This window comes from Parasteatoda tepidariorum, chromosome 9, assembly GCF_982258835.1.
Source record: "Parasteatoda tepidariorum strain Cologne lab strain chromosome 9, Ptep-v5.0, whole genome shotgun sequence".
NCBI classification, from domain to species: Eukaryota; Metazoa; Arthropoda; class Arachnida; order Araneae; family Theridiidae; genus Parasteatoda; species Parasteatoda tepidariorum.
In genome coordinates, this window is record NC_141763.1 from 64554518 (window position 1) to 64682224 (window position 127707).

Here is a 127707-nt window from a genome sequence, read left to right on the forward strand (position 1 = left end):
TGCTAATAATAGTTGCCTATCTTTGCACTTTCTGTGGAGCGATTTCCATTACGATAGTGAAATTATACTGCAGTAATTTTTTAAGCGGTAATTTTTTTTAAAATTTTAATTATACATCGTATGGTTCTAAGCCTTTAACAAACTTGTTTTTAAAAAATATTAAAAAGGGGATGGAATGTTTAATTAAAGTAATTCGTCAGTTTTTAAATTTAAAAATAAAATCTGCATTAATCAAGTGGGTATTAAATAATCTAAACAATCGGTGAACTTTAAAAAAAGCACCAAAAATGCTCGGAAAAAAGCACATCCTAAATAATTTAAATGCATTTAACAACTGATTAAATTCGTGTCGTTGATCCATTATTTCTTCGAATTAAATTATTATTATTATTTTTAAAGTTAATTTGTAAGGATTAATTTAAATTTCCAGAAAAGTAACTTTCTCCACTTCATACTGCTTTTCAAAAAATTTTATTAATTTAAAATATTTTATAACATTTGTTAATGATTTTAACTTATCAAAATATTAACCCTTTAGAGACTATTGTTAATTAATAAATTTATTCATAATACTATTATACCTTATGTCACTGTATTATATTTTGTCATTGTATTTGTAAAACGATACGGCCAGAATTGATTCTGGTGTTAAATTTATATATATATTATATTATAATTCGTTTTCAAACTGAAGTTTCGTAAAAATAAAAAATACATATTTATATAGATCATATTATTTTGAAGAAGAAAAAAAACTTTTTATCGTCAATTATTTCGTATTTAATATTTAGCGTAAACTACATAGACATTTAAATTTCTGTTCGAAATTTTAAAAAATCCAACCGAAATCGACCTTTTTAAAAATTGTTCCACATCAGACGAACAATTAGAAATTATAATTTTACACTGATTTTTTATGAATATAAATAGAATTTTTATTACGTATTTGCATTTGCTACTAAGGTATTTGAGGCATATATGATATAGTATATGCCTTAGTCTAGTTGGATTCATTTAAATAAGCTTAATAAATTTGAAAAAGCTTATTTATTTGTTAATAAATAGGTTATATAAATAGGTTATAGGTTGATGATGACCTGACTCATTTCAATAAAGTTAACAAATGACGTCGTCAGCTTGCAAAATGCAGGATTTTGCACTTTGACAAATTTACATTTACAAAACATTTTTTGACAAAATTATTTATTTCATGAGTCACGTTGATTCGCATTCAATTATTAAATCTACGACACCCTTGAATGTAATGGTAATGGTTGGTAGCTCCGTTGTATCAGAAGCTATTAAATAGCTTCTGTTACAACGGAGTATTGATTTTAGATTTAAAAAATAAATAAATATTTGTTTTCTAATAGAAATACAAAAAAAATTCTGAATTTAAGAAAAATAAAAATGTATGTGAGATAAAAATTGAATCTCAAAGTGCTAATATAATTTACCTGTTGTTGTTTTATTATAGAGGGGGAAAAACAACATCAACACCTTAAAAAAAAAACAGTTTTATTAATAAAAAAAGTCCTTATCACTCCATTTGTGTAATAATGAAATCATATCAATTTTCATATTTAAATTTTTTCCCTATTTATTCACTTGCCTTTGATTTTTCATGCACACAATAACATTTATTCTTTCATATTTATTTCAAAGCGAAACTTTTCGGGTTCATTGTAAAAGTGAATCATCTGCTCGTAAATGAATTTTGAAATAACGAGCTTTTTTTTCTTCTTCAGATTTATGTGTTAGAAAACAAATAAAGCATTCGTTCAGTGTTATCAATTTTATATTATTTGTACAATAATTAGTTTACATTTATAGGGAAGCGTGATACAATTAAGCAAAAAAATATATATATAAAATTGCACTACCTTTACAATGAACGCCACATTTCATTCTTCGTTTATTTTTAACCATTTTTATATGATGATGCGGCATTGTCAAAACAAAAAACACGTGTACGAGAGGGCGCTTGTGCTTATGTCTGTGCATCCGATCAATAAAACGAATTCTATACTATACCGGGAACCAACACTTCCCCCATCCTCTTTAGTGTCTATTTCTACGTTGTCTGCGCTAGTGAAAATGGTAAGTGGCGTTCTATTTTATTTCTTATTTTGTCCCTGTACTCACGAATAATGCGTCATCCATTTCCCTTTTCCATATGCCCTTCCCTCACTTCCAAATATCGAGATGCTACGATGACGCTTCTCAGCTGTTTGTTCTTGGAAAAAAGAATAAAAAAATGTCTGCGTTTCGTTTAGATCGCGTAGCTGTGCAATACACATATTTATGTATCGGTTTAATGTTAGATTTTAAATTGTATTATTTAAAGTTTCGAGTGTTTTTATTTCCCTCATATTTATCAGTTTTTAAAGCGCGAATAATAATTTATGTTTTTATTCACATCGCCTTTAAGTTTACTACTTCGTTGTTATATAATATTTTTAAAAAAAAATTTCCGATTCTTTTTCTTTTTTTACGTCGACACTCAATCCACCTCTTATTTGTATTTGTTACAATTACTCATTTGTTTAAATCTTTTCATCTCCCTTCATTTTATTATTTTTCTGTTAGAAATTTATTTTCGGCCTTAATTTACTTGTATTTATTTACTTTGAAATTGAGTTTATTCAAGTCTTCTAATGACTGACAATTGAAATTTATAACACCAATCATACATAATAATGTATAACGTTTTTGCCATGTTATCCCATTATTTGATTCGGTGTTTGAAATAAAATCACCCCCATTATTCCAATATTACACCTTCATTCCATACAAATAAATCGTGTATTTTGTAATTATGTAAATGAAAAAAGTATGTAACGCTTCACAAGAAATAAATTTTTAATGATGCTATCAAAATAATACAGAGATCTAAGATATACGTAATGAACAATGAATCAGCGAATCGATATGATCCCATTATTTTTATTCACCATGTATTTGTAAAGCGAATTGATTATATTTATTACATGTACAGAATATTTTATTTGTATCGGCGAGAGTAAACAAGAAGTAACTAAATGCAGCTGCTCTATTTTTCTCTTTTAATCAATAGGTTTCTAATTTATCAACTGTGTATCTCTGATTGACAAATAAAAAAAAAATCTATTGTATTAATTATTCCCTTTTTCTACTTATTGATTTTATTTTTTTGTTTATTAATACAATAAAATATTATGCAATTACATTGCATAGAAAAACATACATACTTTATTTTGATAAAAATAAAGCTGAAAAATTTCAAAAAAATCATGAAGCAATTTATTACGAAGATTTCTTGCCAATTCTAATTTTTTTTTTTTTTTTTTTTTTTTTGTTGCATAAAATGTCAACTATTTCTTTTTCTACCTAGCTGTTGCCTTCCGTTCTACGTACAGTGCGTAAAAAAAAATACAAATGGACAACTCTGAATAACTTTTAATCTAATAATCGGACGTTCTATTAATACAATAATTTTGTTTACTAATACAATAAAATATTATGCAATTACATTGCATAGAAAAACATGCATACCTTATTTTGATAAAAATAACGCTATAAAATTTCAAAAAAATCATGACGTAATTAATTACGAAGATTTCTTGCCAATTTTACATTTTTTTTTTTTTTTTTTTGCATGAAATGTCAACTATTTCTTTTTCTACCTAAGCTGCTGCCTTCGGTTCTACGTACAGTGCGCAAAATAAATAAATAAATGGACTGCTCTGAATAACTTTTAATCTAATAATCGGATCTTCACGTTCTAGGACTCAAACTTAATTACTCGTGAGGATGATCACAAATATGTTAATAATTTAGTGCAGGCGATATTTTAAATTACGAAATCAGACACAACAACGTACTTTCTCTGAATAAACATGTCTTTTTTTTCCCAACGGGTTCGGATTTCTGACCTCCAAATTATGGTCCCCATAGTTTGGTCAGGAGAGCAATCCAAAGTTTGGACCCCTTAAATGAGAGAAACAAATTGGTTTCATATTTCATAAAATTGTTTAGAACCGTTTGCTCTTTAACGAATTGTAGAGTTTTTTCCTCTGGGAATTTCGATAATATGCTACAATAATATAATTATTTCAAAATAGACATTGCCTTCAAATAAAATATTTTTTGAGTAAGATCTTCAAGCACAATTCCTTTTTCCGCTTGCTTCAACCAGGCTCGGGAAAAAGTTCTACCAACAAGTCCACCTAGTGGCACCAATCCAAGATTAAATGAATCTTTTCTGTATCGATTTTAAGATCGACGAGGTTTTTTCAAAACCTCATCTGTTTTTAGACTTCCTGGACATTTTTGGACTTATGGAATTGGTCTAATTGGGATGGACCTCTTGGGGATTAGAAACAACAACATGAATCTTTTAAGAAGAACCTTTTCAATTTTTTAAAGCCATACCTTGATAAGTCTTTGAAAAATTTTGCTATCACTTGTAAGGTTCCAAACAGTCTTACTACTGCAATGACTGAAGATGTGACATCGCATAAAAATACGTACATGGGCGCAGCACTAGACATGCTCTGCTCAAATAATCGCATACTCACACCGCATTTTTGACGCTCATATTTAACTAAAACGAAACCAACATTTATATATCATTCTAAAATGACAGACTTCAGAGCCATGTTTTACTGATCTAGCCTACCCCCTATATTTTGATTATTTATATTTTTAAATTTATTTCTGACCAGAAAGGTATGTTTAATTAGAGAAGTACGTTATTAATTCTGATTTTGTAACTACTGTATTCTGTAAACAGGCTACTTGTTAGCAAGAATTCGTACATTTGAGAACACCCCTTTAAACCATTATGAAAGGCAAAGTTTGTGTAAATCCGATTTCTAGAAGAGTTAAAAAGTTATTCAAGGTGATATCTTTTTTTTTTCCGCATTGACTTTAATCTGTTTAAAAACATTGGTTTAAAACGGGCATAAAAGCACTATTATTTCAAACAGATTAAAATTATGAACAGAATTTTTTTATCACTTTTAAAATATCAAGGATTGCTTATAAACTTATGTTTATTGCTTAATTATTAACGTGAATAGTCTATTAAATTTAACTAGTGAGCTGCGCCCCTTGCTCTCCAACCCCCGAAATTTGCTACGCAATCTTATATGGTTTGCTTCGCTTCGCTCGCTACTAACTTAGGCACATTGCAAATGCACAAATTTCTAAGAATTGAAAACAATCATTCAAATCCATGTTACAACTTTTTTTTGAAAAAAAAATTACATCTTTTTAGTAAATTTGAATTCAAATAAATGACATGTAATTCGTTAAACCTATTAGAAATGTGCTATAGTATAAAATCTTAAGATACAATTTCTAAAACTGATATCTCTTTAAAAAGATTAAAATTTTGGCTATAATTAAGTCTATTAAAAATTGAAATAAGTGAATTGCAATGGAAAAACCTTGTTTTTAAAAATTATAACCATGAAAGATTCACAACTTTGTTAAAAACACGAGTCTTAGAACTTTGACATACAAAAGAACTAATAACAATAATAAAACAAATAAATTCGTGATATAAATCAAAAATCGGCAAATAAATTCGTGAAAAAAGCTTTTTCGACAAAATACTAAAATAGAGATCTATCGACAAAGACTACTCATTTCTGCCTAGCTTAATAGTATGAGATTGCCGCAGGTGAGAATGCTCTCTCTGGTTATTTCAGTTTCCGTTTTCAAAAGCGCTATATGTTGAGCCACCTGATCTAGATTCGGCATGTGACATTTTTAGCGGCAATCATTGGTCGATTTTCTAGCGTTGCCATTCGGAGAGTTGTAATGAGGCTTTTTTTTGTCACCGTGTAAGAGAAATATATATATAGATTATAATGATGCATTAATTCATACACTACAAAATAAAATGATACTATAACAATACAATATTAACAACGGGCATATTAAGCAGTTGAAATAAAACTTTTTTTCGAACAACGTCGGAAGTAATACAGTCTAAGTGAGTAACGTTAATTTATAGTATAGGATGCGTATACGCAGTAATTCATAAAATAAAGAGACCCCGACGGATTAAACGTACACCAGTCACCGTTTAATTCGAACTCCCGTTCTCACGAATAAGAGTCCAACGCTCTACCAACCAGGCTAAGATGAATTCGAATCAGGTTTCATGCATGTGGCTAGAAATTGAAAGGTATAAAATCATTTAGATTAGCTTAGTTATTACTAGTATTTTAATCTATTATTCTTGGTTTAATAAATTTGATTTATAGGGTTTTTTACCTACTACTACTTCTAAATAATTTGAAGACTTGATAGGTTTGGCTATTTCACTAAGTCTTTATTAATGTCTATCTAAACTTGAGCTCTTAAGCATATATAATACTTATATATTATATTTATTGATACTTATAAATTATTTGAATGTATTGTAACTATAATCACATCCTAAAAATTTTTATATAAATTATTTATTTATTACTAACTCATTTTTACAGTTTCATCTACTCATCTTGTTTATATCATCGTTTCCACTTTTTCCTCTTGTACTTGCATTCTTTCTAATAACTGGTTTGTGGAAAAAGTTTAAGCCTGAAAAGACATCCAAGAAATTTATACCAACTCTGAAATGCTCTCCCGTGTTATTTTTCTATTTTATGATGGCAGGCATGATAAAAAGACTTCATTATGGTTTAAATTATGTTTTATGTCGTAAGTATAATTTAAGTTTCTGCTTTTTAAAATATCAATTGTATATTGCTTTTAAATTAAATGTCTCTCTTATATATATGTATATAACCTTTGTGCAATATGGTGAAAAGCCATAAATTTTTCAGGGATGCCAACTGCTCGACTTTCGGCCAAAAATTTATATGGTGGTATAATATATATATTTTCTATATCGCCAATACTTATAAATGCAAAACATGTGTGTCACACCTGGCGTTTTAGACCGAATACCTATGTCTGAGTGGTGTTTTCGCAATAATTTGAAATGCATAAATAAGTTCAGCTCCCCTGCTCTTAATTTTAACTTTAAACAACACTGAAACAATTTTATCGCAATATAGAATTATGCAACATCTTCCACGTACATGTATATATCTATGATACACTTAATTGGTGACAGCACTCCTCAGTAATTCTTTGAGATGCTGGTTAGTTAATACTGATCGTTGTTTGGATTTCACGAATTTTAAAGTGAATTAAAATGATTCACCTAAGTACGTTGTTCCGAATATTGAAATAAATCGACAAGCAGCCTGTTTTAATTCAGGATACTTCGATTCTGGTACAAATTTCCAAAATTCAGTAATCGACGTATTTTAATTGTAGAGCTTCTTGCATCTCTATTAATTCTACTTCTCCTGATGCTTTTTGGGTCATAATTACATTGGAAATGGAAACCACTCACTTGAATTATGTTAATTTCAAATGGATTCAGAGAAAAATTAAGAGACGATTTAAAATATTTCAAGTCTTGAAATCTATTTTAGAATTCCGTCAATAGTCCTTCTAGATTTTTTATACATTCGTTGAATTTTTCTTGTTAATATTGGGAGGAAAAAATTATAATTCGAGAAAAATGACAAAATGTTTAATTTTTAATGTCATTTTGAAAAAGTTGTAATTTAGTTTGAGAACTAAATATACACTGTGAGAGGTCAGATATTATTTTATCTTTCCCTTGCAATCGTAAACTCAGTGTTTGCAAATGTTCCCTGACATCAGTTAAGAACGTTGGGGACGGTGGACTTCATAAACTTTTTATTTTCTTTAAATCAGCTATGAAATTTTGTTAAAACATTAGGGTTCTAACCTTATTAACAGTAAATTAAAAAAAAACTGAAAAACTTGAAATAAAATTCATTTTTTAAAATTTTTTTGAAAAATTTAAATTTTTTCAAAATGTTCCTCGCGGGACAATTTACAATATATTTTGAAACTTTTAGCAAAAAAATGTTGTATGCTAAATTGGAATGTTTTGTAAGGATTATTTTTTAAATCTAAAAATAATTTAATTAAAAAAATTTATTATTAATTATTTGTAAATTTTGGGATTTTTTTAGCAACGATGAAAATTTTTTTGACTTAAAATAAAAATAAAACTTAAAAAATCCTCTAATATGTTTATTATAGTTTTCAAAATATCATTTTAAATTTTGGAGGGCTTCGCTAAAAAATTACCCCGCAAGGAACATTTTTGAGCTAGAAAAATGCACAAATTGAGAAAAATGCGTTCAAAGTAAATTTATTGCTTACATCACATATTTGTTCAAATAAAGTTAGTAAATTTTTTTTTATGGTAAACATAAATTAGAAAATTTATTGATGCACAGTAAATTGAGTTTAAATTGAACAGAAATAAAAATTGCTATAATAATTGATTGCGTGAAAAGAACAAAATTTAGAAGCATTTCACTTTAAAATTTTCCAGGTGCATATATACTGCCTTCTTTTTTAAATTTTTTTTTTTCTTCATTCGCAGTGCCATATTTTTTAGTTAATCTGTGTGTCTTTTATAAAATTTAAGGTTCCTTTGAGCACTTTGTGATAAACGACGCTTATCACCTTTTTCGGCAATGTTCAAGGAAAAGTAATCTGTTTCGTCTTTTTCAAGGTACTATGTATTTACACAGCTAAAGTTAAATCCAGATGCACTTGAAATCACTGCCAACTCCGAGCGTTCTTTAGAGACAAATGTTTCTTTTGAACACTTATTCCAAATGAGGCTATAAATGCTCTCATTGGCATTTTCTGTTCCACCTGACGTACATCTCTTCAACAATTCATCACTCGCTAGCCTCTGATATATTGGCAAACTTTTGGAGAGCGCATCTTCTGAGATGTAAGTTTTCATAGCTTCATGAGAAGGTGGAATTTCTGAGGAAGCAAGTGCCCTTTGAAAAAAGCACCAAGATGGTACACCGGTTGGACATTTACTATGTTTCGGTGCTTTGTCGGACGATGAACAATGCAGTAAAGAAGCGTATATAGCTAATTTCATTTTTGTTATGTCTGGACAATTGTCTTTGATTGCCTTCCTATAAAAATTTGTCATCTTTATTATGGTACTTTCTTTGAGTCTGCCTTTTTTGCGCCCTCCAATTGTTACTCCTTTACTTCTCAGCTCTTTTACTTTATTGCGCAACCCTGTGCCCAGTCTTTCGGACACATGGTTGAGGCATTCCTCTTTTACGATTTGCACATCCTCGCCGTAAGGTTTTAATTCAACTAGATGTTGATAAGTTCTCGAATCTCCATCTGATATAATATTTAGGTAGCGGAAACCGCAATATTTTACAGATCTGCTCCATAATATGCCTGCAAGAACCATCTCCATGGAGCCTGAGGACCCGCTGAAATTTTTTGAACACTCAGATTCGTGCCCATTATACCAAATGGAGAATTCAGCACTATCATTTCCCAAGTCTCTTTTTGCCGCAGTGCATTGCGAGCAATATTTTGATGAGATTTCAAAGTCTACGGCTAATCCCGTCTACACATCGATTACGACGCCAAGTCCATATAGCGAGGTATGGCCTCGCTTGTGCCACGAACCATCGAACGAGACTGTGATGTCAAGAAGTTTTTCGTCATCAGATAAACAATTTATTTCTAAATGTGTCTTTCGAACAATTTGGCGGGCAACACACAGCATATCCTCTCTAAATGTTTTCTTTTCTTCACATAAACTTTGCAAACATTTTGAGAAAGTTTTTTTTGTCCATTGTTTGAATTCCTAAAGCAATAGAAAATTGTTCCAAAGACGCATGTTCTTTACCAATTTTCAGAAATGCTTCGACAAGTTCTATGTTGGCGAGAAAAGATTTTGATTCTTCACAACGAGGACTAGAAAAAGATGATCCAAGTATTGTTTCACAATTTCTGCAATATAGTTCTAGTTTGGAAGAATACCCATATTGTTCTTTGCAAGCAACATCAACAGCTGCTTCATTACATTACGTACAATTTATGTTTTTGAGTAAAGTACTCCACATATTTTTTGTTGATAAGAACATAGTTAGGGGTCTTCTGAACTTCCTCAGAAGTAACTTGACTATTGTTCAAAGTTCTCACCGGGAATTGCAATTTGCGAGCACTAACTCTCATAGTATTTAGCTCAGTTATGGAAGAAAGGCGAGTATCTTCCTGGGGTAAAATATTCTCATCTTTACTAACATCTTTATTCCATCTAGCTTGATTTCTTTGTTGAGCCAAAAGTTTTTTTTCTCGATGGTCTTGCTTTTGGCTTTTGATAACTTCTGTTAATACTATGCATTTTGTAATACAAGTTACACAGATATGAATGAAATCTAAATAAGTTAGTGAAAAATTTTTAAAGTATAAAACGTATTAAATTTTAGCGATTAGTTCTGAAAAGAACTGTTTTTTTTCTATTAGAAGAAATATAAAATGAGAAAATGTGGATGAATCTATTCGAAAATACAAATATAAACAAACTGAATGTTAACAGTCACAGTTTATCTCTGATGCTAACAAAGCTTTTAAATATGAAACTGGAAATAAATTTAAATGAAATAAAATGTACAACATTAATTAAAACGACTGAAAACCAGGAGTAAAAACTTAGTTTTGATTTCAAAACACGTCAAAATTATCGTCTTCTCAAATTTCGATTTCTATAAAAAGTGTAATATCTCGGCAATGGTTGGTCGGATTGACAAAATGTTTGTTTTATTTTATAGGTAACATTTCAGAGATGATTTATTTAAAAAAAATTAAAATGGAAAATTCGCAGGTTTTTTCTTAATTTTAGGGTCCACCGTCCCCTTATGTATTGTAACCACTTGTCATCTAATTCTGAAAATGTTATTTCCTTTTCTTTTAGAAATGCAGTTATCGGATCAAACAAATATACAAAACAATTTAATACGTTGCAGCTCGATAACCATCTAACAATGCAAAAGAAATTAATGTCATTTGGAAGTTCTTCGTCCTTTAATTCTTCAACGAAATTTTTGAATTGTCCATGATTTTTTTCATTGGTGCGAATGTAATTTACGATGTGTAACACTGTTTTCATAACGTCAGGATATTTTAAATATTTTGTAACGAGATGTTCTTGGTGAATTATGCAGTGAATCGGTATGAATTGCGGAATTTGAGAATCATCTCTTAAAATCCCAATAAGACCGATTTTTTTTACCCTACATTGCCGGAGCTTCATCAGTTGCAATGCTTACAAGTTTATTAAGAAGCACATCAAAAGTTTTCATCATGAAATCTGATGCATTTTTAATATCGACACCGCTGGTTGACTCTTGAAATGCTACTAAATCTAATATTTCTTCTTTAACAACGAAGTCAGGTGAAACAAAACGTATGAAAACTGCCAATTGCGGAAGATCTGTCGATTCCTCAAGGAACGATAATATTTTTTTTTAAAAATATAATAGCACAAAAATGAAAAGGGAACTCCGGTACATTTATCGAGAGCCACAAATAGTCCTTCTAAGAGCCGCAGGTTGGCCACCCCTGTTCTATTAGATCACCTTTTAATATTATTTCATCATTTACAAATGTTGACATATTCCATATTAAAAATTAAATTTTAAGATTATTCTAATGAAAGCAGTTTTATCATTTACAACAAAAAAATCCATTGATAATCCATAAAGTAACTGCCTTAATAAAAAACGTGCATTAGTTTATATATAGATTATTTATCTTAATCGTCTAAAATGACACAATCCAAATTGAAAGAATGTTTTGATGAAATGAAGTCGCCATAACTGGCACAACTTAAAATAACACAGTTTACAACGAACACACACTCTACCACAGACATTCGAGACACAACTGGCATGGGTAGGAAAACCATGAAAACTAACTAGGCTATTACCGACTGCAAGGGAATTCTAACTCATGATCTTTCTACCAATTAGAATATTTTATCTCAGGACTGTGTTTTTAGTGCTAGCGGGAGGCTGAATTCGTTCACCTTGTTCACCGCATTGGAAGACGAACGCTGTATAGAAAGAATTGTTCATTTCATTTAACAAATCTGACTGCCATCAAAATGATGTATCGAATGGAATAAAATGATATCATTAAATGAACGTGACTGCTATCAATTGTTGTATTGAAATTAGATTAATGACGTCTAATCTCATTGTAGTGTGTAGATATGTCGCATTAGCCTGTATGACGGAAATGTTCCGATTTCTGGCACAAGTTCTTTCTTTAAAAATATACCAAGTGGTAATTTAATTTTTTTCGACTAACATCGTAAAGACACTGGATACTGCTCATAAATTTAAATAATACTTTTTAATATTGATCTAGTATTAGGCTTTTTGGCTCTTGCGCCGAAAACTTACGATTACTAACTACATTATGCGAAGACAACGGGCAGTTCCATTCCACTGAAATAATTGTAACTCATTAGAGTTTAATATTGTGTGATACATGAAAGTCTAAACTAAATTTTTTTTTATTTTGCTCTCAGAAATTCGATGTCAATCATGTTATTTAAAAATTGCATTACATAATCAATCAATCAATCTCTTTTTCAGTTATACTCAACCTTGCATGTGGATTGTGCATCCTATTTGAAAAAGAACGAATTTTTCAAGCGACTATTTCTATGAAAGCTTTTGTGATTTTCTTCAAACCGGAAACTGTTGAGGTTTACCATTTATTATTTTTAATTCTAACTTAAAATAATTTACTAATATATATATGGGGTTCTAGAGTTAAAAGAAAAATAAAAGCGAAGTACGACGAAATTCATTGTGTGTACCATTAAAGCCCACATTCAATTCAATTCGATAAATTAGTATAAGATTTATTCAAGCGTAAACTTCTTCTATTTTAATAGTAATATACATATTATAGTTGAGAGCTTTTATCTCTTAATAAGTCGTATCCCGGTTCAGGTGTTTTCAGTTGAGGCGGCTGCCGAAAATTATTTCATTTCAGACGGTGGGAGAAATTACTAAGTATTCCTATTTGAGGCGGTTATTTCATATCGCTTATCACCATTAGTTTATTAGTGACGTAGGCTATTACTGATAGTTGCCGTTCATTATTTATTATAATCGAATTAATTGGGACAGTAAAAAGTCAAAGATATTAGTTCCTTTGCCCGGTTTACATTTGTTCCATATTCTTTAAACTAATGTTTAAGGCATAGGATAATTTTATTTTATTTTATAACCGTCGTTGAACAGCCGACCCAATTTTATGGGTTTACGACTACTAATGTTCAGCTCCTTGAGTACGAAGAACGGCAAGTAATCAAAATACAATATCAGATGGAGGTATCTTATTAAGCATGCTTTTTTTAAGTATGAAGTATAGGTAAAGTGTTGTTTTATTTGAAATTGAATTATGAGTAAATAAATGGAGATTAGTAATTTAACGGTTGATTAAGAACAGAGGGTGAGTAAGTGGTTAGGGAAATAAAAAATACCTTTTATTTTGAGAAAGAATTTAGTGTAGCTAAAATTATGATAAATATGCAGGATGTGCAAATTGAATTAAATATGCTGACTGCAACACAACTTCTTTAAAAAAAAATTTATTGAAATTAATTTTCTTGCTTACTTTCAAATAGTTCCATTTTGTCTAGAACAATTTTGGCAATAACAAATCGATCTAATACTTTTTTCAGCATAATAAAATGTCAAAAAAATATTTTCTATGTTAAAATTAAAAAGAAAAACATTTCTTATTTTGATTTTTACTGTTTTATTGCTTAACGACGTTGCTTTTTTTCCCCACAGGTTGTATTAAGTAGTAATGTTACTATTGACAAAGCCAATGAATATGACTTTTTGCACCCATGGCTTGGAACTGGTCTTCTTACTAGGTACTGGTCTTCTTACTTGTTTAATAATATTTTATAAACATATTTCGTAGTTCTCATGCATTCGCGGAAGTGTTAGAATAACTGTTAATGAAATTGATAAGCAATCATATAGACATATCTAAATTCGGCAATATCAAGCAATTGATTGATTTCGGTTCAAGTAGCCATTGTAGTCGAACCTAGGTAACAAATCCTAAGGGGGAAATTAAAATATTGCTATAAAAAAATTTCCTTCAAATTTTATTTCATAACCGTTTTTAAGCAGTTTTCAGTTTACGACCACCAATTCCGTAGCCTTGTAATTCGGAACCCAATTCAGGAGACAAGGAAACTCCTGGATCGAGTACTGGGGGAAATTTGCCTTTGTGGAGGACTTTTTGAAGGAAATAATTTGCGTTACTCGTAGAGGAAAACTGCGAAAATCTTCCACTGTTAGCCTGACCAAGAGGGGACTCGAACCCGCCTTCGCTCTACCACTGATGATATTTTATGTCCGCACTGTGGTCCATGCAACCCGGGTGTAAAATTCGTATCGACCAGCCATCGTTGGAATTCGAACTCGAGCCACATCATTGGGAAGCGAGAGCTCTATCTCATGAGGCTCGACTCCTTCATATTGCGAACATTGAAGTTCAAATTTACCACCGTGTTCGTTTTTATAACTTTTAGTCTCGTTCTTTGTAATCAATCAGCTCAATAACTATTAGATTTTTTTTATTGCTATATTTTTAGAAATAAATGTTTGTTTTAATAAAAAAAACTATATTTTGTTTTATATGTTTTTGATTTTTGCATCTAACGAAATGTTTTTTTTTATTTTCAGCACCGGTAAAAAGTGGCGTTACCGAAGAAAACTATTAACACCGACTTTTCACTTTCGAATATTAGAAGATTTTGTGCCTGTATTTTCCGATCAATCGCATATTCTTGTTTCACGTCTTCGTAAACTTGAGAAAGATTCATGGATTGATGTTGTTCCTCTGATTACTTCTTGTACTTTAGATATTATTTGTGGTAAGCGTTATTATAAACAGGAATATTTTTTGAAGGGATTAAAATTTAACCTTTCATCTGAACCTTTCTTATTTAGAAACTCATAGCTAAAGTAGAAATGAAATCCTTTCGTTACCAGTATAAAAAAAATGGTTTAGAAATTATGTTCAATATCAAGCAATTGTAACACGTAGGGGAAAGTTGGACGAAACGGGATACCATTATTGTTTTTATTTACTACAGAAAATCTGTTAAAGAGAACTACACATTAATTTTTTTTTTATAGCTACATCACTTATTGAAGCTTAGAAAAAACATATTTTAAACTAATTTTAATGACTGTGAAGTAGGAAAAAAAATCATTTTCCAAACTCTTACATATCCCGTTTTAGCATACCTGGGTCGGGCAAAACGGGATGGGGTTTACAATGTTTAATTTTTTGTGTAAAACTAACTAAAAACATAATTAATTGACCGAAAACTGTAAAGCAAAATTTCTAAAAATTGTATTTATGGGATTTTATTGCTTCTAACATTTTTATATAAACTGTTGTTTTATAATTAAGTACATAAAAATTCTGATGCTACATAATTTTTAAAGATTTTATGAGTTTTCAACCATGAACACTTATTCCATAATTTTCACTGTCGAATGCGTCTGGTGCCCTTAAGAGGGATTTCTTAGCTGTCCTTTCTTCAATTCTCTTGGTTCATTCTTGTAGTTTAATTATCCTTTTTTTTTTTTTTCATTTATAATTCACTCTTAAATGGAGATGATGTTATTACTACAGTTTTCTTCTATCTCTTATCAGTCATTTTTTCTGGGAGCGGTCCTTTTACTTGAGGTACATGTACAACACACTTTGGAAAGATGGAAAAGTGTAGCTTAGGTCGATAACAAGAGAGTAATAATCCCAAAACTGCACACATCAGCGCCTGATGTTCAATGCCTGGAAGTTCTTGCTGTTAAATCAGTGGGGACAGACAATGCAAACAGCTGATCTGGGAAGACGTCAGGATTGTAAGGACTTATACCAGTTTTACTAAACCCTTTAATGGTAGTTTCTGCAACGGCTGCCCGTGAGTGTAGGCTGCGTTGCACAGTTTTGTAACCTCGTAAATTATAACGCACCTACCTGGATGGTTGAACAGCCACTTTTGAACTTCTTGTTCATAATACGCGCTCAGTTAAGCCATGAAACTGATATCCAGGGACTGAAGGCGATGAGTTGTATGAGGGGGGAAGGTCATTTTTTTCCCTGTGTTAAAATTATGCTTAATATTGCTTCTCTCAGTTAACTCAAATGCTAGCATTCGTATACCCGTTAGAATTATACCAAATAATCTCTCTTCTAGAGCCAATACATGCGCACGCTTTTTTTCTTGTTCAGCATTGAATACTGTCTCTTATCTGTCTAACTTTTTCACTGCTGCCAATCCAGTGGTCAATGTATTTGTACGATCCTTTTTTACCTTTCTTTCAATATAGTAATAATAATATAGTAAAAGTATTAGGCCAACAAATAAGTAGGTGGATAAAATAGGATATATAAAAACTCTATCCCGTTTAATCCAACTCATAAGTATCCCGTTTTGTCAGACTCAGACACTTTTCAAAGTAAACATGGCTGCTGCCTAAACGTGAAAGAAAGATTAGATTGACTGGACATGAGAATATTCGTTAATAAATGCTTCATCAAATGTAATACTCACCGGAATTGTAATCCTATATATATAGGCAGTACAATGTGAAAAACAACGCACGTAATAACTGTGGAAAGTGGCAAAAAATGGAGTAAAAAAGTTCTGAGACCTACAACTTTCTATCAACTAGTGATCTCGAGACGGTACGCACTGAAAGTGATATAATCACAGTCAAATAACAAGTTTCTGTCGTCGTCCGCTAGATAGCTGCAATAGTCTGGTCCCTAGGCGAGATATCCCGTTTTGTCCGACTATCCCGTTTTATCCAACTCTCCCCTATTTTTGATATCTAAATTCAAGTTAAATGAAAATATTACTTGTTAATTTTAATTAATTTAAATATGTCTTGTGTGAAGAGTACCACAAGTTAACAAGATATTTCAAGGTGTACACTTGAAGGTGAAATTTTGGTACACAATTTAGTTCTACTTTCACAATTATAAATTTTTTTTTCAGAAACAGCCATGGGAGTAAGAATAAATGTACAATCGGGCGGATGTAAAGAGTACGTTCAAGCTATTCACGAGTAAGTGATGTTTAAGTTAAGCATCGACTACTTAGTTTTTTTTTTTATTTCTAAAGCCGGACTTCCTAACAAATTTTTTTAAAATACTTATTTCCTTTGTCTAAATTTTTGTTTAATACCATTTACTTTGTTTAAACTTTATTCCTCTTGTCTATTAGTAATTGTGTAAATATATTTTCTTTAAAAAAAAGTTCATTTTAAATTTCTTGAAATGCAATATATGTTAGGCACAGATTTCCATTTCTCTTAAAGCTAATTGGGAAATTACAGTCCCCTATGAAAACAATTAGCACACAGCAAAAGTAAATGCAAAATTTTTTATTTTGATGGTAATGTTTTAATAATTTCATATGTATATATAATATGCATGTATACATGTCCCTGGCCAAATTATGAGACGCTCTATAAGATTCTATGTAAAATCTTAATAATCACGTGATACTATACAGCTTTACTGTTTTTACTAGAGGCAATGTATATTTTTATTATCCACCTTATTATCTATTTTTAACCCAAATAAAACATGCCATGCTATCCTTAAACAATAAGAATGCTCGGACAAAATGCGAAAGGGTTTTATGCTGTGACATTTTTATGTTACATAGGAATATTAAGGCATCTAAAAAATAAGTTAATTTTTGTTAGTCTGCTCCAATCATAAAACGCTTAATATGTATAAGACAAACCTTTTGACATTGGGCAAAACCGATGAAATTTCTTCTCTCGCTCTTGCAATTAAAAGGAAAACTAAAAGGCCGGAGACCCTTGTTATAGGATTTTGTTTTATAAATACATTTGTATGTTTCATTAAGATCCCCGTCTAAATATATCCATGCTGGAATTGATTATTTTTATATATTTCTGTATTGTAAAAGCAATGCCTTTTTTCCCCATCTATAACTGTTAGTCTATATTATAATGGAATTGATCTTACATTAAAATGTTTCTCTTACATACAAGTGACTTGTTAAAAGATTAACTACCTGTTCTCTTTTAAAATTCATTAATGTTTACAGATATATTTTTTAAAAAAAATTTTTATTTATTAGTTTTGTTTTCCTTCTAGAATCGGGAATATATTTTTATTCCGAATCCTGAGACCTTGGCTTTACCCAAATTTCATTTTTAAAATTACACCATCTGGTAGGAAATTTTTCAAAAATGTAGATGTTATTCATCGCTTTACTAGAAAAGTAAGTGAATCATTTACCTCTCTCTCAGTTTTTTTTTTGTTCATTCCTAATTTTACTCTCTTTTGTTACAGATTTTTTTCCTCTTGATTAAATATTGTATTTAAATGTATATGCGATTTAATGTGGATTGTGTTTCACACAATTCAACTTACGTGTGTTGCATACAACACATCATGTATTGGTTCCGATTATAATTTTCCTCGTTTAATCGAAGCAGACCAAAGATGAGTCAATAGAACTAGCATTTCAAAAATTTTAATTTTCTTTAAAATAAAAAGTACGATTTTTAAATTGCCCTTTGTATGAATAAAATACTTATAGTTTCAAAATTATTTATGGACCAATGTTTTATCTCATTCATTTAACACTAGGTTTACGGGACGCATCATTTTGACGCATTTCGAGTTTCGTAAGGAAAATTATAAAACCCGTTTGAATTTTTATTTTATCTCTTCTAATGACTTTTAACCATTGATCGAAGTAAATATATATTGAAGTCTATTTTCTTCAAAAGCGTTGAAATTCTCTATGTGGTAGTATACCTATCTCTACGGATATGTGTCAATTTGACGCGATCATAATTTAGAATCACATCAATAATAAATAGGAATGTACCGACACTACTTCGATTCGTTTTCCGATATCGTTATCTCAAATAAATCAAGCGATAAACAATAAAAGAAAGAACAAATGCAGCAAATTTTGACGGTTTCAGTTGCTTAGTTCGAGTATTGAAACATAAAATACCAGAATATTTCATAAATATATATCTCATATCTTCATTTTTTTTCTTATAGTATACAATTACATTGGTTTCTAAGTGCAGAGAGGCCAACTGCTCGGTATAAGCGAAAATAAGTTTTAAAAAATGGTAAATAACAACTAAGTACATTTTGTAAATAAAAAGTGGTGAATTACATAAGCCTACGAATTATTTAGAAATAGTGGTGGACAAAAATCTATTAAATTGAATTTATTACATTAATCATAATTATATGTATTCTTTCATCTGTCAAATTGACGCTTGTTCGTAGAGATAGGTATATAAGAAACGTCCGTAAACCTAGTGCTTACAGCTTCTAAAGTATTCGTCTCATTATCTCGCCTCATTCAATTCAGTTTGAAAAATTACATAGAAACCAATGCATTACCTGTTAAATGTAAATGTTACGATCCCAAACCACTTTTTGTATATAGACTCCTGATAACTACACGACCTATTGTCGCTGGGTCTCTTTTATGTTGGGTCTTAACCCAAGTAATATAAGTTTCAGCTGTCCTCCCCCCATTCATCAATATCCAGCGCACGATGTCCTGCAACTTTTTACCCTTTATTAATAAGCAGATACTTAACAGTTTACTTCGTGTAAGAAAATATATATATATATGTTCATTTAAAACTCGGTAAAGGGAATAATATTTTAAAAAAAGTTTAATTATTGAATAAGTTACAGAGAAGCATTTGTTTGTTCAGTAAAAAAACTGGAAAATTTCCTAGTTCAATTTTAATGTAATAACTAGAACTAGTTTACACTGGTCAATATGACACACTTATATCATACTATTTTCGTCATAGGTTATAAAAGAAAAGAAGTCTGAAATGTTAGAAAATAATCAATTAACGAAAGAGTGGGACGTAATTCTCAATGACAGTCCTTCAAATACAAAACGTCGCAGAGCTTTTCTGGAATTACTCTTAGAGCATCACATTAACGATCCATCCTTTACGGAAGAAGACATTAGAGAAGAAGTAGATACTTTTATGTTTGAAGTAAGTTTAGGTATATAGTATTGTAGATTATTACGAATATTTATTCTAGTATTTGAATATTTATTCTAAGCTATATTAGGAATTTATGGATGCAATTGATAATCAATGTCGTGAAACTTTTGTTCATATATGGTCATAAAATTATTAGGTTTAAACTGTTTTATTCTTTCTCGAACAATCTGATGTAGATTTAACGTATAAATTCACCAATGTTACTTTTGAAATGTCATTAACTAAACAACGAAGTTCACTTTTGAACCACTTTAGTAAAGATATTTGTTTCACTTTAAAAATAAATTTCAAGTTCAGTGCATAACTTCAAGCTGTTGCACCTATATCTGATAACCTATTAACCGTGGTGACAATCGTCGTAACTCTAGAAATTTCATTTTACAGTACAGGAAGAATAAGTAAACTTACCTAGATTCGATAATCTAATAATTAAGAACATTCAATGCAATATCAACCAAAGAGAATAGAAAACATAAGTAATTAAACCATACTTCTATCTGGTTTTCAGCATAGGTGTTTACCATTTAGTGTTTTGATTGTAAAATACACATTGTCTTGAAATAATTTACACAAAAATATATATGGCTCAGTGATTCATGGTAGTCAACGATATTTTACTTCTCCAAAAAACAAACTGAGAAACTTTTTTAAAACCAGCTTTTTCTCTTTTCCGTGAGAGTTACAGCCCTGATATCCCTTTAGTTGTTGACAAGTGGATAAATCACTTTTAACAACTACTAAGAAACAATTTAATTGATAAAAACTACATTGAGATATGACGTTATTCTCACTAATTTACGATTTTCTCTAACGATGGACACTTTCAGAATGCATTTTCAAAAGCTCATCTTTTTACCTATAACTATTATTACAATCTCTACCAGACTAGATAAAATATAGTATAGTGTTATATAGATGACCATATAATAAGATTAATTTTGTTCTTGAAAATCCTTATTAATTTTTGGCCAATTTTGTATTGGATCGTTTGAAAAGACATTCATTAATTTAAAACGAATAAAAAGTGTCAAATATTAAAATAATTAATAATAATATTCATTGGTGTGTAACAAAAAAGCTAGGATTATTAGCTTTTAATGATGAAATAAAATATATTACATGGCATCGTGTACAATTTTATTATTTTGTGTAACATTTGTTTTAAAACATTAAAAAAGGGAATCAGAAAGTTTGTATTAAAATTTATTTTTAGGGACATGATACAACAGCTATGGCAATTTCTTGGGCATTATATTTCGTTGGACTAGATAAACTCGTGCAGAAAAAAATTCAGGAAGAATTGGATGAAATATTTCAAGGTGATAATGAAAGAGAAATTGAACGTGATGATTTAGTGCGTATGAAGTACTTGGAGTGCGTCATTAAGGTATAATTAAATTTCAAGACTTTAATATCGAAATATTAAAATTTTTAGAAAATAAAATTAACTTTTTCTTATTTTGATCTAGGAGACTCTTAGATTACATCCTTCAGTGCCTTTCATAGGTAGAGAAGTTAGAGAAAACTTTAAAGTGTGTAAGTGAGCAAATTATTTTTCTAATAATAATATCTATCTTCTAAGCTAGAAATAGAATTTATGTGTGCCCGAGTAAGGTCTAGTTTGTCTTGAATTAGAGCATTTATCAAAAGTAGGCTTTTTTTTCACTGAAACACAATTATGTAGTCCTGCAAATCGGAATCTATTACGGACAGTTTGTGTGGTGACCTATAAATTCAGATGATAAATAAATATTAGTTATTTTTAACTCTAAAATATTATCAATAATTTTTATAAATATTTAATTTTACATTTAAACCTTTATTAATTTTCATTTATTTCAATCCAAATAATTTTGGACAATATGGCGTGTACAAACACCTGTTTTTTTTTTTTTTTTTTTTTTTTTTTTTTTTTTTTTTTTTTAAGTTTACAAATTTGAATTGCAATTTATATTTTGTAAAATAGATTAATGCATAAAAGAAATCGAGCCAGTCGTTGACCGTTACGCTTTAATTCTTTACTCAATTGTCAAAACTGTTGATGAGGTCAACACTCAACACCAAAATTTTTGATGAAGAAACAGGCAAATTTCCTAGCCTAGACATTCTGTGTAATGCAAAATTACAACCAGGTAAGTATAAAATATGATTTCTTCATATTTATAATTAGTATTGGTTGAAACTTGGTATAATCAGCGAGTACATATTTCATTTTGTTACCTCGATTAAATAAAGACAAAAAATTTGCTTTGTCTTACTCTGAATTTTTTTAACGTGCTTTGAAAAAAATGGCAGTCTTTTATGATATTTTTAAAATAAACTTTAGTATTTTTCTGGACCATATTTTTAATTTATACGGTCATTTATTAAACTGCAAACTTAGTGTAAACCAAGATAAAATTCTCGAGATTTATTTCGAACACCAAACCATGAAGTTCAAGATATTTTGTCATTTCTAAAAAAATCCCATGTATTGTCTGTATCCATGTATGTCTGGTATCAAACCATTAGCTACATTAAAAAAGGGTATGGGAAGCAATATACTTGGTCCTTTCACTCCCTGTATACTTTTCCTTTTATGCATTACTTCATACATTAATTTAATGGTTTCTTATTCTGTTCGGTCTTCAAAAAGTTAGTATATTTTATGCTATTTGCAATGAATCCTTGGTGTTTGCACCAAGTGCTACCTTAATACCCATTAAGTTATGTTGAATTTTGTATGCATGGTCGTGCTACCAAATCAGCATGCTGCAAATACCTTCAACGCATGTTTAGAATTACGCCCTTGAGAAATTCCTTTCTCAGCAAGTTTGATGTCTTCTTCCTCAAAATGCTTCATATAAAGATCCATTTTCCATCCTTTTTTTTCCAAACCATAATCCCTCTCAAAGTACATTTTGAAAACTTACCCTAGGTGGAATTGCTATAATTATTACCAAAATCGATCATAAGGATCCTTTAGCGCTGTTAAATACAGCTAGACTCGTCTGAAAAATTATAAGTAAAAAACAAAGATTCAGTCTTATTTTATAATTTTCTATTCAATTTTTCAATCATTTATGTCAGAAATCTGATTATGCAGGATCATGTTCTTGTTAAAATCTTGAATATATGGTATGCTAATTATGCCAGCTTTTATCCTATTCTTTATTTGAGCTTCAAGTGAGATACTCATAAAACAGGATGACTTTTGTACATTACCGGTCTGAACCTTATCTCCACGGGTATTACCAAATTTGTAAATTTATTGTCAATATTTAAAATTAATATGTATGACATTTCTCTCGGATAATTAAATATTTACTATTTCTTCATTATTGCAATTAAATATTTCTAACCAGCGTACATATTTGGGTTGATTAATTTTAGTCAATGATAATATTGGCCGTTTCAATTAGACTAAAAATTGCAGTATTTGATACTTGGAATCGTAGAGAAAAACCAATTAACCAGTTAAGATATCTTTTTTACACGTGTACATTTTCAGCTGATGTTTTTTATAGAGATCTCCTTGCTGAATACCATCATTAGTGACAAAAATGTCCTCTTCATCTGAATCATGGAAATATCTTCTTCGCGCCAATTCTGAAAATAGACAAAATATTTTAACCCATATTTATTTACATACAATCTAATTTTAGAAAGATTTATTTATTGAACCTACAATTAAATTTGTCTTTCAGCTATAAACAATTGGGAAAATGAAATAAATAATAAATTGCATGATATTAAACCTTCAATAGAGTCTTATAAATGTCTAAACATTAGTCGAAAGCACGAATTATATTAAATCGATTGCGCATTGGTCTCACTCGAATAATCCATAAACATATTTTATTAAACGAAACGAACCCGCACCCAAATGTTCTCATTGTAGGGAACCGCTTACTATTAAACATATTTTAACCAAGTGTAACAAATTTAAAACACAGAGACAACGCCCTTTGGATAGCTTTAATCCAATATTGTCTTAAGGGACATTGGTTTTTACAAATCAATTGAGCTTTAACTTATAGCAGAATGTTTCTTTTAAAACAAGTTGTAGGTGCGGTATGACCAAAACTGGCTTTTGCACCAATAGTTCTTAATAAACTTAAACATTGGGGAGAACCGCTCACTATTTGACATATTTTAATCCAGTAAGACAAATTTAAAAACCAGTGACAACTCCATTTTGGTAGCCTTAATTCACTACTGACTTTATTAATTGGGAATAAACCCTACAACAACATTTTTAATTATATCAGGGGCATTGGTTTTTTCATATCAATTAAGTTTTAACTTATAGCAGAATGTTTTTTATAAAATAAGTTGTAGGTGCAATATGACCAAAAATTCTTAATAAATTTAACTAAACTGAACCAAGTGGTGTAGTGAATCGCCATACAAATATATAACATAACTCTTTGTTCTTGATGTTCCAACTGCTCCAAGAATGATCTTTTACATTACTTAGTACACTTTCGACTTCATTTTTGGTAGTCAGTAACACAATTAATTGGAATTACAAAAATTTTATTAAATAAAAAAAATTGATTAAAAAAATTTGATTAAATAAAATTTGATTTCTTAGGAATTATTTACCTCACCAAAACTTAATACTCTACATATCTACCTGAAACAATTCGGGTTTTGCAATTTCATTTAGTTCTAACTATAACCGAGTTGACAAATTTTTAAACTAGTTATTTTAATTTTGGACTAGTTGCTGATTTTAAGCTAGTTGATCTGATTGTAACCAAATTACAGTAATTTAATCCTAGTTTTGGGCTCGGTATAGCCAAACCATGGCCTTTGCACCAAAAATTTACTTCAATCAATCATACATAATCTTTTGTATGTAACTTTATATAAATGCATCAACGTAACTTAACATCTTTATCTATTACAGCAACAGAAATTCCACATTTACTAAAATAAGTTTATATAATGATGTTATATTTAAATATTGTATATTGATATGTGATTGCTTTCTTTCTTAATTTATAGTGGACTACGAAATCGAAAAGGGGAGTGTTTGCTTTATATTTCCATTTATGCTTCACAGAGATCCCGAATCATTTCCTGATCCAGAAAAGTTCGACCCTAAAAGATTTTTTCCCGAAAACATAACTGGGAGACATCCATATGCCTTTGTGCCTTTCTCAGCCGGTCCAAGGAATTGTATTGGTAAAGTCATGAATATACGCATACAAACAATTACAATGAAAGAAAAAAAATTTGTCCGTCTATCTTATAATTCCAGAACCGTTTGTGCTGAAATCACAAAATGTGAATAGCAAGTGCTAGAGACAGGCGGTCATATTAAGTTTATGCATGGGTGTCATCATGCTGGTCGGAATTAATTTTCGAGTAATACATAATATGCAAGATTATGAAGGAAAAGTAAAATTTATTAATTCTTTTTTAAACTTTAGATATATGTAACACAACAATATATTTTAATTTCATTTAAAAGTTATATTTTATTGTTCTCCATCGTGTGGTATGTATCAAAGCAGTTACCAATATGAAGCCCTGGTTTTCGAGAACACGTGTCGCAAAAATAATTAGTTAAGCGTCTTCCGCCTTTAATTTTTCTGTTTGAACATACAAAACAATCTTTACATCATCACAGTGCCGCAATATTTGTAGTTTGTTAAGCTGTGGCGGATGAGAGCAGACATATGACTGTAAATTAAAAAAAAGCGCTGGTGGTTGAGAGTAGGGTAAAGATGTATTTGACGATAGCGAAATTTGCGATTTTTATTTGGCACAATTCCTGTTCGCGCGGAACAGCGTGCAAACAGGAATGGCTGCCAAAACATAATGAAATTTCAATATAACATTGAAAAATTGCAATCAACACAATATAAGCAAAATTAATAAACCCAATAAAATGCATTGCGAATCGAAATAAAAATTAATAGAGTAAGCACAGTAAAAAAAAAAGGGAACAAAAATCGACTTACTTTAATTAGCTTGAATATCCCCACATTTAGGTACACAGAATTCTCTAAATTTATCAAGTCCCTTTTTATGACTGATGTTATTGGTATGGGCCCCGGTTTCCGGATCCTTAAAATCCTCAGAGTGGTTTACTAATAAGTGTACGAAGCCGCTCTTCGAAAGACAGTCTTACGACTTCCAGCAATCGGACGTAATCGTTGTAACGGGTATTTAGTTGAATTATACTCAACAAAGTTTCTTTCGTACGATCTGGAACAACTTAAAAAGCACCTTCTACTCTCTCTTTCAACATCACCGAACGCCCACTTTCCTTCCACCCGTTTACACCTGTTGTACTTCCGTTTTCCAAATTTACTTTCGTCTATTTCTGTAATCATGCCAGGTCCCCCAATCATTTCATGCTTTCGCGTACATATATCCACACAGACATCATCATCCTCGACAGTCCTGGGTGGACCCTGGCTTTCTCAAGAAGACTGCACCAGTCCTTTCTTCTGCGTGCCACGGCTTTCCAGTCTATGACCTTGATTGTGGTAAAGTCCCTTTGGAGGCAATCCGCCCATCTCAGTCGGGGTCTGCCTCTCTTTCTAACTCCAGTTGGCCTTGCCAAAAAGGTTATTTTAGTTGTTCTGTCATCGTTCATTCTTACAATGTGTCCGACCCATTTCATGCGCTGGATCTTATGGTACTTCAGAATGTCCGGTTCTCTGAATATCCTGTAAAGTTCAGATCCACACAGACATCCCCACAAAAATTCTTTCAATCCGTTATAATTTTATCATTGTTAATATTGAGTTCCGTTCTAATCATTTCGCTATTAGCTTCATACACCCACATTCATGCAAAAATTAAAATATTTGTTGTTGTTGTTGCCTATCCTCATAGATCTGACATCAGTCAGATCAACTCCAAAAAGTTGTTGACAGCCAGAAAGTCGATGACAAATAAAATATATAATGTACTCAAATGACTCTCCTCAAACCACGACCCCTTTCTAATGGATCGTTTTATGTGGTGAACCGTTCACACTACAAAGGCGTCTGATCGATCTTAACGTTCGACCAGAGACATATCTTTCGCGCAAACGGAATTTATACCGATTACTAATTAAACCTTCATCCATACACCAGTCAAACACTGCTTTTTTTCCATTGTTGTTCAAATCGTACAGAAACTTAAGATTTATCTTACTTCCCGAAGTCATTTTCAGGACCAGAAGCAAAATGAACCTTCCAGTCGACATCCAACATAGAAACTAACTGACCTCTGAAATTACATATACCGTTGAACATTCAAAAATAAGGCTAAAATCTAAACCAAACAGAATCACGATGGGGTTTCAAAACAGAAAAAAAAAAACAATAGACGTTCCCATAAATAAAACAACATCGCCCAGCTTGGCGAGAATAAAGGGGCACACTCAAATATAGTCTAACCGAGATTAGACATACAAACCGTAAAGGGTTAGACCTCGATCCTAAAAATCTTTTGCAAATTTAAATTTGTCTGAACGATAAATTTTTATCGTAGGTCAATATTATAAACTGCCTGTGATTTTGATATTTCAATTATTTAAAAATTAACTTCACTGATGTGTGCAAGCTTATAGCTCTATTTAATCAAGATCTATTTTCACGGAGAGTTCTGCCCCCGTTTTTTAGTAGTTCTTAGATTTATCTCATGTCAGATAAGCATAACCAAAATAGACATGGAGTGACATCACCATTTTAGTAATTAGAAACCAATACTTAATCCAGGAGTTCCCTTGCCTTCTGGCTTGGGTTCAAAGTTACAAGGCTACGGAGTTGAACATTGGTAGTCGCAAACCCAAAATTAGATCAGCAGTTCAACGGCGATTATAAAATAAAATTAGTACAAATTATCAAATTTAATTAAGCAATACTACTTGTTGAGTGTGGCAAGAAATATATCCTATTTCTTCCACTCCCTTCTATATTTTATTTAACCAAATTCTTAAGAGAAATACAAAAAATTTCTACATATTTCTAAACCTAAACTAGAGTTCTATTGTACAAGTTAAAAGTTATTGAAGACATAAGAAAACGCTTTTACCTAATTCTAATACAAAAATTATCTCATTTTTATTTTAAAACGTAACTCTAGTGCTAAAAATAGTACAGCAATTTTTTTTTTCTAGACGAATTCTTCAATACTACTTTTTACACTCTGATTACAATTTCTTCATTAATTTTACGTCCCGCAGTGGACTGATCGTTAAGACACGGTTCCCAGCAGATCACCGAAGTCAAGCATCACTGGCTACGGTCAGTGTGCGGGTGGGTGACCACTTGGATCAGTCTGCGTAGGGACCGAGGGTGTGCGGTATTGGTCCTCGTTAAACTGTGCTACCGTAAAGTGCTCGACTTCGCGCGCAGGTCATCGGGCTACCGAAGCGGGGGTGCCATCCCCTCCGCAGAGGATCAAAATTGTGATGGCATGTCTTCGGATCATCCTCCGGGATGTTTCCCAGACCGTCGCCAATAGCCCATTGTGAAGCTCCAGTGCGACGTAAATTAACAACAAAATCATTAATTTTACTTTTTTTTTGTTTCAAGCGGGATCTATTACCAAAATTAATAGCGAGTTTTTATTCTTCGCTTCAACGAATATAGGAATATTCCCCATCAATTTTATTTTTAAGGACAAAACCTAGTTCCTTGTTTTAATCCGCACTTATTAGCAGAATTAATTAAACATCATCGCCGTGTATAATAGTAGTATTACGATATTTTGCGGTTTGTGAAGGAATAAAAAAGTTTTCTCCATTTATTTTGCTGTTTAATACATTTTTTTATTTCAATTCAATATTTATTACCAAAATAATTAAGCATCTTTGGCGTCATTAATGGTTTAATGAATTGTTAAGTTTCTCCTGAATGATTTTATACCATTTATTTAATTTTCTTTTTTTTTTAAATTCATCTACCGTTTATTTTTAGTTTTGTAGCAACACTGAGCGATGAAATGTGCGATGTTGTGACTCTTGATTTTATTATTGGCGAGTGTTGGGCGCAAGAGATCTGGGATTTCTTTGTACTGTTTTTATTGTTGATATAACAGCACCAATAGAGGACAATGAAGCGATGCCGTCGATTAATTTACGATTTCTACTGTCAACCAAATGGTGAAAGTGAGACTAAAAGTCGATACCTATTATTGGTTTAATTACGTCAGCTATCACGAAAAGCCAATTGAATGATCTTCTTAGTCCTAAATCCAGATTTAGTAATTTTTGTCCATAAGTCTTAATTTTGGTTCTTTTTGCAGCGAAAAGTTCCAGCTTCGCAACAGACCACTTTTCTTTTGGTAGTGGTGGAATCCCAGAAATTTCAGCACCTGTATCGATTAAAAATTGAGTTGCACTCTCCTTGTCGCGATTAAAAAGACAACACGAATTTATCCCGGGGATCTAGTTTTCCCGTAAGGGGTTGGTCTCCGAAAATTTTTTTGAGTGTCGTGTAATGTTTCTGTACAAAATATTTAGTAAACAAATAACAAATGCGTATACAAATAATCTCTTTCGCGAGCTCTAAATGTATTAACTACTTCAATACTTTCTGAATGCCAATTTATTTTATTTAAAAGCATATTATATCTGTTATTAAATTTCCTCAATGTTTTCAGGTCAAAAATTTGCTTTAATGGAAGAAAAGACTGTGCTCGCAAACATATTCCGATCTTTTGAAGTATCATCCAAAGACCCCAGAGACAAAGTCAGTGTTACTCCTAGTCTCGTCGCTCGGAACCTTGAACCACTCATGCTACAATTCACATCCAGAAATACAAGATGAATTTCAATTAGGACAACTATTGCTGGATAGTACTTTAAAATGGCAACAAAATGTCACTTATCAGGTGAGAAACGGATTTAAGACGGTACTGATGTATTTGCGAGATCGATTGTAAAGATGAAATTCATTTTGCGAATATTTAACCTTCTCATTAAAAAATAAAAAAATCTATGTATAAGAGTTTCGTGCAATTCTGTTAACGGTTCATCTATTGCCAATATAAGTAATTATACATATTACTCTTTATGCATTACCTGACAAACTCAGACCTGTACTAATTCGTAAAATGAATGAAATTTTCTTGCTTGTATGCATTGATTCATGTTTTTTTTTACTTTGTAAAAGGAATAAGTAAATAAAAAACAAGCAACACATGATAAATTAGGAAACAATGCTTGCATGTACTTAAAAGACAAGTGAAAATAAAAAAAGACTAGTTGAATAAACTATGATTAAAATTTAATGCATTGTTTAATTGTGTACTAGCAATAGTTTTTCTTTTCTGATGTAGTTGTTGGCGATTTTTTCATGCAGAAATATATTGAACCCACCTAACTTCGCGATCTCTTCGGAGGTATTGCTTGTAAAAATTGATTGGCGATGACTCATTTGTAGACCAGTGCTCTCAAAATGACACAGTTCAATCTATACGTTAAAATTTTTATTTTAAATGCATCTTTAAATTTGTTATTTTTTAAACTATTATATTTCACATTTTAAGTTTTTTTTTTTTAGCTTTTCGAAAAATAGCCAGAACATGTTATTTTTAAAATCATAATTATTTTTTATTAAAAAGTTACTATCATATTTTGGGTTGCTACATTGTAAAATGTATCATCTTTAAATAAACGCTGGTGCAACAACCCTCTGTAAGTTAGTTATCATTTCATATGATTGTCTTAAGTACGTAACGTTGACGTTTAAGTCATGTATAGCATTACATTGCAGTGATGCTATTGCATAATATTATTTTCATATTACATGTGATATCAAAGTTTCTTCATTCATACTTGATTCTCATTTTAAAAACTTTCATTTAAATTGATTTTAACTACCACTACACGTTAATTAGTCTAAAGTTATGACTATTGTACTCTGATGGTTACTCAAGCATAAATTGATTGCTTGCTTGCTTATAAAGCCACTTCAATTAGCATTTCACGACCACTAGAAAAATAATTTTTTAATAACTGCAGAAGTAGGCAGGTACACTATTTTACCTACGTTTAAATAATCAATGCCCTATGCTCCCACCCTGTATGAATGTAACAATTTCTGTATTAACTGAATATGCAAGTTATGATAATATTCAGTATTTGTGCTTAGTCATATTTATTTATTAATTATCATATCATTAATTATCATATATATTTTGTTTACATCATGTATTTCGAGCTTCATTATTGTTCTGGGTTTGAATTGTATTTTTTTGTTTTGAATGCCATGTGATTAATGATTTATGCACTTCTATTCTTTTAAGCACTGTTCATATGACAAATCAAATATTTGCTGTGATGTTTGAATAAGATTTGTTTATAGTAAGAGGGCATTTAATAAATTTATGTGTGACTGTTTTTTTTATTCATTTCATTTCAATAAAACATGCGAAAAACATAACATTTACAAATTTTAACCTTTTTTCAAGATACTATCATTTACACAACTTCCACCTTGGTTAGATGTTCCTTTACATGTTGTCGATGTTTTTAAACAACACTCAAAACAGAATACTTACCCATCATATATCAAAAAATATTTCTTGCACGTCGAGACAAATATAAGGATTTTGAAGCTATTTTCACTGATGGGTCAAAATGTATTCATCATGTGGCATCAGCTGTAGTCTGTAACGGTAGCAAACAAGTTTGAGAAACTACATCATTTGAGTTCCGTTTCTACCGCTGAATGCTATGCATTAATTTTAGCTTCAGATTTTATTTCCGAACAAAACTATAAACAGTGGATAATTTATTCGGACTCATGCATTGCAAAATCCTATTACCAACCCTCATTCGATCATTAATAACATTTTACAGTTATGTATAAAGCTGCATACAAAATATTTTAAAATTCTCTTCTCTTAGATTCCTGGTCATATTGAAATCTCCGGCAACGAAAAAGCGGATACCATAGCAAAACTAACTCATATGCATTATCTAACTCATTTTGCAAAATAAATGAGTTAGGGAAATGAACAATAAATTACATGAAATAAAGCCATCCGTAGTACTTTACAAATTTCTAAACTAAAACAGAAAGCTGGAAGTCCTCATTGATAGATTACGCATTGGTCACACTAGCCTAACACATAAACATCTTTTAAACGGATCAGCACCAGTTTGTTCCACATGCCAGGAAGCTTTAGCAGTTAAACATAAATATAGTATGTCAGTGTCCGAAATTTAAACTCATAAGCTGTCGATACTTTAATTCTGATATTCCCAATTTATCAACTTTAGTTGGAGAGATTTCTCATCAAAATCTTATACTTTACCTCAAGGACACGGTATATTTTCCTCTTATTAAAGTTTTACATTCGGACTAAAGACAATCTTACCATTGTAACAGATTTTAATTCGGTTTAGCTCTAATTTTAACCTTATTATCCTGTTTTTAATCTAGTTATTTTGCTTTTTACCTGGTTTTAGGCGTGGTATAGCCAAAAACATGGCTCTTGCATCGAAAATTCATATCAATCAATCCACTTATTTTAAAATAAAATAATGGTCCATCACAGCCTAATTTCTTAATTAAAATCACTCGCAGATTGAATAGAAATAGTATACATTTAGATATAGGGTGGATAATTTTATGGCATTGCATTAAAACAAATCAGTATTTTCATAAATCTAGTCCACTGAAAAATATCAATCCACCATCATCGTTACAATCTTTGTACTAATGTTTAAAAATTCTTCAAGTAATGTAATTTAAGTTTGCTTTTTTTTTTTTTACTAGGGTTGACTGATTTTCTTTTTAATTAGATGTTTGCTAGTGCAGTTTGTCTTTTGCATAATGCATTAAATATGTAAATACTTATTAACGCTTATATCTATTATTTGAGTAAATAGGAATTTCGCTACAGTTAGAAATAATTTTTATTCATACCGTTTCTGCAATATAATGATTTCAAAATATGGTGATTGTTAATTTCTTTCCTTCCCCCAGGGGCACACTCTTGTGTGACGGGCGCGGCGCACCCGGGGCCCCGAGCTGGACCTGAGCATTTTTCCATTTCTCTCTTGCGACGGTCCTGTTTTGAGTTTCCGACTTTTCATCAAATATTATATTGACCTAGTGAACGAATTTTATTTCATTCCATTCAAAAACACTGTATATTATTTACAGACTATAGATCTTCAGATTTCTGTAGGTTTTTACTGTTTTTGTCGATATTCCTGATTTATGATGTTTCACCTATTTATTTTAAGTAACCAATTTTCCCCTAAAGTAAACAGACTAACAACGTTAGCTTTTGCTGACCAACACGTTTGTCGTGTGTTGCGTCTCGTAAGGTGGAAAGGGGGGAGCCTGGAGCTACCTGTCTGCTCTCTCATACGAGTGTGGCGCCCAAGGGGACATTTTCATCTCGGAGTTGGTCGACTGCGTACTCTTTGGCCCCTGCTTCACTGTAGACGAGTGGAAGGAGGTTAGGTCCCCCTCCCTTTCAATCGGCTGGTAGGGCATGCGTAGCACCCTGCTAGGGACTACGTGCTGCATCAGGAGAGTGCCCCTGAACTGAGATAGTTTTGGCGGATCCACGCTCCCCTGTTGTAGTGCTATACCTGGAGCTACCCTGAACCGAACACCGAGGCTGAGGTTTTCAGAGCCGGTGCTTCTTTTCCCCTTGTTGGGCTCGATGGTGGGCATGGGAGTGTCCAGATGAACGTTTTTATGAGCTATGGAGTTACCCAAAGATTCTTCGACTGGTCATCGGCGCCAAATGTTAAATTGGACTTGCTGTTGTTAAAATTTAAAAAAATTGGCCGAAAATAAAATACAATTAAATTTATGCGATGTGCCTCAATAACTCACATAAAGATACACATTGGTGAGGTACAAAATGTTGCAGTTAAAAAAACATTATAAATTTAGTTAATTAATTATTTCTGTTACAAGGTTAAAAAAATAAAAGACAAGTTAATTATGGCGCGTGACTACACCAAAAATGAAAAAGTACTTAAAGATTGCAAGCAATAACCCTTAGAGATAAAAAATATAAAAACACACAAAAAAATCAATACGTCATTGTAATTGAGTTCCACATACCTGTTGCAGGTTTACTTTGAGCTGTCTGAAATGTTGAAAAACAATAACTAATGTTCTTGAAAAAGAAACAGAATAAATGAGTTCTGGTTATCACAAAAATGTTCGTTTTATTTTTATTTGCTGCAGAAGGTTTGTTAAATTGAATAATAGGGAATCACAACATCGAGGAGCACAGCCACAAGGAACGCCATAAACATCAGCACACTAATTTCTGGCGCATGATTGAAAAAGGATTGGCATTAGTGGAGACTAACATGGACAGCTTCTTAAAAACCACATTATTGGTGTATCATAAAACAGGAACGGCGAGAGAATGGAACATAAATCCCTTTTTAACACGGGAGTGGGATGCCGCTGGAGTCTTACTTCTCAAAATCTGCCCTCCAAAGATTCATCCATGGCGAAAAAGAATTTCAGCACAGCCGAGCCGGGCAGCTCACGCACCCACAGGGGGTCGGAGAAATGACCGCCATGTATTTAAACAAAAAAAACTCCGTCTCTCAAAGAGAGGAGGGGGTGGAAATGAAAAATCCCTGTTAAGGGATCGTAGATTTTGAATGCTACCAAAAATCGAATGCTGCCCGCTCCAAAAAAATGGGCGGTATTTATATAAAAGGCCAGAAGTGGAAGTTAAACTCCCTAAAAAGCAAAAGAACCTAGCTTAAGGAGCGAACTGAAGTGAGTTGACTAACCCCTTAAATTTAAGCATAATTAAACACTAACGGTGACCGTACAGTAACTAAAAACATGTGCTGACATCAAAGGCTGCCGAAGGTGACAGGCGTGAAGGTCGGCAGACAGTGAGGCGTCACAGTAGAGGGTTCAGGGGTGTCGGCCTAATTTCTAGGTCACAATCCCAACAGAAAAATTAAGATTTGGTGACTCAATGTCACATTTATACCCACAGCCGGTGAAAAAAAATTTTGAAGAAATTTTTTTTTTTTTTTTTTTTTTTTTTAAATTAAAAATTAGAAGAAAGGCCAAAAGTATTCGTAACCAAAAAGCATTAAAATTAACAATTTAACAACCTACCATTCCAGTCCACCACATCAGCCTTAACAGACATTCAGATGTTACATAACATTAGTTTTAAAAACATTTTTGACAGTAAATTGGCCTCAAGTAGAAATGCTGTGCCCCAACATAGTTACAATAGTAATCACAACACAAAAACAGACATTAACAGCTGTACATAGCTGATCTTGAATATTACAAAGTAAACAATCTTAATTGTTTGCTAAACAGTGAAAAAACAATGTTAATTGTTCACTAAAAAGTGAAAAACACAAAGTTAATTGTTTTGAAAAAGCAACAACAAAAACAATCTTAATTGTTTACAAAAACAACAACAAAAACAATCTTAATTGTTTGCTAAAAAAAACTTTTGACCTACCCGATAATCAAAACAAAGATCACTCGACATTAAAAAAATTATCTCCATAGAAAATAAAATTACAGAGATAAAATGTGACTCAATGAGTATATAAAGAACTCACTCAATAAATGTGAAAAAAATTTGAGGTAATTCATTAACTCAAATGGTTCCTTATGAAAAGGAATGAAAAAAAATTGATTTTGTTTGCTGAACTATGCTTATTAAAAAAATTGAGAATTGCAAACAAATGAAAACAAATCAGGCTAACTTTGTAGACTGATGGTATTCCGAGTTTAAACGAATGAAAAAAATTTGTACAACAAAGTTTTGTACAATTCAATTATTGAAAAAAATTTAAAACCAATCAAATACGACTGATAATTTAGTATTCCGAGTTAAAACAACAAAAAAAATTTAGTATACAACCTATGAATTATGCATGGGTTCAGAAATCAAAGTCATTAGTGAGATCAATTAGTGCACAAAAAATTAACAAGTTGAAACTTAGAGAGATTTAAAATTAAAAAAACTTAAGTTAATAGAAATGCCTAGGCAAAAACATTGAACTTAACACCTGCAAAAACTAAGTTAGAAATTACACCTTAAAAAAATCAGACATTTTTCTCACTAAAAAAATTGATCACATAAGTATGTTGAAACCATAGGCATCATAGTCTAAACACAACTATGTATAACACACACACACCACAAACAATACCTATAGACAAAATTTATAAACAATGATCAAAAACGCTGCTTACCAATACTGATAAACAATGATTACTTAAAATGTCCATAAACAATACCTATAACAATGCTTAAAATGAAAATTGATAAATTCACATATTATGAACAAATATAAAAATGCTTAATGAACAAAAAATAAAAAAATTGATGAACATAAGAATAAAACAGTTTGATGAACATAAAAATAACAAAAAGTGCTTGCAAGCAGACATAAACAAAATTAAAATCATCAACACTACAGATACAAGAAAAATTTTGTATCTAAAACACAGAGCTGTAGCCGTTTACTACATTCTGAGAATCCAAAAGTTATGTAATAAAAACTTTATTCATTACATAAGAAAAGAAAAAAAATATACTGTACAGGAGTAAGGATCAAAAGTGAAAAAAAATTGGCATTCGAAATTTGTATCATCCTCAAAGTTAAATTACGTGTTTACTAATGTTTAAAATGTCTAAAACATGACCTAACAATCATTAGAAAAAATTTTAAAAGTTAGACAAGAACCAACCCAAAGAAACAGGCACCTACAATGGTATAAACTTAAAAGTCACTGTAAGGAGAACCCCCCTCATCATCCACCAGTTGTAAAAACACAGATTGAAAACCTCATAAGAACAATTAATTTACACACAGTAAGTTACAAAAATTATATATATAAAAATTACTGAAACCATTATGCAAAACAACCTATTGACATTGCATCACAACTGGCATGGGACACAATCGTTCCATGGACATGCAACGGCCTGCGTCACATACGAACGTATCACCATAACACTTATCATACGTGTACCAATAAAAAATTTTAAATGTTAAATTTACAACCAAAAATTATTTGTTTCTCAAATTATAAGGACAAGCCTTAGAAAAGTGATACTTGCATCAGTTACATTATCCGAGGTATCAACGGGTTGAAACAACAAGTTTTGTCTCCTATGAGGACACAGACGTAATCTATCAATATGTACAGTTTGTTTAGGTGCATTGGGGTTATCTAAAATTTGAATCACATAATCGACATCATTAAATTTTGAAACAATGGTAAAAGGACCGTCAAATTTGGGTTTAAAAACATTAGTGTGCTTTAAATAAACAATATCACCTATATCAAGTGATCTTAACTTGGCTTTTGTAATTTGTCTAGAATTTTGCTTAACTTGAGCCCTTTCCGAATTACTATAAGCATTTTCATATGCAATATTAAGTTGATTAAGTGTATCCAATAAATAATGGGACTTATCTAAATGTACAGGTTCTATGCTAGACTCAAAACAATCAAAAACTAATGCCAAATTACGGCCAAAATGTAACATATTAGGGGTGAATTTTGTTGCAGAGTGAATTGTGCCATTATAAATATTTTGATGAATTACTAAACTGGTTGCAAATGATACACCCTTTTCATGCAAAGTCAAAACAGAAGATTTTATTGCTTGATTAATTCGTTCACTCATTCCATTGCTTTGGGGATGAGCTGCACTACTATGTGCCAATTTAATTCCTAACTTTTTATTTATTAACTCAAACACTTCAGCCTTAAACTGTGTACCAAGTGTAAAAGTGTGCACGTGAACATTAATTATTTTCTTATTGCATATTTAGTATTCCATGTTTTGGCAACAGCAGTTCTTGTGTACGATATAGATTTTGAGTTTTTAGAATAACGGTGTGTGTAAATTTTAATAAAGTATTGATTTGTTTTTCTTTTAAAAGTTGTTTCTTACATTATCAGAAGTGGGATAAACAGGCAACTGTAATTAATTTTGAGTTTTGAGTTTGAAATGGCATTTTTATCGCGACTTCGCAAAGATCAGTTACGTTACTTAGCTAATGAGTTATCTGAAGATGTTTCTTCTACTACTTTGAAAATCCCTGACTTGAGAAAGTTAATATTGAATAGCGAGAAATACGATGAAGATATGGTTCGAGGAATGGTAGAAAATTTAGTTGAAGACGCCGAGCGCCTTCGTCAAGAAGAGAAAGAAAAAGCCGATCGCCAACATGCATATGCATTGGAAAAAGAAAAAGCCGATCGGGAACATGAATTGGAACTCAAGAAGTTAGATATTGCTGCTAAAACTTCAGAAGTAGTCGAAACTGAAGTAATAACATCGTCGCCAAAAGTTGATTGGCAGTCACAACTGAGAAAGTTTTCTACGAGTAATGAGGATATCAGCCTTTATTTAGTACATTTCGAGAGAGTAATGAAAAGAGTACAAATGCCAAGTTCATTGTGGATGGCATGTTTAATTAACCAGTTACCAAGTGAAATTGTCCAAATGATAATGAGAGAACCAGAAGAACAGTCAGAAAATTATGACTATGTTAAATCTCTTTTGCTTAAGTGCTACAGACTAAGTCCTGAAAAATTTAGACAACTTTTTTATTCTCATGAGAATACTGATGGAAAGTCATGGAAAGAATATTACCACGAGCTTGAAACGTATTTTAATGGGTGGACTGCAGGACTTAAAATAAGTAGTTTTGAGAGTTTAAAAGACCTGATCATCACAGATCGAATGAAAGCTCGGGTGCCGCCAGATATACGAGAACGTTACTTGGATCAGTGGACCCATATAATTTCACCCTATGCATTAGCTGAAAAGGTAGATGAATTTATTGAGCTCAAAGATGTTTTTAAGAATCATATTCAGTATAATAATAAATATAGTAACAATAAGTTTTTGAAAGAAGAAAATATCGCCAAGGGCAAACAAACAGAGCCAAGTCGAAGTACAACTAATAATCAAACTGTTTGCTACAATTGTTATGATACCGGCCATTTTGCCCGTGATTGTGTAAAGCCAAAACGTCCAAAGTTTTGTTCTGCCTGCAAAACAGAAGGACATGGTACAAAGGAATGTCCAAGGAGAGCGTCTTTCCCATTAGTCAATGCAGTTTCGTTTTTACCCAGTTCCAGTAATAGTACAACGAAGAATATTATCATAGAAGAAGTAAATACTAGTGCTCTTATGGATACCGCTGCTGATATATCTATGTTAAAATATAGTTTTGCACAAACGCTTAATAAAAATATTCATAAAAACATAGTTACACGAATTCGAGGTATTGGAGGTGTAAGGGAGTCACTAGGAATTATCATACTTAATGTGACTATAGACAGGGTTAAGCTGAAGGAAGTTCTGTTTTATGTAGTAACTGATGATACATTTGAAGGCCCGGATGTTCTCATCGGAAACGACATCATTGACTCACCCGAGATAATAATGGTTAGAAATCAAGGCAGGTCCAAGTTAGTTCACGTGGAAGAGCTGGATTTTTTGCATGATTTCCAGATTAATGAAATGCCTGATAGGGTTGTGTTGAAGACCCTCGAAAAGTGCGCGATTGAACCGCGTACAGTTCAAATGGTAACTGTCTTCAGTGCATGCAAATCTCAAAACGGATTTATTCCCTGCAGTGATCGAGATGGTCTATGCAAGGATGTTACGTTTGCTATCCATGATGGTAAATCCCAAGTGCCCGTCGTGAATCCTAGTAGCGTAAAATTACAATTAAAGAAAAATCGTGTTATCTTGCGAGGAAATTTGGTATCTGAAAAGAGTTACAATTCAATGGTTAAAGAAGATGCGGATTCAACCCCAGCCGTTTTATTAGCAAAAGAAATTGTGCGAAATCCTATCGATAGAGAATGTGTTAAAATTGGACCATCAATAAATAAGGAACAGCAGCAAATTTTATGCGATTTGTTAAATGAATTTAGGCTGTGTTTTGCTTTAAAACAAGATGAACTAGGATGCATTAATAATACTATAATGCGTATCATTGAGACACCAGGTAGTAAACCTGTTTCTCGTTCACCCTACCGAGCTTCGAACTACGAGAGACAAGTTTTAAGAGAAATCGTTCAAGAATTAAAAGATCAGGGTGTTATTCGTGACAGTTCTTCTGAATACAGTAGTCCTGTTTTGCTTGTATCTAAAAAAACTGGTGATCATCGTATGGTAATTGATTACAGACATTTAAATTCACAAACTATTAAGGATAAATTTCCATTACCCTGCATCGATGATTTGCTTGAAAGACTGTCTGGTTTTAGTTTATTCTGCATCCTTGATGCATGTCAAGGATTTAATCAGATAGCAATGGATGAAGAATCCTCACGAAAGGCAGCTTTTACAACTCCTGATGGACATTATGAGCCTACACGTTTGTTTTTTGGCTTATCGAATGGACCACCTGTTTTTCAGCGAGCGATGTCATTAGCTTTGGGTGATTTGCTTTGGAACGGTGTATCGTGTTATATTGACGATATATTCTTTGGTTCGATCGGCTTTGATGATATGATAGTGAAGCTTCGACAAGTACTTGAAAAGTTGCTAAAAGCTGGGGTAACACTGAAGCTATCTAAATGTGAATTTGGAATGTCAGATATTGAGTATTTGGGATTTGTAATTGATAAAAATGGAATACGACCAGGTCCAAGAAAACTTGCTGCCATTGCTGAATACCCCGCTCCTAAGACCAAAGATGAATTGCGTCGTTTTCTTGGCTTAACAAGTTTCTTTCGCCGATTTATAACACGATATGCTTCAATTGCTGAACCCCTCACAAGGATGCTAAAGAAAAATTCATCGTTCACATGGACTGATGATCAAAATTATGCTTTTGAAAACTTACGTTCTAAATTAGTATCGAGACCAGTGTTGAAACTATTTGATCCACGCGATGAAACTGAATTACACACTGATGCAAGCTCTGTTGGATTAGCTGGAATGCTCTTGCAACGAAATAAGTCTAGTGCTTTTCAGTTAGTTTATTCCGTAAGTCGCCCATTTGAAGTTGTGCATATGGATTTCCTTGGCCCATTTGTAACAAGTTCAGCTCGTAACAAGGAGCTTTTGGTTTTTGTCGACAATATGACTAAGTTTGTGCGCCTTCGTCCATGTCCTAGTTGCTCAACTAAAAGCGTTTTGAAGTACCTCGATGAATTTACTGATGATTTTGGTTCTCCGAGGCGAATCATTACAGACAGAGGGAGCTGCTTCACGTCCTCGGCGTTTGAAGGCTATTGTAAGCAATTAGGAATCAAGCATACATTAAATTCCAGTCAAAGACCACAAGCTAATGGACAAGTTGAACGCATCAATCGTATACTTATTCCAATGATATCTTCCAATGTCCAAACGGAATCTCACAAGGATTGGGATAAAATATTACCAGAAGTACAACGGTGTATTAACTGGTCTCCGAGTAAGTCGACTGGAAAACCTCCTTTTGAACTCTTGTATGGATACACGCCAGTAAAGCCTGGATATTTTCCTCAAGATCTACTACCAACATCAAATGACTACGTAAATCCAACAAAACTGCAAAGAGATGCCCAGGAACGTATTATCATTGCACAGGAAAAGATGAAAAGGAATTATGACAAACATCGATGTGATGCATTTAAGTACAATATAGGTGATGTTGTGGTCGTAAGACGATTACCTGAACAAACTGCCTTATCTAACACTAAAACCCAAGTTAAGTACAGAGGTCCTTTAACAGTCATCAAAATATTACCTTCCGACACTTATCAAGTTACTGATTTACGCGTAGTTGGACAAGGAAGAAGAAGGCAACATAATTATACGACTACCGCCCACGCTTCGCAAATGAAACTATTTCATCTGGTCAACGACGAAGATCTGTCTGATGATGGGGACAATATTACTGGAAGTAAGGAAAACTTCATTGCTTGTGAACCCATAAACGACAACAACAGTACAAATCAATGCAACGACGATCCAAATAAAAATTTAAGCCAAGATAACAGTAGACCAAAGAGATGTAAAAAAGTGCCGCATTACTTGAAGGATTATAAATTGTTTTGAAGGGACGAGGTCGTCCAAAAGTCAGGATGGTCGAGTGTAAAAGTGTGAACATCAACATTAATTATATTCTTATTACATATTTAGTAGTCCATGTTTTGGCAACAGCAGTTCTTGTGTACGATATAGATTTTGAGTTTTTAGAATAACGGTGTGTGTAAATTTTAATAAAGTATTGATTTGTTTTTCTTTTAAAAGGTGTTTCTTACACAAGATCGGTTAAAAGATATAGCATTCTACCATAATGTGAAATATAATTAATTAAGTGTTTAGAAACCGTTTCCGAAGTTAAATTTAGTAGTTGATTTAAGATTAAATGACGAGAAAAGTGATCAATAAATGTTAGAATATAGCCACAATTTTTGATAGGTCCGACAATGTCCATTGAGACAAATTGACCAGGTCTTTGCGGTAACCACATAGATTTTAAAGGAGCAGGCTTGCTCGAAGATTGTTTATGTTTAATACATAATTCACAGGATTTGACATAATTAAGGGTATCAGCATAACATCCTTTCCAAAAGTATCTGTTAGAGACTAGTTCATACGTTTTTTGAATTCCAGTGTGAGAAACATGACAAATATTTAATACCTTAGATTTTAAAGAATTAGGGACCACTATTCTATGATTGTGGGGAGAAGTCTGGGTGGCATAAATTAAAATATTATCAATTAGAAGGAAATTTTCAGTTTTTGACTGATTGACTAGTGTTGGTTTATTTAAAAGAGATATAATTTCTAGAATATATTGATCATTGCTTTGCTCATTCTTGAATGTATCTAAAGAAATTTCTAGGGGAGCATCAATACAAGTTAAATTATTAAGCACATGATCATCATCAATATCCGTAAAGGGTAAAATTAATTCAGACTCCTTATTATCAATTGCATTTTGATGAAAATTAGGGTCCGGAGACCGACTAAACCAGTCTGCTAACACATTGTCAGGACCAGGTACATAAATAAAATCAAAAGAATATTCACTTAAGGCTAAAAGCCACCGAGTAATTATATCTGCAGGGGAAGTAATTTTCCGATAATGTGCCAACGGTTTACTGTCACTTAAAATGGTGAATCGTCTGTTGTGCAAATATGATTTGAAGGCAGTAACACCTTTAAATATAGCAAATAACTCAAGTTTAATTGCAGGATAATTACGTTCAGCTTTAGATAGAGATTTACTAAAAAATGAAACAGGATGAAGAGACTCTTCATGCTCCTGCATTAATACAGCCGAAATGCCGAGTTTACTGGCATCAGTATTTAGAAAGAAAGGTTTTTCAAAATCTGGTAACCTAACAAACGGTTTGGAGAAAAATGCTTGTTGTAAAGCATCAAATGCATGTTGTTGTTCATCCGTCCATTTAAATTTTGATTGCTTTGTAGCAACCTTGGTTAAAACAGCAATTAATTGAGCAAAATTAGGGATTAAGTGGCGATAAAATCCACAGACACCTATAAACTTTTTGATTTGTTTAGCTGTACGTGGAGTGGCAAAAGAAGTAATTTTAGAAATATTAAAATCAGTTGGTGTTATGCATTGATGAGAAATTACAAATCCTAAGTATTCCACAGAATCTTTAAAGAAAGAACATTTATTCGGAGCCAAAGTTAAATTATACTTGATTAAAATTTTAAGTAACGCTGATAGCCTAGATTGCATCTCCTCAAACGAATTTGCCCCAATGAGGAAATCATCCTGGTATGCATGGATACCTTTTACCATCAGCATTTAATTCTTCGATGATTAAATCTACAAGGGCTTGAAAAGTACTTGCTGCCGTTTTAAGGCCAAAAACAAGTCTTCTGTTAGCAAACGTACCAAAAGGAGTGGTAAAAGTTAAAATATCCTGTAAATGCTCAGGCAACATAATCTGTCGATATGCTTCACGAATATCACATTTAGTGAAAAATTTATATTGGGATATCTCATTGATTATTGTACTAATTTTTGGTAGTGGATACGTGGAGCTTTCAACCACAGCATTTAACAGTCGTAAATCAAGGGCAAGTCGAAATTTAGGTTTACCTTGGTGATTTTCAGTATTCTTTTTCTTAACTAGAACTAATGGAGCAGCCCAATGGCTAACATGCCTATGAATAATACCGGCTTCCACTAATTCATCTAACTCCTGCTTTATATCATCTCTCAAGGCATAAGGTATCTCAAAAGGTAAAGTTTTAATTGCGTTGTCATTTTTAAGTATCAAAGATGGAATTACCCGATCTGTACAGCCTAACGTCTTAATAGTTTTAGAAAATGCAGCAAAATTAGTCATTAAAACATTTTGAAGAATTAATTTTTGATCATTAGTTAAATGTTCTAGGTCAGAATCAGTTGCTTTTAAGTCTTCTTTTCTTAACTGTAAAATTTCTGCAGAAGCAGTAATTAAATTACATTCTTTTATGTCATTAACATTAGGTAAATTCAGATTATCACTCTTAATGTTAAAGTCAAAAATTACAGTACCTATCTTAAAATTTTTGTTCAAATGCACAGTTTGGTCAGAGTTATTTTGGATAATAGTATTAAAGGAATTACAATTATTTACAACATTAATGAAGGGATGTATAACAACAGCAGAATTAGAAGTGGGGGTAAAATATACTTCACTACCTGTTTTCTTCTTAAAAGTATTAAAACCTAACTGAGCAATGGCAGTCTCGCCTGGCTCGATGCTGATTTTATTCCTCAAAACAACATGAACCTGTTCATTGTTATCATTACAAGTTAAGTCATGAAAATTATTTAAGGGAATACTAAAATTACTAAATTGAGCAGATTGGTCTTTATAATTGATTAGAATTGATAATAATTGATTAGAATTGATATAATTGATTTTTTTTAGAAAATCGAAACCGAGAATGCCCTGAAAGGAATTACTCTTAATATCTGCCACAAAAAATTGGTGTCTAAAAAACTGGTTATTGATTTTAAATGAAATTTCAGCACAAACTGTAAATTGAAGTTGAGAGTTTACCGTTCTAATCTGAACTTTCCTAGATAAAAATTTAACTTTATTATTTTCCCTGATTTGATTGAAAGTATCAAGAGTCAACAATGACACTGACGAGCCACTATCCAACAGGAAATTAGCTTTAACATTACTAAAATTAGATGCAATGGTTGGAAGACTAATCTCATCTGACACAATATTTATGTGCTCAATATTTTCTTTATAGTCACAATTAGTTAAAAACTCCCGAATGGTTACGTTTGAGTTATGCATAGATTCTGACATGAAATCGTTGATGTCAAAAATTTTGGATGGTTTGGTGGATGAGGAGACAGGTCCATCCCTTACTGCCTCCTGCGAGAGTTTAAAGGATTATTTCCCCTGTTTTGATTGACATTAACTCTGGGTCGAAATGGTTCACTTTGAACCGGAATAGGTGGTGGTGGATACTGTGGTGCAGTAAATCGGGGAGGAGTAAATCGGGGAGGAGTCACGGGGAGCTGTGGCGGAAAATAATGCATCGCCATGTTTGGGCCCATTGAATTTTGTCTTAATTGCCTCTGATATGTGCGACAATTACTCATGATGTGGCCAGAGCGTCCACAGAAAGCACAGGTAAGGTGTGGGGTTGTTCTTGTCTAACCCGATCCTGACCCTGCACAGGTGTACGTAAAAGGGGACAAGTTTTTGTATCGTGTGGTTCCTGACAAATTTTGCAATTAGATTGCATAGTCTCAATTTTGGTAGTCAACAACTCTAGCTGTTTAGTAATTAAGGTGAGCTGGTCAGGTGCAGCAGAAGTGCACTGAGTTACTGAATGAGCAGCGACTAACGAAGTAGTCGAACCAGCTAAAGACTGTTGAATTGACACAATATGATTAGCCCGTTTGACCATCTCGCGATAGTCCTGTATCCCCTCAATGAGAATGGTCTCCTTGAGGTGCAAAGGAATAGCGGACAAAAACTGCATAGCTTTTATTTTAGACAAGGCAGTTTGATCATTGATAAAGCTGTATGCTTTATGGGCTAGGGTGTCTATGCGATACTCAAGATTTTTGATTGTTTCCGATGGCAAGAGGATAATTGCCTGAAATTTTGCTAAATCCGCCGAGGAAGAATCATCTTGTTGGAAAAAGTTTAAGAGTAGCTTGCATGCTTCCTCAAATTTTGTAACTGCTCTACATTCAGGAGAATTCTGAAAAAATGTAAGAGCAGATCCCGACAATTTTGATTTTAACAGATATAATGCTGCATCATTTTCATATTTATTTAATTTGACCAACTCTTGAAGTTGAGTCTAAAACCAACTGACATTTTGAGAATTCCGGAATAGTGAAATTAAACTTCGGTGCTTGCTTACAAGCATCTACATCATTACTATTATCAGGCATAATTGCCAAATTAAAATTAGTCCTACTGCGTGTTTGAATTGGGGTCATCTACCAAAAATATTTTATATTGATTAGTATCATTGAAATAAAACCTTTACATAATAATATAGTATAAAATTACCATTACTACAAAAATACCATATATTTTAAAATTAAATTTTTAAGAAAAATTGTATGCAACCAATCACAATTAAAAATTTACCATAATCAAAAGGAATATATATTATGACTCAAATGATTACTTTGAATTAACTATCCATATGAAATATCTTGAAAAACAAGTATTAAATAATACTGACAATTAAATATTTAAAGAAGTATTAGAAATAAAACATTCATAAACATGACTCATTTAACCTGTGACCATGAATTTTATCATGAATTTTATGTGAAATAGTTAAATATTGAAAAACACAACAGATTTTAAAGACTGGTATAAATACAAATTACTTATTATTACTAACATGGACAGCTTCTTAAAAACCACATTATTGGTGTATCATAAAACAGGAACGGCGAGAGAATGGAACATAAATCCCTTTTTAACACGGGAGTGGGATGCCGCTGGAGTCTTACTTCTCAAAATCTGCCCTCCCAAGATTCATCCATGGCAAAAAAGAATTTCAGCACAGCCGAGCCGGACAGCTCACGCACCCACAGGGGGTCGGAGAAATGACCGCCATGTATTTAAACAAAAAAAAACTCCGTCTCTCAAAGAGAGGAGGGGGTGGAAATGAAAAATCCCTGTTAAGGGATCGTAGATTTTGAATGCTACCAAAAATCGAATGCTGCCCGCTCCAAAAAAATGGGTGGTATTTATATAAAAGGCCAGAAGTGGAAGTTAACTCCCTAAAAAGCAAAAGAACCTAGCTTAAGGAGCGAACTGAAGTGAGTTGACTAACCCCTTAAATTTAAGCATAATTAAACACTAACGGTGACCGTACAGTAACTAAAAACATGTGCTGACATCAAAGGCTGCCGAAGGTGACAGGCGTGAAGGTCGGCAGACAGTGAGGCGTCACAGTAGAGGGTTCAGGGGTGTCGGCCTAATTTCTAGGTCACAATCCCAACAGAAAAATTAAGATTTGGTGACTCAATGTCACAGACTGAGTACTCTATATGGTCCATCATAAGGAGCTTGAAGAGGTTTCTTTACACTGTAACGTCTCACAAACACATGAGAGCATGATTCAAGAGTTGGGTGGATGAAAACTTTTACGTTTGCATGTGATGAAGTTGGAATTGGTTTCAGTTCTGACATGCAGGTTCGAAGTTTTTGAAGGAACTCGTGTGGATCAACATTTGAAGTTGACGGATCGAAGAACTCCGCTGGTAGTCGTAGGGGGGTTCCATAGACGAGTTCAGCACTGGTGCATCCTAGGTCCTCTTTTACGGCAGATCTTAGTCTAAGAAGTACAATGGGAAGGGATTCAGTCCATTTTATATTGGGGTGGCATTTGAGACCTTGTTTTAGAGCTCTGTGAAAGCATTCGACGAGACCATTGCTAGAAGGATGGTATGGTGTTGTATGCACTCTAGCTGCTCCGATCATTCGAGACAGTTGAAGAAAAAGGCTACTCTCGAATTGACGGCCTTGGTCTGTTGTGATTACAGAAGGAATGCCGAACCTAGAAAACCAATTGTTCACGAGTGCTCGGGCTACCGTTTCGGCAGTAATCTCTGGGATGGGGATAGCTTCAGGCCACCTTGAGAATCTGTCAATGCACGTCAAGAGATACTGGTATCCATCAGAAGGAGGGAGCGGTCCGACAAGGTCGATGTGGATATGATCGAACCGTCGAGATGGTAACTCGAATGATTGCAGAGGAGACCGTGTGTGTCGGATCACTTTGTTTTTCTGACAGCTGACACAGGAGCGAGACCATTCTACAACATCTTTGGCTATGGATGGCCATACAAATCAAGAAAGAACAAGCTTCTTCGAAGCACGGATTCCAGGATGTGTCAAATTGTGAAGAGACATAAAAATACTTTTTCGAAATTCTTTTGGCACGTATGGACGAACTCTGTCATTGCTGGTGTCACAATATAAGGGGTATGGGCCGTCCAATTTCATAGTTTGCAACTTCAAAGTCATTGTAGAGTTTTCGCATTCAGTGAGTAGTTTCTTTAGTTCCTCATCAGCTCTTTGGGCATCAGCGATTTTAAGAAAATCAATTGGTGGAAGCTTTATTGAGTTTAATCGTGAGAGTGTGTCGGCTACTACATTATCACTTCCAGAAACATGGCGAATTTCAGTACTGAATTGGGCTATAAAATCTAATTGTCGAAGCTGGCGCGGTGAGCATGAATCTGAATTTTTTTTAAAGGAATAAATTAAGGCACGATGGTCGGTAAATATTATGAAATTTTGCGCTTCAAGATTATGGCGAAAGTGTTTAATAGCTGCATACATGGCAAGTAATTCGCGATCATAGGTACTGTATTTTTTTTCAGTTAATGAAAGTTTACGGGAAAAGAAACCGAGGGGCTTTGGTCCACTAGGAGTATCAGTATTTAAAACAGCGCCAATAGAGGTATCGGAAGCATCTACCATTAACGAAAGTTGCTGATTAGATGTTTGATAACTAAGAATAGCAAAATTAGCTAATTCTTGTTTGCATTTTTCAAATGCCGAAATTGCTGCACCTGTCCACTGGATCAAGCGTTTGTCGTTTTTCTTCGAATCTCTCAAATATTCAGTTAGAGGAGCTTGTGTGGCTGCGGCATTTTTTAAAAGACGGCGATAAAAATTTATCATAGCTAGAAAACGTTTAAGTTGGACAACTGTCTCAGGTTTGGGGAAATCAACTATGGCTTGTACTTTTTCAGGTAAAGGTTGAACACCATCTGAAGAAATCAGACAACCGAGAAATTTAACGGATGATTTTCCCAACACGCACTTTGATGGGTTAAGTTTAAGGCCGTACTGAGAAAAACGGGTAAATATTTCTTGAAGATATTGGATGTGTTCGTCTTCATTAGCTGAAGCTATGAACACGTCGTCAAAGTATGGTATGCAAAAGTCTAAGCCTGTTAAAACTTGGTGCATAAACCTTTGGAAAGTTTGACCAGAGTTTTTTAAACCGAAAGGCATGTAAACGTATTCGAATAGTCCGAATGGAGTGGTGACTGCTGTTTTGGGAATATCCGGAGGATTCACCGGAATTTGATGATACGCTCTCGTGAGATCGACAGTTGAAAAAATCTTCTTACCGTAAAATAATTGAGTGCAGTCCTGAATATGTGGAACTGGGTATCTGTCAGGAACTGTTATGGAATTAAGTTTTCGGTAATCTCCGCAGGGACGCCAATTACCATTCGACTTCCTAACTACGTGTAGTGGGCTAGCCCAAGGGCTTTTTGATGGTCTTATAATCCCTTGAGTTAGAAGAAAATCAAATTCTTCCCTGGTCGCTTTCATAATTTCGGGCGATAAACGCCTTGACTTTTAAAATACAGGCGGTCCTGTAGTTTCTAAAAAATGGTAAACGGTCGAAGGAGTAGGCGTAGGATTTGCATGAGATGGGTTTGTCAATTCCGGAAAGCGGGACAATACCCTATCAAATTTTGAGTCTCCTAAGTGAATAGTTAAACTACTTGTAAAATCAATATTAGCAATCTTTCCACGTGATGTTAGTTTAGTTAGCTTATCGATTAATCGGCTATTTTTTACATCAACTAATAAATCGAAATGTCTCGGAAAATCGACACCAATAATTGGCTGTTTAACATCGGCAACAACAAAACGCCAAGTGAATGGCCTACGAAGGTTAAAATCTAAAGTTAAAATTTTTGTTCCATATGTTAAAATTTTAGTACCGTTTGCTGCGAATAATACTAAATCATCAGAAACTTTAGTATCAGATGCATAACGCTTTGGCAAGACAGACAAATCAGCGCCAGTATCAATAAGCAAATTAAGGTTACTTTTTTGATCGGCCAATAAAATACGATTAATGTGGCGATCGGTATGGCCTTCGTGCGATCGCCTGTTTAGTTTTCCGAGTAATTGCATGAAGAATTACATTTTTTAGCGCGATTACCAAAATTTGTATGATAAAAACAATATCCGTTTTCAGGTTCTTTATATTTTCTGCGAGCTCTAGAATTGCTGCGATGTTGAGAATTCTTTCTTTCTCTGTTCGGGTTTCGAGACTGTCTCACATAAGAAGTGAGTTCGCTTACTTGTTTAGTGAGCTGAGCGACTTGCAATTCGAGTGCAGACGTTTTATCAGCAACTGAAGCTAGCTGGTCTAATTCATCATTGAGGGCTGCCAAAATAGTTTGTACGTTGTTAGGGAGTCTACCAAGCCACAAAGATTTTAAGAGAGGAGTGCCCACATTATCACCTGCGAGTGCTCTCATTCGTGTTAATAATTGGGAAGGTCGCTGGTCACCCAATTCCAGCCCTTGAAGAAGGGTCCGAATTTTTGATTCCTCACTCTCGGAATGCAGCTCAATTAATCGTTTTTTGATAGCTTCGTATTTCTCAGTGTTAGGAGGTTTTAAAACAATATCGCTAATCGAACTTAAAACATCTGAGTCGACAGTTGCAAGTACGTAATTAAACTTTGTATCATCGGTGGAAATTTTAGCCAAAGTGAATTGTGCTTCTAGCCGGACAAACCACAAGGCGGGATTTGATTTCCAAAACGGAGGTGGTTTGACTGCCAAGTGAGCAATTTGATTTTCGTCTAGAGTTTCGTTAGGCATTGCGGAATGTTTAAACAAATTAAAAGAAAATTCTCAAATAAGTCGTGAATTTAGTTAACAAATTTGATTATGGATTATTATTAAAAATAATGTAAATATTGATGAACGCGAACATTGCTATAACAAAAATGCCATGTTTAGTGAGAAGTAAAAATAACTATTAAATTAGACGGTAATAAGAAATAAAAAAAAGCCACACAAGAAAATAAAAGTTACCGCGTGATACTCCTAGTGGAAACCAATTTAAAAAATAGACTTACTGAAATTGTTGAAACGCCATATCCTGAGTTGATGATGAACGCGTGTTCGAAAAAAGGGTCACCAATTTGGTAAATTGAGTTTTTATAAGCATTAAAGCAAATTACCAATTAAAGTTTGAAGAATAAATTTAATTTAAACATAATTAATTACAAATAAATACAGAAAGTTAAAAATGAAATTAGGATCATTGTACAGCCATGCTTCACCGACCGTGCCACGAGCTAAAATGTGGATATCCTCGGTTGCTTGTAGAAAAACTGGTTTTACGTGACTCCTGCAAGTTGAAGTAAAAGTTCTTTTTTTTGCATCACCAAGTGAAGGTGAGATTACAGGGCCAGGACACCGCCGCATATACTTCCTGATGAGACTCGAGGCTATAAATTTGTAAATGTGTAGAAGAATGTTGCAGTAAAAAAAATATTTTTTTCGTAATTTTTTGAAACCACGTTTTGAGATATTTCAGGTCACTTTTAAAGTTTGACCTAGTTTGAGAAGGTTATATAAGGAATCAAATTAAAGCTCTAATTTCAATGCTTTTTGAATTGTAATGCATTGTAAAAAAAGCATTGCAATAATTGCAATGCTTTTTGAAATTTTTTTCTGATACAATTTTAAAAAAAGTTGCAGCTATTTATATGTATGCAAGTTTGTCGCTTTTTATGAAAATTTTATTTTTTCAAATGTCCATAATTTGGACAATTTTCAAATTAAAAATAGATAGAATTGCTTACTTTATAATGAGTGTTTATTTCACCAAATTTCATTAAAATTGGAGGGGGGGTCGGTCCAAAAGAGATTGATCTGACGTGGAATGATGACTCATAAGATCTTTATTTATCGCAATGCACATTTATATTTAGTTTGATTGTACGCAACTTTTATTATTTGTTGTTTGCTGCGCAATTAGTGAATGAATGCATATTGATAGAATTGTTTGTATTTTCAACTTGATCTTTCTCGACTTATAAAATTTTGATTGCAATTTGCTTGTTTGCAATTTTTAGTGACTTCAGAAATTAATTTTGCCTCAAATATCTCGCAAATTAAAATAAATATTTTTTAAATACATAAGTAATACTTAACTATAAAAAAAATTAATTACAATACTTTAAAAAGAAAACAGAAATGCTTAACTAAATATTGAGTTCTAAGTTCATTTATACTTTTATATATACATATATATATATATATTTGCTTTCTTTTAGGAATTTTGAACTTCCTTTGAGGACATATTTTTTTATTGGAAGGAGTAGTTTTCCAAACTTCAGAACGGGTAGCTCAGAATTTTTAAATGTTTGCATGAGAACACGAATATTTTTTATACCATCTTCAATTTGTTGTAAATCTTCAAAAGATTGAATAGACTGGGCATCAATGGATATCTCTATACAAAATTGTTGTTTACGTAATTTTTTGTCGTTAATGTCCTTCCGAGGTTTTTTATGTATCTGTTTTAAATCACATTTTCTTTTTTGTATTCTTAGAAATTTCTTCCGTAACGTCAATAAAGAACAGGTTTTCCTCGGATGTACAAGGGAAAATATCATCTTCGATGTTTTTACGCACGATTTTAAATTTTTGACATACGAAGTGTATCTGCTGGCAGATTATGTACCTTAAATTAAAGTCTGCACGACATAGAATGAATACATATCTTACAATCTCTGCATGCAGTAGTGCAACTGCAGTCACTGTTCTCTTTTTCCACATCATAAGTAATAATTTTTCCTTCTTGTACTTTAGTTACTATATATTGTCCATCTTTCATCTGTATAGCTGAATAAATATTGGTGTCCATTTTTGTACTTTCCAAATGGTGTTTTCTAATAAATTTAAGCTTCCTACTCTTTGTAGTTTACAAAAAAGTTTTCAACAAACTTTGAGAAAGTATCTATCCTATTCATGTAATAACGGCTTCATGTCTTTTTTTTTATAATTGCACGAACCTCTTCATTTTTTTCTTTAGAATTGAGGTTCTTACTTAAATTTTTCATTACATGCCAGGAACAAAGTAAATGTCTCGGTTCGTCTTAAAAAGATTTAACCCTGGTATTTAAAAATGTTGTTGTATCATCAGTCATCATTACACGGATAATAACTCTCAGACACGGATAATAACTTAGAGAAGAAAATTGCCACTGGCAAACCTTCGTGGTTTTTATCATGGTTTAAAAGAGTAGTTAAATGAAACCCATACTGGTTTATGCCATGTGTAGCATCTAACATAATGCACTCTTTTTCTATAAAAGTTCAATAACTCAATTTGAGTTTCTATTCCTAGTAGACTTTCAAATTAAAAAAATACATAGTATGCAGTTATCTCCTTTTTTCATCCGCTGCTCTGCAGGTTTCGAGATCCAGTATACACTCACTTTAAAGAGGTTAGGGGCAAAACCATGTAGCAACTGATCTTACCCAACTTTCTCTCTTCAACGTAGGAACTTTTTATTTTTAAAATGTATTAAAACTCAAAGGAAGAAGACTTGAAAGAGCAGAGTTCTCATTCTTCTTAGATTCATCGTTGATAGTTCAATCCTGACTGTTCTTTGGCGATTAAATTTTTCTTTTTTTATTCAGAGAGGAATTTTTAGTATACTCAGAAGGACTCTTACAACTACAGGGGAAGGCATAAGTTTTGATGTTAAAGCACGGGAGCGATTTCTTGTTTCAGTCTGGAACGGAACAATTTTTGGTTTTCTCTTTTAAAGGCTTGTCAGCAAATAAAAAGCAATATATTTTAAGTAAACTTGCAACTGCAAAGCTTCTTCAAAAGGTTGTTGGCTTGCAACATTTCTCCCGAAGTGTGTGAATTCATCAACGGGCTCTTTTTCTTTTATCTCCTCTCGGGCCTTGTCTGAAATATCATGTAGAAGAGAGATGGCTCTTTCTACGTGGTCGGGGACTTATTTTGGTTTTTTCTGTAATTGTATCGGCAATCCATCGCCTTTGCTTGTATATTTTGATTTATATTGTCGACTCTTCTTTAACGAATAAGTTGTAGAATTAAGTATCTTCAAAAGGAAGTTGCCGTAGTTGGCTTGCAACATTTCCCCCGAAGTGGGTGAATTCATCAACGGACTCTTTTTCTTTCATCTCCTCTCGGGCCTTGTCAGAAATATCATGTAGAAGAGGGATGGCTCTTTCTACGTGGTTGGGGACTTATTTTGGTTCTCTCTGTTAGTTGTATAGGCAATCCATCGCTTTTTCTAATATATTTGATTATTATTGTCGTCTCTTCTTTGATGAACAAATTGTAGAATTAAGTATCTTCAAAAGGAAGTTGGCTTGCAACATTTCCCCCGAAGTGGGGTGAATTCATCAACGGACTCTTTTTCTTTCATCTCCTCTCGGGCCTTTTCAGAAATATCATGTGGAAGAGAGATGGCTCTTTCTACGTCGTTGGGGACTTATTTTGGTTTTCTCTGTTAGTTGTATAGGCAATCCATCGCTTTTTCTAATATATTTTGATTAATATTGTCGTTACTTCTTTGATGAACAAGTTGTAGAATTAAGTATCTTCAAAAGGAAGTTGGCTTGCAACATTTCCCCCGAAGTGGGTGAATTCATCAACGGACTCTTTTTCTTTCATCTCCTCTCGGGCCTTGTCAGAAATATCATGTAGAAGAGGGATGGCTCTTTCTACGTGGTTGGGGACTGATTTTGGTTTTCTCTGTTAGTTGTATAGGCAATCCATCGCTTTTTCTAATATATTTTGATTAATATTGTCGTCTCTTCTTTGATGAATAAGTTGTAGAATTAAGTATCTTCAAAAGGAAGTTGCCGTAGTTGGCTTGCAACATTTCCCCCGAAGTGGGTGAATTCATCAACGGACTCTTTTTCTTTCATATCCTCTCGGGCCTTGTCAGAAATATCATGTAGAAGAGGGATTGCTCTTTCTACGTGGTTGGGGACTTATTTTGGTTTTCTCTGTTAATTGTATAGGCAATCCATCGCTTTTTCTAATATATTTTGATTGATATTGTCGAATCTTGCTCCTCTTTGAGGAATAAGTTGTAGAATTTGCACCTGCAACTGCAAAGTAATTCAAAAGGAATTTGCCGTGGTTGGCTTGCAACATTTCTCCCGAAGTAGGTGAATTCATCAACGGGCCCTTTTTCTTTTATCTCCTCTCGGGCCTTGTCTGAAATATCATGTAGAAGAGAGATGGCTCTTTCTACGTGGTCGGGGACTTATTTTGGTTTTTTCTGTAATTGTATCGGCAATCCATCGCCTTTGCTTGTATATTTTGATTTATATTGTCGACTCTTCTTTGACGAATAAGTTGTAGAATTTCCACCTGCAACTGCAAAGTATCTTCAAAAGGAAGTTGTCGTAGTTTTCTTGCAACATTTCCCCCGAAGTCGGTGAATTCATAAACGGACTCTTTTTCTTTCATCTCCTCTCGGGCCTTGTCAGAAATATCATGTAGAAGAGGGATGGCTCTTTCTACGTGGTTGGGGACTTATTTTGGTTTTCTCTGTTAGTTGTATAGGCAATCCATCGCTTTTTCTAATATATTTTGATTAATATTGTCGTCTCTTCTTTGATGAATAAGTTGTAGAATTAAGTATCTTCAAAAGGAAGTCGACGTAGTTGGCTTGCAACATTTGCCCCGAAGTGGGTGAATTCATCAACGGACTCTTTTTCTTTCATCTCCTCTCGGGCCTTATCAGAAATATCATGTGGAAGAGAGATAGCTCTTTCTACGTCGTCGGGGACTTATTTTGGTTTTTTCTGCTAATTGTATAAGCAATCCATCGCTTTTTCTAATATATTTTGATTAATATTGTCGTCTCTTCTTTGATAAATAAATTGTTGAATTAAGTATCATATAGAGGAAGTTGCCGTAGTTGGCTTGCAACATTTCCCCCGAAGTGGGTGAATTCATCAACGGACTCTTTTTCTTTCATCTCCTCTCGGACCTTGTCAGAAATATCATGTAAAAGAGGGATGGCTCTTTCTACGTGGTTGGGGTCTTATTTTAGTTATTTCTGTTAATTGTATAGGCAATCCATCGCTTTTTCTAATATATTTTGATTAATATTGTCGTCTCTTCTTTGATGAATAAGTTGTAGAATTAAGTATCTTCAAAAGGAAGTTGCCGTAGTTGGCTTGCAACATTTCCCCCGAAGTGGGGTGAATTCATCAATGGACTCTTTTTCTTTCATCTCCTCTCGGGCCTTGTCAGAAATATCATGTAAAAGAGGGATTGCTCTTTCTACGTGGTTGGGGACTTATTTTATTTTTTTCTGTTAATTGTATAGGCAATCCATCGCTTTTTCTAATATATTTTGATTAATATTGTCGTCTCTTCTTTGATGAACAAGTTGTAGAATTAAGTATCTTCAAAAGGAACTTGGCTTGCAACATTTCCCCCCGAAGTGGGTGAATTCATCAACGGACTCTTTTTCTTTCATCTCCTCTCGGACCTTATCAGAAATATCATGTGGAAGAGAGATGGCTCTTTCTACGTCGTCGGGGACTTATTTTGGTTTTCTCTGTTAGTTGTATAGGCAATCCATCGCTTTTTCTAATATATTTTGATTAATATTGTCGTCACTTCTTTGATGAACAAGTTGTAGAATTAAGTATCTTCAAAAGGAAGTTGGCTTGCAACATTTCCCCCGAAGTGGGTGAATTCATCAACGGACTCTTTTTCTTTCATCTCCTCTCGGGCCTTGTCAGAAATATCATGTAGAAGAGGGATGGCTCTTTCTACGTGGTTGGGGACTTATTTTGGTTTTCTCTGTTAGTTGTATAGGCAATCCATCGCTTTTTCTAATATATTTTGATTAATATTGTCGTCACTTCTTTGATGAATAAGTTGTAGAATTAAGTATCTTCGAAAGGAAGTTGCCGTAGTTGGCTTGCAACATTTCCCCCGAAGTGGGTGAATTTATCAACGGACTCTTTTTCTTTCATCTCCTCTCGGGCCTTGTCAGAAATATCGTGTAAAAGAGGGATTGCTCTTTCTACGTGGTTGGAGACTTATTTTAGTTTTTTCTGTTAATTGTATAGGCAATCCATCGCTTTTTCTAATATATTTTGATTAATATTGTCGTCTCTTATTTGATGAATAAGTTGTAGAATTAAGTATCTTCAAAAGGAAGTTGCCGTAGTTGGCTTGCAACATTTCCCCCGAAGTGGGTGAATTTATCAACGGACTCTTTTTCTTTCATCTCCTCTCGGGCCTTGTCAGAAATATCGTGTAAAAGAGGGATTGCTCTTTCTACGTGGTTGGAGACTTATTTTAGTTTTTTCTGTTAATTGTATAGGCAATCCATCGCTTTTTCTAATATATTTTGATTAATATTGTCGTCTCTTCTTTGATGAATAAGTTGTAGAATTAAGTATCTTCAAAAGGAAGTTGCCGTAGTTGGCTTGCAACATTTCCCCCGAAGTGGGTGAATTTATCAACGGACTCTTTTTCTTTCATCTCCTCTCGGGCCTTGTCAGAAATATCGTGTAAAAGAGGGATTGCTCTTTCTACGTGGTTGGAGACTTATTTTAGTTTTTTCTGTTAATTGTATAGGCAATCCATCGCTTTTTCTAATATATTTTGATTAATATTGTCGTCTCTTCTTTGATGAATAAGTTGTAGAATTAAGTATCTTCAAAAGGAAGTTGCCGTAGTTGGCTTGCAACATTTCCCCCGAAGTGGGTGAATTCATCAACGGACTCTTTTTCTTTCATATCCTCTCGGGCCTTGTCAGAAATATCATGTAGAAGAGGGATGGCTCTTTCTACGTGGTTGGGGACTTATTTTGGTTTTCTCTGTTAGTTGTATAGGCAATCCATCGCTTTTTCTAATATATTTTGATTAATATTGTCGTCACTTCTTTGATGAATAAGTTGTAGAATTAAGTATCTTCAAAAGGAAGTTGCCGTAGTTGGCTTGCAACATTTCCCCCGAAGTGGGTGAATTCATCAACGGGCTCTTTTTCTTTCATCTCCTCTCGGGCCTTGTCAGAAATATCATGTAGAAGAGGGATGGCTCTTTCTACGTGGTTGGGGACTTATTTTGGTTTTCTCTGTTAGTTGTATAGGCAATCCATCGCTTTTTCTAATATATTTTGATTAATATTGTCGTCACTTCTTTGATGAATAAGTTGTAGAATTAAGTATCTTTGAAAGGAAGTTGCCGTAGTTGGCTTGCAACATTTCCCCCGAAGTGGGTGAATTTATCAACGGACTCTTTTTCTTTCATCTCCTCTCGGGCCTTGTCAGAAATATCGTGTAAAAGAGGGATTGCTCTTTCTACGTGGTTGGAGACTTATTTTAGTTTTTTCTGTTAATTGTATAGGCAATCCATCGCTTTTTCTAATATATTTTGATTAATATTGTCGTCTCTTCTTTGATGAATAAGTTGTAGAATTAAGTATCTTCAAAAGGAAGTTGCCGTAGTTGGCTTGCAACATTTCCCCCGAAGTGGGTGAATTTATCAACGGACTCTTTTTCTTTCATCTCCTCTCGGGCCTTGTCAGAAATATCGTGTAAAAGAGGGATTGCTCTTTCTACGTGGTTGGAGACTTATTTTAGTTTTTTCTGTTAATTGTATAGGCAATCCATCGCTTTTTCTAATATATTTTGATTAATATTGTCGTCTCTTCTTTGATGAATAAGTTGTAGAATTAAGTATCTTCAAAAGGAAGTTGCCGTAGTTGGCTTGCAACATTTCCCCCGAAGTGGGTGAATTCATCAACGGACTCTTTTTCTTTCATATCCTCTCGGGCCTTGTCAGAAATATCATGTAGAAGAGGGATTGCTCTTTCTACGTGGTTGGGGACTTATTTTGGTTTTCTCTGTTAATTGTATAGGCAATCCATCGCCTTTTCTAATATATTTTGATTGATATTGTCGAATCTTGCTCCTCTTTGAGGAATAAGTTGTAGAATTTCCACCTGCAACTGCAAAGTAATTCAAAAGGAATTTGCCGTAGTTGGCTTGCAACATTTCTCCCGAAGTAGGTGAATTCATCAACGGGCCCTTTTTCTTTTATTTCCTCTCGGGCCTTGTCAGAAATATCATGTAGAAGAGAGGTGGCTCTCTCCACTTGGTTAAAGACTTATTTTTTTTCTGTAATTGTATGGCTGTGGCAGCTAATCCATCTTTGTTCAGTATTCATATATATATATATCGGATATAATCGTGTGGGCTAATGAAAAGATTATATCTTTTTTTTCTGGTTTCTTAAATAAAATTTCACCCTTTTTTTTATTAACTGTTATTTTTTTACTTATTATTTCACCCCCCTTTTTTTCATATGTCTATAATTTTTCTTTGTTTTATCTTCATTTTGAACTTCATATATATATATATATATATACATTCATATATATATATATATATATATATATATATATATATATATATATATATATATATATATATATATATATATATATATATAGATATAGATATATATATATATATATATATATATATATATATATATATAACAATCTGTTTAGATAATAGGCAAAATCCTCACTCACTGATTCACTATCACTAACTCTCTCTCTCTCTCCATGAAATTAGAAATCTGATTTCTGAGATTCGTTGAAAAACTTCAGAGTTTAATTTCGACATTTTCAATTATAGGAATAATTAACAGTAATGCAGAATAAGCCACTACCACCAGATGTTTGTCGCGAAATAACTGATTTCGGCTCTTGTGATTTGAAGAGCAAAGTATGTGAAATCGCAAGGCGGTATGTGCTTGAAGGTGATTTTATGTATTATTATAAGCATATTGTCAGGCACTATGTCAATCCTGCTAGTTAAACTCTTTATATTATATATAACAACATAACGCGTATTATATTTTGTTGTCATCAAACCCATGCCATTTCATTTTCGCGAAGGGGATTAGCAATTTATGCAATTAAAAACTGAAACCAACATTTAATACCTTACAAAAATAAAATTTCCTTTTTCGTAGTTGTCACGTGGGCGATTAAAATCGGCTATAAATATGGCAAAAATGAAAGATTAAAAGTGAAAAATTCCCACCAATGAACTAAGTTCTATATTTTTTTTAAAAATTATGTTTATTAATTTACGCAGCTAACAATTTAAAGCAAATTTTAATTATCTATATAAGAATAAAGGACTTCAATCTGTTGTATCTCTAAACACTAAAATTTATAATTGTGATTGTTGAGAAATTATGTGAATTATTTGCTTCAAATGTAATTTCGAAGGACGATTAAAATTTATATAAATCTTATCGCAATGTATATAAATTGAATGCAATGTTTGTATGTCAAAAGTTTACATATAAGTTGTATATGTTATACATTTTTGGAGCTTTACTTTATTAAGAATACCAGCGCACATGCCTATTTTAACTCAATGGCCGTTCGAATTGATCTGAAATTGCGATCCTATGCTCCTTCAGGAACTTTTAAGACAGAAGTTGATGGCAGAGTAAAATTTGAATCTCGGAGATCAGAACCAGCACCAAAATTTGTTTCTAATATTGCTAGCCAGTGCAGTAATAACTATAGTGCATTCCCTGAGGAATGCTGGCGTAGTTATGTATACTTCTTATTTTGTTAGTTCTCGCGCATTACTGGGGAAAATAGAAATGATTCGTTGAGTCATATGTATATATCTTTTTTTGCAGTTACTAGAAAAAATTTTTTTATCAATTATTCTTTCATTGTATTTTTCACTGTTCATTATGTATTTTTAATTTATTTTATTATTTTTTCAGTTGTTTATCTTTACTATACTTGTAAATTACTTCATTTTTGTAAACTACTTGATAGTGAAAACTTAATATATTATGATTTAAATAATAAATTTTTTTTTATTTAGAGTTGTGTTATGTAATTTTTAAATTTTTATTATACTATGAATACATTAACCTTATCTATCAAAAATATAGTAATTTAATACAAATACATATACTATATTTTCATAAAAATACTTCTTTACGAATAATTAAATGTAATATAATTAATAAAATTAATTTCTTGCAATTGAATTTTGATTCTTAACTATTTTTTTATTTACTAGCCTTTAACTCTATAACGATGGAATCTTACAGCTAAAATTTCGACCACCTACCCAATTGCTAGAGTACTCGAGATTTTAATTGATCACTATGGTCATGATAAGACAAGTTTAAAACGTTTCCTGACAGCTACCAACAGAATTTATCTCAAAGTTTATGTAAATCAAAATTTTGATCCTCAATCGACAAGCTTGAGGGATGAAACTACAACTGGAGCTTTGTCTTTGATGAGAATATTGTGATGCAACTGTAGAAATAACTCTTAAGTCCAACCGTGGATCACTTGCATTGTTTTTTAAATTGAACGTAAGAATATATGCTGCAATGGTATCCTCAAGGTTCAAAAAAATTCAAGGTTCAAGAAAAATTTACTTCCCTTTTATTGCTCATCGAAATTCCGACCACCATCTAACATTAACTTCTCAATAGATGACTAAAAAAAATTAATAAAAATAATCAAACTTCTACAAGCGACATTTTTCAAATTAGCCGAAACGCTTAAATTTTTGTCGCACTTTAAAGATGAAAAATAAGCTCTATCAAGTTGTCCCGTATAATAGCGTTAAAAGTCTTGTCTTGTAAATACATTTCATACATAAATGTGTAATTTATTATACATAATGCTTGAATTCATTACCAAATTCGAAAATAATTTTCTTTTCTTGATTACTGATGGTAGAAATCTGCTTCCACATTTAAACCATGAAACTCTGGGCCCGTACACATCTTCGGCTGCAGCTCCTGTGCGTTTTGATTTAATTTTTTGCAACTCTTGTTTAAAAGTTGTCCTAGTGCTGTTGATCTTGTTGGTGACTTCAGCCGGTCCAACTAAGGAATATTTATAGCTTCCGCTATTCATAATAAGGTTGAGTCCCTGGCATCTTTGCTTTTATAAACCTCTTGCCTCACGTTCCGTAAGACTTCTTCTTTTTCGTATAACTCAACAAAATCTAAAGTTTGTTGGTCATCGAATTCGCTACCACTTGCTTCCTTTTTCGGCTGACTAGTTTAACGAATCACTCAGCTCTATTTCACTTTTAAAAATGAATTTTGTCGAACCAGGATGAGATTTGTAGAAAACCCTAGCGGCCGAAATATTTTCCTATTCCGATTTTATCGAACTTCTTTATTTTTGGCAGTGGTAGCTAGGGGGGCCGGATTAAGAGCTTTGAAGGCCCTTAGCCAGGGATGGGCAAACTTTTTTGGTTGAGGGCAAAAAGACGAGAGAGAAAAAGTTTGGTGAGCCAAGTAAAAACTTCTAAAAAAATTTAAAAAAACGATATACAAGTTTTATTTTAAATATTTAATGACATGAATGAAATTGCGATTTTATTTTTAACAGTCCCTATTTTGAAGTGAGATGTGCTTATTTTAAGGAACGAGGCTAAATGCTTGTCTGTTAGTCTACTTCTGAAATGATTTTTTCAAGGGTTTTAATGGCACTGAAATCTTGAAATCTGCGTTCAAAATCAAAATGGAGTTTTTTCAAGCCATCTTCATAATTCTTAAGCTTTTCCTTATTTATTGAGGGTGTTGAATTTAACCTCGAGAAATAAGACAAGTCTCGCTTCCAAGCAAACAGATTAAGCTTCAGTTTAAAAGCTTTGAGATGAGCCCAAATATCATCAATGAATTGATTTTTCCCTTGCATCTTGACATTCAAGTTGTTCATATGACAAAAAAGATCTGTTAAAAATACAAAATCTGAAAGCCATTGTGCATCTTCTAATATTTCGCACTCTCAAAACTGCTTCTCACGGAAGAACAACAGAATGCCAAAGTCAGCTGCCAAACTCGCTCGAAAACACATCCTACTCTAAGCCACCTTACTTTCGTCTAAATCAGCAGATCAGAGTATTCAGATTTCACGGACTAAAGAAAATCTCGGAATTGCCTGTGTGTAAGCCCACGAAATCTAATAGTATTAACTAGCTTTACTACTACATCAAGCACAGGTTTCATATTCAGTGCAGATTTACACTGAGCATCTTGGCGTATAACACAATAACGTTATTCTCGGGATAGTTCTGATTAAAGAGTCCAAGGAATCCAGATTTTTTCCTGTCATATTTTGTACCCCATCAGTCGAAATATTACATGTTTTTGTTATGGCCACTTTCATAGTTAAAACCCTTCCTGAAACTCACGAACAATGTCTAATTCAGTGGTAGTTCCCTTTAAAGAACGCATGTGCGCCATTTCCTCGGTAATTTCAAAGTTCTCATCAACACTTGTTATAATAAACACTAATTAAGCAGTATCAATTATATCAGTGCTTTCATCCATAGCTCTTCAGCAAAATTTAAATTGCGCAATTTTTGACTCTTATTGTGATGCAAATTTTTGTCGATGGCTTCTATTCTAGAAGCCACCGTTTTTCGCGATAAACTTACAGCCTCCAAATTATTTTTCATGTCGGAACATAAAACATCACAAACTTGGAGCATACATAGTTTAACGAACTCCCCTCACCATCACTGAGATATTTATTATTTTAAGCCATATTGTAAGCTACAATGTAACTTACACTGCTTTATCCCGTCCTTCAGGTAAACGGGAGGTGCATATTGGCCTGTGTGCATCAATCGGCTGGTCACAATCGTAATGTGTTGACTAGGATCAAGACCGGGGTCACCTACTGGGCATCTCGTTAAGGGTGGGGGCTGCCTCAGGGGTGACTCACGGTTGTATAACTATTGGTCAACATCGGTGTTAAGTAGCAGATTCCACTCTGTTTCTTGCATCCCCTTGGTTGGACTCCGTTGTGGGTGATGCCGCTGGTAGTCGAAGTGATTTTTTTATTTTCTATGGCTGAAAGTAGCAAGGTGTTCAGTTCCGCACACCAAAACAAAAACAGCGAAACAATCTCCTCACCGTTTGAATACCCTCGATTCTACATCATAACGCTCACGAACACTGAAGCACCCAACACTTCATTTACCAAAGTCTCGCCGTTTCTGATTCACAAAGCTCTTCTCTCAGTACTGTGAGAAGTAGCCTCGGTGAAAAAATTACGCTCGGGTGACCTTTTAGTTGAGGTCTCCCAAAAACAGGCTACTATCTTAACCAAATGTACCAATATCTACTCTTTCACTGTTACAGTATCGCACCATAAGACTACACCTCTCGAGGTGTCATATCAGAATCTGATTTCTTCGATGATGCAGAGAAAACAATTGCGGAAAATTTAACAGACCAACATGTTACTGCTATCCGTGGGATCAAGATTAGGAGGGATGGGCAACTCATCCCAACGAAGCATCTGATCCTTACTTTTAACACACTGAAATTACCATCTTCGGTTAAGCTTGCCTGGCATAACTGTTCTGTACGACCTTATGTGCCAAACCCATTAAGGTGCTTTCAGTGCCAAAGGTTTGGACATTCTAAAGCATCTTGTCGCAGCAAGCCTTTTTGTTCTCGATGCTCTGGTTATGACTATGATGACACTACCTGTGAGTTGCCACCCCTCTGCATTAACTGCAAGGGTGCTCACGCTGCATACTCCAGGAGTTGTCCAAAATGGTTCCAAGAGAAAGAGATACAAAGTGTCATAGTATTGCTAAATGTGACCTTCAATGAAACCCGCCGAATAGTCACCGCCCGCACTCCTCGTCCGGGTGTGTCCTGTTCTGCGGCTGTCAAGACTTCATTTTGTTCTGTCAGTACGCAAACGGACCTTTCACCTTAGTCTTGTACCTCTCATCATCAGATTAAAACTACAGTCCAAAAACCGCAGTATAATTTTAATACAACATAAAATAGAACAACTTCTCCACCAAAAATTAATTTTAAAATTGATAACGCAGAAGAAAATCGACCATTCCCCAAACAGCTTCCAGCAACAACAATACCTCAAACTAAAATCCTGGTATACCTCGGAAGAAAAGAGACCCAAAATACGTCAATCAATCCACTTCTGCTCAGAAGATGGATTCTGTCGTAGAATTGTTCGCTTCTTTGATCCACGGAAAATAAATTTCATTTCGTCCATCAGAATTCAATTTAATTGTTCTTTCGAAGTGCACTTGATTTGCGTCTTCTATTTCCTCTTGATCTCTTATTTCACATGCATCTGTTATACCTATTGCTTCAAGTTTCCAAAGGTTTTCTATGACAGTGTTCTGAGTTAATAGAGAAATCAAAATATTCGAATGATTGGCGTCAATTACTGAGGGTTTCATTTTCCCCATAATGACCCATCCTAAATATGTTTCTACTGTAGTTAAACCACACGCCAAATTGCACACTTTCCCAGTGTTAAGTTTTCCTGCTTCATCGGCTCCAATTAATAACTCAATACGCTGTCGATGATTCCCAATATCACTAAGTGAGTTGCGCTTCAGTACCATTTCTTGTACCAAGGTCCATCATGAAGTCGTGGAACAAAACTGCAAATTTTATGTTGATCCAAAACTTGCATATTACAACTATAAATATTTTTTAAATCGGTAACTTTAATAGAAAAAGGATTATGAATTTCGCTGCTTGATTTTGACCCTCCAAATAAGCTATGAATCAATTTGGTGAAATTTCGGCAGCGATAAATTTGAATCCAGTTTTCACTAAAGAAATTCGTTGTTCTCCTTCCCCATCGTTTCTCAGAAACGATAGCAGTTGCTTCAATTTTTCACAATACGTATTTTCTTGAACCATTGTTGTTGAATGACTCCTTAACTCCCTTAAAATATCTTCAGGAATGCACGATTCAACCAAAGGGAATAACATTGCTGCTTATTTGTCACTGGTTATACCTATTGACTCTAAAGAACGAAGGTAGATGTGAGGGAAGTTTTTGCTCCTCCGTCATAGCCGTATAGTTGTATAGTGGAATATATGAATGTTCATTTAGGCCATTAATGAATGAATTGAACAATTGAGTTTCCAGGAAATAATGTACAAATCGTTGAATATAAATTTAGGTTTTATTAAGCATAATTTGATTCAGATAATGGCCACATCTTCATCCAAAATAAGAAATCCCTTAAAGGGATGAAATTAGAAAAATACTCTCTATTGAGAGATCATAAAGCCAGAACAACATTTCTGACGGTTAGAAAATTGAGACTGGGAGGCCCCCAAAGGGCTCCCAGCCTCCACAAATTCGAAATAAAAGTGAATATATTTATTCTCAACGGACAGAGAAAGTATGGGTAGGAGATCCAAGATTTGGCGATTTATCATAATATATCATAGCCAAAAAACAAAGCCAACTAGCATATCCACATGGGTTAAAAAGAACACCTTGGCGATCACGAGTAGCCAACAAATTTATGTGAATTATTATAACCATGCAACCAAAACATTTAGCCGTTGGAAAATTAGAATTAAAAATTATAAATAGATTTTTGTTTTCGATTAGAGGCGACAGTGAATTAATATGTCTGCATAATAATGAAATAAAAAGAAAGTATCCGTTACATTGATCTGGAAGAGAAGAAATAAATATTTTATGTTCGTTTAAAAAGATTAAGTTTTTGATTTATTTTAAAAATAATTCTATTAATAAAATAAGCTTAAGTAATGAAGGATATTTTAAAAAGATAGGAAATACATATGTAATGCCAAATTGTGGCATCACAGTAGGATTCCAACTTATCGTATAAATGAGTTACATTTATTCTTCTCGGTTGTTCTGTGGCATTCTTAATAACTGGACTCAATTAATAATTCTTCACCACCAAATCTATTATTTAAGCATTGAATAACTTTATCATAATTCTCAGCAGTGGCGGGGAAACTCTCCACGATTTCTCTAGCTCTGGAACCAACTACGGTAGCTTGATATAAATAATGGAATTTATCTTCTTTTTCCATTTTTAGGTCATCGTGAATACACTTAAACTGATTCCAGAATGTAAGCCAATTCCTAATGTCACCGCCGAATTGTTTTAATTCAATCTCGGGTAACTTTGATTTTCGTCTGCTTAGCTTTGGCTACGAACTAAGAAAAGTCAAGGAAGGTTCAACTTTCTTATTGAAAAATAGTCTGCAATTTTTACACGAGCGAGATCCATTTTTTCATTATATTCTTCTGTACTTGTTGTTCTATTTCAAATTCTTCATCAGTTTCAAACTTTTTTTCTAGTACTCTTGAGTCAAGTTCATTTAATATTCCATAAAGTCATTCTAACGTGGCACTTTCAATTTTTAATACTTCATCAACTGGTAACTCTTTATTTAATTCTTCGAATAAAGTATTAAACGTTTTGGTAAAGGAAGCTCTTAATATTACATCCATCCTTAACTATGATATCAAACTTAACTTTTAATTTTGATCAATGAAATAAATCGCATAACAAACGCATTTATAGTAACTAACCTGTTACTATTGCCTTTTATCACGTCCGGGGTCACCACAAATGTTGAGTACGGCAAGAAATATACCCTATTTCTTCCACTCCTATATTTTATTTAACCAAATTCTTAAAAGAAATACAAAATGTTCTACAGATTTCTAAACATAAACTAGAGTTCTATTGTACATGTTAAAAGTTATTGAAAACATAAGAAAACGCTTTTACCTAATTCTCCATAATAAAAAAATTATCAAATTCTTATTTCAAACGTAACAGTGGTTATGAATATGCTTGCCTCAACCAACACAATAGAAGTCAATAATGAGATGTTTATATATTGCAATATTGGTCCTAGAATGACTTTCAATAATAAACCGATATCATTTTTATGTAGGACCCTTATATTTTTATAATAATGGGTGAAAATTAGTGTTTCTAGATTTTTCAATATTGGTCCCAGAATGACTTTCAGTAATGTACCATTATCAATTTCAATGTAGTACCATTATAAATTGCAATGTAGTACCATTATCAATTTCAATGAATTAGTATTATTCTTAATGTAGCGTTACTATTGAACACTCCAGCCCGGAAATTTCACAGGAGCGAGAAATAGAGGGCGAAACCTCACCCCGTCATTTTCACGGGAGCGACCCACGGTGCATGTTCTTATAACCAATTGTTCCTTTATTCATTTATTATATTCCTTTATTAATTATGTTTCTTTAGCCAATTTCAAACCCAACTGACGCCGATGTAAAATTGTTGCTAGGGTATTTAAATTTTTAAATTGTTTATTAACTGTTAAAAAAAAGTGCGTATCAGTATTTATGCTATACGCAGAATTGTCTGTCGAACTATAAAAAAAATTTGAAACAAAACACGATGATTAATCAACAGAAAAAAAAATGTATTCTTATCTGTTTTCATTTATCTGTTTGAATTAAGATTAAAACGAAACAAAGATTTAAATTTCAAAACTATTATGTTTTAATTTTAAATAAATTCGAGTATTTGCTTGATATTATTATTGTTTTTTTTTTACTTAGTAAGTTAGCACGTGAATGTTATTTTGTTTTTCGGAAAGAATAATTCTGAAACATGCTACCATCGGACAGGAAGGTACTGTAAATTTAATGTTGTTCAAACTATTTAACAAATTTAATAATAAAGTATTAAAGTTTTCACTTTTGAATATAAATTTTTGAAAAGAATAACTTGATTTAGCGATATGTTACTATTTAGTAAATTATTAGTTTTATTTACTAAACCAATTCAGGTGAATTATTATCAATTCAGGTGAAGCAAATTCAAATGCAATATGATTCACTTTTCATTCTATTAATTTACCCGTGCTTTATGTAAGTAGTTAATAACACAAATATATGGTATTTTACTTTTTTTTCCTTCTGTTTTTCAAACGTTTGTTTTGGACCGTGTGCAATTAAAACTCCAATTCAATTATTAGTAAAATTGTTTGATAATTTTCAGTAATGAAGTGTATGTGACTTTTGAAATTAATATGTTACTTTTTCGTTGTATTTTTTTATCAGTTCAATAAAGCATTCCCTCTTATTAAATGATACTATTTTTAAACTCCATATAAATAAAATGTCCTAAAATAAAATACAATTTTGCATTTGAAAACAGGCAGACTCAAAAATTTAAAAAGTTATTATTAATTGAAAATTTTCTGAAAAGATTTTGTAGAGAAAAATTTATGCACACGAGTGTTCTTTTTTGAAGTTTTCTACTTTTTTTAAAATTTTGTGTCAGATTAGTTTCTCCACACACCCCCCTCCCCAGGGTAACGCAGTGAACAAGAACTGAAAATTTAAATTTTCAGTTAGTAACCAGTGGCCGGTAGACTCTAATAACTCAGTAGCCACTCTTTCTTATAACATAATGAGTCGGTGACTCATACTGATAGGACCTTTTCATTTAATAGTCACTTTTTTTTTGCCTGGATAAAATTTTATTTAAAAAAATCCTATTTGAAATAATCTACGGCTATAAAAAAGTTAATTCAACAATGAAAATAATATAAATTTGTAACAAAATGTAGTTAAACGTAATGATTTTAAAGAAAATATTTAAAAATATTTAGGGAGGCAAAATGCATTTAACGTATACATCACAATTTTGAAATATGTGAATTTTTAAGGAACTCTCCTACCGCATGAATCTTTTCACACAAATTGATGAATTGTGAAGAATCAAAATTTTAATGGATACATTATTGGGCATCTTATTGAACGGGGAAAAAGTCAATCATCATCTATCAAATAAAAAAAGGTATCATACTATGTAGGGTATTCTATGCTATCCCATTATTAAAATCCATCCTACTATGTTTGGTATGCTATGTTGGTCCATTTTAAAAATCCCTCAGTGGTTCAACAGGAAAGGGTTCTAAGTCTTAACTGGGGATGTGGAGCAGATTTAATGGTCCCATCAAGTTGTATGTTGGTTTTTGATGAAAATTCACGATGGTAACCATTACATTTATGTTGTTTCATCAATGGAAAACCATCGAGATATTTTGTTTTTGGTGACTGGAAGTCTCTCTGCCCCTTATTCCAACCCTCGTAGTTGTTTCTCATTCATCATTGTCGTTTTCTTATAAGTAGACAAAAGAAAAAGGCTATTATATTTATAATTTTATGTAAGCACATTTTATTAATATGTTAATCGTTACAAATTGAAAAAAATTCTCGATCAGTTGATGACCTGAAATAATCACTTTAAAAAAACGATCATTTTGTTAATAAAATCGTAACAAACTGAACGATAACTTGAATTTGAAAAATAATCAACTGTACTTGAGAAAAATTTCACTTAGGGATATAGAATGTTCGAGACAATAAGAATTAATAAATAAGAATTGATTACTTATTATCCATATCTAACTATATAACCTTACATTATACAACTGTTCACTTTGCAAACAGCTCTTATCTCACGCCAGTCTTAATATTTTCAAAACTTTCGAAATAAATATTAAGATTTATATCTGGCGAAATACAATTTCTTTTTCTCTCTTATTTATTTTTGTTACTTTTGACATCAAGGCAAGTGCGAGCTTATATAATGAAACTAGCGAGAGACAAATTTTTCTACAGCAATGGGTAAATAGTTGATAAGTTTCAAAAAAGTTTAAATGTCGAAGAAAAAAAAATTGCTGATTTCATTTTTAATTCTAAATAGTTCAATCAGATCGTTAAATTAAAATTCTGTAGTTGCATTTCAGAGGTCTGTAGATCAGCCAACATGCTTTTTTCTACTACAAGTGTAACAGCTAATAATACTAACAGTTAATAACCAATAATTGAATCATAATTGTTTTTATTCCATCGAATTCCTTGCACATTTTCGCAGTTTCAAAGGTTTTGAGTAGAAAATAAAGTGTTGCATATAGCAAAAAATTAGTACGAATTCGCAAAATACTCTTAAAATTATAATAAATTTCAAACAAATTGGAATATTGGGGAAAAAACTATGTTAGTTCAATGAACAAATATGGCCCTTTTAGTATACCAAATTTCAACCCTACAGTTGCATTCTTGCGGCCGGTAAGGGAATTTTTCCCCTACAAGTTTAACAGTTAATAGTTCTAGAACTGATAATCGAGTGTTCATCATAATCCGTGTACATTTTTTTTTTACACAAAGTAGTTTATTTACACATAGTAGTTTCAATATTCAAAGTAGTTTCAATAATTTCATTAACTGCGGCGGCCTACGCGACTTTTCAATGTAGAGAGTGATACATTATACAATCTTACTAATGTTAGAATACTTTACAAAAGAAATTATATTGGGGAAAAAATTCTAATTGCGAATCTGCATAGAAAATGTACCATATCTGAAACAGGATTGTTACACAGCTTCGCGTTAGTTGAGCATTCAACGATAATTGCTAAAAATATCAAATGTCAAATTATTTTTAGTAATTAGAGTTTTTGGTTATTTCAAGTGAGTATTTGGTAATGCTTGTAATTTTTACCGCTTTTTTGTACATCCTATAGTACTGATAAAATAATAGTAGTTAAAAAATTTATACTTACGCTTACGACTGAAAAAAATTCATATCTTTTAAATTTTTTTCTTCGTTATCTGTAATTTGTTCCAATGTGATGCTGATTTTTCGGTAGACGGAAAAAAAGGTACGGAAAGAAGGGTCCCGGTAAAAAAGGTCCCTGGAAAAAAAGGTCCCGGAAAAAAAGGTACCTCCATAGGGAAAATCTGTAGGGATATTTCCCCTCTTGCTTTCTGGGCAGCATGAATGCTTCTCACTGTTTCAATGAATATTCTTTTTATCTTTAATAATTCAGAATAGATCATTGAGGTAAGGAGAAGGGTAGGGGGGGGGGAGACTTATGGGGCTGGTTGTATTACGCTTTTTTTTTTAAATTTTATTTCATTTATTTATTCCTCTTTGATTATTTTTTAAAGCGGGAAGATAGTATTTAAATTTTTCAATAATGTTTTACTTTTTTTTTGTAATTTTTTTAAGTGAAAAATGTGTTATTTTCTATTTTAAATTATATTTTGTGAAGAAGTTGCTAATGTGAGGCTTAAATTAGCCAATCGGGGAAGTTTGGAGGATTTATGTGTTGGATGTTTATTCGTGATTGGAGGTAAAAGTATTGGTCCTTTTTAATTAGTTGAAAACGCGCGACACGAAAAAAAAATAATAAATAAAAAACATGCACGGAACAGCAAAAAGCGCTTCAATCTAATCTTTTCATTTCAAATATTTTCCCCTACAGAATTTTCCCTACACAGGTACCTTTTTTACCGGTACCTTTTTTTCCGTGGACCTTTTTTTCCGTACCTTTTTTCCCAGGTACCTTTTTTTCCGGGACCTTTTTTTCCGTACCTTTTTTTCCGGTCCCTTTTTTTTCCTAGAACCGATTTTTCATATTTTGATTTTATTAAACAGACCTGAATGTGTATAATGGTTAGAAGATTATTTACTTTCTGCGTTATTTTTATTGTTATCAAAATTGATTATTAATATATATTCGTAAAATAAAACGCTAACTTCTCCAATTTTATATCTATCTTAACAAAGAATGTTTTATTATCACTATTTAATCTAGAGTAATCTATTTGTTTTTTTTTTCCTTCTTATTATCTGTTACTATCTGCCGTTTGTGAAACTGTATTATATTTATGAAAGTCGTGTTTGTTTGATGCTTATGTAGAAATAATATGAGTTTTTAGTTTTACATTGAATAGAATTTCGCGACTTTTTGACCATTCACAGACAATTAAATTAATTTACAAATGACATTTTCTAGCATCTTATGAAACTACACGGGCAAAGAAAACTCCTAAGTATCCGTTTCTGACCCAATTTTCTACTGAAAGAATTCTTACTGCGAGCCAAGCACCGTTATCGCCAAGGCTAATAAGGGCTCTTCATTTTTTTTAAATTGAAAATATTATTTTTTCCACTCCCCATCTTCTTTTTTTTCTTTCTTTTTTTTGAAGACTGACTGCAACTTGTCATATTAAGACTTAAATTTCCAATATTTTGAAACTCAATTATATTTTTAATTATTAATACTTTCGGTATACGCATTCACACCAATGACGATAAAGTCATGCCCCATTTAACTTCATTTTACGGTACAGCAAAAATGAAGCTTATTTACATTGTGAAAATTACTTTTAAACATCCTTAAAATAACAATTAGTAAAACGTCTCAATTATATCTTTACTGATTAATAATTTTGGAACATGTATTTACCCCAATGAGAAGGTTATGACATTCTTTAACTTCATTTTGCATTACAGCTGTAATAACGTTTGCTTACATTGTAAAATCTGCGTTCAAATTACCTAAAAATAAATATTGCGACATGTATTTTTATCCGTAAAATATTGACTCTTACATTACGAGTTCTGGCGATATCATGCTATGCATTAAAAAATTAAAAGCATTTCTAACATTCAGTTTCTTTGTTTGGTCACATCATCAACACTTGATTTTTTCTGCCAATAGTAATTGAAAAATTAGCTTTATTATTCCTAATATTTTTATTGCTTTTTCCTAGTGTCTTAAAAAATAATTAAAAAAGAAGTATTTGAAACTGTTTTAATATTTAATTCCTAAATATGCAGAATCAGAGGATTTCAAAAGCATTAATATCATAGCTGCCAATCACAAAATAAAACTCGTATCATGTGATTACTAAGTCTTTAATAAATATACCTTTAATAAGTGATTTTGTTTATTAAATCGAGAATGAATAGTTAAAAAGTGCAATAGCCTGTTCTATTAATTTTAAAATAAAATCTACCAAAGTTAAAATAGTGAGGATATATGTGAAATTATAGGTGAGAGGGACAAAATAATGGAAACTAATGCATTTCTTTTTCATATTTCATGAGTTATTTCTGGGGAAATACTTGGAAAAATAAAAATGTTCATAATTTTTTAGTGAATCGTATTTGGCAACTAACGAGAAAAGTCCCACTGGAATATCTTAAAAATTTAAAAAAATTCAACCAATTTTCTCAGTAGTTTTTGAACTTTTTAAAATAAGCTCAAAATGATAAGGGGTTTTCTACAAATATTATTTTGCATTATAAGACAAAATTAAATAACAAATGATAACACCTTACAATAAGCGTTCATGTATGATTGTATAAGGAAAGAAAACATGCGAAAGAAAAAAATTCTTTTTTGGGGAATGATTTCCAACAATTGTTATTTTTAATAAATCTTGTTTAATAGTAGAAAATGAAATTTGTGGAAAACCCCTTTTCATTTTGAGCTTCCTTTTAGAAAGTACGAAAACTACTTAAAAAATTGTCTGTTTTTAAAATTTTTAAGATATTAAAATATAAATTTTTTAATTAGTTGCCACATACGATTAACTAGAAAATTACGATTAACTAGAAATTACTTTAGTTATCTTGCGCAGTTTTAAACAAACTTTTCTCAAATTTTAAAGCAATAATTTTGTAATTACTTTTAAATTGCTCAGAGAATTTTGCTTAATTCCATTAAATATTTATGAAGTTATAGCAGAAAAACGTAAGGTAAAAAAAATAATTTTTTTTATTAAAATGTCAACGTTTTCATAAATATTTAAGTTAGGTTAAAATTTTGTGCAATTATCGAATTCATTCGAAGCAGTTAACCAAAATAATTTTAAAAAGTTATACATTTATTGCTACACTTTTTGGCATAGGGTGTTCAAAATCACTTTTTTCTGTTTGTAATTTTAATTCAGTTCCTTACACCTCTAAAAGCTCCAAACTTTATTGATAAGTATGGGAAATTGCATAACTTAAACACTTTTAAATTTATAAAATGATGCAAGTATATTTTGAGAAAGATCGAAAAATGTGTTAGCATAGAAGTGTTTCCATTATTTTGTCCAACCCATGTATAATCTGGTAGTCAGAAAAAGCTCGGTTGTTAAATATGAATCAATTGTACCGAATGAATGACGTTATCTATGCACATCTTTCACTTCCATGGTATTAGTTTCCTAATGGGTAATGTTCACGAGTTTTCGGAGTCTTCCCAAGAAAACAATACTACGCAGAAACATCTTATTATCTACATTAAAATCTTATTTTTTTTTGCATCCTTTGAATAATTTGAAAATGCAGTTTAGGAATACATTGCCCCATGCCCTTGTTTTACATTCAATTTCTTGGTAACGCGGTAATTTTAAGACAATAAACATGGCATATTTTCAAAGTTTAGTAAATTATTTGAATATATTGTTACGATACTCAAAAATATATCATGCAAATTAATACAGAAATTATTTACTCTTTTTTTTTTCCAGTATCAACTTTTAGTCTTGCGTATGACATCGTTTCCACTTCTTCTTTTTGTACTTGCTTTCGATCTAATAAGAATTCTATGGAAAAAGTTCAGTCTTGAAAAGATACCCAAGAAATCTATACCAACTCCAAAATGTTCAAGTGTGTTACTTTTCTACGTTGTATTAGCAAGTGGAATCAGAAGACTTCATTATGGTTACAATTATCTCTTATGCCGTAAGTATAATTTTAGTTTTTGCTTCTTAAAAATATTAATTTTACGTTGCTTTTAAATTATAAGCTTCCCTTATACATAGGATTGAGGCGATATGGGTTGGTTGGTTGATTAAAGTTTATTGGCACAAAAGCCAGACATGGCTATACTGCGCCAGTCACTAGGTTAAAAAAATACTTTATTTTTAAAGCAGAGAGTATAGTCCTATTTTTTTTAACAAACGTAATAAGGTTGTGATGTATAGGGTCACCGATTAAGGATTTAAGATCAGGGTAAGAGCTGCCAAAGAGTTTGTTCCTCAAATGCTCGAATCGTTTGCAGTTGGTTAAAGCATGCTTAATTGTTATGTCAACTTGACATAGAGAATAACAAGGTGCAGGATCAGCAGTCAGTAAATGTTTATGGGTGAAACGGGAATGTCCAATACGCAGTCTATTAATTATAACTTTGGTTTTGCGATCAACGGATATTAAATTGTGGTTTTCTATAGAGGGAAAAATTTCATGCATTTTGTTGTCTTTTTGTTTGATCCAGTGTTCTTTCCAAGCCAGCTGTATTGCAAATTTACATATTCGTTTCAGATCCAAAGGTGTTAAGAGGTTCCTGCATACATTTTGAGTGGTTTTAGCCGCGGTATCAGCGCGGTCATTCCCGTGTATGCCAACATGGGATGGTATCCAGCAAAAGTGAATACTGTAATTTTTACCACATAATTTTGTGAAGCAACTTTTAATTTTCTGTAATACGGGGCTTTTTCCAATGTGGGAAAAGCTTGAGATGAAACTATAAGAGTCTGTATAAATAATCCACTTGCGGTAAGTTTGGTTAGAAATAAAATTAAGTGATAACAAAATAGCATAACATTCCGCAGTGAAAACTGATGAGTCATGATATAACTGTTCAGATATAGTCAAATTTTCTATGACTACACCGCAACCAACATGATTATCGTGCTTAGATCCATCTGTAAAAATCGGTTTAAAATCAATATAATCATTACGATGTTCATAAAATTTTTGAATAAAAACCCTTGAGCTCGCGTCATTTTTTTGAAAAATTAATAAAAACATCTAAAATGCAAACTGAAAGATCAACCCAGGGTGGAATTGTCTCTGTATCAGTAAAAACATTGAAATTTAAAATGTTAAGGTCATTTAAAATGCGGATGATTCTAATTCCAAATGAAGGAATGTAAGAGGGCCGTGAAGAGAAGTGAGTGATGTACTGTGGGTCAGTAATACTTGAATACAGTGGGTGATTTGGACACGATTTAATTTTAAAATAATAATCCAATGAAAGTTTAAGACTACGAAAATGAAGAGATGGCTCAGAACACAACGCATACAGACTTTCAACTGGCGAGGTTCTAAATGCACCTGATAGATTCTAAGACCTTGATGATGGATGGTATCGAGGTATTTTAAAACAGATTGATGAGCTGATGAATATACAGGAATGCCATAGTCTAGTTTCGAGCGTATAACTGCACGATAAATTTTAATCATTGAGTCCATATCAGCACCCCAAGGACAATTTGTGAGGACTTTTAGAATATTTAGTGATTGAGAGCATTTTTTCCTGATGTAATTAATATGTGGCTTGAAGGTTAATTTAGAATCAAAAATCAGTCCCAGGTATTTGTTTCTTCGAAAACCGGAATGACGATGTTATTTAGAGTGATTTCAGGACGGGGATAAAGACCGCGTTTGCGGCAGAAATGCACACAATGAGTTTTCTGAGATGAGAAAGTAAAACCATTTTCATTTGCCCATTTTAAAATTTTATTTACAGCCAGTTGCAATTCTCGTTCAATGAGTGACATATTTGTTGATCGGCATGAAATGCGGAAGTCATCCACAAATAACTCGCCATAAACTGAAGCAGGAAGTTGATTTAAAATGCCGTTTATTTTCAAAATGAAAAGCATCACACTTAAAACACTTTCCTGGGGAACACCCTGTTCCTGAGGGTAAATGTCAGATAAAATTGAATTTTTTTTTACTCTAAAAGTTCTGTTAAAGTTTGTTACTGTAAAAGTTTTCAATAAAAGGAAATATATTTCCACCAATACCGCAATTGATAAGATCCCGAAGTATTCCGTAGCGCCAAGTTCTGTCGTAGGCCTTCTCCATGTCAAAGAAAACTGAAACTAAATGTTGATTTTTTAAAAAGGCATGGTGAATATCAGTTTCTAATTTAATTAAGGTATCCGAACACGTTCGGAGGATTTTTTAAAAAATATTAAGTTTCAGAGCACTTTAATTATGTTTTTATATTTATTATATGTAAAAACTAATATTAAATAAGAGAAATTAGACATTTATATTATATTTTGTTTTTAAAAGCTAAATAACAAGAAAAAAATGATGTTTTTTTCATAAAACTTGCGAAAGGATATACTTCACCAAAATTATTGTATCAAAAAAGTGTTATCAAAATAAAGAGCTGAATTTTGTCTAGTGATTTGACTACAATCATAAAAATATTTGGAAAATTAAATTTTTTATAGAGAATTGAAAACTTTTTATAAGATTTTTGTCAAATTTTTTACGTCGTATTTCACATTTTAGACCAGTAATAAAAAACTATTAAGTATTTTTAATCAATTGTAGCACAAGCACTGGAAAACATTATACATAATACACATACAAATTTTTATTGAAATATATCAACAACTTTTTTAATAATGAATTTTGAAAGTTACTATTTTTGCGTGAAATTACATTCTGAGAAAAAGGCATTTAAAGTATAAATTATATCATTTCTATTTTAAAAATGCTTCAATACTTCTAAAATTCTCCCGATTTGTATGTGATACCTTCCTTTTTCTTAATTTTACAAATTTTTTGTTTTTTTGCAACCCTATTTTTTTTCTGACAATTTTTACATTAGTTAATGAATGGCGTTGAGACTCATACACACGCTCAAAATCAAGTTCTGTAAAACCTTTTAAAGTTTTATTGCCACGGCTGACTCCAACTATGTCGAGTATGCTTTTCAGTCCCAGAAAACCTTTATTAAACTGAATAACAGCCAAATACACACCAAATTGTAATGTTTGCAATTCAACGAACACCTCCTTAGGGACAAATTTCCAAATAATGCCATTAAAGCTACTAATATAAATGATAAATTGAGAGGTTCATTTCTAGCAACATTAAAATAATAATTATTTAAGTCAAAGAAAGATAATTATCCCAAAATAAAGATAAATATAACTGTTTTTGTCCCACTTCCGGTTTCGGAATGCTATTTCCGGTTTCATTTTTTAATCATCGACTAATATTCTTTTAATCATAACTTTTGTTCTTATTGACGCACAGTTAAAATTTAAACTGTTTTGAAAACTAGAATAAACGGAGATTCGTAATATAAAATTAAAAAAAATTGTCATTTTAGGCTAAAATTCACTTTTTCAACGTGTACGGATACCTTAAGTTATCAATAGTGCTTCGCCCTCTGCACAAGCCACTTTGATATTGAGTAAGGCAGTGTCGGGTTTCAAGGAAATAGATTAAACGTCGATTGACCATTTTTTCGAACATCTTACAAAGGCAAATTGTTAATGCGATAGGCCTATAACTTGAGGTCTCTTTGGGATTTTTTCCAGGCTTGAGAATGGGAATCACAAACGCTATCGACCAGTTTTGGGGGGAAATTCTCTCTGTCCATATGCAATTATATACTAATTGCAGAAGCTGGTTTAAAGCTGTATTCGGTAGATTCTGTAGCATAGAGTAGTGAATTCCATCGGGACCAGGCGTTGTTGAATGGGTGTTTTTTAAAACATATTGCATTTCATTAAATGTGAAAGGTTTATCATAATCACTGTTTGAGTTCTTGGGCATTAATTTAATTTTTTCACTATTTCTTTTTGTTGTGGCGAATGGTTCTTGATAACTAGATGCGCTAGAGACCATAGCAAAAGCATCGCGAGAGCATTTGCAATATCTGGAATGTGCGAGATATTACTTTTGAGGATTGGGATATTATGCTGAGTGTATTTACGGGATACTGCTTTTTTTATTCCAGATAATGTTGGAGGGCGTATTATATGTTACGGAATTAACGTATTTTTTCCAGGATATATTTTGGGCGTTACGTCGGACTCTACGAGCTACGGAGCGAGCTTTTTTAAATACAATGAGGTTATCAATAGTAGGGTGTCTGCGGAAAACTTGCCACTGTCGTTTTTGTACCTTTTGTGCTTGTTGACAATCATCATTCCACCACGGTTTTGGATGCTTCGGCAATTTATGTGATGACATTTTTATTCTTTGTTTAGCTGCTTCAAGTAATGTGTCTGTGAAATATTCAACTGCATTATTAATACTAGCTTGATTTATCAAATCTTCATCGACTTGTATGTATGATGTAAATTTAGTCCAATTTGTGATGTTAATCTTAAGTCGAGCAGTTCTGGGAATTTGGTAATTATTGAAGGCGGTATGAGTAAGTATTAACGGATAATGGTCACTATTGAAAAGATTGTCATACACATGAAATGACCAGTATGGAAGTTGAGATGGACTACAAATAGCTAGATCTATGGCGTGAAATGATCGTGAAGGTGCGTGGAAATGAGTGTTTTCCTCTGTATTCATAATGCATAAACGATGATCGTCAACAAATTTCTCAATTATGAGTCCTCTACTATTGGAATCAGAGCTTCCCCAAATAGGGCTATGGCCGTTAAAATCTCCCAATATTATAAAGGGTTTCGGAAGTTGAGAGATCAAGTGATCTAAATCAGCTTGAGACACGTTATCTCGAGGAGGGAGGTAAATGCAACAAACTGTAAGCAGAAATTGAATGGAAATTTGAACATCAATTGCTTGTAAATGAGTGTTAATTGTTATTGTATGGGATGGATAAACAGTGGAAGTCATGATCATGACACCACCACAAGCTTTATTATTGTCTGTATTGTCTTTTCTAATTACATTATAGCCGCGAAGTTTGTTTGATTTGGCTTTAAAAAGGTTTCTTGAATACAAATACAACATGGTGCGAATTTATTAATAATCTCAATGACGTCGGGTTTCGTAGAGTTACAGCTTCTGCAATTCCAGGATATTATTTTGGCCATTACCTTTTAATTTTAAGTTTTGTATTTTTCGGACAGAGCTTTGGTGGCGTATCCAACCCTTCATTGATTTGCATTTGTGGGTTTGGAAGTTCATCTGCAGTATTTTCATCTGTGCTCATTGCATCAGATTGGGAACATTGATGTTCTTGATGATCTTTAGATTGTTTTAGTTTGTTTTTATGAAATCTGTTTTGCCTGCTTTTTGGTATGTATTTGTGTTTGGAAACTAATGGGGACTGGGTTAGTTTCTGTTGTGGTACACTTACTAGTTTTGGAGTCAATTTCAAGTATTTTTGTTTTTCTGAAGTGCTTTGTGAAGGTGCTACAGATTTTTCAAGATTTTGTGTTTGTTGATGAGATTGGGAAGATATTGTTTTTGATTTGCTAGCTGTTTGTCTTGGTGATAGAGTTTTAAGTTTTTCATTATGTGGCTCTGTTTCATTAATATCATATTGGATGCCGATAGATTTTGTACTTTTTGTGTTAGAAACTGCCGCAGCATATGAAATATTTTGTCGGGGCTGGGAATTCAGGAATTTAGCTTTAGATTCAGTATAGGATAAATTTTGCAATACCTTTATGTTTAGAATTTGTTTTTCTTGTTTCCATTTCAGACACTGACGAGAATTAGCAGAGTGTGGTTCGTTACAGTTTAAGCATTTCTCAGGGAGTGTACAGGTTTTAAATGTATGATTAGGTTGATTGCAACGCGAACATGTTTCTTTACCTCTGCAGTTGTTGGTTGAGTGACCGAATTTCTGGCACTTGAAGCAGCGCAATGGATTTGGTATATATGGTCGCACTTTGCAATTGATATAGCCCACTTTAATGTCGGTAGGTAGAGTGGCTGAGTTAAATGTCAAGATTAAGTTTTGAGTAGTTATAATGTCATTGCCTTTTTTAATAGTTATATGCGAGCATCGATTACATCTTGATTAGAGTGTCCTTGAACGATATCAGTAACAGAGAGGTCTTAAAGAGATTTAACAGTGATAACACCCTTGGATATGTTTAGAGATTTATGAGGAGTTACAATGATAGGAATATTGTCTATTTTATTTGATTTCAGAAGAGACATAGTTTGCTTATTAGAAACTGTTTCGACTAGTAAATCGCCAGATGGCATTTGACGCACATTTTTCGGATTTCCTATTTGTGATTCCAGAAATTTTTGTACTATAAATGGGGACATGGTGGAGAGTTTCTTTTCTGGTGAGCTAAGTATTAAGAATCTAGATTTTGCAGCATCAAAGTTTGGACATTTGGAAAGATCAAATCTAGGTGGATATTTGTTGAGACTGGGTGAAACACCTGTTGAAACCATGGCAATAGATAATTTTCGTCTGAACACTCTCACGCCCACCACCGAGCCCAACACCGGCTCTGAACACCTCAGCCTCGGTGCTCTGCCCAGAGTAGTGTCAGATATAGTAGTGTCACCTTCAAAAATAAACATCATCTTGACCTAGTGTTTTAATTTTTAAATTAAGAAATTCAGTTAGGATTTTTATTTATATTAAACACATTTTTCCATTTGTCTTGATGATACTCCACATCGAAATCTCTTTGACTAGCTTAAAGACATAGGGTAAATTTAATATCGATCACAAATTTAATATAGTGTCTACTTTGTTACCTATGTTAGGAGCGGTATAGGCTTTTCGGCTCTTGCGCCAAAAACTTATAATTACTAACTACAATACACGAAGAGATCGGGTAGTTGTAAAGAGCTCAATATTGTGTGATACATCAATGTAATTAATCTAATTTTTCTTTTATTTTGCTTTTAAAAACTCAATTTTGATGTTATTTAAGAATTGCATTACATCATTAAATCATTCCTTTTTTTTTCAGTTGGACTCAATCTTGGATATGGATTTTGCCTCCTATTTGAAAAAGAACGGATTTTTAAAGCGTCTATTTCTATGAAAACTATTGTGTGTTTCTTCAAACCTGAAACTGTTGAGGTTTGCCATTTAATATTTTTAATACTAACTTAAGATTTTAAAGTAATTTATATATCGATTCTAGAGTTAAAGACAAATAAAAACGCAACGAACTTCGTTGTGTGTGGCATTAAAGCCCACCTTCAACTCAATTCCATAAATTTGTACAAGATCTGTTTAAGTGTAACTAGTTCTATTTAAAATATTGCTATGCGCATTGCGATTGAGAGATTTTATCTCTGATATCCTGGTTCACACCTTTCCAGTCGAGGTGGGTGGCTAAAATTATTTGATTTCAAGCGTAGGGAGAAAAGTACTAAGTATTCCTGTTAAAAGCGATGATTTCACAACATTTATTACTCACGTAGTTATTAATAGTTGCCGTTATTATTGATTATAATCGGATTAATTGGGACATGCAAAAGACAAAGATGTTTGTTTCTTTGCTCAGCTTACACTGGACCTGTATTCTCTGCATTAATAATTGAGGTATAGGATCATTTTATTTTATTTTATAACCTTGTTGAACAGCCTACCCAGTTTTGAGTTTACGATTGCCAATGTTCTACACCGTAGTTTGAATTGACCCACATTTGCGTTACATGCAGAGGAAAACCACGATTAACTCCTACAGTTAATTTGATGGCAAGGGGACTCTAACCCATCATATGCCTATCACTGAGGATATTTTACGACAGCATTGTGGTCATTGCGAGCTGGGTGCGAAATTCGTATCTACCAGCCACCACTGGAATTCAAACCAGGTTCACCTCATTGAGAGCGAGCGCCGTATTCCCTGATGCATCACGGGTCAGAATAGGATCATTCAAAAGTCCCTACACTGTTTCAAAGTTATTTGTTGCTGCTCGGCATACATTTGCCTGAAATTCCGGATGTCCGAACTGCTGTTACCCGATGTTTCCTATACCGATGTATTTCTTAACACGTTGATTGCCATGGGGTCACCGGTGACCGGCACTGAGCTTGTTCGTAGAGCCACGAGTGTCACCGGTGACCGGCGTAGCCAAGATTATCAGAAACACATAAATCAAGTAAATTTTCAATGCTTTTAATTTTTTTATATTATTATCGTTACTAAAATGGTTTGAAGAAATTAATGCAATACATACTGAGAAAATCATTTTAGCTAGATGGACAAGCCATGTAAAATTAGCGTGGCATTCAACGTGTTAAAGTATCCTACATGCGAACTGTTGCAATGATAACCATTGATTATTAATAATTGCCTAATAAGCCTGTTTTGGTAAAATTGTTGTTTAATGAAAAATTGATTTAATGAATTAAGAAAATGTTATTTTTCTTTGATCGGTAACTCAGTAAAAATAATTTAAAAAAAAAGATTGCGCTCTTATAAGCTAAAAATCGTTAATCTCAAGACCTACCGCCTAAAACAAGACAAATCAGACATTTCTTTCACCAATCTTTGAATGATTCCAGTAGAAAAAAAGCAGGTAATCTAAAATAAAATATTTATTTTAAGCTAATTAATTACAATTCTTTCTGTCACAATACCTCCTCTTGATGCTCTGAAATCTTGAATGCTGGAATCTTGAATGCTAACATGAATGCTGGTTTTTTGCTTAGTAGCGGTTTCATACCTCTTAGAAATATGGTTGGTCCTTGATTGTCGCTTTCGACCATCGTGGTTCTCTTTGTGTACCATGGCATTTTCTTGTTTTGTTTTTCATCTTTTAATTTCTTTTTTATTGACAGTGTTGCGTTTCTTTCTTTTTTTAAATTAATTTTACCCCCTGTTGTTGTGTTTTGATAATAAGCTCTTGTTTTGAGCCCTGGAAACCCCCTTTCAGGGGGTTTACATTCTTTGAGTAAATACTGGGAATCACGACCCCAGGTTGCCTTGTAATCTGTTTTCTTTTCGGTTGCTCTACTATTCCACTTTTCTTTTTCTCTTGTGGAGATTGGTATATTTGGTAGAATCCCACCAGGACTCTGGGAAGAAATCTGACTCCAACTCTGGTATATGTTCATGAGAAAGAACTACAGGTTTATGTCTTGTCACCCCATAAACAACACTCCCAGTTCAAATAAACAACTATCTTTATTAACAGTGAAGAACTTGGTAAATTTAACTAAACATTTTAACATAAATAAAATATAACGATTTTTTAACATTCAATCAGCATAGAAAAAGCTGCAAATGAGTAACCGGTAAGAACATGCCTAACTGCCAAGTAGTTACTCACGAACCGACGGAGAGAGAGAGTGAGCTGTGGAGAGGCGACCAAGTTATATCAGAATGCATCCTGTGCGCGTTTCGCCGATTTCGTACTTCACGCATATACTCCGAGGAAATCTCCACCCAGAGGTCTACGTCATACAACAATTATCGGCTGCAAGCGACGTAATCCAACGTCAGAGATTCGTAGATTCGGACTTTGCAAATCAGACCGCAACGCCACACTCTCCCCTTGGTCATGGTTACCTAATTTACTGGTGAGGGTTAAAGTGCTAAATTACCTTACCTATGAAATGCAAACCACTCAGGGGGGTTACCTTCTTTAGGTAAACACACCCGCGGTACCCTAGTGATCTATCCTCCCTTCCGTTTCCTCTGCCTTTTCTCCTACTTTCTCTTCCCCCTTGTCTTGGTTGCTGAATTTACTGGTAGGGGCTTTTTGACTGTGTTCGAATACCACCCTGTTGTATCGGACCCCGATGGGAAGAGACCGCCCATGTGTTCCCCGAGGGGGGAAACCCGTCTCCCTGGAAAAGAGGATCCTGGTAGTAGAGGGGCATCCTGGACCCCAGCACACTGCTTTAGGCTCGTTGCTTCAGGTAAACGAGAACATTTACTGGGCACCTTGTTAAGGACGGAGGCTGCTTCAGGGTGGTCAGCATCGATGTTAAACTATCAGGATCGGTGTCAGGACCAATCTACTATTTGCATAATCTTAGTTAGACTCCGTGGTGGGTGATGCCACTGGTATAGCTCGTTCACCAGGAGTTGGCACTTGGCTCCGCCTTCATCACGTAGTATGCGACGATACTATTTCGCTATTTTCGGGAGAAGATTGTGAGCAATCCTGAACAAGGTTGCTATTTGGTGATCGTATGGCAAAAATATTTATTTCGCAAACTTCATCTGCAATTTTTTAACATTAAATATTTCGTAAATTTGATGATATTTCGCTCCATTTTTTATGGTATTTCTCTCTTTTGAGTGAATAGTTTGTCCTTTTTGAGACATTTTGCTGGGAAAACAGCAGTTTTTAAATTTAAAATGTGTTTAACTATCTAGAGAAACGAAAGGTACAATAGCACATGATAAAGCGAAGTAAGTGACTGGAAAAAAATTCACTTTTGTGTTTGGCGCGCATTAAGGGTTGTCTCAATTTCAAAAGCGGAGATATTTCTCTTTTTACTCCCGCGCTGTAATGAACTCTGCGTCTGAGGAGGGGGAGCCAAGTGCCAACTTCTGGTGAACGAACTATAGCGAGAGTGGTTTTATTTTCCTATGGAAGAAAATAGCACGGTGTTGAGTTCCTGTCAGGTAACCATAGCAACCGCCCTCCTCTGCGCGCCTGCGCATTGCCCGATCCTCAGGCAGTTGAACGGGGGATACGGAGGTGAGCAGACAAAAATAAACACTCTGCTTATGTTACGATGATTTAGTTTTTGTGTCCCTTAGGAAAATTTGCCATAAAAAATGCCATAGGATATTGCCATAAAAATGCCATAAAAAATGCCAATACACTTTTGCCATACGTATATGGCAAAAGTGTATGGCAAAATTTTACCATAGGCAAAACCCCATAGGAATATCCTATGACATTTTTTTATATGGCAAATTTTTGCCATAAAACTAAGATGTGCCACAGCTTATGGCGAAATATTTTTCCATAGGCTATGGTACACCTTTGCCATACAGCTATGGCAACATTTCTCGTTGATATTTTATCATACATCAAAAAAATAGTTACTTACAAAAATCTTTCGCAATGGATATTAAAAATGCAAAACTTAATAATTGTAGAATAAATATATATCCAGAAAGCTTTTTTTTTTAAAAATTTCTTTGATAAACTTCTGTTTCACTTGCAGAATCCTTTCTGAATGCTGTTCTTATTCAAATAAATTTTAAATGGTTAGTACTAACCGTTAGAAAATGGGTCCGGCAGTCGGTGCGAGTGGGGAAAGTATTGGTTATGTTGATTAGGAACAAAATATATTGAGTACAGGCAACCAATATTTGTTAAAACTGTAAAAAACAAGAAAATAGAAAGTGAGTCAGGAGGTCGGAGCGAGTATAAAAAACGTTAATTTGATTGATTGGTTTCATAATTAGCTAGATAAGCGTCAGATATTAGAGGAACCTAAAAGAAAGCAAATTTAAATAATGGTCGGAGCGAGTATGAAATTTTTTTAAATTTTGATATGTGATACTAAGTTAAAAATTAAACAAACTACTAAAACAATAAAATACTATGAAAACTCAAAAGAAAAAGAGTGGGGCCGGTGGTCGAAGCGAAATTAGTTTAAAATAGACCAAACGGGACAAAAGCCGAATATGTAGCGGTGCTACCAGTGGTGGCATGTGAACAAAATTTTAGCTATAAAAAAGATGGTATTAGACTATGAAAAGCTAAGAATAGAAAACAGGCTAAATTAGTTGATCCCCCTACTAGTGAGGGATATAAAACTCAGAAAATTTATGTTGAGTTGTGTTAAGCACAGTTAGAAAAGAGAACGCAGAATAGAAACATTGGTAAATACAAAACATGTTTAAGACATTATTAAAATTGGTAAAATTAGTAATTGCTATTGACAAATTGACACTTGGTCAGGGATAGTAATTGGGTATAGGGCATCGCTATGACGAAAAAGTTGTAAACTTAAGGAACGATTAAATTGTTAAAAGCATTTTTGGTAACAGCAGCAGATGATATGGCCAGGGACTGTCCCGTTGATAATATTGAAGCAAAATAGTTTTCAACCAGTAATCCAGCAAATCTAGTTAAGTGATGACCCTAAGCTATGTATGAATATGTAACAGAACATTGTACAAATATATGTGGATAGTTAAGAAATATTAATTGTAAGATAGTAAAACACAGAGACATAATAAAAACAATTTAATGGCAAGCAAAAATTAAACACAAAATAAAAATATAAAGCCCTAACGTATGTAAGATAATGTAAAAAAGCATTGCAAGAACCTAAGTGGAATTAAAATCAAAAACTAATAAGAATGTAAACACTTTGATATTGATATATGACAGCAATAAAATGAAATTATCACCGAACAAGTTAAAAGAATTAAAAAATTTTAGTTATTAAAGAAATGATGATCTGGCTTGATAATAAGCACTTAACCGCGTTTTTCATCATGAAGTTAGTTTGCAAATTGCTATGGGGAATAGAGCACCATTAATAATGGAAAAGTGATGTGACTTTAAAAATTTATATAAAATCAGAGGGAGGGGATAAAATAAAAAGAAAGATGTCGTTTAATCAGAAACAGTTGGGGGAAAGAAATATAAAAAATTTAGATAAAAGTATAAACATTAATTAAAGTGTACAAAGTCAACAAATGGCAAAATTTAACATAGCGAAAACCTATACCCAATCGCGACATATTTTAAAAAGATACAGATAATAAAAGTACCAGACTGCCGGAAATTAAAAACTTAATAAATTCAGAAAAATAATCGCATAGGCGTTTGCAATAAAATGCTTTTGACCAAGAATGAGATTAAAAAAATATTAAAATAAGTCGCCAAAGTTAGCGAAAGATTCCACTTGTAGTGGATGACACGTTAACATGGCGGTCTGATACTCTAAGCCTAAAAGAATGGAGCATCGGATTTCAAACACTCAAAAATAGAAAAATTGGCCACCCACAAACCGGAAAAGACTCACCAGGAATGCGTTGCGGGATTACACCTTGAATTTAATTAACTTCGGGGTGAAATAATGGATATTTATTTCTTTTAGAAGATGTTTTTGAGGACTCCATAGAAGTTATTGTTTCGTTGGTGGAGGTCTAGATCAGCTTTTCTCTATGGTATACTGCCATACAAATCTTTAAGGTTATCATAGGCCTATGGTATACTGCCATACGAATTTCTGTGGTTGCCATAGGCCAATGGTGACGCGCCATACAAATCCTTATGGTTACCATTGGTCTATGGTATTTTGCCATACAAATCTTTATGATAGCCATAGGCTTTTGGGGTTTCGCCATACAAATCTCTATGGTAACCATAGGCGTATGGTATCTTGCCATACAAATTTCTATGGTTGCCATAGATGAATTTCTAGGTTACCATAGGCTCTCAATGGCAAATTTTCCTAAGGGGTACGTATTTTATCTTGTTTTATTCTTAATAAATAATTTTTATTTTATATTCGGCATCATTTCTTCCTATTAATTTAAAAAGAACCCTAAAGTTCCGTACACCAAAGCAAAAACAGAGGAACAACCCCTACACCGTTTGATTACCTTCCATAGTACATAATTAAACTGGCGACTTCTGAATGCCAAATACTTCATTTTCAAAAATCCCTCTTATTTTGATTCACAAGGAAAACGGAAAGTCATTTAAATACAAAGATTTTGCCACTCTAAAACATCCTGTTAAGGTTCATTTGTCTTCTCGTTGTTCTGGTACTGGCCATGATGACAACTCCTGCAGACCACCCTATGCATGAACTGAAAGGGTGCTCATGCTGCTTATTCCTGGAATTGTCCAAAAGAATTAAAAGTAAAGAAGACTTTTTTTTAATGTTAAAATTTAAGAAAATCATTAATATTTTATATTTGTACTGTTTTATTGTATTGACAACGTTGCTTTTTCCCCCCACAGGCTGTATTAAGTAGTAATGCTACTCTTGAGAAAGCCAATGAATATGCCCTTCTGCAACCATGGCTTGGAACTGGTCTTCTTACCAGGTACTGGTCTTCTTACTTGTTTAATAATGATATTTTAAGCATATTTCGTAGTTTTAGTTTTCATTACCTCTTAATGAAGAGGGTTTTCTAGATTATTTTCCTGCATGTATGGGAATGTTAGAATAACTCTTAAAAAAATTGGATGATTACAATAAAAAATCTATTATAATTTTTTTACAAGCTGTTAATTTCATCTTATTTTATTATTATTCTCTTATATTATTATTTTATGATTAATTTATTTTTATTAGAAAAACTGTTTTATGGAAATTGAATTGAATGTAGGGTTTAATGGCACAAAGTCCACAGAAGGACATGCTGCGCCAAACAAAAGGTTTTATAACAAATCTTAGGTAAATGTATATTACAATTTTTTTTATTAAAAATCACTCGGAATTTATAAAACTGAATATAACGAAACAGACGTATTCAAAAGTGAGTAAAACGAGATAAAATGTATAGATAGTCATAAAACAGTCATCATAAAACAGTTGCACTCAAAGTTGAATAAAATCACATAAAACTGTAAATAGGATAAAACAGTTTTATGCAGTATAAAAGACCAATTGCGCGTAGAAACGCCAAAATGTTAGGATGATGGGAGTCACCTAACAAATCCGGCAGAGTTAAAATAGAACTACCGAAAAGGGTAAGACGATGACGGTTAAAACATGGGTAAATGATTGAAATATGATAAACAATGAGTAAAACGTTGCAAGTATTGCAATGAGGAGGAGGTTCACCAAACAGCAAGTGAAGATGGGTCAAACAAGTGTAGCCGATTCGGAGACGAGTAAGTTTGACGTCTGCCCTACGATTACGTAACACACGCAATAGATCCAAATAAATTTTATAGTGTGCAATTTATTATTGATTTGGAGATCCCATTGTTGCAGCCATAGAAACTTTATTAGCTGTCGTACGTGTGTTTCTATATCTGAGTATGGTATAGACAGAGAGAAAGGGTTTGTAGCAGATCGTGCAGCAACATCGGCCAAGTCATTGCCTGGAATTCCGGCATGACTTGGGACCCAACAAAATAAAATATCAAACCCAATTTTATGAAAATAATTTAACAAATAATGTATAAAATTTAAAATTGGGTGAGTCAATTCTTCAAAATGTCCTAATTTGCGCAACTTGTTTGATGGAACAGTATTTACTTTATGAAAATGAATTTTCATAATACAGTAGTTTAGCATTTGCTCTGTTTTAATTTTTTTTTCATGGTGCAGCATATTCTTTATATTTTCTTCTTTTGGCTATCTTCTGAAATGTGACAATTTCGATCCGAACCAAGACTGTTAACAAGAGGAAAGTTGAGTTTTTGCCCCCTCATCCCGTATACCAGTGATGGGTGAGAGGGCAGCTGCCATTCTGTCATAATATATAACTTTTTTCAATGAATTCAATTCCAGAAAGGTAAGCATAAAAAAAAAATTGTCAATTTGAGATAGGACACATTGAACATGGATCTCATGATGCAACAAAACCTGCTTTATCTTAGGTGTATTTGAAGTATTAGTTTGTCGCCTAGAAAATATTGCGCAAAAAAATCCAAATTTATTCGATTTTTAGTACCATTATTAAGGATCATATAAGTACTTTGTCATTCATCATTTGTAGAATGCCATCATCATTTCTAGAATAATCCCTAATGGCTTCTTTTGCATTCAAATCTCCCAAAATTATTGTGTTTTAATTTATGAATCTAGAGGTAGCTGTTATTATGATAAACATTAAAAATTATGATAAACATTCAATTCTTTATTAATTTTAATTCCTGTACAGCAATCATGTGGACATCTCTAACCTCTGTAATATCAATTGATTGATCGTTTTCAGCTCTGATTGCCATTTTGGCGAAACTTTTTCTGTTACACTCTAAAATCTTTTCAGGTTTTCGACCCTTGCATGACCAACGGGCTCGTTACGTTAAAATGAGCCAAATATACCCACTATTAGTCTGAGCATGTTACCTCAGTTAACAAAGATTTAATGTTAAATCTATAGGGATAAAAAGTATTACATTAACAATGTTTTAATATTTATCCTATGTGAAAATAAAAAAAAGCATATTTTTTTTATTCCTTCAAATCGCGGGTTATGTTCACATTTACCATCATGTTATTTTTATATAGCTATAAGTGTCGTTCTTTGAAATCAATCAACACAATAACTGCTAGATTTTCCCCTGAGGGGGTTTACCTTCTTTAGGTAAATACAGGGAGTCACGCCCCGGGGTACCCTAGTGATCTATCCTCCCTTCCGTTTCCTCTCCCTTTTCTCATACTTTCTTCTTTCTCTTCCCCCTTGTCGTGGTTGCCGAATTTACTGGTAAGGGCTTGTCATCTGTGTTCGATTACCACCCTGTTGTATCGAACCCAGATGGGAAGAGACCACCCGCGTGTTTGCCGTGCGTGGAGACCCGTGTCCCTGGAAAACGGGATCCTGGCAGTTGAGGGGCATCCTGGTACCCCAATACACTGCTTTGGCCCGTGCTTCAGGTAAACGGGAGGTGCATATTGGCCTGTATGCGTCAACCGGCTAGCCACGAACGTCACCTGTTGGCTAGGGTCAAGTCCGGAGTCACTTACTGGGCACCTCGTTAAGGGTGGAGGCTGCTTCAGGGGTGACTCGCGGACGTATAGCTATTGGTTAGCATCGGTGTCAAGTGATGAATTATGTTACTTGCATCCCCTCAGTAGGACTCCGTGGTGGGTGATGCCGCTGGTAGTAGAACTGTTTTTTATTTTCTATGGCTGAAGATAGTACGGTGTTGAGTTCCGCACACCAATGCAAAAACAGCGGAACAACTCTTACACCGCATGTATACGCTCGTTATTTCATCATAACATTGACGAATCCTGTTATATCAAACACTTCATTTTCTAAGGTTTCACCATTCCTAATTCACAAGGCTCTCCTCTCCGTACTGGGAGAAGTAGCCTCTGTGAGAAAACTGCGCTCCGGCGACCTTTTAGTGCAGACGACATCCGAAAAGCAAGCCACTGCCCTATCTAAGTGTACAAATATATGTACCTTTAATGTAACTGTCACTCCTCACAAATCTCTGAATACTTGTCGTGGAGTAATATCTCAAGCTGAATTCATAGACGACGAAGAGAGTATGATCTTAGAAAACCTGCAAGACCAGCATGTTGTCGAGGTCCGTAGGATTAGGATTCGAAGGAATGGACAACTCATTCCAACGAAACATCTTATCCTTACGTTTGCCTCTCCAACATTACCATCTGCTGTTAAACTTGCATGGTATAATTGTCCAGTCAGACCTTATGTCCCAAACCCTTTGAGGTGCTTTCAGTGCCAAAGGTTTGGACATTCAAAAGCATCTTGCCGAGGTACATCTGTTTGCGCTCGCTGTTCTACTCCTGGCCATTCAGACACTTCCTGTGAGTTACAACCCCTTTGCGTTAACTGCAAGGGAGCTCATGAAGCTTACTCAAGGAGTTGTCCCAGGTGGTCAGAAGAGAAAGAAATTCAATCTGTTAAAGTACTGCAAAACCTAACCTTTAACGAAGCCCGTCGAATCGTTACCGCCCGTACACCCCGTCCGGGCGTGTCGTATTCCACGGTTGCAAAGACTTCGTATTGTTCTGTTAGCACGCAAACTGATTTCACAGCACAAAAATCTACTGCCAACAAACAGATTAAACCTCCAACTCAAAAACCTAACTTTAACTTTACCGCACCATCAACATCCAATCGGACCACCTCACCTCCACCTAGCAAAACATCTAAAATAGACAATTCTGGAAAGGCCCGACCTTTTCCAAAACAAATCCCTTTAAAAAAATTACCCCCAAGTCTAAAGCCTGGCTATTCCAGGAAGAAAAAAGATGCAAAGTACGTTCAATATACCAATCAATCCACTTCTGCGTCACAGAAGATGGATCTGGAAGTTGAATTGTCTCTGCATCCTTCTGACGACGAGTGCCTACTTGACTGACCTCTTAATAATGACGTTACCTTTAAATCATCCTTTTATACTTCATAATGTCCATATGTTTCATATCATGGAACTGTCGCGGTTTGCGAAACAAGCTTTCTGATGTTAAGGACATTGTTTCAAAATTTCAACCTGCATGCATTGCCTTGCAGGAAACACATTTAACGTCATCCAATGATTTTAAACTGCGCAATTATTCATGCTATCGACAGGATTTTAATAATGGAAATCAACCGCATGGCGGTGTTTCAATTTTAACTTCTAATGCGTTACCATCTACTCATCTTCCATTATCCACCTCATTACAGGCTTGCGCTATTCAAATTCATATCAATATCCCACTTACAGTATGCACTGTCTACTTACCACCACATGCACCTGTTACTCAATCAGATTTAAACTCTCTGATAGTTCAGTTAACTTCACCTTTTATTTTACTCGGGGATTTTAATGGTCACAGTGAATTGTGGGGTAGTTCCACCTCCAATGACCGGGGGCGTAAAATTGAACAACTCATTCGTGACCATAATCTCTGTTTGCTTAATCAAGGCGAAGAAACTTACTTTCATACCCCGACAAGAACCTTTCATTCCATTGATTTAGCGTTATGTTCACCATTTCTCGTACCTTTTGTAAACTTTTCTGTAAGTGACGATCTTCACAACAGTGATCATTTTCCTGTCATTGTTTCATATTTTGCTTCTGTTCCCATGAGTTCACGACCATCAACTTTCATATTTCATCGCGCTAACTGGCCTCTATTCACCCAGCTTGCTCAGATTACGGAGGTTATGATAACCCGCAATACTATAGGTGATGCTGTTAATAATGTAACATCTGTAATTCTCCACGCGGCAGAAGAAAGTATTCCTAAGTCGTCAAGTTCGCTTCCTCGCCACCGCAAACCGTGGTGGAATGAAGAATGCGCAGCTGCCTACAAAGAGCAGAGACGCTTGTGGAACACCTTCCGCCGTTATCCTAATACTTTTAACCTTTTGGCCTTTAAACGGGCGAAAGCTATAGCACGAAAGATCAGACGCAAAAGTCAAAGAGAATCTTGGTCCCGTTATGTCTCGTCCATAACATCTTCAACATCTTCCAGACAAATCTGGTCGAAAGTTAAGAGAGCTAATGGCATTTATCGCGAATTTCGACTTCCGATATTTAAGAAAAACGGTACCATTTACTCTTCTCCTGCAGACGTTTGCAATATGCTTGGTGATGCATTTGCTGCTGTCTCTTGTCCAGAGAGTTACAGCCCAGCATTTCAACACCATAAGCAGACCGTCGAAAGGAATAATATAAACTTTGCGTCACGTCGTCCCTGCCAATATAACAGTGATTTCAGTTTTGTCGAATTACAGAAAGCATTATATCGAAGTAAAAACACAAGCCCTGGTCTTGATGGTATTACATATCACATGCTCCGCCACTTAGATCGGACGTCTTTGTCAAATGTCCTTGTTCTGTTTAACAGAATATGGACGGAACAAACATACCCGTCTAGCTGGCGTGAAGCAATTGTGATACCTATTTTAAAACCAGGTAAAGACGCTAATGATCCCGTTAACTATCGCCCGATAGCTTTGACCAGCTGCCTTGGTAAAACATTTGAGCGGATGATTAACTCTCGACTTGTGTATTACATCGAAAAAAAGCATGTCATACCAGATTTTCAAAGTGGCTTCCGCAAAGGCCGGTCAACTGTAGACAATATTATTGAACTGGAATCCAGAATTCGTAATGCCTTTGTCAGGCGAAATCATCTTGTCTCTGTCTTCTTTGATATCGAGAAAGCATATGATCGGACTTGGCGTTATGGAATTCTCAAGACACTGTTTGACATTGGACTCCGGGGTCATTTACCGATTTTCATCAAAAATTTCTTGCTGAGGCGCTATTTTCGTGTTAAACTTGGATGTACATTTTCTGATCTTTACATTCAGACAGAAGGCGTCCCACAAGGTAGTGTTTTAAGCGTCACATTATTCATCATCCATATTTCACTAGTTTTAAACATATTGCCACCTACTGTCTCTGGCTCTCTCTATGTCGATGATCTACACATCTCGTGTTCAGGATCCGACATGAGAGTCATCGAGCGACAACTGCAATTAGCTGTGAACAAGATTTTAGACTGGAGTGATCAGAATGGTCACACTCTTTCGCCATCTAAAAGTTGCTGCATACATTTCTGTCGTAAACGCGCTCTTCATAATGACCCTGACATCTCTATACATAACATTCGTATACCAGTTGTACCACACACGAAGTTTTTAGGTGTCATTTTCGACAATAAGCTAACTTTCATACCTCATATAAGGCAGTTACGAAAACAATGCGAACGGAAACTGAATATGTTACGTGTACTGTCGAATACATTTTGGGGAGCGGATCGCTTAGCCCTGCTACGCATATATCAAGCACTGATACTTTCGCGACTTGATTATGCATGTGCAGTTTATGGCTCTGCTACCACCTCCAATCTACGTATCTTAGATACAGTACACCATTCTGCACTCCGCATTTGTTCCGGTGCTTTTCGTACATCCCCAGTTGAAAGTTTATATATTATATGCAATCAGCTGCCATTAGATTTACATCGCTTGAAGCTGTCTCTCAGTTATTACTTTCGTATTATGTCCTCTAGATATCATCCACTAAAGCACTATGTAATTTCATCAAGCTTGGAGAGATTATATGCAGCTAGATTTTCTCACGTCCCTCCATTTCATGCCCGCATGCGTTCACTCATTCAAACTCTTAACATTTGCGAATCACCATCGCAATCAACAGATCATTTTCTCATACCTCCGTGGAGCATCACACCATATAAATTTCATTCCCCTTTTATGATGTATAATAAATCTAACGTCGATCCCATCATTTATCAACAACTGTTCACTTCTCATCGTCACCAATATTCAGAGTATGTCCCTGTGTTTACTGACGGATCAAAATCTGCGGGATATGTAGGCTGTGGTGTCATCATCGCTGATGATGCCTATAGCTACAAAATCCCAGATATTTGCTCCGTCTTCACTGCTGAAGCAGTTGCCATTCTCTTGGCATTGCGACTGATTTCTACGCGCTCTACAAGGAAATTTTGCATATACTCAGATAGTATGAGCGTTTTGCGCCAGTTGGAAAATTTTAACAGTGAAAATCATCCGATTTTATGTTTTATTAATCACTTGTTGATAACCCTTCAAAATAGATTTCATATTTTATTCTGTTGGGTACCGAGTCACGTCGGTATTCCAGGGAACGACTTGGCTGATTCGGCTGCACGATCTGCTACTTCAGTTTTAACTTTATCTGTACCTTTCTCGGACACAAAAACTTATATTCAACAGTTCGTCACATCTGTTTGGCAACAGCAATGGGATCTAAAAATTTATAACAAGTTGCACTCAATAAAAACAGATTTTAGCCCTTATCCTGTATTGAGTCTGCGGCATGCAGATGTAAAGTTAAACCGTCTCCGAATCGGCCACACTAGGCTGACCCACCTACATTTGTTATTTGGGGAACCTCCTCCCCAATGCAACACCTGCAAACTTTTACTCACTATTCATCATGTTTTAATCATCTGTCCATGTTTTAACCGTCATCGTCTAACCTTTTTTGGTAGTTCTATTTTAACTCTGCGGGATTTGTTAGGTGACTCGCATCATCCTAACATTTTTGCGTTTCTACGCGCAATTGGTCTTTTATACTGTATATAACTGTTTTATCCTATTCACAATTTTATCTGATCTTATTCAGCTTTGAATGCAACTGTTTTATAATACTTTACTACATTTACATTTTACCTGATTTTACTCACTTTTGAATACCTCCTTCACGTTGTATCTAGTTTTATAAATTCCGTGTGGCTTTTAATGAGGAAAATTTGTAATATACCTTTATTTTAAAAACGTATGTTTGGCGCAGCATGTCCTTCTTAGGACTTTGTGCCATTAAACCCTACATTCAATCAATCAATCAACTGCTAGATTTTTTAAAAATAATTTTTAGAAATAAATACTTGTTTTAATAAAACTATACTTAGTTAAAACATATGTTTATGATTTTTGCGAATGATATATATATATATATATATATTTTCTATTTTCAGTAACGGTAAAAAGTGGAGCTACCGAAGAAAACTATTAACACCGACTTTTCATTTTCGAATATTAGAAGATTTTGTACCAGTATTTTCTGATCAATCGAATATTCTTGTTTCACGTCTTCGTAAACTTGAGAAAGATTCATGGACTGATGTTGTTCCTCTAATTACTGCTTGTACTCTAGATATTATTTGTGGTAAGTGTCATAATATACAGGAATATTTTTAATGGGGTTTAAATTTAACCTTTCATCTGAACCTCTAGACTTCAAATGTCTCTTATTTAGGAACTTTTATCCACCGTAAAAGTTCATATTTTTAGTTACTAATAGAAAAAATGGTTTAAAAATTTTAAAAGAACATTTTTTTGTAGTTCTTAAAATTAAAATGCAAGTTAAACGCAAATATTCCTGGGTAATTTTGTAATAATTAATTAAATATGTCATATTTAGGAATTACCACCACAAGTGTTAGAGATTGTAATATGTTATAGTTGGTGTCACGTGACTGACTGCTGCTGCTTTCATTTAATTTTTATTGTTTCACTTCTCTTTTTGTGATGGCAACCTTCTTGAAATATTTATGTTGGTTATTTAGTGTTCGAATAAGTTAGGTTTTGTAAATATCACTAAATTTAGATTGCTTTAGAATTAATAAATGTTTGTTAAGTTTTAATTCGTATCTGTTTATTCATCTGTAGAACTTGTAGTTCATTTGAATAACACTAAAAGGCGTCTGCAAAATTTATTTGTTTGCTGCAATTTACAACAAGTTTACAAAATATATCAAGGTGTACTCTTTTTGAAGGTCTTATTGATTTTTAATTTTTTTTAACAAAATATAGTTCTACTTTCCCAATTATTAAAATTTTTCTTTCAGAAACAGCTATGGGCGTAAGAATAAATGTGCAATCCGGTGGATGCAAAGAGTACGTTCAAGCGATTCATAAGTAAGTTTTTAGGAATCGAATTCTTAGTTCTTTATTTCTTTTCGTTTTTTTAAAAATACGCATTTGCTTTTTTCTAAAATTCTTAACATAGTTTATCTCGTTTAAACGTAACCGCGTATAATGATTTTAGAACTCCCCTTGTTTATCAACAGATGCCTAAAAATTGTTAGTTTTTTAAAATACATTTTTTTAAAAACTATTTTTATTTTAAATGCATTTTATTTTAGGTAGGGGTGTCTATTTCTTTCAAGGTTAATTCAAAGTACACGGATCAATAAGTAAAATTAAAAAAAGTCATTGTCTCCATCGGCTTCTTGTCACTCAGTACCAACTGAACTATAGCTTCTGCAGCAGGAAAAAATAGTAGCTATCCATAATGACGGGATGTTGTTGTTTATGTTTTTACAAAGGAATAATATTAGATAAAGATAAATAAGATTGCAGAATTAAATTTTTGCATGCGTATGTACGTCTTTACTGCACTGAAGTATGTATTTCTTATTTCAAGAATTGAACTTTTCAAAAATTCTGCAAAACTGTGAAGTATAAAGAAATTGATCCCGCAGTGATCGTAAAGACCCAGTAGAACACCGAAGTCAAGCATCGCTGGCTGCGTTCAGTAAGTGGGTGGATCACCACTTTGATCAGCCTGCGGAAGGACCGAGGGTGTGTGGTATCGATCCTCGTTAAACTGTTCTACCATAAAATGCTTTACTTCGCGGTCGTCACAGCCAGCAAAAATGCGATGGCATGTTTTCTGATCATCTTCAGGGATGTTACCCAGACAGTCGCCTATAACCCATTGTGCAGACGTAAACTAAGTAACTGTAAACATTTAGTGCGACGTAAACTAATAAAAATAAAAATTAAAGAAATGTTTTGAATTTTTGACTATTAAAAATTTTTTCACGCAATCTAAGTAGTTATTTTGCTACGAAGTTCTATGCTGAATTTTTTTTTTTTTTTACCAACTCAGCCAAATGCTAAGTTTCTAAGCAGAGCAGACATTTTTGAATGGGTTTAAACCTGGAAATTCGATTTGCCATGTCACAGGGTTGGTTTGGTGTGCTCAAATGGCTTATTATTATTACTTTTTTTATTTTTTGAAAGAAAAAAATTATAATTTTGACCCATAAACCGATTTTGGGTTTTCTCAGAATTTTTTTTCCTATTGACATATAAAGTATACATGAGAAATGGAATAATATTTGTAATAAAATTTTTTAACAAAAACTCATCGTTTTATTAAAAGAACGTTTAATTTTTATCAGTTTCCCTGTTTTCTCTACACTTAGATTGTGTACTGTCACTTCTAAAATTTGGATTATGCTGTGATTAATATATTAACTTTGGTAACAGTGTTACCCAGGTTAAAAAAAATCAATATAGGAATTACTTGAAACATTTAACATTTCCGACCAATTTTATTAAAACTCAAATTTTCAAACAAAAACAAACTCAAATACATGGACACCTGGACATACTGGCATTCTAGGAAATGAATTAGCAGATCGGGCGGCAAAATCAACAGATAACCTAACTAATCACAAATCAACGTTATCAGATGTTAAAAATGTTATCAAATGTACCTTGTATTCAGAATGGCAAAGAAACTGGAATAATGAGACAAATAATAAACTACATAGTATCTATTCTAGCCTACAACCTTATACACATCTTAATCTACCTCGAAAGCTAGAAGTTGCTTTAAACCGTTTACGTATCGGTCATACTCGTATTACTCTCAGACATCTTCTACTAAATGAGCCTGCTCCAGAATGTTCCCATTGTGCTCACTGTGAAACACATTTTAACCAAATGTAGCAAATTTAAAATTCAGAGACAACGCCAATTGGGTTACTTTAATCCATCATTGATTTTATTAATTGGTAACAGTCCCCACGACAACATTTTCTCATACCTCAAAGCCATTGGTTTTGATACATCAATATAGATATTTAATAAAAACCAAGTTGTAGGTGCGATATAGCCACAACTGGCTCTTGCGCCAATAACTAACTAACTAACAAATTCGATCATGCCACTAGTTGAAACTTTTTTATTCTATTTTTAACGTCTTTTTTAATTCTGCATACCCATCTGCGAATAATGATTTTGGCACATTCATGCCAATGGTTTTAGATTTTTCATCACCTAAATTTCTTCTTCTATGGTTTTGTTCATTCAAGTTTGAATGAAAATAATCTAGATTGATATTTTAACTGTACTTCGAACAGAAATTTTCAACGCCATTTGCTGACCCTAATCTCTTATTGTTTTAAGGTATGTAGTAATGAATATCCATTCTGGAGCCAGTTTTCCCCAAAACTCCTTTCAACTCGTCAATTTTTATGGATTTTATTTCTTCTTCTGAAAAGTTTTTGTCTTCAGAAATATCTTCACTTGTAGTTGGATCTTCGTTTTCTTATTCGCAATCAGAAACTAAGTATTGATTGCATCTTTAAATCTTACGTATGTATACTAGGTAACAATCAATGGATCACTTTTTATTAAAGGAACGCCGCCTCTAGGTTTAAGCCTTTAATTTGGAATAGTAATCATAGACATAATAACAGAGAATGGTGAGAAAGGATGATAAATAAACATTAAATGTAAATACTTTAAAATTAGAAATAGTAAAATATTTTGCATGCAAACAATACATTTATAACTATTAATTTGACCCTGATGACAATCATAGAAATCTAGATCTTCATGCGAGAAAAATTTATCAATCCTACCATGGTATCCTTAATCAATAAAACTGAGCTGACAAAACGTTAAACGTTCTTATGCAACATAGAGACATAAAAGCATCTAAAAATTAAATTTTTTTTGTCTGCTGCAACTTTTTAATCATAAATATTTATCTGTATTACATAAAAATGCTTATATGCACAGAGTTAAGTTTTAAGATTTTCTTTTATTATTTGTAAATACATTTGTATCTTTAATAAGATCCATTCAAAATATATCTATGCTGGAACTAATTTTTTATATATATTTCTTACCAAAGCAATGTCTTTTTTTCCATCAATAACTGTTGGTTATAATGGACTTTCAGGTGAATAATTTCTCTTAAAAATCGGCGACTGTTTACAGGTTAACTTACCGCTCTTTTCTAATATTCATTAAAGTTTTCAAAATATTTATTAAAAAAATGTTTATTTATTGATTTTGTTGTTTTCTTTCTAGAATCGGTGATATATTCTTATTCCGCATCCTGAGGCCTTGGCTTTTATTAGATTTCATTTTTAAACTTACGCCATCTGGTAGACAGTTTTTCAAAAATGTAAATGTTATTCATCGTTTTACTAGAAAAGTAAGTGATTCGTCACCAACATTGACTTTTTTTTGTTATTATTAAACAATTTATTACAAATATATGTGAATTCCTATCTTTACTCGTATGTGGTAGATTTTTTAGTTGAAAAACTATATTTAAAGGTTTATACGATTTAAAGTCGGTAGTGTTACACACAGGAAATTAGTCTTGTAATTTTTGCGATTATATTTTTTCCCCGTTTAATCGAAAGGTTCCAAACAGGAGTCAATAGAACCTAAACTTCAATATTTTTTTTAAAAGTACTATTTTGATGTTGCATTGTACGAATGAATCACTTATAGCTTCTAATTTTATCGACTGAAGCATTATTTCATTTAAGTAAGATTACATTACATGTGCTTTAACTATCCAGATAATTAAATAAGATGCTTAAATAAGTACAAGTATAAAAGAGTATACTTTGAAAAGTTAAAAGTCTTGGCAGCTTCTGAAATATTGGTCCTATTAGCTCGCGTTTGGTCTCATTTAATTCAGCTGGCAAAAATACATAGAGTAAACTGCCTTACTTGTTAGATTGTTACAAACATTAAGTTGTTCTTTTTTAATATAAAATCTTTATAACTACTTAACTATTGATCGTTTCGAGATTGGTCTCTTTTATGCCTTATTTCACTAGTATGCAAACTTCTTCTCTCTACCCCCTATTTATAAATAATCAAAGCGCAATGTCGTGTAACTTTTTACCCTAAAAGGTTTACTTTTTATGTTCATATAAAATCTCAATTTTCTACTGTACTGAATGTAATTAATTGCGAGAAATAATATTAATAAAAAGTCAATTAAATGAATGATTTACTGATAAGCAATAACTCGATCAGTAAAAATATTTAATTTCGTTTTAATAATAAGAACTAGCTTATACTAATAAATTTGATACATAGGTTATAAAAGAAAAGAAATCTGAAATGATAGAAAATAATCATTTAGTAAAAGAGTGGAACGTAATTGCCAATGACAGCCCTTCAAATACAAGCCGCCGCAAAGCTTTTCTGGAATTACTGTTAGAGCATCACATTAAAGATCCATCATTTACTGAAGAAGACATTAGAGAGGAAGTAGATACATTTATGCTTGCAGTAAGTTTTATAATATAGTATTGCATATGATTATGAAAGTATGTATATGAATATTTATTCAAAGCTGTATTGGTTGTTTCTGAGGTATTTTTTTTCAAAGCTTAACTTATGCTTTAGTCATAAAATAATATTAAAAAGTAAACTGCATACAGCAAAGCCACCTTAATCAGAATGCCTTATTTATTTTTAACAATTTAAGAAAAAAAATTGATGAACTCAAATTTAAGTCTTAAACTTTTGTGTATAAAAGATCACAAATTTATAGATAAAATAATATTTTTTTTAAAGTACCAAATATAAAAATAAGCGTTTGGTATATAACAATAATAATCATTGTTGTGAAAATAAAAAAAAGCTAGGATTGGTAGCTTTTAGTGATAAAATAAAATATATTATATTACACTGTATTAAATTTTATTCTGTGTATCGCATTTGTTTTGGAACATTTAGAAAAAAGGGAAACATTTTAGGAGCAAAAATATAGTTTTAAAATTTATTTTTAGGGTCATGATACAACAGCTATGGCCATTTCTTGGGCATTATATTTCGTTGGATTAGATAAACACGTACAGGAAAAAATACACGAAGAATTGGATGGAATATTTGAAGGTGATAATGAAAGAGATATTAACCGTGATGACTTATTGCGTATGAAGTACTTGAAATGTGTCATTAAGGTATAATTTAATTCCAAGACTTTAATATCGAAATATTGTAATTTCTAAAAAATAAATTTAACTGTTTCATATTTTGCTCTAGGAGACTCTTAGATTACAGCCTACAGTTCCTTTCATAGGTAGAGAAGTTAGAAAAAACTTCAAAGTGTGTAAGTAATAAAATAATAATACCGATTTTACTAGTTATTTATATTGACAGTGAAGTAAAAATTAGGTAAGGAAATATTTTTTAAATTTTTCTAACACTAAATAACTTTACTGTTGGTTATATCATTTAAGGGAATAAATAGCCCAGGAATATTGGAGTGGTGTCTTGGGATATTCATTCACTTTTAGATGCACCTGGATAGTTTTTTTAAAAAATTTTTCCGCACATGCGTCGTATAAAGCAACTACTTCAATTACTCTTATCTGGCGCAGTTCTTATTATTTTAATTTTAAAGCAATAATTTCGTTATCAGTTTAAAACTGATTCAAACGCTTTGTTTTATTTTTTTTAAATATTTAAGCTATAGCAAAAGTGGCACTAGACCTAGTATATATTTCGGACATTTACCAAAGGTCTAGTCATACTAGGTCTGGTTAAGTGCCATTGCCCGGTATACATTTGCCCGGTATAACCAACACTGATGTTTTTTTAAGGTCAAGTGCCATTGCCCAGTATACCCTACACTGATGTTTTTTTAAGGTCAAGTGCCACTGCCCGGTATATATTTGCCAATCTATCGTCAATAAGTATTAAAATAACGAATAAATGTAATTATATCCACGAATAAATTAATATGCAATCGGATGTAATAAATATTTCGGACATTCACCAAAGCGACTAATTTCATTGTCAACATTCACCGATGAAAGTCAACAACCACCGATTTCGGTCATTCACAGTAACATGCACATCATTTACATAATAACCTCATCAGGACGATTATTTCATACTTTGTCTAAATAGCATCCGGCATTTCAAAAAATAAAAATAATTGGTTTTGTTGGCGATGATCTCGTAAGGCGATAAAGAATCATGCATAGTACAGGTAAGGAAGATATTAAACTCGAAGGAAAAGTGGATGAATACCCCAAGGGTTTGGAGGGTTCCTTGGGGTAATAATTCCTTTTACTGAATGAATCAGCGTCTATTTACCTTAGTTGCAGTATAAATTATGTAATATCGTTTAATTTAACGCAGTATTGTCACTTTTGCTCTAGAGATTTTAACATTGAACTAAAAAAAATTAGTTAATTAAACAGCAAATTGGGCTTTTCAGAAAATTTAATGTACATGAAATTTATTTCTTCCGCTTGACTTTTTACTTATACTCTATCATTTCAGAGTTTTACTTTTTTCTCTATCATTTAGTACTCGTGTTTGAGATGGTGTGGCCTTTCCGTTTTTTTATCATTAAATTCGACATTAATACGATGAACTTAACATCTTTATCTATTCTCGTTTCTCTTTTTCACTGCGGTTAAACAGAAATTTTTACATTTAGTGCAATAATTTTATGTAATGATGTATTTATTTATTTTATATTGATATTTTTTTTTAAATTTTACAGTGGACTACGAAGTCGAGAAGGGGTGCACTTGCTTTATATTTACATACATTCTTCATAGAGATCCCGAATCATTTCCTGATCCAGAAAAGTTTGACCCCAAAAGATTTTTTCCCGAAAACGCAGCTGGAAGGCACCCATACGCCTATGTGCCTTTCTCAGCCGGGCCAAGGAATTGTATAGGTAATGTAATGCCGTGAATATACGCTTACAAACTATTATAATAAAAATTTGTGTTTGTGTCAATCTTATAATTGCATATCTTTCTTTGTAGTAAGTCTTTCTTTGTATGAGTTGAACTTTTCTTGATTTTATAACGTAATACCACCGAGAAAAGCAACAAACATTATTAAGAAAATTTAAATTAGTTTTTTTATACAGATTTGCTTTTTATTTATGATGTATTATCTTCGTATTCGAATATAATACCCGTTCGAAGAACAGAACTGGTTGTAATACAAACCCCGGAAGGAAAGAAGTGATTGTAAATTTTACACCTATCAATGAATTCTAACAATAGATTGTATTGTGATCGTAAGTTTGAAATTCCTAGCATATTTTATGCGTCTTGTTTCGGAACCAGAAACAATATTTTGTATAAACGTTTTTCTCCAGACAGAAAAAGGTGTATTAAAATTATTAGCTGTTTCTGCCGTACGAAATTGGTTTGTGTTTTATAACAACATTTTTAGTTTGACACGAATTTTTTTAAGTTTTCAGCAATGTTTCTTTAAAAAATATTTGTTAACAAATGACAAATGCCTATAAAAATTTTAAATGAACATACTGTTTCAATACTTCGTGAATGTTAATTTATTATATTTAATATATTTATATTACATTATTTCTCCAATGTTTCCAGGTCAAAAATTTGCTTTAATGGAGGAAAAGACTGTGCTCGCAAACATATTCCGGTCTTTTGAAGTAACATCCAAGGACCCCAGAGACAAAGTTAATGTTTATCCTAGCCTCGTTTCTAGAAACCTTGAACCGCTCATGCTACGATTCACACACCGAAATACAAGATAAATTTCAATTGAGACAATTATTACTGGAAGGTACTCTAAAATATCTCTCGTCTGAATTGATTGCTTGATTATCAAGTCACTTAAACGGCTATTGGACTAAGAAAATACCTTTTTAATGAACATAAAGGTAGGCAGGTACGCTATTTAACCTACATTTAAAGAATCAGTGCAGTGGGTAAATAGAATCAATCCTCTTTGCTCACTGTATTACAGTAACAATTTCTGTATTAACTGAATATGCAAGTTGTGATAAGATTCAGTATTTGTACTCGGTCATATTTATTTGTATTTTTTATATCATGTATTCCGAGCTTCATTACTGTTCTGGGTTTGAATTGTATTTTTGTGTTTTGATTGTTATGTGATTAATGATGTAAATAATTCTTTCTATTGTATTTATTCTTTTAATAACTTCATATGACAAATCAAGAATTTGTTGTGATGTTTGAATAAGATTTGTTTATTGTAAGATGAAATTTAATAAATATATGTGACTGTTTTTTTATTTATTTAATTTCAATAACACATGCGGAAGCAAAAGACATAGCATGTACAAGTTTTAAATGTTTGGTCAAGATTCTGTTAAAATATAATGATAATGATTCAGTAATTTTAGTAAACATATATTGATTACTAAATCTTACAATTATGCCCATTTTCAAACTTTAAATTTTTTACAGTTAACATTTCAAGTTGAGGCCAGTATTATTGTTTAATAATAAAAAGAAACTCATTACCTGTATAATTTTTATGTTTCTGATTTTCCTTTGTTGCCTTCTGTTATGCTTTCTAAAATCTTTTTGCGTCTGTGTAAACTTTCTAGACTCCGGATTGGCCAAGCGCGATTGACTTAACTACCTTAGCTTTTCGGGGAGACTTCATGTGCAGTAACTGCAACTTTCATCTAATGATTAACCGTAATTAAAGGGAAATATCACAGTAGAAGCCTGTATAAAGAAATGTTTCGTTACACGTAGGATTTTTAAAAAAATTACATTTTCCCTTAAAATTGTAGGGTTTTGAGAAAAAAATTCAAAATGACCTAAAATTAGAAACATTTTCGTGGATTTCAAAACCAGTCTACCCAATTTGAAAATTCTACGTGCAACGAAAACTTTATTTATTGTGAAACATTGTATCAAAATTTGAAGTCAATCGGTTAAAAATTCTTTTAGTTAGAGACTCAGCATGTAAAAGAAGCATAGTTTCGAGTAAATGGCGTTTAAAGTTTAGTGATCAATAATCCATAAAAACATATAGAGGCATAAATAGAATCTGAAAGTTATGGAATAATTTTTAACAATTTAATGACTTGTCACATTATTGATGAATAATGTGTCAAGTCATAATATCATCTTTGTGTGCTGTTTCTTCAAATGCTTTTTAACCATTCTTTAAAAATACCAGAATTAATCAACTCTTTTTGATTGATTTTCTCTGTCACTTGAATACTTAAAACTTATACGTAGTTTCTTTTAAAAAGGAGTTATTCCACCTCAGATCAATCACTTTCGGATCGACCTCTCTCCGATTTTGATGAAATTTGGTTGAATAAAGTAAGCAATTCTACCAATTTTTAGTTTTTTAGGTTAAAAATCGTCCAAATTATGGACATTTGAAAAAATAAAATTTTCATAAAAAACGACAAACTTGCACACAAATAAATAAATGGCTGTAACTTTTGTTCTAATTATATCAGAAAAAAATTTCAAAAACCATTGCAAAGCTAAAAAATAGAGCTTTTGTTTGATACCTTATATGACCTTCTCAGGCTAGGTCAAACTTTAAAAGTGACCTGAAATATCTCGAAACATGTAGTCTCAAAAATTACGAAAAAAAATGTTTTTTTTTTTACTGCAACATTCTTCTACACATTTACAAATTTATAGCTTGCGGTCTCTATAGGAAGTATATAAAGAATTAATAAAAGCGGTATGCTGTACAACTTTTTTTTCCATCTAAGACATTCAATAAAATGAATAAAAGACCTAAAACAATCCATGGAAAAGTAAGTAAAAAACCTGAAATTCTTAAATCAATACATAAAATTGCGAGAAGGGATATTTTTTACAGCCCAATCATATAACTTTCGCGGTGTCATGATTTGATCATTATAATAACATTGAAGGCTGGAACGTGCAGCTTGTCTTTTGATGGTACCTGCAACACTATCACATGGACTTTTTCCGTGGGCCGTAGGAAAGAAATGCCACTCAGCTGTGAGATCATAGTCTATATCATGATAGCACATATGTATAAAGTTCTTTCGATTTTTGTACTGCAAAAGCTGCTCCATCTGAGAAGTAATAAATTGATTTTGATTTTGTTATTAAAATGTGAGGTTATAAGCTGCAACAATTGGGTCTGAAAAAGGTGAACACTGACAGTATCATGCTTGAGACATTCCGAAATGGCAACAAAGGAAACATGATCTAATTTAAGTGTTTCTAAATTCATATAGTCAATGACTATACTGTGAATAGGACACTGGAATTTATTCCAATGGTATCCTTGGACTGCATCCTGTAATACAAAAGAATAATTCTCAGCAAAATCACATATCACTATGCAGTCATTATCATCAAGTCAAGGAATCCTTTAAGGTTTGATAAAAGGTATGACTGTTGATTAGTATTGAAAGAATGAGGTAGAAGCATTCTCAGTTATGCTTCAAATGTTTCAAGAAAATCTTCTACATTGTTGTTAACTGTCGTAAGCGTTGTGCGGTCAGCAGTAGCCCACAGTTTATACATAATCTCGTCTATTCCGTTCAAAAGAAACACGTTGTTTATTTGCTCTAGTATATGTGTAATTCCAGGGCAATAATCACAATTGAAAAAAAAAAGCATTATTGAAGAGGAGGATTGCAAACCATTTTTGATAAACAATCTTTGTATGTTTTAAATGGTAATTCTTCATAGTGAGTTAAATGCAGTACTTTGCAACCAGGTAGCATAAGTTTTACATTTTCATGAATCAGACAGACACAATGGGTTCCACTCGCACCAGCCAGCACACAATTTTTCGGACGCAAATCACAGAATCCAACTCCAACATTGGAATTTTTGCCCTTGAAAAATTTCTTTAAGATTTCCTAAAACCAGACGCTCTTGTTTCTGTATTTTTAATCCTAATTCAATCATTGTGACAAAATCTTTTTTTCCCGGCAAACAATGACTCACCTCATCTTTGTTGTGATATGCAACGATATTATCGATTGTGCTGTCAGTAGGAATTTTTCCTGGTCTGGGATTTGGGCTTGTTAAAATACCCTGGTCTTCAGCTAGCAGTTTAGATTTTCGTGTTACATAAAATGTTGCATTAAATTCTTCCTGAATTTTACGAATATTCCAGGTTTTAAGCAATATCGTTAGTAATTGGAGCTTGAGTCTGTTTCTTGAAATTTTTCTTTCAGCTGTGAAATCATAATAGATTCATTAGACATTGTTGCAGAATTCATGCGTTTTAGATAGTTGAAAAACTTGAATAGGAGGATTTGGCCGATGTCTCCCACTCATGATTGGTATATGACTAGTAAGCCGGGATGGTCGTTGATTCTTCCATGCGACAGAAAAACCAATACTTGCCTTTCACGCCTTGCCAGTGGACATCTAAAATGTCTTACTTTTTCTCAGGGTATAAAATCCAACCCTCTTTACCCAAAATGTCATCAACATCAGGCTTCAGCTGAACATATTTTAAGCTGCTTAGGACTTCTTCGAGAAGAAATTTACACTTCTCCCGTCCTTGTTTCCGACTTTTTACTCGTCAACTGGACATAAGTAACAACAACAAAACTTTTCCAATTTTATGAAAAAAATTTCCACTAGTTCGACTCCAGGCTATAAATTTTACAGAAGTTACTTTTTTTATTTCAATTAATACAAATTACCAACATTAATTAAGCATCATTGTCGCCAATAAAAGTATGACGATTTTTTACTATTGTTCTAGACAAATAAACACCTTTACTTCATTTCTTTTGTTTTGTTTTCTTGTATATTGCTTATTTTTTTATTCCAATATGCATATATTACCTTAATTAAGCCTCATTGGTGTCAATTATTTATGTTTCTCCTAAACGAATTTGTACCACTTTCCTATTAACACGTTGAATGCCACGCTAATTTTACATGTCTTGTCCGTCTGGCCAAAATTATTTTCTAGTATGAGTTGCATATTTTGATGAAATCATATTTACAACAAAACAGTTAATTTTTGTAATCATTCGTGACACATTTAATTCACTGAGGTCACTGGTGACCCCCATGGCATTCAACGTGTTAATTTTTGCTTTTGAATACATAAATATTTTTTTCTATTCCATTACCGTTGGTTTTAAATAAGTAATTATATAGAAACACGTTTAAAAGCCCCAACACACTGCTCTGCCCTGTGCTTCAGGTAAACGAGAGGTGCATATTGCCCTGTGTACATCAGTCGGCGAGTCACGAATGTCATCTGTTGGCTAGGGTCAAACCCGGGGTCACTTACTGGGCACCTCGTTGAGGGTGGTGGCTGCTTGAGGAGAAAAAGGCCCAGTTGGCTTTAATCCTTAATAGAGAGTAAATCATAAAAATGAAACACTATTATCCCATAACTTCATTCTTCCTCTCAGATGGTATACTATCCAAACATTACAAATGACTCCTATTCCCTTTAATTTAATTATGGATACTCCTAGAGAGAGAAAAGGACCTATGGTGATCCCCGACTCAGAAGTATTCCACCCCTTATCCTTAAACTTGACTATAAATAAGATAAACTCATGTTTGTGAAAATTGCAACACCATGAAGGACTTATGCGAGTGAGCTGAAATTTTCAGGAAATGCAAAGTAGAACATGATATGCAAATGATTAGAATTTCAGATCCGTAGCGCATGCGCATGCCGAGCAGCGCCCTCTGAACGGCTGATGGATCCAAATAAATAGACGGCTGTAGCGAGGAGTCTATGGTTATCGGTGGTTATCTGCTTGTGGTAAACGCTAGCTTAGTCGTTACTTATGCCTCTTCGACGAAAAAGAGTGAGATTTCAACAACTTACGTAGTTTGAGCGGGGGAGAATCATCGGCCTTCGTGAAGCTGGATTGCCTTATCGTGCAGTAGCCGTTCGTGTGCAGCGTAACAGCAGCACAGTAATGCGTGTTTGGAAACAGTGGACGGACGAGTGTCAGACAACTCGGAAATCCGGGAGTGGACCCCGAAATGTCACGTCAGCTCGCGATGATAGACACCTGGTCCGCATGGCGCTGACGAACCGTACGGCTCCCTCTAGACAACTGGCAGCACAGTGGTCAATAGCTACAGGTGTTTTATTGTGTGCTTCATCAATTCGTAGACGTTTGCTGCAGCGTGAACTGCGCGCAAGGACTCCATTATAGAGGATCCCCCTCACACTAAACCATCGCCACCTGCAATGGGCCAACCAGCGTAGGGACTGGCGTGCTGATTGGCAGCGTGTCGTGTTTTCCGACGAATCTCGCTTCAATTTGCGGTACCATGATGGCCGCATTCGTGTCAGACTCTATGCCGGTGAACGCCACCTTCCGGAGTGCGTTATCGAACGCCACAGTGGGCGAACACCCAAAGTTATGATCTGGGGTGCCATAGCATATCATGGACGATCTCAATTGCTATTAATTGTAGGCAATCTGAACAGCAAACGGTACATCAGTGAAGTTCTACAGCGCCCCAAGCTGCTCCCTTCCTTAAAGCCTTGCCAGGTGCTGTATTTCAACAAGCAATGCCCGCCCTCACATTGCATGGACTGTTCAAACCTTCCTTGCATCGCGACAGGTACAACTTCTTCCCTGGCCGGCGTATTCCCCGGATATGTCTCCGATTGAACATGTGTGGGATTTAGTTGGTCGGCGTCTCGCTCGTGATCCTCGTCCTGTTGCTTCTACAGACGAACTACATACAAACAATATGGAATGCTCTTCCTCAGACAGACATTCAAAATTTGCTTGATTCCATGTCACGTCGTGTAGCCGCACTTATTGCGGCGCGTGAAGGCTACACAAAATACTGATTTTGATCTCTTGTTATTATTTGTTTGATTTGAATGTTTAATCATTTATTTGTACCACTACCACTCGACTGTGTATTAAATTTATTTAATTATGACGATTCCTTCATGGTGTTGCAATTTTCACAAACATGAGTTTAGATATAGAAATTTAAGTATAAACTTGATTATTTAATCCAATCATTTCTTAACCAACTTATTCAACTTGTTTTACCTTAATGTTTGACGCAGCATGTCCTCATTTGGATCTTGTGCCACTAAACCCTACAATCAATCAACTGAGTCGGCTGATCCCAGTAACCACCGGAAGATCGGCGTCAACGTTCTCTGCCTAGGTTTCACGAACGAAATTTGTTTGCTACGCGACCATCCATTTGCGTGCCACTCTAGTCCCACCATGCAAGGGAATGTTTGAGATGAACCAAATAACATGTCAACTGGATAGCTGTTCTTTCCACAGGTGAGTCAGGCTTAGCTTCCAAAGCGGTATTAAGTGTTGTTTGATTTGGAGAAAACCGGGTACCAGATATAACCCATCAAACATCTGTGAAACAATGCATTCCAAGGAGGCAGTGCTTGTGTGTGGGGTGGATACCACCCTACATATCTTTGGATGGATGCACTGACCTACATGTATTTTCACGTGGAACCGTGAAGGAACATGTGTTCAGAAATGACATTCTTTGTTTATGTGCACCCTTACATTTTATTCTTGTTTATGTGCACGTTCAGATCTATTTGAAGAATTTTTTTTCCAAAATTTCTTCCTTTCCTAAATTTAACTTTTATTTCGTATATGATTTTTTTCCAAATGTAATTGTTATTTTTTTTTCTGCATTAATGTATTTAAAAAAAATTAAGAGGATTTTATTGTTTTAAGTAAGCACTTCACTCCTAGTCATCAAAAATAAGTAATTAACAAATCCCTTATAGCAATATAATTAGAGATGAAATTTGTATCAATGATCATGAAACATCCCAGAGAATGTTCCGGATGTCCCTAGAAAACCCATCAAAAATTTTGTCATACGTGTAGATGGGGTGGGCATGTCCGGTGAACAATACATATGTTTAACTTGGTTAAATGTTATTACTTACTCTCGCTCTTGCTTTTTTGTCTTCTCACGCATTAGTGTTATTTATTGTCCTTAAATAAAATATAAAATGTCTGCTAGCGTTATTAGTAATCTTAGCAAAAAAAAAAAAAAAAAAAAACAGTAACTATCAGTGGTGCAACATAATAAGGAGGTATGACCCTCCATAGAAATTAGATGGATTACCTGATAAATGTTTGATTTTTTTTTAATTTTAAATAACTAAATAAAACAATAGCAATAGGATATTTGTAAATTATACCAATGGTAACTAATGAAAGAAATGCATTTACATTATAATATTTAATTTACAAAATCTAAGACATTTTCATAGATAAAATTCTGAAAATTTTAATTATAATCTCACTCTAAAAATAAAGCAAGCATATGATATAAAAACTTACAACGCGTTTACTTAGATCCGGATCTGTATATCTCACTTGCCAAAAATCTTAACCTATAGTTTAAAATTGGTCCTGACTCCTAGAAATTTTGCCAACTTAATATGTTTTGAAAAGAATAGTATTCTTTTTTTCCAAAAAGTATTTTTTATTCTTACATAATCCATAACAACAGTTTCCTAAACACATGTTTTTTATAATTAATTAATCAAATCACTAGTATGCATACTATTATTCAAGCTTAAGACATTTCAGTTTTATGTAGTTTGTTTCATTTTCAAACAAGAACATGCTTTATGAAATTTGTAATGTCAATTTCCAGAACAAACAAATAAAAACCAATGCTAAAAAATTTTACCAAAAAATTTAAAATAATTATTATTTACAAGCGATGATGTTGGTAAGCGCTGACAAAAATTTCAAAAATTCAAAACAATTCAAAACAACAATTCAAACATTCAACAATTCAAAAATTTTCGATTACAAATCAGATTGTTCGAGATTACAAATATGCAAATATATTACGAGGTCTAGATGGTTTTTCCTAACAAAATTTTTTATTATAAATATATGTTATGACCAGTGTAATTCTGCACAATTTGATATCAAGCATAAGAAAATAATCAAAGATCTTCAAAAGTTACAGCAAAAATTCTGAAACTCAACTCCTGAAATCAAAAAATACCGCACCCATTTTATTAGTTTGAAACGTCAGCAAATTCTCATTTTTGTTTAAAGTTATTTTTTCTAAGTTTTGTCTTTGCATCTATTTTTCTGAATTCACATTTTTGCATCTGGCGCTCAAAATTATTCGACATCTAATAAGTCAAAACTTGATAATTGATTTGACTATAGGATGCTGCTCAAATTCAGGCTAGTTCTTTTTTATTTGAAAGAAATATATTGTTATTCGATTATTAAATTATATCTCATATTCAAAAAAGATTGATACATAAAATTGTTGAAGAAATTTGAAGATAATTTCTCTTTTGAGAGCTCAAGAGAAATGTTTTATATCTTCAAGCGTTCTTTCCTTTGGAAAAGTGAGCGTGATCTGTATCGTGCTGACCTCTATTGGTGGAATTGCAAGTTGTTCAGGTGTTTCTTTTTAATATGTTGGCGCCGTATGGTGCTTCCATCCGGTGTACAGATGTCTTTTACATTCAGGAGATTTTAATTAAAGTCCGTTATAATGAAAGGGAATAAAAATAAAGAAAAGAAAAAAACAAGACTTTTTTTGATTTTTTTTTGTTCCGTAAAATTGAGATTCTTATTGAGACCACCGTAAATTGAGCATCCGTAGCTGACAATAGACAGGGACAGTGATGACGTATTTCACCCCGCCTCCTTCCAAACGCGTTCCAAACATTTTGTCGAACGAACCATTTCAATGGCATTTCCTATGTGAATTTAAGACGGCAAGATTTTTCGTTAATTATTGAAATAAATAAATTTATATAGCGCTTCTAAGGGACATATTCCTAATTTATGTAGTTTTCATTATACGGGGTATTCAGTAGATTTTACGAGTTAAGTGCATTAAATGCTATAAAAGAAGTTTCAAAATGGTTATCTTTAATTTTGATGCATAAAAATTTACGCGTCAGTACTATTTTTAACTCTTGTTTCATGAATTTGTTACATATTCTTAACCTACATCTAATTTTTTTCTTTAGTTATGGAAAGGCATGCATTGTTTAAAAACGATCAGAAATGAATTTTTAATCTATAATTAGATTGTATTTATCAATACTAATGTCTGTTTATTAAATTATACCTGATGATTAAATTCGTAGTTATTGTAAACTTTGTTTGCTTAAGATTTTCTGATTATTGCTGCTAATTCTCATAAGCTTTAGTTTTTAACTATTAAATAGGAATAAATTATGTAACTAACTTATTTAATATGTATACATATAGTTAAATCTGCACAGAGTTTTAGTTTAAACTCAGATTTATTTTGACTTGAGATTTTTTCTTGTTTGTATTTATCAGTTTTTAACAGTAGTTTTATGCATAAATTTTTTGAAAAAATTAAGATACCTTATTATTAAATAATTAATATTAGATTATTTCTTAACGTAACTAGTGTAGTAGCGTAACTAGTAAATGTTAAAGTGTAGTGTTATGTTAAAAGGGTCAATACTATGTATAGTTTCCAGAATTTTAATATATAGAATAGCTAAATTATTTTAGAATTTTAAATTTCTAATTTTCATTTTAAAATGTGAGAGGAACAATTTTTTTTAGGTGTTATATATGAATTTATCTTAAAATCTCAGATTCCTATTTTATTCGATAAGAAAGTGCAACATGAATTTTTTCAGAATTCTTTAAAACATACTTATCCCGTACATAAACTTTTATTTAACATTCATATTTATTAATCTATGTATTCACATGTGTTTAAATTTTACTTACTTAATAATATTAATTTCGCATGCATTTCAAATAAATATAATTCAAATTTTTGAGAAATTTTTTAATTTAGAAACTTAATTCTTTAATGTATGTATGCATATTTAGTTATACAGCTTTTATTTTGGCAAATGTTACTGTTATCACTTTTTATAGAATAAAATTTGCATTTGACAGTCTAAATCAAAATTTTTTAAATTACCTTCATAGTAATATTCTATTTGTTGCAGTGAAAGTAACATTCAAGTCATCCATATTTATTTCATAATTTGGTTGTAAATATGTTTTAAGACCTGTCAACTCTTTTGTTTATATAATTTTTTTTTCACTTCCTATTATTTTAGTAAATTTACCAATTAATTTGAGCTATTTTAAAAACGTGTATCTAAAATGCTTTATAATTTTCACTAATTTATCTGACTTTATTCATGCTTCTTACATAACTTTTTAATTTGTTTTAAAATTCTCATAATTATTTACAATTAATAAGTTGTCTCAATATTATAAAAAAAATTGATTTAATATAATATACATATTTTAAGAAAAATTAAACATAAATTAGAAATAACTTTTTCCAAATAATAAAATTCACAAATTTCCGATTTCCAGATTATAAATACAATTTATATGGTAAATATTAAATACAAATTCTCTCAATCATATATACAAAAAGTTTTCATAATCATTTTCAATTAATAAGCTATTCCAATTAATATCATAAAAAGAGATTAACGTAATATTAATATATGCAACACTTTTTCTTGCCATGTCAGTGGTTAAATTCGACTCTATATTAATATATTCAAAGATTTAGTTCACCCACTTTTAACTACATGAGAAACGCCATATTGTTTGCTCCGTTCAGAACTTTGTTTGGAACGAGGAGAGCTAGTGACGTCGTTGATGACGTAGGACTAAAATCATTTTATATAACAGTAACTTGTTTTTAATGTTTAACTTTGAATCTTTATTCAAGAAGGGTATTGCTCTAATTCATGGGTCGCCAAACTTTTTTGATCTTCGATCCCTATATAATTTTCTGAAATCTCCATCGACCCCCATAAAAGTAATTTTCTGTTAATTAAAATAAAACTCTATTAGATACTGTGTTTGTAGATTTATTTTATGATTTTAAACATTTAATAAAGTAATAGTACATTGCGTAACAATAGTTTTATGAAAAAATAAGTAAAGTGACTACAGATTTATTGCTTCTTAATCAATGAGATGGGTGCGCCTGGTGTTTTTTTGCAAAGTTCGCTATATTGTGTTCAAAATTGATCAATTTTAATCTTAAATTCCCTCAAAACTCCACATTTAATTTATTTCTGTACTTAGTTAAGATTGAATTTACGTGACTGAAGCCGGCTTCAACCATATAGGAACTTGGAAATGCTAGCATAAATGGCTGAGCTATTTCGTAAAGTTTTATATATTTTTGCATTATATGTATTTATATTTGTCCAAAACTTGCTTATTGTTAAATTTTTAAAAAGCGTCTTTCAGCTAGCTCATCTTGCAGGTTGATGTACACGTTTTCAATTTGAGCAGAAAATGGCACAATAATCCAATCAGGGATGTCAATGTTTTCCAAATCAACAAAGCGCAGTTTAAAATCGTCGCTCAATTTTTGAAGATGACCTGTATATATATAAAAGTTTTAATAAAGACACTGCAAATATTCAACACAGTTTGCGAAGATAACTGAAACTGCGTATAATATTTGCGTTTGTAACGTCAATGCTCGTCACACGTGACATTTGGACAAGCGCACATTGACTTATAAACCAGAAGTGCAGAGTTTGTGCCACTGGTACGTAAATACTTGTTTCACCCGAATAATATACGTTTATTAATTTATGTTCTATAAAGAAACTGATATTTAGTCAATAATAAAAAAATTCACAAATTTTACATACTCAATCAGGTATGTGTGATTCGCGTATTAAGAACTGTTTTTTCTAAGATCCCCCCAATCGACCCTTCCGATTCGGATCGACTCCCATTCAGCTCAGATCGACCCCCGCGATTGTTACATAGACCCCTTGGGGTCTATATAGACCACTTTAGTGACCTCTGCTCTAATCCTTTAAAAGTTTTTAGAAATATTTGATGCGTGATTTTTAAACGTTAATCTTTTGTCTAGCGCTATGCCGAGATGGGTGACATTATCTCTGCAAGGAATTTTTGCATTATCTAGAATAATTCGGTCAGGGGGGGAGCGTGCTTTTCGAAAACATGATTGCTTGCGTTTTATCTACTGTTTGTCTACGATAGGTATTCTGACAGACATTCGTCTGGAGGGGTGGCGGTGACTATGGTAATAAGGTATGATTATTTCAAGTAGGGGTGCGGGTCCCTCTTTAAGACTGGTTTTGGCTAGAAAAAATGAGACCTCTTTCTTCGGTCCATTGTGTTAGCTCTAGAGTAAAGCGAAAAAGTATTCGCACCTGTAACATCGTTTAGATCGTTCGATTTTCTCTTTTTTAAAAGAGTCAAAATTTTAATAGCGGTAAACACCCAAAATTTGATATCATAATTTTTACATTTTTTGTTGTTTTTTAAAAAGTATATATAAAACAAAACAATAGCCCAAAACGATTTTTTTTTAATTTAATTTATTTTGCAAGATATTAACAATTAAATTTCAAAGCTCTTTTTGATTAAAAAATAAATATCTAAGGATAGAATGAATGGATTTTAAAAAAATTTATCTCATTTTACGCGGAAATAATGGAAGTTGTTGATAAAATAATTATAATAAAACAAATGCTTAAAAAATTTAATTTTTATGCAAAATTAAGTTGTAAAATGAAAAACAAAAATGTCGTTAATGTCGTACAAAGTTCAAACAAAACCCATTTTAAAGTAAATTTTACTCTGAACAAAATAGCTTTTCAAAAAAAATGGATCATAATTCCATAAAAAGTTATAGCTATTTTCGCGAAACGCTGCACCGCTGCGCGCTCTGCCACTCCACTCCGCTGATCACTCAATCGCGCTGTATTTGGAGGGATTGATTGGATCAGTTGATTTGGAGGGAATTTTAAAATCTCAACTAAAGTTTTACAAAATAACAAACATTATATTAAATGATAAATTTATAATTTTAGGTGAATAATATTATGAATAATTAGTTATTTATAATTTATTTACATAATTTTTTGAGTTCAAACTTGGAACTGGAAGAATATATTTTATTTATAACTATTTTATCAAAAACTTCAAGAACTTCCGCGTAAAATGAGATACAATTTTTTAAAATCCATTTATTCTATCCTTAGATATTTATTTTTTAATTAAAAAGTGCTTTAAAATTTAATTGTTAACATCTTGTAAAATAAATTAAATTAAAAAAATCGTTTTGGGCTATTGTTTTGTGTAATATATACTTTTCAAAAAACAACAAAAAATGTAAAAATTTGGATAATAAATTTTGGGTGTAACAGCTATTAAAATTTTTACTCAATGACAAATTAAAATTTTTATTTCTATGTAATGATTGATAAATAGGATATGTATGGAAATTGTATAAAATTGCTCAAAGCAAGCTCAATGTTTTATTAATTAATAATTCATCTATAAATTTATCATGCATAGTAAATTAGTTATTAAGAAAAAAATAAAAAAATAAATTTGCTAATAAAAAACTGTTAGAATTAGTTTTTTTTTTAATAAATAGTGAGAAAAACTATACAGGTTACATTAAAATACAAGTAAGAAAACGTAATTTAAGGAACAAAAAAACTTAGATAATTTCAGATGGTTTGATGGGGGCTGATAAAAATCATCGTTGATAGTTTTAGATTTCATCCTATTTGCGGTAACTTGCTTTCAGTTAAAAAATTAAAAATTAAATAATAAAAACAAAGATATTTAATATTTTTTCGGCACAGATAACGTGAACTATTTCCATTTTCAACAAAAGTTTTATCTCCTTTTAAAATCAGAGTTAATAAGTTTAAGCACTTCACTTTTTCCAGAAAACTCAAATAATAAAAGAAATTAACTGCTTTAAAAAATGTGCAAGTTTAGAAATTAAACCATCTAACAATCAATGAACATTCATAATAAATATCGTAAAATTAAAAAAAAAAAAACATGTACTACCCTTAATGTCAGATTTTGTTCACTTTTTTTCCTTTGTATTTAAAAAGTAACAACCGATTGAGTAAAGAGAATCATTTCAAGTAAGAAAGAAATATCCATATGAATCTTAAAAAAGTTATTGAATCAGATTAAATAAGTCTCCTACTGATGGCTGAGTCTGCCAATCTGGTATACTTCCCATACAAGCTGTCATCGAAGCTACCCTCCCTAAAATGCCCTCTTCTTGTTTCCATAGCACCAGACTGTCGCAGACTTAGTGGCGGTCAGAGTACCTATCGTAGACAAACAGTATATTTATTGAGAGTTTCCATTCTGTGATGTCTATTAGATAGGAATTGAGAGCATTAATAATTGATTTTTTGTTATAATCTTGTGCCAATATGGCAGTATCGTCTGCAAATAGCTCTTGAATTGCGTCTGAATTTTTGGGGGATATCGTTGATGTACAGTAAAAAGAGTGCTGAACCGAGTTTGCTGCCTTGTGGCCAGCCACTGCTTATTCTATTGATATTTCATAGGGAATTATTGATTTTTACGAAATATTTTCTGTCAGTTAGATAAGTTTGATTAATGATTTGGAGAAGTTTTGTTTGTACAGTTTATGTATTAATCCTTCTATCCAGACTTTATCGAATGCTTTTTCTAAATCTAACCATTGTGTATGAATTCTGTGATTCTAACTAGTTGATGAGTCGTAGATAATTTAGGTTGAAAGCCAAATTGTTTGGGGGGGGGGGTAATTATATTATTATTAATGCAGTGTCTTCTTATTTTATTCAGAATAGTTTCTTCTGCTATTTTGCTGATGGATGATAAAAGACTTATGGGTCTATAATTAATTGCTTTTGAATGGTCTTTTCTGGGTTTGGGTAGAGGGTCTTACTTCTGCAATTTTCCAGCTGTTAAGGAAGTAGCATAATTTGAACATTTCTTTAATGATATGCGTGATAAGAAAAATAAAGTTGATCGGTAATTTTTTTAATCATATTATTATTTATTGCGTCTTTACCCGGAAATTTTTTAATAGCTGCGATTATTTCGCTGGCCAATATGTTATCAGGTGGTTGATTAGTGAGAGAGTTATCTATGAGTTTATTTGTTTTTTGAACTATTGAGTTGATTGCTTGTGACCCTTCTCTATTATTAATTAATTGAGTTTTTAGGCTATTTGCTATTAAATTGACTTTATCTTGGGTTGAGTAGATGATTTTATTGTTTTGTTTTCCATCTGTTAGTGGGGGTAATAACTTTTGAAGGTATTTACTGCTCTCCAGATAGAACCGTTTTCTGGGTTCAGGGTTTTTATGAATTCCTCCCATTTTTCTTGATGGAAATTGTTTACCTCTATCTTGAGTTTATTGTTCATTTCTTTGAAGCGCTTCCTGTCTTCTGGGTGCCGGGTTCTTTGCCAGATTTTTCGTGCTTTATTTCTATTTTTAATAATATTTAAGATATATTTTGGTATTAAAATATTTTTTGCGCTTTTTACTTCTTTTAAAGCTTTATGGTGGGTGTTTTTGATCGCGGTTGTGCAATTTTCTATTTTTTTATCAATCTCGTCTGTTGTGTTAATGGGGTTGAGATATATTTCGGTTTTAGTTAGAATTTCTTGATAACTATCCCAATCCGTAATGAGTTTTTTTTTTTTTATGCTTCGGAGGGAGATTAAAGTCAAAAATAAAGATTACACGTTTATGATCGGATGATAATTCGTTGATGGCTTTTGATTGAATTTTGAAATGGGTATCGGGGTATATTCATTCCAGTTTTGCTTTTTTAATGAAGTCCTGTAGTCTTTTTCAGTTTTTATTGGCTGCTGGGCAGTTCCAGTCCCTGTGTTTTTAGTTGAAATCACCGGCAATTAAGAGGTTACTGTTTAAGCTTAGTATATTTTCAATATCTAAAGTGAAGGTAATATCTGTGTTGGGATAGAGGCAACGAGGTAGTTATTATTATTAATATTGATTTCTATTGTGGTGACTTCGCATTGCCTAAGGGGGAGGGGGTAGGGTTATTCGTCTATGGGAAATAAAATTTTTAATAAATATTCCGGTACCGCCATATTGCTTCTTTTGCAGTTCTTTCGGGGGTATAATAAAACGCGTAATTTTTACGGGATCGTTGATTTTTAGTTTAGTTTCTTGTATTAATATGATATTAGGAATATATTTTGGCAAAAATTTTTTAAGTTGTTCACTTTTGGTCTGATGCCACCGGCATTACAGTGGCATATTGAGAGATTATTTCTAAGATTTTGCTGCATGATCGTTGTTAGTTTTATTTCCTTTATTATTTTGTCTGAAAAAAAATGGTTCATTATTGTGAAAAGTTGGTTTAAGGGATTTTCGATGTTATCGGTGATTGTTTTTAAGTATTGGCTAAAGATTTTTTCTAGGTTTTTAACGAACCTTACTAATTCTGAAATTTGATCTAGAGCTTTAGTATTTTGTTCTTCATTTAGTCCTTTATGGTTATTTTCTCTTGACCTGGATCTGGTCTCTCTAGGGTTTCTATCGCTGCCAGTGACAGCATTAGTGTAGCTGATTTCGGGGCTGGCGGAAAACTGTTTAGGCTTATTATTGGTCTCATTACTTTTGACTGTTTGCTTATTAATCTTTTTGGGGGCTCTGGGGCATATTGAATAATTTGCAGTGTGTGGACCGCCACAGTTCACACACTTTGTTGGTTCCTCGTACTTTTTGGTGCAATCCTTAGTAGCATGAGGGCCAGCACATTTAACGCATTTAGTTTTTACATGGCAGTTTGCTGTACTATGATTCCATCCTTGGCAGTTGTAGCATTACTGGGGTTTGTCCCTGACTCTAAATGGTTCTAATGTTACCTGCACGCAGCAAAGTTCAGTGATATAATAAATATCATCAATATTATCTGTTTTTTCTATATGTATTTGAAAAATTGGCAAGGGAGATTGGTCGGATGATCTTTTTAATTGATTAAATTTTCTGACCTTTAAAATTTAAGTTAGTAAGGTCTTCTTCGACCTCTTCAAGGGGAGTACTTATAGGGACACCTTTTACAACAATTTTAAAGGGCCTTTCGTTGAATTGTGGTATTAGCAGTGTTTTCACTACAGCGCGAGAACGCGAGAATCTCGCATATTTTTTTCTTTTCTCGCATTAAAAAATTATTAACGCGAGAAGTTCGCGCACTGAATTTATCAATTTTAAAATGCACGAATCTCTCGAATTTTGGAAAAAATTTAGTCTTCCGCCATTTTGAATAAGACATGAAAACAGCTGTCACAAGTGTTGAGAAAAAAAGTGAGTTCTTTATAATAAGTTGTTTAAAGTTATCTCTAGTTTTCGCTGTTAATGAATTACCAAACTCCCCCATCGACAATTTAGAGCAATTTGTAAAAGTTTAAGTCTGTGAAAACTAATCTGGAAGACCTGACAAAGAGTATGAACATGGAAATAACTTCAACGAACTTCACTATTCCATAACAGAAATAAGTGAAGAACCTATGCTGGCAGATGTAGAGGATAGGAAAGTGTGTGCACAATGCTACAAATTTAATTAGTGATTCCGAATAGTTCAGCATCTATTGCAAGGTTATTTAGCCCTCTGTAACGTATCATAAGCTATATCAAGAACTATTCAGTTTCTTTTAAATAAAAAACTTTTATTAACAAACACAAACATTAAGAAATATGCAATACCCGTAACGGGATAGTGAAAACATCATAAACAACTAAAAAACCCGTAACGGGATATAAGGAAACTCAAATTCCACAATAAAACTAATCTAAAAAGAATCAACAACTCTGTCGTTCTAAATATTGACTTCTAATTTTCGTCTGCTTTTATTTTAAGTTTATCTCTTTATGCGTTTACTTTATTTTAATTATGATTTTGCAAACCCATTATTTCTTTAATATTTTTAGACTTTACAATCGTCTGCTTTTATAAATTCTTTAATATTTTTAAACTTTACAACTCCTCTCCCCTTGGAAGAACTTTTCCATAGAAAACAGGGGAAAAGTTTATTATGAACTTTTTTTGTGTCCTCTAAAACTTTAGGTTGAAACCAATGCATTGTGTTATAATCAAAACCTCTCACTTTTAAATTTAAATTTTCTAATTGTCAAATTAAATGAAAGATACAATTTTTACATTAGAAGTGATGTACAATAATTAACTTTAAAACTTAAAATTTCTAAATTATTTTTAGACTCTTGCAGTAAACATTAATAGACAATTCACTTGTAACTCAATTTTGATATCAAAGTAAAATATTCGAAATAAAATTAGAATGTAAATAAATATTATAATTTAACTTCACACAAAATAAATACAAATTAACATAACTATTTACATATATACAACAATATCTAAAAACTGAAGCTAACCAGATTTTTTTTTCAAAGTGCTTATTTTTTTTTCTTGGTATCACTAGTTTTTTAAATCCAAACAATATACTTAAAATTTTTAAGCTTCACATAATTAGATTCTACTCAATCTTGTTAATATTTATGTGCATAAAAAATAACATATTTAAGAACACTAGCACTTTTCTCTACAAACAAATTCGCTTAACACCTATGTTTCATTTTCAATATAATCATTTTTAAACACTTTCTTAAATTAAACTTAACTGGTTCAATTTCAAAAGCTTCAATACATTTTTATTTTATATTTCCACCTTAATTAAAGCTTTAATTCAAATTTTAATAGCAACTGTTTTCTTTACGAGTTAATTTTTTAAAAAAAAGTAAGTCATACATATGAATAAAGAAATATGACTAATCTGAACAAAACATCACAACATACTGTTTACAGTTAAATAAACAAGATTTAAAGCAAAGCAAAAGAATTAAAGAAATAGCCAAAAATATCTTATTAATTAAATAAAAATCACTTGAAGTGAAATAATTTATAAAACCTATCTTGAATACTATTTTAACTGTTTTAGTTTTATAGTTTAATAACAAAAACGTATATCTTAATTATCGTTTTACTTTACTACTATCGTTTGGCGATTTAAAGAGCACACTTTCATCATTATTTTTACTTTTACTCTTAAAACGTTAGCCAAATTTGGGGTAATTGGCGAATTTCGTAGTGCCATGATTTCTTTTGTTTTGTAGATGTCAATATTCTTTTACCAGTTTTTTTTCTCACCACAATTCTTTTCCTAAACTTCCAGTTCCACTGATTATTTTCTTGGCAAATTTTAATAACTCTGTGAAGCACACTAGATTTCTGTTTCTTGCACCGATGATTGAACTTTTCTTTCAATCTTACTTTATTAACACTGTAATTTTTCCAATATGGCACATATCTTTTGCACTTGTACTTGGTCGCTTTGGTTCCATGATCAAAATTACATTTGTCTCTGAAAAGTTTCATCTTTACTTTTATCCGCAAAAACTTTAAGTTTCCTTGAAATCGATTCTTTTTTTGTTTCAATCGTGCATCGATGAATTTGTGATCAAAATTATTTGGCGACCATTTTAGTTTAACTCTTTGGGTGACGCTAATTCTATCAAAGTTCTTTTTTCTTTTCATTTTGGCATTGATTTTTCGCCATTGGCTCCTTTTCTGGACACTTCCATTCATAGCAAAGTTCTTATGAAAGATTTTTACTTGTTTAGCATCTGCTGGAGTTTTCTTTCTTGAACAAAATTGTTCATTCCTACTTGTCAAGTTAACCACTTTGGTTTCAATTTTATCTTTTGTACTATTTGATACTCTTTTGCTCGAAAATCTTTTCCGTTTCTCTATGACTAATGCTTTACTTCCCATTTTGTCCCCAACAATCTCTGGCAAACTTTTGCTGCCTTTATTAGAATCAATCTCCATCATTTCTTCCATGACTGATGATTCAGTACTAACATGGTTTTTAGTAGATTTTATTTCCGAAATCCTTTTAATTCTTGCATTTCTTTCTTCTTTCTGGCAAACTTTTTTATTTTCAACCAAAATTATTTCACAATTTTTCGTCGAATATGTTTCTGCATATGATGTTTCTTTCTGGCACTTTGGCAGTGCTATTTCTTCTTCTACAATTTCTACCACAAAACTGACTCGATTGGCTTGGCAATCATCTTTTTCTTCATTTTTCAACTCAACTTTTTCTTGAATGACTTGATATTCCTTTTCTTCTACCACCTTTACTATCTCTATAGAAACTCCATCGAACAATTCATCTTTTGATACTGCACTTTTTATTTCTGTGTTTAGTACACATGGACTAATTTCCAATATCATATCTATTTCTGCTCCTACTATTTGGCTCTGTTCCTTCCGATCATCTATAAAAATATTTCTAACACTTTCCATAATGTTTTCGTCAAATTTTTCGAATTCCTTACGAAAATAAGTTTCATTTCTTTTTCTTTTATTCTCTTCAAAACTTGGAGAACTCCAATTTGACACTTTTTCAAAAATATTTTCTTCCCAATCTATAATCAACTTCTTATTTACTTTAGTAATTGGTTCCATTTCTTCAGGTACAACTATTGGTGGGACTATTGTTCTTTTGGAAGTCGATTGGCTTCTTTCAGAATTACTCTTGGCAACATTTCCAGACTTAGTGCCACTTAATTTACCGATATTAAGCCAACTAGATTCTGTGTCCTTCGAAGTAACTGTTGTATCAATAAAAGAATTTGGTACTTTTCTGGAAACATTTGGCGATATATTTTTATAGTCGGATTTAGGATTGATATATTTCAGACTTCTATCATAATTCTCTTTTCTATAATCCAACTTATTCCGCAGAGTAGTACCAATATTTTGACTTGAAGAGCCACTTAATTGGGCACTAAGCCTTAATTTCTCGAGTTCAAATTGGCGTTCTTCTTGTTTTTGCCGTTCTTGGCGTAGTTTTTCTTTCTTTTCTTCTTGGCGTTTTCTTTCTTCTTTTTCTTCTTGGCGTTTTCTTTCTTCTTTTTCTTGGCGTTTTCTTTCTTCTTTTTCTTCTTTTTCGATACGATTTTCTTTAATTGCTTCTAATATTTCTTTAACTAGATTCACTTCGTAATTTTCAGATTTTTTTATAAGATTTATCAACTCACATACTGTAACATTTTCAATAATAGTTTCGCCCAATTCCTTGCATAATTCTACCAAATCACACTTTTTTGCTCGTCCCAAGAAGCCATAAGGAATAATATTTGGAACACAATTCCTTTAAATCAAATGGTAAATCGATCCCGACGCTGCCACCAATTAAATATAGCTGTAACGTATCATAAGCTATATCAAGAACTATTCAGTTTCTTTTAAATAAAAAACTTTTATTAACAAACACAAACA

At 32.8% G+C, this 127707-nt stretch overlaps 4 protein-coding genes across 4 annotated transcripts; 3 read left to right on the forward strand and 1 right to left on the reverse strand.

The window, feature by feature from the left end:
- The first annotated feature begins 1935 nt into the window (after window positions 1-1935).
- Window positions 1936-30516, forward strand: LOC107453783 (cytochrome P450 4C1). The gene is made up of 12 exons (XM_016070732.4): window positions 1936-2100; window positions 6483-6696; window positions 12525-12637; window positions 13737-13822; window positions 14646-14836; window positions 16976-17045; window positions 18112-18238; window positions 19815-20009; window positions 21235-21408; window positions 21491-21557; window positions 25014-25193; window positions 29619-30516. The coding sequence occupies exons 1-12, from the start codon at window positions 1936-1938 to the stop codon at window positions 29783-29785; spliced, it is 1749 nt and encodes a 582-aa protein (XP_015926218.4). The 3' UTR covers window positions 29786-30516.
- Window positions 30517-39407: 8891 nt separating this feature from the next.
- Window positions 39408-42020, forward strand: LOC147804133 (uncharacterized). The gene has a single exon (XM_087151442.1). The coding sequence runs from the start codon at window positions 39408-39410 to the stop codon at window positions 42018-42020; it is 2613 nt and encodes an 870-aa protein (XP_087007568.1).
- An 8341-nt stretch (window positions 42021-50361) lies between these two features.
- On the reverse strand, window positions 50362-51081 carry LOC147804134 (uncharacterized). Its single transcript, XM_087151443.1, has one exon. The coding sequence runs from the start codon at window positions 51079-51081 to the stop codon at window positions 50362-50364; it is 720 nt and encodes a 239-aa protein (XP_087007569.1).
- A 17554-nt stretch (window positions 51082-68635) lies between these two features.
- LOC107443713 (cytochrome P450 4V2) lies at window positions 68636-106872 on the forward strand. Its single transcript, XM_087152025.1, has 12 exons — window positions 68636-68784; window positions 75480-75693; window positions 82635-82747; window positions 89575-89660; window positions 97751-97941; window positions 98624-98693; window positions 101889-102015; window positions 102921-103115; window positions 103619-103792; window positions 103875-103941; window positions 105349-105528; window positions 106208-106872. The coding sequence occupies exons 1-12, from the start codon at window positions 68764-68766 to the stop codon at window positions 106372-106374; spliced, it is 1605 nt and encodes a 534-aa protein (XP_087008151.1). The 5' UTR covers window positions 68636-68763; the 3' UTR covers window positions 106375-106872.
- The last annotated feature ends 20835 nt before the right edge of the window (window positions 106873-127707 follow it).

What these genes read in the sequence shown, in the direction of transcription:
- LOC107453783 (XM_016070732.4), top strand. Translation starts at nt 1,936, where the DNA reads ATGATGATGCGGCATTGTCAAAACAAAAAACACGTGTACGAGAGGGCG. An exon ending in TAGATACTTTTATGTTTGAA is followed by an intron (nt 20,010 to 21,234) that starts GTAAGTTTAGGT and finishes ATTTATTTTTAG; the next exon opens with GGACATGATACAACAGCTAT. An exon ending in ACTTGGAGTGCGTCATTAAG is followed by an intron (nt 21,409 to 21,490) that starts GTATAATTAAAT and finishes ATTTTGATCTAG; the next exon opens with GAGACTCTTAGATTACATCC.
- LOC147804133 (XM_087151442.1), top strand. Translation starts at nt 39,408, where the DNA reads ATGGTTAGAAATCAAGGCAGGTCCAAGTTAGTTCACGTGGAAGAGCTG.
- LOC147804134 (XM_087151443.1), bottom strand. Translation starts at nt 51,081, where the DNA reads ATGCCTAACGAAACTCTAGACGAAAATCAAATTGCTCACTTGGCAGTC.
- LOC107443713 (XM_087152025.1), top strand. Translation starts at nt 68,764, where the DNA reads ATGCTACCATCGGACAGGAAG. An exon ending in TTACAATTATCTCTTATGCC is followed by an intron (nt 75,694 to 82,634) that starts GTAAGTATAATT and finishes TTTTTTTTTCAG; the next exon opens with TTGGACTCAATCTTGGATAT. An exon ending in TCAAACCTGAAACTGTTGAG is followed by an intron (nt 82,748 to 89,574) that starts GTTTGCCATTTA and finishes TTCCCCCCACAG; the next exon opens with GCTGTATTAAGTAGTAATGC.